The sequence below is a fragment of the Apodemus sylvaticus genome, chromosome 21 (genome assembly GCF_947179515.1).
Source record: "Apodemus sylvaticus chromosome 21, mApoSyl1.1, whole genome shotgun sequence".
NCBI lineage: Eukaryota > Metazoa > Chordata > Mammalia > Rodentia > Muridae > Apodemus > Apodemus sylvaticus.
Genome location: NC_067492.1, coordinates 39,254,465 through 39,398,643, shown reverse-complemented (window position 1 = coordinate 39,398,643; position 144,179 = coordinate 39,254,465). Strand labels below are relative to the sequence as shown.

The 144,179-nt window shown below is 41.8% G+C and overlaps 3 protein-coding genes, 1 non-coding gene and 1 pseudogene across 20 annotated transcripts in view; 3 read left to right on the top strand and 2 right to left on the bottom strand.

Moving 5' to 3' along the window:
• Chd9 (chromodomain helicase DNA binding protein 9) overlaps positions 1-59,714 on the top strand; it is a 218,723-nt gene extending 159,009 nt beyond the window's left edge. For 12 of the 15 annotated variants that reach the window (XM_052166952.1, XM_052166957.1, XM_052166950.1 and 9 more), the window contains 27 exons: positions 3,722-3,898; positions 6,154-6,297; positions 6,395-6,650; positions 7,804-8,014; positions 10,139-10,334; positions 11,313-11,480; positions 12,125-12,304; positions 14,325-14,435; positions 16,154-16,350; positions 16,788-16,987; positions 20,186-20,345; positions 20,893-20,982; positions 26,945-27,048; positions 28,009-28,126; positions 28,818-28,875; positions 30,937-30,979; positions 32,184-32,403; positions 33,234-33,436; positions 36,093-36,998; positions 37,692-37,852; positions 39,122-39,394; positions 40,181-40,349; positions 43,488-43,627; positions 44,148-44,342; positions 47,339-47,467; positions 54,247-54,351; positions 56,312-59,714. In XM_052166952.1, coding sequence (XP_052022912.1) covers positions 3,722-3,898; positions 6,154-6,297; positions 6,395-6,650; positions 7,804-8,014; positions 10,139-10,334; positions 11,313-11,480; positions 12,125-12,304; positions 14,325-14,435; positions 16,154-16,350; positions 16,788-16,987; positions 20,186-20,345; positions 20,893-20,982; positions 26,945-27,048; positions 28,009-28,126; positions 28,818-28,875; positions 30,937-30,979; positions 32,184-32,403; positions 33,234-33,436; positions 36,093-36,998; positions 37,692-37,852; positions 39,122-39,394; positions 40,181-40,349; positions 43,488-43,627; positions 44,148-44,342; positions 47,339-47,467; positions 54,247-54,351; positions 56,312-57,181 — 5,784 coding nt within the window. In that variant the 3' untranslated portion in view covers positions 57,182-59,714. The remainder of the gene's footprint in view (positions 1-3,721; positions 3,899-6,153; positions 6,298-6,394; positions 6,651-7,803; positions 8,015-10,138; positions 10,335-11,312; positions 11,481-12,124; positions 12,305-14,324; positions 14,436-16,153; positions 16,351-16,787; positions 16,988-20,185; positions 20,346-20,892; positions 20,983-26,944; positions 27,049-28,008; positions 28,127-28,817; positions 28,876-30,936; positions 30,980-32,183; positions 32,404-33,233; positions 33,437-36,092; positions 36,999-37,691; positions 37,853-39,121; positions 39,395-40,180; positions 40,350-43,487; positions 43,628-44,147; positions 44,343-47,338; positions 47,468-54,246; positions 54,352-56,311) is intronic. The other 3 variants (XM_052166960.1, XM_052166962.1, XM_052166959.1) reach the window with 2 other exon arrangements.
• Positions 59,715-63,706: 3,992 nt separating this feature from the next.
• LOC127672265 (uncharacterized) lies at positions 63,707-63,828 on the bottom strand (annotated as a pseudogene).
• Positions 63,829-81,608: 17,780 nt separating this feature from the next.
• Positions 81,609-132,723, top strand: Rbl2 (RB transcriptional corepressor like 2). 2 transcript variants are annotated; one of them, XM_052167215.1, is made up of 22 exons: positions 81,609-81,962; positions 85,510-85,640; positions 87,331-87,531; positions 90,465-90,529; positions 92,186-92,314; positions 94,528-94,688; positions 94,770-94,834; positions 96,105-96,258; positions 100,919-101,085; positions 108,005-108,114; positions 110,023-110,126; positions 113,107-113,244; positions 114,426-114,590; positions 115,186-115,297; positions 117,863-118,129; positions 118,302-118,582; positions 118,667-118,843; positions 123,942-124,013; positions 125,031-125,130; positions 126,051-126,259; positions 126,688-126,852; positions 131,015-132,723. In XM_052167215.1, the coding sequence occupies exons 1-22, from the start codon at positions 81,732-81,734 to the stop codon at positions 131,183-131,185; spliced, it is 3,375 nt and encodes a 1,124-aa protein (XP_052023175.1). In that variant the 5' UTR covers positions 81,609-81,731; the 3' UTR covers positions 131,186-132,723. The 2 variants fall into 2 exon arrangements, with proteins under 2 accessions (XP_052023175.1, XP_052023174.1); XM_052167214.1 differs by having other exon boundaries at positions 96,105-96,291.
• Positions 96,868-96,974, top strand: LOC127672216 (U6 spliceosomal RNA). Its single transcript, XR_007974874.1, has one exon. It is a non-coding gene; the product is annotated as a U6 spliceosomal RNA (small nuclear RNA).
• Positions 132,565-142,506, bottom strand: Aktip (AKT interacting protein). Of its 2 annotated transcripts, none has more exons than XM_052167216.1 (10): positions 142,408-142,506; positions 139,737-139,846; positions 138,272-138,471; positions 135,364-135,428; positions 135,179-135,279; positions 134,819-134,907; positions 134,645-134,743; positions 134,426-134,533; positions 133,485-133,545; positions 132,565-133,334 (listed from the first exon to the last, which is right to left on the bottom strand). In XM_052167216.1, the coding sequence occupies exons 2-10, from the start codon at positions 139,776-139,778 to the stop codon at positions 133,227-133,229; spliced, it is 873 nt and encodes a 290-aa protein (XP_052023176.1). In that variant the 5' UTR covers positions 139,779-139,846; positions 142,408-142,506; the 3' UTR covers positions 132,565-133,226. The 2 variants fall into 2 exon arrangements, with proteins under 2 accessions (XP_052023176.1, XP_052023177.1); XM_052167217.1 differs by having other exon boundaries at positions 139,737-139,842.
• Between the last annotated feature and the right edge of the window lie 1,673 nt (positions 142,507-144,179).

Below are 144,179 nucleotides of genomic sequence, written 5' to 3'. Positions count from 1 at the left end.
GAAGTGAACCTAAGGCTCTCTTTCATGTTCAGTGTATATTGATGTTAGTGTTGTTTGTTGTTTTATTTGGTTTGTGGGCTGTCAGGGGTAGAAATCCACAGTAAAGCCTCTGCATAGCATGATTACCTCATTATTACATAAGAGATACAGAGACAGAGACAAACACAGACAGACACAGAGAGAACAAACTGGAAAAACATAAAATTCCAGATTGCAGTCTTGAATGTTAATATGATTTTTCTGATAAAGAAGTCTTTATTTAGAAATAAAAGTAAAATCAGTAAACACAATCCAGACAGCATTATACTGTTAAATTGCATCCGGTTTATTGTCTGGCTGGCTATCTCAGTAGCTCCTAAATATCCTTTCTTTCATTTATTGCTTTGTCCTTAAAAAACAAAAAACAAACAAACAAAACAAAACAGTATGGAATATAGCCTTATGATGACAGTAGAACTCAAAGAAAGACAGTGGGCATAATAGCCTTGTGCTCTTGCTTCTAACTATAATTGATTTTCTGTTAAATTTCCTGCTGAGAGTAAATGCGCAGCCATGCTTTTTTGTGTGACATCACTTTCCCTTCTGTTTCCAAAGCTGACAACTTTGCCTGTGTATGAAACTGAGCATATGCACCACCATCCAGTTCTCCACCATAGAGAAAGCCACACCTTAGCACTTCTACGGTCATTATGGAATCTTGAATTCTAGTGTGATTCCCTACATATTGCTTCTTATTAAGCATTTAAAGTCCTATGGTATCATAAAGATAATTATGTAACTTTTTTTTTAAAAGATAGAAATCTTGCTGTGTAGCCCAGGCTGTCCTTAATCTCATGGGACTCTTCTCACTTTAGCATCCAAGGATTACAGTCATGTGCTCCCATGCAGAGTGTCTGAATTTACTTTTTATAGAAAGCTCAACTAAAATTACGAGACCTTAAGAGGTTTTTTGATCTAAGCTATAACTTTAATGTAGTGTTATAGTTTAGTATAAATGATAGGCCGAAGCCAAGAGATTCCTGATGCATAATAAACTGAAAGTCATATATTAAATATTATATTTTATAAGTAATGTTAAAGTTTCTAACATCTTAGCTAGAGAATTTTAATTTCAAAATGAGTCAAAATGAGCAAAATATATCTGTACTATATAGTAAATACAGATACAACTTTTAAAGTTAAATCCTGCAAATGTATTTTAATCAGTTAAGTAGATATTTCCTTCTGTGTTTTCAATTACAGGAGTAGCAAACCTTGCTAATTTTTTTTTTTTACTCAGGAAAGAGTACTGTAAACAATATCCATAAAGAATAACTTTTAAACAATTTACATATATTCTTTTACTTAATCTTTATAATCTCAACCTTGTAAAATAGATTTTATTTAATTAACTTTGAACTTGAGTGAAATGAGTCATAACAAAATGTATGTAGATCACAGTAAAAGAGCAGAGCAAAACTATTATTAATCAGACCCAAGAGTCCTGGTTATAATAGAAATCCTGTCTGCAAAGCCTTGAGATGCCGTGAATTTGTCCTGTGTACCCATGGTAGTAATATTCCACTAGGGCTGCTCTCTGTCTCAGTGGACAGTGTAAAGACAGTATGAGATAATCTAAAACCAATCCAAAGACACAATTCCTCTTAACCTTTCTGTCTTTGGATACCTAAGAGTTTGTGTCTCACTTGCACTGGGGTTATTAGCTTCTAAACTTGGTGCTACTTTATCTCGCCCCTCCCCTACACTCCCTCTATAGCTGTCCAGCCTCCTCAGCCTCTCTTCTCTCACCCTTGTTCACTCAGAAGCATAACCTTAAATTACCTACATGCTGTCAGAAACTCACTAAAACCATTGATATGGTTTTATCTAAATTCTTTCCTAAATCTCAGAGTCCTGAAAAATGCCTGGTTAGCATCTCCAGTTATCTCAGTCTCAACACTGACAGGACAGCAATCATTAGCTTCCTGCTATTAGTGAATGGCAGCTGGACAACCCAGTTGTTCAAGCCAAAGCTCCTAAGCAGAGGTTCCCACCCTTCCCAGCAGTTCCTCATGCTGTGACCCCAACCATAAAATAATTTTGTTGTTATTTCATAATTGTCATTTTACGACTGTTATGAATTTTAAATGCCTAATATTCAAGATATCTGAGGTGTGACCCCTGTAGGGGTTACAACCCACAAGTTGAGACCCACTACTCTTGAGTAAAGTTTGAGTCTTCTCCACATCTCATTCCACACCTGTAACTTAGAAACCTGTGGCTGCTATCATCATGATCTCCCTCAGACTTAGCCACATGTGGCAGCAGTTAATGGTTCTTATGACCCTGTCCTTGGCGTTTAGAAACCATCTTCACCTGAGCAGCCACAGGTTCTTAACCTTATCCTGTCCCCTTACTAGCTTCTTTATGTGAGTAAGATCTTACAGTCAGTCTCCAGATGCTTTGGTATCCGCCCTGCTCCCTCACCCTTCTTCACCGATTGCAGTCACTCTGTCATTGATGTCATCTGCACCCTAGCAAATGTCCCTTCGGCCCTTCATGCTGGTTACTTTTACCCGGGATGCATTCTTCCACATATGTAGATCTCAGCACAGTCTTTGCTTATGTAGCACCTCGCAGGCACACTCCCCCTGATGTCCTTTGGAAGACTGCAGTGATGTCACTAGGCTCGTTGCTTTCTTACTAGCGGTGTCCTATAGTAGGGGCATGAGCGTCTAGGTTCCACTTGGATAATACTTTAGTTTGGTTTACTTCCCTTTATACCTCTAGCAACTAAAACAAGACCAGTACATAGATACTCAGTAACTATTCTATTCTCTGAATAACCAGCTATTACAATACTCATTTGTTTGCTTTTATAAATATGAATTCATAGATGTAAATACTAAATATTAGTACTAAAATCTCCTTGGCCAGATTTTACAATGATCCTGTTTAAAATTGGCTTATTCTCTCCTCACCCCTTTTTACCCCTGAAACAGTCTTACTATGCAACCCTGCATGGTCTGAAACTCATTATGCAGACTTGTATGGCTTCTAACCCACAGAGATCTGCCTGCTTCTATTCTATGTTCTTGGTGTTGGGGTTAAAGATGTCTGCCACCACACCCAGCCTCAGTTCTTTTGCTGAGACATTTTTCTAGGACACACTTACTTGTGTTTAAATAATACACGTGTGTAGTCATGCTCTGTGTGTGTGTGTGTGTGTGTGTGTGTGTGAAAGAGAGAGAGAGAGAGAGAGACAGACAGACAGACAGACAGACAGACAGACAGACAGAAGGGCGGGGGAGGGGGGAACCTTGGGTTTCATCCTCAGCCAGTCCATTCACCTTTGAGGATAAGGTTTATCTTTGTCCTGGAGCTCACTTAGGCTGGACTGCTCCGTCCTCTGTCCCCAGGCCCCCTCTTGACTCCACCTGCCTGATGAAACCACACTGAGCTGGCTTTTTATGTGGCTGTTAGGAATTGAACTAAGGTTCTTGCTGAGGCTTACAGAACAAGCCCTTTACCAACCAAGCTCTCCTCCTGCCAGCCTCAAGGGGATGATTTTTTTGGCAGTGTTATTGAACAGCTATATGATATATTTCTAATAATGAATTTTTAAGTGTCTGTGTATGTAAAAATATCAGTGAGAAATGGCTTATAACACATCTACTTTTATGCCATAATAAAAGGTGGAATTAAGGCCTTCTCCCTGCACACTGTGTTTGGTGACTCCTAGGGGCGCATCATCCGAGGGGCGTACCGATTCCAAGCCATCATCACTACCTTTGAAATGATTCTTGGGGGCTGTGGAGAACTTAATGCAATTGAATGGCGATGTGTGATTATTGATGAAGCACACAGGTTAAAAAATAAAAATTGTAAACTCCTGGAGGGTTTGAAACTCATGAATCTGGTAAGTAACTTAAAGGGTCATTTTGTCTTAGTTTCCTAACTAGGTAGTAAAGGACATGGAGATTCAAAGCTAATGCTAAAACCTTGTTTTAAATTTTTATAGAACTGGTATTTTAAATCCTATCTTGCTAATTAATAGTATATTTTGCTTATTTGGTCTTAATTAGCATTTGTTGTAAAGCTATACCACTCTTTAAGATCAGATTTAATTATTTATAAAATTAAAAGAAGAGGGCCTGGAGGGATGGTTCAACAGGTAGGAGCACATGCTGCTCTTGCAGAGGAGCTGTTCAGTTACATCATCCACATGGGCTCATAGCCATCACCAACTCTAGCTCCGGGGTGTCCTACCTCCTGTTGCAGCCTCTGTAGTGCTGCATCTGGTGCACATACATTCAGGCAAATATCCACACACAGAAAATAAAAATCAAAAGATGAAACCCATAGATATGAACCATTGGAAAGAAAATAAGGCCACAAATTTTCAAACCTTAAATTTCTTTATAAAAAGCCGTTTCTCATGCTACATCAAGGAAGCATCTCTTTGCAACAGATGGAGACCATTACAGAAAACCATAACCTATCAAAACACAGAGTTATGGAGCCCCAACAGAGGTTCAGAGATCAGTGTGGGAGAGGGATTGGAAAACTTGTAAGAGCCAGAGGAACAGGGTGATTGCTTTAAGATTGTGTCTCCCGGTACCATGAGAAGCTACACCTGAACAGCCATACCAACATGACTGCCTGAATGTGCGTGAACAAGAATGACAACAGGCTTCGTAAAGTAGATGGGGAAAGCTCCCAGGCCTCAACCATACACGAATAGTCACAGGCAACCGAAGACGGTGAGGGTGGGAGAAATGGCCTTCCGCAGGGAAGAGCACAGCAATTGGTTCTCCGGTACCAAGTGGTCAGAAAACATGCATACAAGTAGCATTATATAGAACGAGCAAGTTGTATAATGAAAAAATTGGCCATCGATTTGAAAAAGAGCATGGAGGGACATGGGAGGGTTTGGAGAAAGGAAAAGGAATGGAAAAATGGTATAGTTATTACATTATCTCAAAAAATAAAGGAAATAATTTAAAAGGAAGCCATTTCACCAAACTTCTTATGTCATCTATGGTAGGAAACTGAGCCTATTTTTCTCCATAACATAGAGGACAACCTGGACGTGTTAGTTCTCTCCTTCTGTCATGTGGATTCTAGGGACTGCTCAGGCTGTCGAGCTAGGCTTCAAACACCTTCACTCCCTGAGCCAGCTCACCAACCTGAAAACCCAACTCTATGTTCATGGTGTGTGCTCTAAATAATAGTAGAGGTTCTTCAGATCATATTACTATTTGCATGTTTGCTTCTTTAAATGCAAATGTATATAACCTTTTTTAAAATTACTGTCACATAATTAATGCATCAATACTAGAGCAAATCAAAGAGAGACAGAGAGAGAGAGAGAGAGAGAAACAAAAAGAGGCAGGCAGATTTCTGATTTCAAGGCCAGCCTGGTCTACAGAGTGAATTCCAGGACAGTCAGGGCTACACAGAGAAACCATATCTCAAAAAGAAAAAAAAAAAATACTAGAGCAATCAGCGTAATGACATCCAATAAAAATTGGAGTCTCTTTTTACTTAAGTATGTGGACCTCAGTTCAACTCCTTACTCTAATATTTACATTTATTTGTATGTCTTTTGAGACCAACTCTTATCAGATAGATATTATTTAGATATATGGAGATATGAAAATACATTTTGGGAATTGTTATCAAATCACATTTTAAAAAAAAATTCTTATTTTCTCTTAAATTTTGATGGAGTTCTATAATCAGAAGTATACTCAGCCATTTACTTTTTAGATTATAAAACCTCAGTGACTAAACAGTTTGCTTTTCTGTGAAGAACTGAATATCAATATCTAGTTTTCAAGAATGAACTTCCTTTGATTCACAAGTTTCCACACTGATGATTGAGTTCAAAGAGACAGATAACCATTTTGTTTTTTGAAACACTTAAAATATGGTTCTTCAAATGTTTCACAACCACAAATAAGAAAAAAATAACATAGTGATAAGTTGCAAGATTGATAAAAAATTTTTATTTACTGAATATCATGGGAATATTGTTACATTTTAATCAACTTGTGGATAGTAGGATCAGAAACTACTTGCTTGTATTGCAGTCAATGTGGGATAACCTATGTCAGCTTCCATTTCACTTTAATCCTAAAGCATTTACTTAGTTGTTCTTGTTTTCTGTAGGAACACAAGGTGCTCTTGACTGGCACTCCTCTACAAAATACAGTCGAGGAACTGTTCAGCCTTCTTCACTTTCTTGAACCCTTAAGGTTTCCATCTGAATCAACATTCATGCAAGAGTTTGGAGATCTGAAAACAGAGGAACAGGTGCTTTATTGTTTTTTTTGTAAATAAATACATATCTCTTATTGTACTTTCTATGATAATTAGATGCATATGTGATATTTCTCTCATGCTTACTCAGGTACAGAAACTTCAGGCTATCCTTAAACCAATGATGCTGAGACGATTAAAAGAAGACGTGGAGAAGAAATTGGCACCCAAGGAAGAGACTATTATTGAAGTAGAGCTTACCAACATTCAAAAGAAATACTATAGGGCTATTTTAGAGAAGAACTTCTCATTTTTATCCAAAGGAGCTGGACAAACCAATGTACCTAACTTGGTCAATACCATGATGGAGCTCAGGAAATGCTGCAATCACCCATATCTTATCAAAGGTAGCTAAAAGGAATCACTAGTCATCTCCCTTTCCAACAGTCACCAAAAACAGCAGAGATCCCCATTTGCAGCTCCTAGGGTTGCTTTCTTAGGATGTTCTGAGGGCTTACAAGCATCTCAGCATCAGAGGCAGTGTGACTCTGCCTACTTTGCACACACCAAGTCACTAGGTTAAGTGTTCAAGTCACTCTGTCATGGAGAATCCTCTGATCAATGGTCATAAAGACAAATAGATCTTTAATGTCTGCATTTACAGTGTTTTCCTGGTTTCTTTCCAGTCTACATATTCTAGTTAGTGTTTCAGATTTTGTCCTAATGTAATGATGCTTTGCATGGTCTTGATGGGCTCTCTACCAGTGTTCCCTTTGTACATGTTTGAGTTTGTTCATTTATCATAGATAACTGACAACGTTGTGGAATCCTTATACTGCTGTGGCTAGAAAGTTTGGGGAAAGAACAGAGAAAGCTCCTTGATTCTTGTCTAGAGTCTCAGAAGGAAGTGTGACAAGGACCTAACAGGGCTTCCTTTGTGATATTTTCCGGTTTCCTTATTTTAGTGGCTAACATTCACATCCAGATCAATTCTAATCATCCTTTGGTTATACCAGAAATTAAGATTTTTTAAAAAAATATTAACCATTTGTTTAAAAATACATGCATGTTTCAAGGTATATGTATTTGTTTCTTTGCTTTAGAGCTGCAATTGTTTTGGTTTTGTGGGGTTTTCTTGTTTCTTTTGTTAGGTTTTGTGGTGGTTTGGAGTCAGGTAGGAGGACATGGGAAGGTCTTCCTGGTTTTGCCTGGCTAGGATCAGACTCTCAGACATCTTCCTCCTTCAGCCTTCCATGAGTCTCCATGCCCTGCAGACCTGCCGTTCTGTTATTCCTTCCTAGAAGCACTCATTAGCAGACACAAATCTATATACACTGTAAAAGATGCTTAAGACATTATCTATATCTTCATGAAATTAACAGTGTCGTGTCAGTGGAGGGTTAGATACAAATTAAATAATTCTAATAAAAGCAAAGCAGTTCCACTGGAAAGTTGTGCATGGCACAAATCTAGAAGAGTCCCAGTTCTGATTTAACCTACAGCTGCTGGAAACTGCCGGGCAGCTTTTCTGGCTCTTTTCATGGCTTCTTTCTTGAACAGGTGCTGAGGAGAAAATCCTTGGAGAATTTAGAGATACGTACAATCCATCTGCCTCTGATTTTCATCTGCAAGCAATGATCCAATCTGCTGGTAAACTGGTCCTCATCGATAAGTTACTTCCCAGAATGAAAGCGGGGGGCCATAAAGTGCTCATTTTCTCTCAGATGGTCCGCTGCCTGGACATCCTGGAAGACTATCTCATCCATAAAAGGTACAAAAGCATGCTGAGTGCTTTACCTAGTTCATAAACTTTGGGGTAATGTTTTTATTTCTGTTTTATTTCATTGAAATAATTAGAATTTGCTTGTATTTTAATCTTTTCTGGTTTGCTTAATATGGATTTGTTATTCTGTTTCAGTTTTTGGTTCATGACAATATACACATTGAATTTAACTTAATCAGTATTTATGTAAACAAATATAGCATATATAGGATATTCTGTGAGAATATTAGAGATTCAGTTTTATATCAGTATATTATAAAAGGAAATCAGACATTTCAGCTGTTGATTTTATTTATTTATTTCATTTTTTATTTGTTTGTTTGAGACAAGGATTCTGTGTAGGCCTGGATGTCCTGAAACTCACTCTGTAGACCAGGCTGACCTCAAACTCAGAGATCTGCCTGCCTCTGGAGTGCTAGGATTAATGGCGTGTGCTACCACCAACTGTTGATTTTAATATGAAAGATTTTGATCACTTTACTTAAGTAAAAGTTCATATTAGTTGATATTATATGATTATGTAGTTCATTATTATTGCTAGATACTTTGTGTACTGTGTGTATTATGTATGTGATATGTATGTTGGGGGGGGCCGACCTCAATGATTGTCTAGAATGGTTAGCTTGTTAGCCCCCACGATCCTCCGGTCGCCTCCTCCTAGCACATGGCACTGTTCCCAGATATCACTTTTACACAGATCCTGGGGATTGAGACTCACATCCTTGCATGCACATTGCAAGCACGTCCCCAACTGAAAAAACCTTCCAGGGTCCATTGTGACTTTATTTTCTCCTTTGCAGGACTATGGTTTGAATTTGAGATCCTGCATTTCTGGGAAGTATTTCCAATTAAATGAACTCATACTAAAATGTGTACTGCTCTCAATTTTACCACATAAGATTATTAAGTCACAATATTGCCTTTAAAAACTCTTACATTTTCTTTTTAATATTTATTTATTATTCATGCATATCTATCTGTGTGTGAGTTTATGTGCACCACCTGTGTGCAGGCACCCAAGAAGGCCAGAGGGAGTCATATACCTGGCCCTGGAATTAAAGGCACTTGTGAGGCACCTGATGGGGGAGGGGTGCTGAGAATCAAAGCAGCCAGAGCTATTAACTGGGGGTAGGGAGGGGGGATCTCTCCATTTTTTGATTGGCTTGTATAAAGAACTTATGAGGAGATAAATCTGTGCAGTTTTCAAATTGTGAATTTTATAGAAAATCCTCAGGGTTTTGTTTGTTTGTTTGTTTGTTTGTTTTTTGCATTATGAGTAACACTAGGAGTTATACTCTGATTTATACTGAAACACTAAAACATACGTAGAAAGAAAAGAAATATAGGAAATAAATACCATTTAAGTCCTGTGACAACCTCTGAAATGATATGCGTATGTCTTGACATTAAAAAGTTTAATGTTGGCCAGGTGTGGTGGGGCACGCCTTTAATCCCAGCCCTTGGCCTGCCAGAGGTAGGTGGATCTCCGGGTGCAAGGCCAACCTAGTTCCAGAACATCAGAGCCACACAGAGAAACCCTGTCTCAAAAAGTAAAACCAAACAAACAAAAAAGTTGAGTGGTAAATGGGAAAGAATAAAAGACATTTTAAATTGTTGTCTTGCACCAGAACTCTAGAGACTTGTACAACATTCCAGATCGTCCTTGCAGACACTACGGTAGTAATTGAGAAGACTTCATGGGGACACTCACAGCTTCTAGAGTAGTCCTGTCAACGTTGTCATTAAGTGACATCAGCAGCGTAAGGGGTCTGAGTGGTGCTTCATTATGCAAATTTTCTATTGTGTTTGTTTTTGCAGCAGCGTAAATCAAATCAGTGTTTCTGTTCTCTCACACAAATCAGTGTGCAACTGCTCTCTCCTTGAGCTACAGTCAGCCCCCAGGCTCCAAAACAGGATTTTAGCAATATAAAACATGTGCATCTGGGAATGCAGGCATTTGTCTCTTTATGTAGAGAATAGTTATGCTGCTGCTGCTTTTCAGTTCTATTCCAGATGTTGTGTGACACGGGGAAGCTGACTTTGCCATTGGTAGGCTTTATCTCCATTTTCACTACACTCAACTTTTAAACTTACTGCTTTTTATTTAAATAGATATCTATATGAGCGAATTGATGGTAGAGTCAGAGGAAATCTTCGGCAAGCAGCCATAGATCGATTTAGTAAGCCTGATTCAGATCGATTTGTCTTCCTCCTGTGTACCCGGGCTGGTGGTCTGGGCATCAACCTAACCGCAGCCGATACATGCATCATTTTCGATTCTGATTGGAATCCTCAAAATGACCTCCAGGTAACAAGTTTCTTGGCTAACACGGAAGGGAATTTTTTTTTTAAAACTCCATGTTACTTTTTTTTGGTGATCCTCATATTTTTTTACAGATTAATGTGTCCTCTAAGAAACACCTGTGTATAATGAGATTATTTTAATTGTCATTTAGTGATAATCAAATATTTTTATTTATTATCATTACTTTTAAATATTCTATTCTACTTTGAGTCCTTCTGTATCCATGGTTGGTCTGGAACTCACTGTGTAGATTAGGCTAGCTCATACTCACTATGTAGATTAGGCTAGCTCATAGAGCCTGCCTCCACTTCCCAAGTATTGGGTTCAAAGGCATATGCCTCATTCCCCTCATGATTTCTTGTTTATTTTCTGGACTTGTTTTGTTGTTGTTTGTTTGTTTGGGGAGTGTCATAGGTGGGGTAGGGGTGAACATCCTTGTATTGTGATCAAGGTAATCTAAAACTCACTATGTAGCCCAGACAGACCTCAGACTCAAAGTCCTCCTGCTTCAACTTCCTAAATGCAGAGATAACAGAGAGGAACTACTATACTCACCTAAGACTTTGGATTTCTTAGGGTCACCAAATCATGTCCCCATTAAAATACAATAATCCAGGCTGGCAAGACAGTTCAGTGGATAAAGACATTTGCTGTCAAGCGTTGTAGCCTGGGTTTAATCCTCAGGACCCACATAGTAGGAAAGAACTCTCTCTCAGTGTTCTCCTCTGACCTCTACATGTGATCCTTGGCGGGCCCTTACCACATGCACACGTACACTAAAACTAAATGCATTGATTAACTTAATCTAAAACATAATGACCCATAAGGAATCTATAAGGACAGTCTTAAAATCTAATTTACTGCCAATTGTGGGATTATTCCTCCTCACCATATCAAAAAAAATTCTCTCTTGCTCTCTGTATATTGTTTATTCTCAATATATTTTATGGAAGATAATCTATAACTTGTTATTTTCTGTAGGCCCAAGCTCGCTGCCACAGAATCGGTCAGGACAAAGCAGTTAAAGTCTACAGATTAGTAACTCGTAACTCCTATGAGAGAGAGATGTTTGACCGAGCCAGCTTGAAACTGGGCCTAGATAAAGCCGTGTTACAGAGCATGAGCGGAAGAGACAGTAATGTCAGTGGTGTACGTATACTTTTTGTTTTAACATGGGGTTCTGTGTTACTTTTACTTAATTTTCTCTCAGAACTGTCTTACCCATGTTTTGTGTACAGGGAACACAATTATTCTGTGCGCAGGGGCATTTTCAGAGTGGAGAGATGCTTAGTACTTCTGAGTGCTCTTTGTTCTGCTTATGTAGCTTCAGAGTTAATGGACCTTAAGATCTTTCCAAAACAGAAATGTTTTACCATCTTCCAAGGACCTCTGTATTGTGACATAACAGTAGGATTCATAAAGCTTTTCAGTTATTCAAAATTACCAGTTCCTAACACTGGCTTTGTCCTTTGATTAATTATGCATTATGGATTTGTTTGTCATTGTTGTGTGGTTTTTGCCTGAAGTATTTTGCTTAATATAGAATCATAGTACTGTAATGGAGATTACTTGGCCATTAGGCATTGGTTTACTTGAAACCATTTTAGTTAAGTGGTAATCAACCAAAAAATAATCAATGCCTTCAAAATATTGTTTTAGTGATTTTTTTTCTCACATGTGGCCTAAGCCCAAATTAAAACATTGCATATTTTCAGCATTGTATAGGAGTAACTCCATATTTCATTTTGTGACCTTTAAAATACTATCACTCCTAAAATTACTTTTCTATTTAGATTCAGCAGCTTTCCAAAAAGGAAATAGAAGACCTACTTCGAAGAGGGGCATATGGAGCCATTATGGAGGAGGAAGATGAAGGCGCTAAGTTCTGTGAAGAAGATATTGACCAGATTTTACTTCGACGTACAAAAACTATTACAATTGAATCAGAAGGACGTGGGTCAACATTTGCTAAGGTGAGGGTCCGTCAGAGGGTTCCTAGCACAATGGTTTTCAACCTGTGGGTCACAACCCCCACAGAGGTCACATATATCCTGTATATCAGATATTTACACTATAATTCACAACAGCAAAGTTTGGGTTATGAAGTAGCAATGAAATGACTTTATGGTTGGTGGTCACCACAACATGAGGAACTGTATTAAAGGGTCACAACATTAGGACACTTCTTTAGAGTAACAGAACTTATTGAATGAGTCTCTCTATATAGAAAGAGGATTTATTGGCATGACTTAACAGGCTGTGGTCCAGCTAATCCATTAATGGTTGCCTATCAACAGAAGGCCCAAGAATCCTGTAGTCGTTCAGTGCATGAGGTAGGATAGCTCACCTGGTCCTCAGTACACACCAGAATCCCAAAGAAGTGGACACTAGTGCCAGTAAAGGGATGAACTTGCAATAACGGATGAGAGCAGGCAGGCAGAGAAAGAGCTCCTTCCTCTCCTTCCCTTTAGGTAGGGTTGGAAGTGAGCAGTCCTACTGCAAATGACTTACTTAAACAAAACACAACAAAAAGCAAAAACCAATCCTGCAGAGGTGTTCCCAGTCAGACATTTGTGTTAACTCAAGATATTGATAGTCAAGGTGACACCAGAACAGATATCACAGGCTCATGGGTCCTAATGCGTAAATGTGGCAGTGGTGTTCACATATTACTTTCTGAAAATATTTATATCTTTTGATTTTCATGTTAGAATATACTAAATTAACTGTAATAATAACCACGTGTGTGATTTTGTTTTGTTTTGCTTTGTTTTGAGAGAGGCTGTCTTGTACCTGGACTGGTTTTAGCATGCTAGGTAAGGAAGGAGCCTACTTATTGAACCTCACACGTGTACATACACTCTTATACATATTTACACCCACACACATACATAAATTCACACAAAAGTCAAAAATTCTGTGTATTTGTAATTATGTATAAAAGTTACTCATTTTATTAACTTCAACACATAAGACAGTCTGACGCAATTGCTCAGAATTAAAGTGCCTGCTGTAGAAGCGTGAGGACCTGAACTCGGGTCTTCATCTCATAGGTTAAAAAAGCAACAACAAAGCAGGGTAAAGTGCCACACACCTGTGGCTGCTCAGTGGCCTGGGAGTAAAAGGGGCCCCCACATGCACACAACATACTCACGCACACATGCACATGCATACTACATATGTGTAAAAAGAAACAAATACATTATTTAAAATTTTTAAGTATTTATTTGCTAAAAGGGAGCCCAAGTACTATATTGCTAGCCCACAAATTAAATTCTGCCATAATTTCTTTTCTTTCTCCTTTTTGCTGGTCCTTGTTGTTTGTTTCATTGAGACAGGGTCTTTCTACACAACTCTGACTGTCCTGGAACTTACTAAGTAGATCAGGCTGACCTAAAACGGAAAAATCGGCCTGCCTCTGCCTCTGCCTCTCTGCCTCTCTGCCTCTCTGCCTCTCTGCCTCTCTGCCTCTCTGCCTCTCTGCCTCTCTGCCTCTCTGCCTCTCTGCCTCTCTGCCTCTCTGCCTCTCTGCCTCTCTGCCTCTCTGCCTCTCTGCCTCTCTCTGCCTCTCTGGCTCTGCCTCTGCCTCTGCCTTCCAAGTGCTGCGATTAAAGGCATGAGACACCACACTAAGCTAATTCTACCATAATTTCTTAATGCTCCTGTAGTATTTTAGAAATTATTCCTCTGTCCTATGCAGTTTCCTGCTAAAAAGAAGGTAATATATTTGTTTATTGAAAGCTTTCACGTTAGCCCACAATAGTAACAAACTTATTTTTCTCCTAAACTCTAGCCTGTGTTGGCATCAAAAACCTTTTGCATTAACAAATGCTGTTGTATTCTAGGCCACTGTATCAGAACAAGTCTTAAGTACTTGTACATATGCCACATTCAAATCCTGCCAACAGTTAATGGAAAGAGATAATGGTTTATTTTCAAATGCTTTACCTTTTCAATGTCTAAGTATTTTTAAAACTTCATTATATGTTTCAGGCAAGTTTTGTAGCATCTGGAAACCGGACAGATATTTCCTTAGATGATCCCAACTTCTGGCAAAAATGGGCTAAAAAAGCAGAACTAGATATAGATGCCATCAGTGGCAGAGTAAGTATTAAGGTAACATCGGGCTGGTTACTGTGTATAGCAGATGTACATATGAATTTGTATTTATGTCATTTAGAAAGTCAACCAAATATTAAAAGATGATGAGAAAAATACATCTTAAAATTATCCAAACACAAGTCATTTAAACAGAAAAAAAAAGAAACATGGGTAAAAGAAAATTACCAATTCTTTCTTACAAAAGTCCAATTAATACATATAGAAGATATGAGGGAAATGTAAAGTCACCCCTAATCCACGATGATAATAATTATAGCAGGTAAATACTTTTTAAGGAATTTTAAAATTAATGGGTTGTTTAGAAAAAAATGAGACTGGGGATATGGCTCAGTGTTTGAGAAAACTGGCTGCTCTCCCAAAGGTCCTGAGTTCAATTCCAGCAATCACATGCTGGTTCACCACCATCTACAATGGGATTAGACTCCTTCTCCTGGCATGCAGGTGTACATGCAGACATAGCACTCATATACAGTGTGTGTGTGTGTGTGTGTGTGTATGTCTGTATGTCTGTGTGTATACATACATACATACATACATACAATCTAGATGTTTCTTTCTTCTCAGTATATGCCTTCTAAAATACATTAATTAGACAAACAAAATGCTTACCAGAGACACTTAAGATTACTTGCCTGTAAGTACAGAGCACTGTGTATAAAATAGAATACACCATGACCTGTATTCTCTGATCCTGGCTTCCTCTGCTACTGTGTATTATTTTCTGTTCTGGTGCTTTCCTAAGCATCTGATGTCATTTGGAGCCCCATGCTTACTTGTAATGATATCTCCTACCTTGCAAATTCCAGTTCTTTAAAAATTCTTTATACCTTAATTCCAGCCAGCTTTTGTACTCTTCCTGCCTTGTAAAACATGACATCCTGAGTAGCACTTATTTTTAATACATTTATCTGACTGCCAAACTTTGGATTCCTTTTAAACAGAAACTATCTTAATGATCTTTGTATCAGTAGTACCCACTGTAGTGAAACAGATACATTACATATTAGCATAATTAGTTTGTACAGAACTAACTAAATGTTTCTAGACATGCAAAAGATTTATAGCATTTGACCAGCAATTTAATTCCTGCACATTTCATTTTTTTTGCCTTTAAGATAAACTTAGATCAAAAAGATTTCTTTAGCTTTATTTTAAAGTTGAAAGCAACCCAAATTAAGTTATTAATCAGTTTTAGATAAACAAATTGTAAAGTTGAAATCAAGCCTAAAATATATTATGGTTATTGTAAAAGCACAGTAACGTTTATACTAATGACAGAAAATACCAATTGTTTTTAGTCTATGAATTTAATGACATGAATTATACATGTATCATCACACTTTTAAGAGAGTGGTTTTTGTTCTGAAGAGATGGTTCAGTGGTTAAAAGCACTGGCTGCTCTTCCAGAGGTCCTGAGTTTAATTCTCAGCAACCACATGGTGGCTGACAACCATCTGTAATGGTATCTGATACCCTCTTCTGGTGGGTCTGAAGAGACAGTGTACACACATAGATAAAATAAATTATTTTAAAAAAGAGAGTGTTTTAAGTTCACTTGCTAGGGTAGCAAGTCTGATAGTTAGTTTTTCTTTCTACTACAATGTATATTGTTTCTGTAATTTAAAAGTTGAAGCTTAAAAGGCTTATTGTAAATAAAATGGTTAAATTACCTTCCTTAATTATGACATTAAATTTTACAGAACAGTTTAGTTATTGACACCCCAAGAATTCGGAAGCAAACCAGACCCTTTAGTGCCACAAAAGATGAATTGGCTGAATTATCTGAAGCTGAAAGTGAAGGAGAAGAAAAACCCAAACTCCGGAGACCCTGTGACCGGTCCGGTGGCTACGGAAGGACTGAATGCTTTAGAGTGGAGAAAAACCTACTGGTTTATGGGTACAAAATGTTACGTTTAGTGTTTGCCATAAGGGATTATATATAAGCTTAAATACTTTCATAAACTATATATAAACTTACTTATATAATACTATTAAATATATAAACTTAAATATTTTCAATATTATCAGAATCAACAAAATCTATTTTAAAGTGCCCCAAATTTCTGTGTTTAACATGTATTATCTTTATGTATTTACAATGCTTTGAACGAACTGCTCACATGTGCACATTTGGTAATTCAAAGCATATAGTGTCACTATCTGTCCCTGAGCAAGACATACTCTAAATCTCTGTTCCATTCTGCCTTGCTCTACACACAAGAGAAACCATTTGTGAAACTGTATAATGGCAGAATTCTTTTATTTCGTGGCCTCATAGAGTTATGATTTGCTCAGACTTGAGTGAGTGCTCTCCTAACTATCCCTGTTCACCAGGTGGGGCCGATGGAGAGAGATCCTGTCTCACGGGCGCTTTAAGCGGCAGCTGAATGAGCACGACGTGGAGGTCATCTGCCGGGCCCTCCTGGCCTATTGCCTTGTGCACTATCGGGGTGATGAGAAAATTAAAGGGTTCATATGGGATCTCATCACTCCCACTGAAGATGGCCAGACTCGGGAGCTACAGAATCACTTAGGTAAGTGGATTTATTTCCTTTAAAAAAAGATCTTGTATAAATAATGCTGTACTCTCATGTAAAATTTTAAAGTAACACAGGTAGTATTAACAAACATAATGTTCACACTCAAAAATCAAACTTCAGCATAGGCCAGTGTTGCAGATTTGGTTGGGTAGGTGGGTGCACTTATATCACTGTTAACTTTGTATCACTTTGCAAACTGTTGACCTCACAGTGCATCTCTGTGAGTCCATGTAGCTGCAGCACAGTTCTCAGCTTTTCTTAGTATTCCATAGTATGAGAGTTTGATAGTTTGACTTATAGCTCCTTTGTGATGGGCAAAATGATTGCAGCTTGACACCGTTGAAAAGAAGCCTCAGTAAAAAGCTCTGCACACGACTTCTATTGCCTGTGTGTAAATCTTTCTTAATTGATGGTATCTGCATCCTTAGTGCCTTAGATATGGTCTGTGGCACTATGGGTCACTACTTAGATGGGTCAGTCATACCATCTCCTGGATATCATAAGCACAGAATTTTAAGGCCTCAGATGTACTGAAACTCAGTCTGCTTTGTAACAATCCTCGGGATTGGTATGCTTGTTAGAGTATGTGAAACAGCAGTAGTTAGTTCACTGACCAAAGTGATTGGCTGAAATGGTGTCATTGCTATATGCTAGTGTATTTCCTCACAGCTTTGTTAATAGGATGTCCATTTCTATATATAAAATATTTTTACCATAAAACAACTGCACTTTCTATAAAAATGAAAAATTATTGTGCTTTTAAAATTATGTTAGAATTTTGTTCTTCTGAATCACAAAATATTTATTACCTGTCTAGTATATATTCTTGTCCAATGTATATGTGGTATGAAAAAAATACAGACAGTCCTTGAGCTCCACAGCTTTACAGTCTAGCTCGGTAGACAGACCTAGGACATAGATAAAATCATTAAACCTAAACCGCAATGGGTTCTAATAAACATTGTGAAATGATGCTGGAATCATTACACACTTCTAAGATAGCACAGCAGCAAGCATTTGTTTGGGGTGAGGAGGTCAGTATAGGAGTCATAGCAGTTAATTTGAGGAACTAGCATTTAGGTAAGGGTGAAAAAAAAATCACACAAATATGGTTTCACTCTTCTCCTGAAACCCACATATAATATAAAGAAGGAAATGTAAGGTATTAAGGTCAACTCTATAGAACAGAACACTTCACTTTTTCAACAAACTAATTGTAGGACTGGGAATGCTTGGAGGAGCCTGCTTGTAACTTAGTGCCTCTCTACTGGAGATGGATGCTCCTGTGTGTCTCAACCTTGAACATGTTGCTGGTGTCTAGTGGGTAGATTCTAGGAATTCAGAGTCAGTTCCTGCCCATGAAGAACTATCTGTCCCCAAATAGGAGAACTGTGAAAAAGCCCATTATAAGTAAAAGAGATGTGTCTTAGCAGTCTGTTGCATTTTGGGGCCTTAATTTATATCATGATGGAGACAAACAACCTAGGGAAAATTAACTATCTTTACTAGATGATTTTACATTAGAATGTGCAGTATTAAGAAACTACTATTCCATTTCCAGACATGTTTAGTGACTCTTTACCTTGTAGATAGAGGTTACTAATAGATTCATGAATTAAATAATAGCTATCTTTGACTTATGTCAAAACAATATATGAGGAGTTGAAGAAAAGAATCTTGATGACACCAATTGGCCATGCATTAATGGTTAATACTAATAGAACATGAGGATCCATCTTAGCATCCCATCTACTTCTCTACATGCTTAGTCCACACTCAAAATACAGGCACTAGACATCAAAAGTAGGGAGAATGAGAGGGGAAATAGCAATAAAATTTTGAAATGTGGAAGCAAAGAGAGGTGCTGACATTTTTATTAACTTTGAAAGAGTTAATTCTTAGCTTACCAGTTCTAATAAGCAAAAAAATCTGACACGTTTCACATAAGAATTTGTGACACCAGGGACCTCTAAAAATGGACATGAAAAGTTTGAGACTGTGATTACAGCTGCTTAAAGGCACTCAAGTCCCCAATACCCTTGGCCTCTTAACAGCCGTAGTTTAGAGTGACGGATACTTTTCTCTGGAGACCGGAAAAGATCAATAGTTGTGAGATGTAAAGATTGTAAATAAGTGTGTGCAGCGGTCAGCACAATCCAAGGGGAAAAATCTAAAGATCAGGTACAAAGCTAAATATACTGGCTGCAAAAACTCATATACATGATTTCTTTATATCCTATACTCACAATCTCTGCCCATTTCTTCATAATGAAATGCATTATTTTGAATGCCAAAAGTATTTTTAAAAATGAAAAAGAAAAAGCATTATTCTAATTTACTCATTCTATTAACCAATGAGGTAAAAAAATTCAGATGAAGTAGTTAGTAATCATTAGTAATTTTCAAGAAACAAGTCTGACATCTTGCAGATTAATAAATATGAGCTCTTCTGATCACCCTGTAGTAGTTCCTGCGCTGTAGTTAAAGGTGCTGAACTAAACCTCCACGAGTTAGCATGGGTATCCTGCAGATGCTACGACTAAGGAATGAAGTGCAAGAAATAAGGTCTAGAAACAGCCCAGGCATAGAAACAAATGCCAAGTGTTTTATAAGCATCTGTAGTATAGTATATAAGGAATAAGCATGAATTCATAGATTGCTGGTTTCTGAGACAGACTGGGAGGAGTGTGTAGACTTCAGTTGTGGTTGATTTTGTTTTCTGGAAAACTGAGTGAGTGTGGCAGATGTGACCAACCTGAACAGTGATGCTCTTTTATTCTTTGAAGAAATGTATATAAAACTCTCAAGGACATAAAGATGACCTTAGACGTCCTAAGGCTAAACATTCCCTGTTATTAATAAAGCAAATTCTGGAGAGCAAGAGAACAAATACATTTCTCATATCTAGTGAAGCAGCAGTTAAAGGAGGCAGTAGGTTACAGCATCAGAGGACACCGAAGTGAGTGTTGTCTCTATTTGTGAAATTGATTTAATTTTTATAAAGCCTTCTTGAATTGTGTTTGAGTTGTAATTGCATTAGCACTTTTACCATGGATATGCTAAAGACCTCTGTGTAACCTGCAGAGACTCCAGAAAGTCTCCAGCAACCTTCTGCATTCAAACCATCTTTCAAATCATAGCTTTTTTTTTACAAGGTATTTCTGATTTCAATTGTACTTTTCATCTTTACAGGCCTCTCTGCTCCTGTGCCCAGGGGCCGAAAGGGGAAGAAAGTAAAGACTCAGACAAGCTCCTTTGATATCCAGAAAGCAGAGTGGCTTCGGAAATATAACCCAGAGCAGCTCCTGCAAGACGAGGGCTACAAGAAACACGTAAAGCACCACTGCAACAAGTAGGTCCTGAGTGGGCTGTACCACCCGAGCCCAGTGAGAGCACAGTCTGTGCTTTGATCTTCATGTGCCATCTTCAAGCAGTCATGAAATGTCTTATATAGTTTTATCAGCAAATAAAATTAGTCTCTAGATAAACTTGTCTCTTCCTGGGCATTTAATAATGACCATTGTAAAGATTTTTTTAGTATCTTTTGTGTAGCATCAGTGATGAGGGTCATTTGATCATACGTAATCATTATCATTTGAAAACTCTGTATAAGCAAGGGGTAGTGCACACACCTGCTCTCTGTCTGGTGTGTGGAAGGCAATGGCGGAAGACTTCACCCACAAGGTCATGGCAAGCACTTTCTACTCAGCGGGGTCCAGGCCAGACAAAGCCACATAGCAAATCCTCTCAAACAAATGGACAGACAAGACAAACCAGAAAAGTAATAAAAGTCTGTAAACAATCCCCCGTTGACTTTTTTCCTTTAGTGACTAACATCTTTGTCTCCTGTGGTTGGTTGATTAATTTCTTTGTTTGTTTCTCTATCTATCTATTTATAGAGTCCTGCTTCGTGTCAGGATGCTGTACTATCTAAAGCAAGAAGTCATTGGAAATGAGAGTCAAAAAGTCTTTGATGGAGTTGATGCAAGGTAACTTAAATATTTTAATAACACAGTGAAGCCAGAATTATACGGTGACAGAAAATCACATAGTCAGTGGAGGAAAGTCCGCTGGCCATAGAGATGTGACCGCGGCCTCTCCTCTGTTACTCTCATCCTTGGTTCTGTTATAAAATGCAGCAGCGCATGTGGGAGAGGTGATGTGAAGAACTGTATGCAGCCAGAGTGGAATACAGATAGAAACAGATGCTTAACACATTTCTTCAGAAAAGTCTGAGTCATTTTATTTTCTTGGCGTTGTTGGGTTCAAACCCAGGGTGCTTGCTTGTGCGTGCCAGGCACACTTTGCCACCTATCTACGCCTCTAGCCCAGTGAAGATAAGGACAAAATGAATACTCATCCTTAAGTAGTTTATGGTATCAGTGAACAGAAATGAGTCTGTACTTGGCATTCGTGGATAAGATACAAAGGAAGTGCCAGTGGAACCATTTCTAGGTTCGTCTAGCGTCTTACGGCCATGCAGTGTTTCAGTCTCTCAAGTCTCTGCAGCGCGGTATTCTCAGGAACTCCATGTAAGTAAGCCATCAAGTAGAAGTGACCTCAGCTTCCCACCAACAGGTAGAACCCGAGCTTTCCCGTACTCGATCTCCTCTTGTTTTCATCTAACACATAGGCTTCATGAAACCCTAGCCGCACCCTGGGCTCACGGGCTCTTGACCTGTGTCTGTGGCGCAGTCACACGTGCACTCGTAGGCTCCATCCACCCTGTCATCCCCGTCAGTGTGACTTCTGATCACACTTGGCCTTTCCAAGTCACTTAACTCTTGGGAATCCATCCTTAGAACTCTCTGACCTCATCACGGCATCTTCTCACCACTTAGTCACGAGTCATTACCTTCTCGGGTCCCTCCCTTTTTCCTTATTATTTAGTTTTATTCTCTAAGATACTAAATGCCTCAGCCCCATTGCTTGCCTGTCTCACTGTTTCATATACCTAGTGTAACTTCAGGTTAGGTGAAGCTAAGTTATCTACCTACTTCTCTAAGTTATCTGCCTTTCTCTAAGCACCTGAACATGGCTAGAAAAAAAATACCAAAATAGGAAATGGATTTCTTTCCTTTTTTTTTTTTTTTTGGATTTATTTCAAAGCTATGAATATTCAAAATTAAATGAAATGAGCTGACTTTTTAACCACATTGGCTTGGAAACTTCATTTCTTTCTTACCTGTTTCCTCAAAGTACCTTTCCAACTCACCAACAATGTCTAAAAATGGCCCTGGGACTCATTTCATTGAAGAAAACAACCAGCCAAGAGCAGCCTGCATCCATGCCTACCTATCTGCCCCTTAGGCGACAGTAGACATGCCTTTCAGTTCACAGCCTTGGGGCCCTTCTCTACTCTTCATTTAAGAGCCTTCCTTCTGTGGTAATCTTCCTTTCCTGGGCCCTTCCCTCCCTCAGGTCCCGGCTTCCCTCCCTCTCGCATACACTCACACTCATCTTACTCACTTAGGATAAAAAAGAACGTATTTCTGTTTTAATGCTTCCCTTCTCAACAGACTCTGGGATTTTCTGTCTCTACTTTTTTGCTTGCACTTTTTTATCAGCCCATTATAACTGATCTTTTTTTCCATGATTGCACAAAAATATTTCTTAGCATAGACAGTGACCTTCTTCCTCTTTCTTTCTTTCTTTCTTTCTTTCTTTCTTTCTTTCTTTCTTTCTTTCTTTCTTCCTCTCTCTCTCTTTCTTTCTTCTTTCCTTCCTTCCTTCCTTCCTTCCTTTCCTTCCTTCCTTTCTTTCCTTCTTTTGTTCTTTCTTTGCTTTTTAAAATGTTGCTTTTCATAGGTATCCATGCTACTTCCTATACCCACCAATTCTTTCCTTCCATTCCCATATGTAAGCATTCTCCATCATACTGAATCCCAATTGTTGCTGTGATTCTTGACTTTTCTTCTTCCATCATGAAAGAACTAACTCCTCAGCTCCTTGAAAAACAGGCCAACGTGGGCACCTTCCTTCTCTTCTCTAAATGTCTAGTCTAGCCTCCATTCTCTTTTTAAATTTCTACTCGTTGAGTATTCTTGTCTCCACAATCTCTCTACACTCTGCTCTTCAAATTTTGATTTTTTTCAAAGCAGTTACATCCCTTTAGCGTGTCCTAAAGCACAATCCAGGTTCTAGAACCTCAGATGGCCTCACACTCTTCTGACTCCCTTCACTTTGTCCCTTACTCTGGTTCCAGCCACTCTGTGGTCTCTGTTTATTCGCACTGGATTGTTCTGGTCCAAAGATGCTTTGTCCAGATCTCCCAAAGGACTGTCCGTGCACGTGGCTCCAGAGTTTGCTCATCAGTTGCGTACAGTACACTGTCTGTTTTTCCAGAAGACCCAGGGTTAGACTCTTGCCCTTGCAGAGCAGCTCACAGTGCTGCAACTCCAGTTCCAGGGGATCTGACACCTTCTGGACACTAAGAGCATACAAGTGGTACATAGACAAACGTGCAGGCAAAACAGAAATTACAAAAAGAGAGTAGCTATGTATGTAATTCAGTGCTCAGAAGAATTGTTGTCTTTCTGCTATACCATCTAAAGCAATCCAATCATTTATGTTAATGTCTCTTAATTCCTTTGCTATTCAAAACTTTTTCTTCCATTGTAATGTAAGTGCTGCTTTGTTGATCATTGTGTTCTCATTCATTACCATCTGTGGCTGGGACTATCGATTTCTGAGGAGCCCTTGCCTATCACATGAGGACCTGGGTTCAATCCCGAGCATTCTCCTCCCCAAGTAGAATGGAGAATCTTAAACTACTAAGTACTCAATAAGTGCTTGCTGACTAATTGCCTCTTTTCCTTTGGCGATCACTGACTTACTGACCTACTCTTGGCTTCCTAGTCAATGTTCTCTTGATTATTCCTTTTCTTTTTAAAAAAAATAAATCTACTTCTCTTTGGATTTTACCAAGTTTTCATCCCCTCCACCTTAAACACACATTTGTATAGGAAATGCATCACTTTTGAACACAGTGTCTCTTCTGCCATATTAATACTCCCTTTGATGTCATAGACCAACTTTTTTTCTGTCAGGAACTTGAAGCCGCTGGCCATGCTACTTTCTCAGACCGGAAGCAGAGAGTACTAAGCTCCTGTGCTCAGTCTATTCTCTACAGCTGAGGGTCCAGGCAGAGGGGACAGTGCCCCTCAGAGTGAGCAGCTTTTCCCCTCTGCTACCTCATCAAAATAAGCCCACAGGCCCCTTCCACTCTGGGTCATTCTAGAGTTCGCCAACTCCACATCTGACATGAGCTATCTCGTATCACTTATCACTTAGATTTCATTGTTTAGGGTTGTCATCTTGGTGGCTTAACTTTTTTTTTTCTATTCTAATGTTTTCAGATCTCTATCTCAAGTCTGTACCTCTTACTTAAAAATTACATTTTCACATTTGCCATGATTGATTACTCTTGATTAGAACATTTTCTCTCTCTCCTTTTTCTGCTAAGCCTTCCACCCCCTTTCTTCTGTTCTGTGGACTAAGCCTGTCTCTCAGTATGTCAGCGTTGGGCCACATACTCTAATACAGCATCGTGCCATTGATCATAAATTCCTGAAGGAGCCTCTTTACAAACAAAGGCATCTGTTTAAATTCATTGCAGTTGTTGGCACTAAACATGTTTTGAGTGGAAGATTTAACCTATGAAGTTTGAAAAAGCCTTAGGCAGGAAATATCACATCATTTTCAAAGACAGAAATCAATCACCTGGGAGGCTGAAGCAGAATGAACCAAAGTTTCATGTCTGCCCAATCTGCAGAGTGAATTCTAATCAGCCTGGCCTCTATACCAAAAACAAACAAAATTCAATAAAAACCCAGCAAAACCCAACAATAAATGTGCATCTGTCTTGGATCCCTTTTGCTAACAGTTTACAGACACCTCATGTTCCTGTGGCACTCAGTTTCGAACCATGAACTGTCTGAGTACTGATTGATTTTGCCAAGCAAGAACTTGGGCAAACTTCTCCTCACATGAGCTAGGCTTAAAGCGCCACCTGGTGGTGGACAAGGGACACTGCTTGATCCCATTTCCTCACCTTTGAGTTAAAAACTCCATCAAAAATAAGTATTTTGGGCTGAAGAGATGGCTCAGTGGTTAAGACTATTGACTGCTCTTCTAAAGGTCCTGAGTTTGATTCCCAGCAACTACATGGTAGCTCACAACCATCTGTAATGGAATCCAATACCTTCTTCTAGTGTCATATACATAAAATAAATAAATCTTTAAAAAATATAAATAAGCTGGGTAGTGGTGGCACATGCCTTTAATCCCAGAACTTAGGAGGCCCAGGCAGGCAGATTTCTGAGTTTGAGGCCAGCCTGGTCTACAGAGTGAGTTCCAGGACAGCCAGGGATATATAGAGAAACCCTGTCTCAAAAAAAACCAAACATTTTATTTTTATATATAAATATATATATATATATATATATATATATATACACACACACACACACATATACATATATATGTACATATATATTTCCTTTACTTTATCTCTTTTTCAACTTTTGAAAAATATCAGAAAAATTAATATCTTTATTTCTCTACTCAATCAAAACATTTTCAGTTTTGGTTTGTTTCATAGCAAAGATATAATGAAGTATCTTGCTTAAAGTGCTGACAGATCATAGAGTTCGTGTCCCCCATGTTTTCACCGTGGGCTAAACCCTTCTGAAGACAACTGTTACCCACAAAGCTGAGCTGCTCCTCACCCTTCATCTGCCTGGGAAACTCTGTCTGTCCAGGCCTCCTCTCACAGCTATAGCTGTCTGTCCAGGCCTCCTCTCACAGCTATAGCTGTCTGTCCAGGCCTCCTCTCATAGCTGTTGCTGTCCGTCCAGGCCTCCTCTCACAGCTATAGCTGGTCATGGGAAGGGTTCTTTGTTGGCTTCAGGAGCACATTTGTCAGCTTGTTTTTATGACAGCCAAATTATTAAAGATCTTTCAGCATAGAACTTAAAGGGCTTTGCTAATTTACTTAGGAAATGATAGTGATAAGATAGAGATTATATTCCTTTGTATGAGATTAGTTCTCTGACTCTTTAAAAATTATTAGTTTCACGAAATAACAGTGAAACTAATTGAATAGTAAAATTCTTAGTCTATTTGTTTTCTACAATGTGCTCCATCCATTTTCTACCCTTTGACTACTGAATATCAGGAAACATGTACACGGACAGGGACACATGCATACACGTGTGCTTACGTGTGCACACCCACATATACACACACACACACAAACTCTCACACACACATACACTTGCTAGTTGTCAAACATTAGGAATGTATATTTTGTCACATACATGTTTTAAATCACTGACAAAGAAATGAAGAGGCCTCCAGGTGATGTCACCTGCATAATTTGGAGAACATTTCAGGGAGAATGGTATCACGGGGTAGAAAGGCGTAAGAGTTATCCCCAGATCGTTCTAGAAACAGCCAGACTGATGAAGCATTATGGGTTTTTATCATAGTTAGTAATAATCTGACACTGCCATTTTACACAGGATAGTATAAATATATATCAATAAATACATATTTATATAGTAATACTAAAGTAGTGCTTTGTGTAGTTTGATTAAATTATGAATTAAAACCCTAAGTTTTTAAGTGTGATTTTAACAAAACTGATCTCAGATAACACAGAGCTCTTATACACAGAGCATTTCCTTTGACCTTTCAAAAGCTGGTTTTCTCACTTGAAGATTTTTCTTACAAAGCTATTTGCTGCTGTAACAATCCAGAGAGGGGTTCTGTGTGTGTTGGAGAAGACTGCCTTAAGAGGGCCAGACAGTCACCCTTGTTGAGATGTATTGGCTTTGTTGAACGTAATGTTAGTTTATTCGATGGGATCTTTGTTGCTGTTATACCACTTATACCTCTTGCCTCCTTTATACACATTTATAAAATTGATAATGTTGTGCTGTTTTTAAGTGACATTGATGTTTGGGTACCGGAGCCAGACCATTCCGAGGTTCCTGCTGCGTGGTGGGACTTTGATGCTGACAAGTCTCTTCTTATTGGGGTTTTTAAGCATGGTAAGTAAGGCGGGGGGGGGGGGGGGGGAGAGTTCTTTCTATGGATAACGGAATTTTCACAGATTTTTAGGTTTTTATTGGTTTTCACTTATAGTTTTACTATACACATACTCTCTCTCTCTCTCTCTCACACACACACACACACACACACACACACAATTATTAAAACCATAGATTGTCAAACTAAAATCAAATTCTCATGAGAAGTTGGCGTGTATTACTTGCCCTCTGAGCTGTCAGTGTTACACAGTTTTCTCTCTTAGAAGAGTTGCATCAATTATGTGTGTGATCAATTTATTCTGGTTTTCTTTTTGTTGATAAGATGCATTTATTATTATTATTTTACACATCTGAATGTGTTTTCTCTGTGTATGTTTGTGCTCTGCTTGGATGCCTGGTTCACTCAGACACCAGAGGCTGGTACCAGATTACCTGGAACCTGAGTCAGCGATGGGTGTGAGCTGCTTTGTGGGGGCTGGGAACCAAACCTAGGTCTTCCTCAAGAATAACAGCGCTCTCAATTGTTGAAACATTTCTCCAGTTCCACTTTCTTTGTTGTTGCTGTGGTATTTTTTTTAAGATCTGATTTTTAATGATGTGTGTGCACATGTATCCAATGCCCAAGTCATCCAAAAGAGAATGTTGGATCACCTGGAGCTGAAGTTAAAGGCAGCCTAACATCGGTCCTAGGAACTGACCCTGGGTCTTCTAGAAGATCAAGAACACTCTTAACCACTGGGCTCTCCCTCTATTTTTGTATTTGTAACAGATACATGAAAATTTTTATGGTATTATCTGACTCTAATATTTTGTGACTATTTCCAGACAGCATATTTAACATGTATTACTTAAATATAATGTTCCTTTAATCCCAGAATATCAGTATTCTACATATAAGGAATCCTTGTGTTTTCATAACTTCTTTCTGTTCTGTGTCTTTGTAATTGGTGGCATTTCCAGGTTATGAAAAATACAACACGATCCGAGCAGACCCAGCACTGTGTTTCTTGGAAAGAGTGGGGAAGCCTGACGACAAGGCTGTCGCTGCAGAGCAGAGAGCCAATGACTACATGGACGGGTATGTGCGCGCCGGCTGTGTCTCCATGTGCTAGTTGCCCTTGGGAGCATACTTAGTCAGTGAGGTTCATCTTTGCTCTTTAGGGTTGTTTACTGTTTGTTTGTTTGTTTGCTTGCTTGCTTGCCTGTTTTATGTGATTTGCTTTCATGAATGTGTGGATGACATTTACATGTGTAGTATCCCAAAAGTCAGAAAAGGACTTTGGATCTCTTGGGACTGGAGTTATAGAGTTTAGAACCTGTATTGTGGGTGTCACGAATCAAACCTACAAGAGCAGCAAGTGCTCTAATCCACTAAACCTTTCCAACTCAAGGTTTGTGTGTGTGTGTGTGTGTGTGTGTGTGTGTGTGTGTGTGTGTGTCTCTGTGTCTGTGTCTGTCTGTCTGTCTGTCTTTCTGTTGGGTTTGTATCAGCATGACCATGTACATAGGCCGACCTTAGGTATTATTTTCAGGACTTGCCTACCTTGTGTTTTTGAGAGAGGTCTCTTGTCAGGGCCTCACTGAGTGGGCACAGCTGGTAAGTGAGCTCGCCTGAGAGATCCCCATCCGTTCCTTCCTTCCACTGGGATCATAAGTGTGGACCAAGTCACATGGCATTTTCCATGGTGCTAGGGATCAATTTGACCTCTAAGACAAGCCAAAAAGTCATCAGTCCCTTACAGTAATTAGAACATTCATTATTCTAACAGGGATGTGGAAGATCCAGAATACAAGCCTGCCCCAGCGATCTTTAAAGATGATATAGAGGTATGTGTTGGATCACATTTTTTAAACCTCTGTATTAGGGATTCCTTATAGGTAAGTGATCAATTTAAAGTTATGAACATGAGTGAGTAATCATTTAAGATTGTCTGACATCTACTTCTAGCCAAGATTAAGGATGGCTTGACTGTGTAATGCAGTTTTCCTGTGTTTTATACTTCTTAGAACTAAGAAGTAGAGCATCTTGGAACAAAACTCAAAAACTGAGTAAAAGCAGATACTAGGACAAACACAAAAAATATAGAAGTTATACCTCCATCAAAAGGACTGCAATAAAAGAAGCATCTAGCGGGATCCTGAGATGCCATCCTAATTTAAACAAGGAAAGTTAGTGTAGATGGTTACTACTTACAATAGCGTGTTTTCAGGAATGAGAACTCAGCTTATAAAGAGTGCAAGGAACATGGGGACATCAGATAAATGGGGATATAGGACCACTGGGATGGCTCAGCATAGGAGGCTGCTCACTGCCAACTCTAAAGACAAGACCTTAGTGGTGCTAAAAGAACTAACTTGAAGGAACTGTTCCTGTGCATACCCATATACACCATGGCTGGCATGCACACAAGCATGCATATACTAATAAATAAAAATAATACATAAATAAATGTAAAAAAAATTTAAGGGAGAGGAAATCTACCATTCACCATACTCAGAACCCTAAGTAGGATTTGCATCCTGGTGTGGTCTAAAATTCAGACTATAATGGGAGGACATGTCCATTGCTCAATAGATGGCCAATGTGTGCCCACACATGAGTGCCTTCCTAGAAATCTCTCTGCAAATGGCTGGAAGTATACTATACAGTTGCCAAAAACACTTTTCCCAAGAAAAGTCTTACTGTAGGGATTCTTCGAGAAAGCACTCAAGGCAGAAACTGGTCAGAAGAGCAGTTTCTCTAGCAGGGGCCAGGCTCTAGAAGAGGCTGTGGTGATTGCTGAGCGGCAGAGGACCTCCCCAGCAGTAGGAAGCAAAAGTTTCCCTTTTCTTCTATGGCATCTGTGTAGTTTCTTCTCCTGACAAACCTTAACATCATAATGACTGTCAAAGGGGAAAAAAAACGTTAAGAAATAGGGCAGCATGACTATAGCTGCCGTCTGCCGTCTGCCTGGCTGCACGACTGTACCTGCCGTCTGCCTGGCTGCACAACTGCACCTGCCGTCTGCCTGGCTGCACGACTGCACCTGCCGTCTGCCTGGCTGCACGACTGCACCTGCCGTCTGCCTGGCTGCACGACTGCACCTGCCGTCTGCCTGGCTGCACGACTGCACCTGCCGTCTGCCTGGCAGGCATTCCAAAGGAACGAGTGGCTGTCATGCAGAAAGGGCACTATTTGAAAAGACATGAATCTTCAGTATTAGTAAAATGAAGTCCACATCCAGATACAACTGTAGATGTTCCAATGTTAGCCAGAGCAAACAAGGCTCCCCTGCAGGCACCCAGCTGAGACACTGTCTACGTCAGTAAGAACGTGGTTATTGGAATAAACTGCAGAAGTCTAAATGTAAGGCAGAGATGGGACACCCAGTTGAACTGTTCTGTTGTCAGGTAAAAAGCTGAATACACACACACACATACACACACACACACACAAACACACGCACACGCACACGCACATGCACACACAGAGTTCAAGCTAAAGAAGAGATGTGCCATTTGGTGCATAGGAATGAGTGTACATCTTTGAAGCGATGTGCAGAACATTAAAAGCAGCTCAACAGTTAACCTAAGGCAGCTCAGGGCTAGAGAGGAGCAAGGAGGGCAAACTGGCTTTCTTTCTATAGAAGGAACTAGTGACTGATTTAAACTATCAGAGGCAAGAGGGAGAAATGGTAATTGTGAGAACTTAGCCAAGACATTGTGTTGTGCTTTTGCTAAGTGGATAGGTACAAAATCTTAGTTCAGTAAGTTCCTGGGTTAATTCATAGGTCAGTTTTTTTTTAAAGGTGTTGAAAGAGGGTCTCTTATAAAGAAGTTTTTTGTTGTTGTTTTGTTTTTTCCTAATTTTAATTCAATTACTGTGAACAAATGTCTGTCTCTTTAAAGGATGACGTTTCCTCACCTGGAGATCTGGTCATAGCCGACGGAGGTAGGCTGCACTTCTTCACTTAGCAGTGCTGGGAATTCACATCCTCACAACAGGGAAATCACCAAGTCCTGTTGCTGTAGCTAATCTGCACCAGTACCATATAACTGCTGTGCTCGTCATAGAAACTGTGTACTGGAATGTAACAGTTCTGTTGGGGTTTGCAAAGCCTTGACTCTGAGCTTAAAGACTAGACACTTTGACTATGGCTTGGTTAAATCATGAAATATTAGTGCAATAATAATGCATTTAACTTCTTATTGCTTGCATATGTACATCAGGGAACAGCCTTATTACTCAGTCTTTCCAAAGCAAGTTGAGCAAGTTCTGCTATTACTGTTATTTTGGTTTTGTGAGGTTTTGTTTAGATTTTTTTAGTAACTGTTTGTGTTTTTAGACAGGGTCTCCTGTCACCAGGCTGTGACATATTGCATACCTAAAGATGACACTGAGTGTCTGACCTTCCCAAGTGCTAGGGTTGCAGCATATCTCATCTCTTCCAGTTTCGTAGACTGCCAGTGATGACAGACCAGGACATCATGCCTGCTAGGCAAGCACTATTCCCACAGATCTTCATCCCCAGTCTTCACAGGGGGGTTTAAAATATATATTCAAATACACATTTGTCTACCTAGTGGCTTTAAAACTGCTTTTATTACAGATTAACATAAATTCAATAAATAATTTTATGTTCCCTTTCTATAGAATGGATTACAGTATGAAGTATCCCATTATTTACTGTTTGGCTTTTAATTTATTTATGTCATTGAATAATTGCAAGGCAGCATGATATATTAGACCTAGAATTCCAAGAGCTGTATATTCTGTGCAAGAAAAATTCCATTCGCATAGGTAACATCCTGACTCCACTTCCACCAGACTCCTCTTACTTTAAGTAACTCTTTATTGGAATGCTTTTTAAAGATACAAACTTTTGTTTTCTTTTGAGAAAGGGTCTCACTCACTATGTATCTCTGGTTGCCCTGGAACTCAACTATATAGACCAAACTGGCCTTAAACTCAGGACTGACTCTCTCTGTGTCCTGAGTGCTGGGTTTAACCATGTGTGTTACCATGACTGGCAGCTTTTTTTTTTTTTAAATGAAGAAAGAAAAAAAGTAAATTTAAAGTTTTGTCTTCTGTGAGCATCATACAATGTCTGCTTAGGTTTTATCATTGTTATTAATACAAGTTTTCTTAAATACAGAGGGTCAATTGATGGAAGGGGATAAAGTGTACTGGCCTACCCCATCAGCTCTGACCACACGGCTGAGACGTCTCATCACTGCATATCAGCGAACTAATAAGAACAGACACATCCAGCAAATACAGCCCACCTTCTCGGTGCCTGCCAGTGTCATGCAACCTCTCTATGAAGAAGCCGCCCTGAACCCCAAGATGGCAGCCAAGATCGAAAGACAGCAGAGGTGAGACCATAGCGGTTTAATATATGGAAGCTGTGGATGTGTGTTCACTAGAAGATTATGAAGTAGTTGAGTTATCATCCTAATTGGCCAAAACAAAAGGCTCATGTACATATATGCATACACACATTTACTTATAGAAGCAGAATTATGAAAAAACTAGCAAAGATTATTGCCTTATGTTTACAATTAATATTTCATCAGTATTGTCATTTTACTAACATTGAAATATTTAGGAAATAAAGGCATAGATACCATTTCTTTATACAAATTTAAATTATCAACAGATCCAAAACTTAAATTATGATTAATAGAGCCTTGTCTATGTTATTTTACATTATAACATTTATAAAATTTAAGAATGAATGAAAAGCAAATCCACTTCCTTATAAAACTGTTGTTGAAGGGAAAGTGAGAGACATTGAGACAGGGAGCTAGGCAAGTCTGTCTTGTCTGCCTCCTAAAATTCTTTCTATAGCACATGCAATAATAGTATTTCATTCTACAAATCTGTCTAAAGACATTCTATCATTTTACTTAAGGACAGGGTCATATAATTTTGTGTTCCATGCATATTTTCTTATTTAGTAAACATGCAGAAGCCAGTTGGCAATGACTGAAGGAACAGACAGTTTATACCAACTCAGTTATGGATGGATAAGTCAATTAGAATTTTACAATCATTTTCAAGGCTAAAATCTGGCTTTAATCCTGTAAGGCATTAAGTACCATAAGCATTTTAAATCTATGTTATAGTCATTATTTTCACCACTAATAAATATTTTAGTGATATGTACATGTATTTTTTTTTATCTCAATCTGATTCATTATAGGTGGACGAGGAGAGAAGAAGCTGACTTTTATCGCGTTGTGTCGACATTTGGAGTAGTTTTTGACCCAGACAGAGGGCAGTTTGATTGGACAAAATTCAGAGCTCTGGCTAGGCTACATAAGAAAACTGATAATAGTCTGGAGAAGTATTTGTGTGCGTTCATGTCCATGTGCCGGAGGGTCTGCCGTCTTCCTCCCAAAGAAGGTGTGTATACGATTCCCCGTATTATTATCAGTTATATTGATAGACTCCTGTTCCTTAGACCTATTACTGCAGTGAGATAAAGGGAATAAAGATACCCACCAAAGTTTAAGAAAACAACTTGTTTAATTCTAGCATTAGATGAGCAGAGGCAGGTGATCTTTGAGCAAGACTGGTCTGGTCTACATAGTAAGTTTCAGGCCATCCAGGGCTATGCAGAGAGGACCTGTCTCTAACAAAAATCAAAAAGAAAATAAATTGTGCTGTTTCAAGAAAACACTACTCCCTTGTAACATCCACTGCCTCTGGCTCTTACGTCTTTCCAGTCCCTCTCAATTGTAACAGCATGTGTAAGACCTGTACACAAACTCAAGGCAAAAATCCTAACTTGGAGAGGGGGATGGGCAAACATCCCATCCTAGCTAAAGAGCTTTGGATAACTGAGCTCCCTTTAAGGATGTAGCCCCTGGTAGGTCTGCTGTGCTCCAGGGCTGGCTGCATCCAAGAGCATCAGGGCTGCGCAAACTGCCAGGACAGACGATTGGATGAACACCAAAGCAAGGGCAGTGCTGGGCTCCTGGTTCTGCTATTTTGTAACAGATTTATTGCCAGTTTGCCAAATCAGGAAGCAAATCTCTTGATTGCTCAGTGTCAGGAAATTCAGGGTAGTTTGAATCTGCTATATTTATATGTATAATGTAGGTACTAAATAAATAATTATTATTCTGTGTTGTTAGGAAATAATGACAAGAAAAACAAATTGCATATATCCAGTACAGATTTAGCTCAGCCCTCCAAATAGTATGCTCACTGAATCCTTGGGTTCAGCTATTTGGATTTTACCAGGTTGATTTTTTTTTTTGGTTGATTTTTTTTTTAACCCCTGAACATTTCTGGGGAGAGGAGTTTGATGCTTGTTCTGGGACAGGGTCTTGCCACATAGCCTAGCTTTATGCGGCCTTGTCCCCACTTGTAATTCAACTTGGGTCACAGTTCTTCTGCCTCTTTTCTCAGGGCTGGGATGACAGACATCTCTCCCCCACTTGGCTTCTCTGAGGTATATTTGTGTTCTAGGACCGACCCTATGTGGTACTCGAGTGTCCTCATTGTTCTCACTTTAAAGGAACCAATTATCATAAGTCATTTTGCCATATTTCCTTCTATTCCAATTTGAGTTTTCATAGGATCGGACAGTGTGTTGTTTTCTTTCTTTCTTTCTTTTTTTAAAACAAGTTCTTGATTGGCACACCATGTTAGCCTCCATCTCGGAGATGCACCTGCCTCTGCATCCCCAGTGCTGGGATGAAAGCTGTGTGTCCCCATGCCCACTTTGTTGCAGGTTCTGTATCCTGGTTTACTAATGTTTAAGGTTTGTGCTGTCAGGGTGGTTGGTACTCATCTGGATCATTATATGATATATTTTTCTACTTTATGTTTTCCCACATAATTGACAAATAACTTGGAATCTCACAAATCCTATTTCTGCTCAATCTTTCATAATTCTGTTTGTGAGCTGGGAAGATAGCTTGATGGTGGGCTGGGGCGATGGCTCAGTGCCTGAGAGCCTGGCTGCTCTTTGCAGGGCTCTGGTTTGATTCCCAGCACCCACATGGTGGCCAACAGTCATCGGTAACTCCAGTTTCAGGAAATCCTCCACCCCCGTCTGGCCCCCTTTGACAGCAAGCACACACGCAGTTGCACACGTGTACATGCAGGCAAAAAATCTAGATGCATAGAGTAAAAAATAATCAAAAAATTAATCTATTGTTTGTACTGCTTTCTATATACTCAGTCTTGTGTGCAATAGATCCTCTGTGAAATTCCATTGTAAGGAATAAGTCTTCCTCATTTATAGTCATTTATAGGTTGTAACCTATAAACTATAAACCCAATACTTTATTTTTGCTCAAACTTTATACATGTTTTTATTATGAGTTCTACAGGTAGATTCTTGCATTAGTATAATAACACATTATCTTTTTAAGTGATTTCCAAGAGTCATTAACCAGATCCAAAGGTAGGACTACCTCAAAACAAATGTACCCTGACCTAATATACCCCAACCTAATGTACCCCGACCTAATGCACCCCAACCTAATGCTGAAGCTGAGTGCCTTTCCCTAGTCACTTGTGTGATGCTCAGCAGATAGACCACGTTTCCCTCAAACGTTAAAAATCCTGTTGTTGGCCGGGCGGTAGTGGCACATATGGGTTTGCAGAAGCAGGCAGATCTCTACGTTCAAGGCCAGCCTAGTCTACATAGTGAATTTCAGGACATCCAGGTATATAGACAAAGACCCTGGCTCAAAAAACAAAACAAACAAAATGTCTTTGTAACCTAAGTTACCTTATGCACTATGAAATATGCCAGATTTCATATGTTTATTGGGTATCACTAGATGTATTTATAAGTAAGCTTAGAAAAGTTCTTAAAAATAAATTCCTATTTATGGCAATATACTTCTGAAATGATCATGTTACTCATTTCAAAATATAGATATTTTTCATTATGTTTCATGATTTTAGGAATTTTAAAAAGTGTTTACTTTTACAGTTCTAGAAATTATAATGATACAGTATAGCTTTTAAAGTTACCTTGTGTTAAATCTTCCATAAAGCTTTTTTTGAGATTAATATTTTGGTCTTTGTTTCAATATAGAATTAGTCGATCCAAATATTTTTATTCAACCAATCACAGAAGAACGCGCTTCTAGGACTTTATATCGCATTGAACTTCTAAGAAAAGTACGGGAGCAGGCCCTTCGCCACCCACAGTTGTTTGAACGCTTGAAGCTTTGCCATCCAAATCCAGACTTACCTATCTGGTGGGAGTGTGGCTCTCATGATAGGGATTTGCTCATCGGTGCTGCCAAACACGGAGTCAGCCGGACCGACTATCACATTCTGCGTGATCCTGAACTCTCGTTCATGGCTGCTCAGAGGAGCTACAGTCAGAGTAAGGCGGCTCATGCGAGGACTTGTACCCCACTCTTACAGCAATACCAAGTAGCACTTTCTGCTTCTCCTCTTACCTCTTTGCCTAGACTGCTAGGTGCTAAAGGTCCTCTCCCAGAGGATGTGAAAGTTAAGAATGAAAGCCTCACAGAAGAGCCCCAGTCGTCTGAAGAAGAATCTATGTCTTCTATGGAAACAAGGACACGAGTTAAATCTGAGCCTGTAAGTCCAAAGAACGGTGTTTTATCACAGGCTACTGGAGACCAGAAATCTGGTGGGAAAAGTGAAACAGACAGATGCATGGTTGCAGCCAGAACAGAACCCCTAACTGCAAACCCAGCTTCTAAGAAACAGAGAGCCCACAAAAGACGATCAGAATCCAGTTCTGATTCGGACTCTGATTCCGAGCGTTCATCGTGTTCTTCCAGGTCCTCCTCCTCCTCCTCTTCCTCCTCCTCTTGCTCACACTCTCGATCAGGCTCCAGTTCTTCTTCATCCTCATCTTGTTCTTCGGCATCCTCCTCCTCGTCTTCATCCTCCTCCTCCTCCTCCTCATCTTCTTCATCATCATCTGAAGAAAGTGACAGTGAAGAAGATGTCCAAAAGCGAGGTACATGCACACATTTGTTATCTTTATGACAGCTTTTCAAATGAAATGTATAGAACTCGATTTAAATAGCTGAAGCATGCTTAACTTTGTAAGCTTAAATTTTATGCTTATAAATTTTCTGAGAAAAGCATAATTGAGGAGGAAACTGTTGCGTACATAATCCCTATTCTGTAGATTAGTGGAACAGGGGAGTCTGAAGGTTTACGTAACAACTTGCCTTCTTTATGATTGCCTCAAATTTACTGCTTTCCCCAGAACAAGTTTATTATGAACAAATAATGTTTATAGCAACCACCAAGAACCTTAGATTAAATAGACAAGCAATACACCATGCTTGCTGCCTACAGTCCATAGAAGGACTACAGTAAGAACTTATGTTTCCCAACAGAGTAGCATCGGGCAGTTTTTTTCTGGGATGTCTTTGCAACAACAGTTGAGGTACAAGGAAATGAGGTGGCATCAAGCTTGCGCAGGAACTGCTCTGGCCTAAAGAGCCTCATCTTCCTGCGGAGCTAGAGTCCATTGTCACAGCTCTCTGGTATAACTTCCCGTGCTGTGACCAAGCATGCCCATGTCTAAGAGTTAGCTTATTTGGAGAATTGTGGGGAATTTAAGAAATTGCATAGGATTGTAAAAGTATGCATAAATGGTTTCATGTAGATGTTAAAGGGTGACTGTAACTGTTGTCATTAGAAGGTACACCTCATGTGAAAGCCTACGATGAAGAAAGCGTCGCATCCCTGAGCACCACCCAGGACGAAACCCAGGACAGTTTCCCGGCAAACCATGGGACGCCAGAGTCTGCCTACCTGTTACCAGGCGGATGTACGCTGGCGGCCTCATACTGGCCAAAGGTAACGAGGAGGCTACTGCTGAGACGGGGCATTCTGTTTTCTGATTAGCTTTGATGGTAGACATTCTTTTATCTTTTGTTTTATTTGTTTATTTGTTTTATTTGTCTTCCTGTATGGCTCTGGCAGTCAGATTAACCACACACTCACAGGCATCTGTCTGCCCCTCTGCCCCTCTGCCCCTCTGCCCCTCTGCCCCTCTGCCCCTCTGCCCCTCTGCCCCTCTGCCCCTCTGCCCCTCTGCCCCTGCTTTGGGAGCTCTGGGATTAAAGGTGTGCACCACCACATCTGACCTGATAGTAGATAGTGTAAGGTGAAAAAATAGGTCACTATAAATTTATGGTGACATTTTGGTATTTGCATCAATAGTATAAATCCTTACTACCTATTAAATGAGCTCCACTTACCTGTGCATGCTTTCCAGTGTAACTTTAGAATGTTGGGGGGTTTGGTTTTTTGGGGTTTTTTTTGTTTGTTTGTTTGTTTTTTGTTTTTTTTTTTCGAGACAGGGTTTCTCTGTGTAGTCCTGGCTGTCCTGGAACTCACTTTGTAGACCAGGCTGGCCTCAAACTCAGAGATTCGCCTACCTCTGCCTCCCAAGTGCTGGGATTACAGGGGTGTGCCATCACCGCCCAGCCATTAGAATGTTTAAAATGAAGGACCATAAATGCCTTTTTTAGTTGTAACCTACCAAAAAGTTCATTTTAAATAGGTCCATTCAGTGGTACAAGCAGCTACAACTGGATTATCATAATCCCCATGTGTGACTAGACTCATACAGGGTGCCTTTGGAAATAAGGCTGAGAAGGGAGAAATGGAGGAGCCTCTTCTCTTCCCTGTTCCTAAGTGTTACTTTTATACCCTGCATCTGTAGCTGCAGCTCCACTAATAGAATACTGTGCTAACATGCACAGAGTCTCAGGCTTAACTGGCTATTGTGGTTCACATTTATATTACATTTCTATAATTCATCCAATTGGGAAGATCCTTGGACTATTTAGTGACTTCAAGGACAGCCTAGAATGCATGACTTTGTTGAAAGAATAAAATATTAAAATAATAAGTATATCTTTGTGGTATAATGCTTTTGAACTTCACTAAAGGGAATTGGTACTTTAAAAATGTACAGAATTACAATACATAAGAGAATATATAAGCATACTACTCGTACTGCTATACCTGGCTTAAACCATCAAAGCTCTTAGATTATTTTATGTCCAAAGGTCTGGCCTAATTACTAAAAGAATACCTTGATGTTTCCTGCTTTTCTAGGACCGGGTAATGATCAACCGCTTGGACAGTATTTGTCAAACAGTTCTAAAAGGGAAGTGGCCATCAGCTAGAAGACACTATGATGCTAACACGGTGGCGTCCTTCTATACCACAAAACTGCTGGATAGCCCCGGAGCAGCTACAGAACCCAGCGAGCCCAGTGTCCCCACGCCTCCAGCTGCTGCTGTCAAAGAAGAACATGAACAGTCAGCACAGATGTCAAAGGTGAAGAAGCATGTACGAGAAAAGGAGTTTACAGTGAAAATCAAAGACGTATGTGCATTTTTATTGCCCTAGGGACTGGTTGCGATTGCGGTGTGCAGCATGCTTTTCTGCAATGGCTGCCTGCCCTCACTCTTCCCTCCTTCCTTCCTTCCTTCCTTCACATACTTGTCTCAGAGTATTGCATTGCTTCCCTCTGTATCTAGGTTGTCCAAGCTGAGTATCCCCTTAAAGGGCTCATCACTAAGTAGGCTTCTCTCCTGAGAATGGTCTGAACAATGTGTCTGTTCTGTTCTGGCCGTTTTAGTATTTATGTGGTATATCAGTGTACTTTCTCAAACATTTAATGTGTCCCATTATTAGAAATGCTTATTTTAATATGATCTGTGAAGTTCAACTATTTGCTGTCAAAAATATGGGTGAGATTTAATGTGGAGGACACACATATAACCCTGGCCCTTTAAAGGCTGAGGAAGAAGCAGGGAGAAAGCGAGGGCGTATAGAAAGGCCATACTGCATATAGGGAAATAGTCACACCCGTATATGTGTGTGTGCGCGCATGTGAGCAATATCTCTAAAAGTCATAACTAATGTACCCTGAGATGCTGTCTGCCCTGAATGCTACAGTTCTGTACCTCTCATATGAAAAACTTTAGTTTGTATTTTAAAAAATTGATGATTGGATTTCCTATTGATTTGATTAACCAGGAGAACCTCAGGGGTATCAGGGATTTTGCCTTCATTCTTTCTAAGTAAAATATCTTTCTTGATATCCTATAGAAAGGTTTCTAGTAACATTTTCTGTCTTGATAATAGTTCTGACTTTTTTTTTAATAGGAAGGTGGTTTGAAGTTAACATTTCAAAAGCAGGGGCTTGCCCAGAAAAGACCATTTGATGGTGAAGATGGCGCCCTGGGCCAGCAGCAGTACCTCACTCGCCTCCGGGAGCTCCAGAGCACATCAGAGGCTGGCCTTGTTAATCTCCCCAAATCTATGCCAGTGTCAGGTAAATGTGCAAGTAGTAACTCGATATTACTAAGACATTCCTTGTCATTCCCAAATTCTCTTTTATACACATTTGAAATAAAAAATTATTTTCTCTTTAGTGTTAGGACCTCTTTACACCTACAAAGTAGTTGGCATAATATTAAATATTATTATTTCCTGGGATGTGTATATATGGTGTGTGTGTGTGTCTGGGTATATGTGTCTATCAGTCTGTGTCTGTTAGTCTGTGTGTGTGTGTCTACCTGCCTGCCTGCCTGTCTGTCTCTGTCTGTGCCTCTGTATATGTGTGTGTGTGTGTGTGTCTGTGTGTCTGTGTCTGTGTGTGTGTCTGTGTGTGTGTGTGTGTGTGTGTGTGTGTGTGTGTCTGTCTGTCTGTCTGTCTGTCTGTGTGTGTGTGTTCTGGAAATCACCCTCAGGACTTCATATATGCTTAACCAGTCACTTTACCTCTGAACTGCACCACCAGGCCTGTTGAACTTTAGTATGACATTTTGAATTATAGCAGTTTGGTTTGAGAATTTTAAGTGTTTGAATGGAGATACCATCTTGTCAAGTAGCTTTTAACAGATAAAAGTTAGAGTAGCATTTGGGGATGATGGTATAGTTTGTGCTTCAAACAGTAATTTAAGTCACATGATAGTGGTTGTTGGTAGAAAACTAACACTTCAGATAGTAGAGTTGCCGAGGAGCACACTTTGAGATGGTCCAGGCAGACATGACACAGTAGTTATTTCTGACTAGTCTCTTCAGCTCCCACAGACCCTTTCAAGACAAGATTTCTCCCACTTCAGATGGCCCTATGCCAGCAGGTCTCAGTTTCAGAAAAATACCTTCAATTTAGAAGTACATTTTCCTGATCTGTTTTGTTTCTTTTCTCGATGATTGGAGTTCTACATCTAAAAGCATTATAGACTTAGCTTTGTCCTTCCTATGTCTGCATGGTAAATCATAGCATTTTGAAAACAATTACATATTAATATATTTTACCTTGAGTCTCTATTTCTTCTATCCTTTCTGGCAACTTAAATCAACACATTTATGCCATATGTTGTGTGCCCTTCAATCAACGAAAAATGATTCCATGGGCTGGAAAGATGGTTCAATGGGTAAGAACACTTGTTCTTACAAAGGGCCTGGCTCACAACTATCTACAACTCCACTTCTAGAAATCTTCCAATGCCCTCTTCTGACCCCCACGGGCACCAGGTATGGAAATGATAGACACACACACACACACACACACACACAATGCAGGCAAAGAAACATACCCATAAAATAAAATGAAAATAAATAACTCCAAAAATGTTTTAAACGCATTCGGTGCTGTTCTTGACTTGTCTGGCTGCCTTCTGCCTGCGTTCTTCTTAAAGTGTCAAGAATTCAGAATGATGTTTAATATCAGTTGAGTCTCAGGAGTGTTCACCAGCATGTACTTACCCCCAAAGTACTAATTTCCAATCAAAGAAAATAAGTGGATTGAATTTATTTATTCCTTCTTTATTTTACAAGGCTAAGGCCTCTACTTTAGTAGGTACTGTGTCTGGTTGCCGCATGAAACTTGGAAGCATTTATCTATTAGCTTCTTTTCCTTGGCATCATTTTGGTCTTCTGTGGATTCATTAACCATTCAGTGTCATTTTCTAGTTACTAGCCTTGCAGTTGAAGGGCTGAGGATCTAACTTGGTGGGTAAAGGGTCTGCCATATAAGCCTGCAGATGAGCCTTGGAGTGCCCAGTGCTTGTTAGCCAGCAGCAGGGGACTGCTCTGGCACACTGGCCTGCGAGACCAGCAGACCAATGGGGTCTGATTAAATGAGAGACCCCGCCTCGTTCAATCAAGTGGAGAGCAACTGAGCAAGACACCCAAAGAAAGGCAGACCATCTCTGACCCCCAAATGCAGACGTTTGTGCACCCACGTCCACCACACACACACTCATATGCTCCCCTGACCCCTGCAAGAACATTCCTATTTGTAAAGTCTGTTCCCAAATCATGCTTTACACTGACAGTTCTTTGGTTAAGGAACTCTTTCCTCTAAAATATGAAGACAAATGTAGGTCAACTGTGGGCTCTCTTGCCCACCCAAAGTGAGTTTACTGTTCTCATCCTTAACCCGAAAGCTTCTCTTTAAGATACAATCAGTTTTAGGTGATGTGATGGTTCCAGTGGCATTGCAGGTGAAGACTGTCCAGCTGTCACCTATACGTAATTCTTTGATGAATAATACTATACATGGTGTACAGTAATTATATATAAAATAAAATATATTATAGCAATATAGTTTATGTAGCTGTTACTATTATGCTTCTTTTTTATTAGATCAGTGTTTTTTATATTAATAATATAAATATAAGGGCTGCAAGTATGGCTCAGTGGTTAAGAATGGATACAGCTCTTGCAGAGGACCTGGGTTCAGTTCCCAGCACCCACTTCAAGCAGCCGCAAATGCCTTACCTCTCACACCAGGGGCTTCAGTGCCCTCTTCGGAGCTTCACAGGCACCTGCACTTCTTTTCTCTCTCTCTCTCTCTCTCTCTCTCTCTCTCTCTCTCTCTCTCACACACACACACACACACACACAATTTAAAATTAATAAAATCTTAAGCATATAACAATGATATGCATACTAGGTGATAGTAATTATAACACTAGTTTTAAAACTGTATAAAACTGTTTTAAAGTCTTAAGTATTAGTTACCTTACTATTCTAGATAATACACTTTGGTAATTGTAAATGTGAACTCTGGCTCTGTCTTCCTTCCTGGACTTTTTGGAAATTAATTAATATTAACATTTCTGAGCTTTCTCATTGTGTGTAAGATGAAGTGAGAGGAGCAATATTTGATATCTCTGTGATAAATTAAATAAAACAACATGCGAAGTGGCCGGTAAAGAGTTGAATACATGTGAGGCGAGGTGAGGTCACGCCTAGAATCCCGGAGTGCAGGTGGAGAAAGCAGGGTTGGGGTAGGAGCTGCTGAGGGAGAGACGTCTAGATTACCACATTGAGAGGCAAGCATGCTTTTAAGTTCAAGAACTTCTTAGTTTGGTGTATAAAAGAACTAACTTCAAATATGTTAAGAAAAGTTGTATTGTTTAAGTTTTTAGTCACTGTTTTGCATCTTTAATCTGATTAGGTACTTCCATTCAGTCAACCCTCGGTGCCAACGGAGCGATACTCGACAGCCAGCCTATAGTGAAGAAAAGGCGGGGAAGGAGAAGGAATGTGGAAGGTGCTGATATCTTCTTGTTGAACAGAAACAAGCCACCTAATCATGTAAGCAAATCTATTTTAAAGTTACTTAACCGTAAGCCTGAAATTCAATCCTAATAAGTACACACTTCTTGTTTTATATTTTTAATAAAATAAATAATAAGGAAATTAGTCTTCCATACTCTTAAATTGGGATCTTAATAATACTTGACACTGGCAAAGAGTCATAAAAGTTTTAACTTTAAAAGGCTTGGCTTCTTCAAAAACAAAAAACAAAAAAAAAAACAAAAACAAAAAGTGACCGTTAAATCTGGATTTGGGGAGAGCACTTGTGTGACCCCAGTATGCAGGAGGCACAGACACGACAAGCAAACTTCAGGCCATTCTGGTGTGTACATCATGAGTTCAGGCGAGGTCAGGAATGCAGAGCAAGGCCTGGGGTGGCGGGGGGGGGGGGGGGGGGGGGGGGGGAAGGGTGCAACAAATTACCCTGTTTGTACTAAAATTAGAATAATAAAGCGGGGAAATACAAATTGTATCTGATGGGTTTTGGCAGTTTACTTTAGACTTAACCACCTCACAGATTTCCACAGGGATAAATCCAGCAGTGTCCTATCCTCAGCCTCAAAGAATTCCTGATACAGAAAGTCCCGTTCCAGTTATTAATCTCAAAGATGGGACAAGGCTCGCAGGGGACGATGCACCTAAAAGAAAGGACCTGGACAGATGGCTTAAGGAGCACCCCGGCTATGTGGAGGACCTAGGAGCCTTTATTCCAGTAAGTAGATTTTAAAGTCTCAGAAACGTTCGTTCTTTTGAGTCATCAAACATTCATTAAATATCTGTTTTACCTAAGATTTAGGAAAAGTATCAAAAAGAAATAATTATCATATTTCCTAAATGTAATCCTGTGATGCTTTTCTTTCTGCATTTAATAAATATTTAATTATAAAAGTCACTTCAGGCCAGATATGGTGACACACACCTGTAATCCTAGCATTTTGAAAGATATTTTTATGTTCAAAGCTGTTTTTTGTTTAAAAAAATAAATACATAAAGACTTCCGATGTGCTTTATTTTACCCTTTGTATATTATAATGGTTTCGGTGGTATAAAACTTCTAATTTTATTTCTCAAGAAGTTTATTTTAAAGTAATAATAAATACAAAGTAATATAAGTATTAAAATGTGTCTATGCTTGTATTACACTTAATACTTAACATCCTTTATCTTAATTAACATAACTTTATTAGGATAGTAGTATTAGAATTATCTTATAAAGCAATTAAAATACTGAAAATTTAAGTAAATAAATGATTTAAGGGCATATAACAGGTATCTTTAAGCTGTAAGAGAACAATTTCTTTCTTTCTCCAGAGTTTATGTTAAGCAAATATCTGTATCATTGTTTTTAACTTGTGTTGTCCTCTGATAATGCTGTCTATAGGCCTTTATATGAAATTAACTGTCTAGGCAGAGTAAAATATATGAAGATAGTAAAACACTTGAGTAGTACTGAGAATATGTCAGAAATCTATTGTTTTTTAGTTCATTATTATCAGACAGTAATGTATTAAATTTAATGTACCACGTAGGTATAGGTAACATTTCTGTGTCCTTTTTAAAGCAAGAGTGTAGAGGCTTACCCTACAGTGAAGGTAGCTAGGCTGCCATGGCTCCCTCTGGTAAGACGTTCACGTGGATTACCTCAGGGAAGCTGCGTCCCACCAAAGGGGCCTCAGGAGAACCAGGTCTCTTCATTGTGTTTGGTTGGTTGGTTTCAGTTTTCTAGACAGGGTTTCTCTGTGTACTCCTGGCTGTCCTGGAATTCAGTTTGTAGACTAGGCTAACCTTGAACTCAGAGATCCGCCTGCCTCCTGAGTGCTAGGATTAAAGGCACGCGCCACTGTGCCTAGCTTATTTTTTTTAATCTATTACTTTAAAATTTTAAATTTTGAAAACTTTACTTGCAATGTGTAGGGAATGTGATTATTACTATTTTATTAGCAGAATAAAATTAATTTCCTTGTTTTTTCATATAAAGCAATTAGATAATCTCTAGTTTCTAGAATGTTCTTTATATTTATAATACAAATTTTGACCCAATATTTCTGTTTTATCACCAAGAGGCAGCCTAGTAGTCTAACACAGAAAGCTTCAATTTGGAATTTTAGATCCCTTTCATATTTCTAGTTTGTATAGCAGTACACACAAATTTTCAATCTTTAATTCCTTTTTGTTTTATTGTCAAATATTTCTATCCTTACATGAAAAGAGGTTTTCACTAAGTGTATCAGGCCATGAAAATGAATGTTGCAATTATGAGAAATATGAATTCACAACATGCGAGAAAATGGCGTTCTTTTATTCAACCAACATGATTACACTGAGTGACACCAGTGAGCACTAGGTCTAATTTCAGTAACTAAAAATGAGAAAGTAAAGACGCAAAACTCTCGTCCATCTGTACGACACACTCTAGCCACCGAGGGATTCCTTCCCTTCTTATCATTACAAATGAGTTTTTATTCATTTTTTGTAGCTACATAGTTATAAGGTGATCTTAGACTATTGCCAGGTGGTGGAGGTGCCCTCTGGGGGATGGGGGCTAGAGGTGAGGAGTGAGTGGGGGTTGAGGGAGGCAGCGACAGAGACAGTTGACTCTCTGAGTTGGAGGCCACCCTGGTTTCCAGAGCAAATTCTAGGACAGCCAGGACTACACAGTCTCAAAAACAAACAGAAATTATAACAGAGATGAGGTGCACAAAGTACCATAAACAGAGACAGAGCAACTAACGGCCAAGGCAGAATAAAATACATGGAGACAGTAAGAATTTGATTAGTAACTGAGAAAGACTCCATGGGCGTTGACTCCTTCAGCACAGGAGGATGGCGGGCTGGGTACTGAGAACAGTTGTGGAGGACAATAGCAGACAGTAAGAAAAAATCTGATGCTGAGTTTTTATTTTTATTGCCAAATATGAAGATGAGGATTTTTGGTCTAGTTTTTTATTTTTATTTACTTATTGTTTTATTGGGGGGTGTTTTGTTTTGTTTTGTTTTGTTTTGTTTTGTTTTGTTTTGTGAGACAGGGTCTTTTTCTATATGGTTCTGGCTGGCCTGGAACTCACAGAGATCTGCCTGCCTCTGCCTTAGTGCTGAGCTTAAAGGTGTGCTCTACTATACTCAGCTTTTTGATTTGCACTGTAAAAAATAATACCTTTACTATTGTGAGAAATATATGAAAAGAGAGAATAATTAAGAGATTTTGAGAGAAATGAGAGTCCCCAGCACAATTATGAATTGTTGTGGCAGGGTTTGGTGGCATACAGCTGTAATCTCAGAATGGAGAAGTCAGAGGCAAAAGGGACATCAGTTCTAGCACACCCTGGGTTCAGAATAAGATCAGGGCCAGCCTGGGCTACCTGAGAGCCTCCCTCAAAAACAAACAAGTAAATAAATGATCAGAGCACAGAGGAAGCCTGAATAGCTTCCCCTGAAATTTACTACGTGAGAAACTTATCAAAGGAAATTTAGCTCATTACAATAACAAGCATTTTCAGAAGAAATTGCTCTGTGGTTCGCTGCTGCGTACGGAGGCAGTGGCAGGGGAACACTACAAGTTATGTTAAAGACTTTCAATGGACTAAGAAGAGAGCAGGAGCCTTGGCTCCACACAGGGCTGAGCTCCTGGGGCCAGCTCCCTGGCACCAGTCTGAAAAGCGTTGCACAAGGCCACGGGCTTCAAGGTGTTTGTTTGCTTGTGTGTTTTAGAGAGTGCAGCTTCACGAGGGGAGACCCAAGCAGAAAAGGCACCGGTGCCGAAACCCAAACAAGCTGGATATCAGCAGCCTCACTGGAGAGGAGCGCGTGCAGCTGATTAACAGAAGGAATGCAAGAAAGGTATGTGCTGCGGGCTCATTGCTCCGCCACGCCACGCCACGCCACGCCACGTCACGCCACACCACACCACACCATGTGGGGCACGGTTCAATTAGGCAGTGTTTTCTAACAGACTCAAGAACAGGAACCTAGCACAGCTGTGGGCAAAGACATGCACCATCATTTTATGTAGTCTGATATCAAATCCCACATCTCTGACGGCCAGTGAGAGAGAGAGAGAAGCAAGCCAGTCAAGATCTGGCCAAGCAGTGGCTCTGTGTGGCTGCGCGCTGGGCAAAGCACTCAGCCACAGAAGATGATACTTATTTAAAAAAAAAAAAACAACTAAGTTGAAAATAATAGTAAAAGTGTATGGAAAGGGGACTCAATGTCAGCAAGCACAGAACTGTATGTTGGAATGGCCTCTGTCTGATCTTCCAGTGTCAGCACTGCTGGCTGGTGGCCTTGGTCATGTTGGAGTCTTCTTTCCCTAGGCCTTCTGGGACGTTATCATCTCAGCATCTCTCGGTCCAGCCCTAGCCCATCCAATACAAGCTGCCTTGTGTGCTGTGGCTGGTGTCCCAGGCTTCCTGACTTCTAATTGTGCCTTATTGCCAAGCCCCTTGAGCAGCTCCGTCCCACGATGGTGCCTGGGTATAGCCCTGTGGGGTTTGCAGAGTCCAGCGTTGACTTCTCCCACGATGATTTGTTATGCAGGAGTCCCAGAAAATTCCCCAACATGGTGTGAAGATGTGAGAACTTGTTCTGTGGTTAGGACTGAAGGCCAGTATCTTTAAACTAGGACAGACTAGATTACCTTCTAGAAGGTTCTTTGGTTCTTCCTCCTTCCAGGGAAGCATGTGAACTCATTCCTGTTTTAGAGGGCTTAGCTTTTCTATTTTTCTAGGTCTTCCAGCTATTATGTGATCCCTTTCGTACCTTCTGATGTTCTTCTTCTCTTGTTAGAGTCCAGCTTTTGCTTCCCTGGCTTTTCTCAACCTTAGCATCAAACCATACAGTTACTTCTAGTCCTATGAATTTAAGGATTTTAAAAAATATTTACTTTTTATTTATATGTACATTGTGACATATATGTTAGATCCAGCTGTGAGGCTGAGTGGGGTCTGCAGGCTCCTGGTCCAGTTCAGGGGTGGAGGGAAACAACTTCTCTGAGGACCTTAAGTGCTACATACCGCTATTTTAGATGAAGGCCTTCTCTGGCAATCTTCAATGAGATGGCTCTCTAAAACAATCTTAGCTTGAGCACATACCTTTACTCAGCATGGGTTTGAATGCATACACTTCATTTGGGGTGAACCAGGGCTATATATGAATCTTGAAAAATGGGAAGGGGTTTTTCTTAGGGTAAAATTATATTGACTGAGGCTTAAGGTATTGGGGATATCTCATTGCATTGGAGAGACTTTCCCAGAAGTTGAATCTGTAACTTTTACCAGGAATTGCATGACATCCCTCAGGTAGGGTATGGGTTGGGCTCCACAGATCAGGCAGAGAAAAGGAAGCATTACCTCCATTTTGCACCGAGCTCAGGAAAGCTGTCTGGACATGGTAGGTCACAGCCTTAGAGTATCAAGGTGCAATACCAGAGTGTGATGGGAGTGGGGACACCTGCAGGTGCAGCACCAGTGCATGGTGGGGATGAGGGTGCCTGCAGGTGCAGCACCAGTGCATGGTGGGGGTTAGGGGTGCCTGCAGAGCACATTGTTGGGGACAAATGTGGGTGCTGGTGCCCTGGAAGTAGAGTGTGGCAGCTGTAAACCTCCTGACAGGGGAGCTAAGAACCCAACCCAGGCTCTAGAAGAGCAGCAAGCGTGTCCACCCACTGAGCCATCGCTTTAGCCCAAATCGAGGCTTTTCTACAGGTGATTCCTGAGCCGGGTGTGATGTGATGTTTGCTAAATGTCTTAGGGTTTCTATTCCTGCACACACATCATGACAAGGAAGCAAGTTGGGGAGGAAAGGGTTTATTCAGCTTACACTTCCACACAGCTGTTCATCACCAAAGGAAGTCAGGACTGAACTCAAGCAGGTCAGGAAGCAGGAGCTGATGTAGAGGCCATGGAGGGATGCTCCTTATTGGCTTGCTTCCCCTGGCTTGCTCAGCCTGCTCTTTTATAGAACCTAAGAACACCAGCCCAGGGATGGCACCACCCACAAGGGGCCCTCCCCACCTGATCGCTTTAAGAAAATGCCCCACAGCTGGATCTCATGGAGCATTCCTCACCTGAAGTTCCCTTGTCTGTGATAACTCCAGCCTGTGTTGACACACAAAACCAACCAATACAGTAAAATTCTCTTTCTATAATGATTTGTCTTTTTTTTCCTTATAATCTAAAGGACAGATGATTTGTGATCTCCTTTGTACATGCAGCTGTAATATGCTAGGGTTTGTTACGTTGGCTGAACAGTAAAATGGGTGAGAAAAGGTGACAGACACCAGGATAAGTCTCAGCTCACAGGCTCACTACATCCTGGACACTTTCTGTCAAATGACCTCCCTGCTAAGATAGCAATACATAAAAACATTCTAATTCCTCATAAGAAATCCCACATAAAACACACCATTTAAAAGTAGCAATTGTTTTTATATTAAGCACTACTAATTTTCCCCAGTCTGGTAGATGCAGTTTATTCCATTTTTGGTAGTGTATTGGTTTGCTATATGGTGCTAAAACACTGACCTAAAGCAATTTGGGGCGAAAGGCGTGTATTTCATCTTACATTCCCAAGGGCAGGAGCTCAGGGCAGGAACCTGGAGGCAGGGACTGAAGCAGAGACCATGGAGGAGCGCTGCTGCCTGGCTCGCTCCCATGGCCTGCTCAGCCTGCTTTTTCACACAACCGAGGACCAAGGGTCCAGGCGGTCTTCCTGTAGAGTTCCTATTCCCTTAGAGGCTGCTATTCTTCCTCCTATTCTCCCGTAAGAGTCCCCAAACCCCATCCACTGTTTGGCTGTGGGTGTCTGCATCCGGGGAAGACTCACTTTTAATCTGAATCTTTTGAGGTGAGAAAGTCCATCTTTAACCTGGGGCACACCTCTGACTGCAGTCTGTATATAAGGCATAGAGAAGGACTCTCTTTAACCTGGGGCACACCTCTGACTGCAGTCTGTATATAAGGCATAGAGAAGGACTCTCTTTAACCTGGGGCACACCTCTGACTGCAGTCTGTATATAAGGCATAGAGAAGGACTCTCTTTAACCTGGGGCACACCTCTGACTGCAGTCTGTATATAAGGCATAGAGAAGGACTCTCTTTAACCTGGGGCACACCTCTGACTGCAGTCTGTATATAAGGCATAGAGAAGGACTCTCTTTAACCTGGGGCACACCTCTGACTGCAGTCTGTATATAAGGCATAGAGAAGGACTCTCTTTAACCTGGGGCACACCTCTGACTGCAGTCTGTATATAAGGCATAGAGAAGGACTCTCTTTAACCTGGGGCACACCTCTGACTGCAGTCTGTATATAAGGCATAGAGAAGGACTCTCTTTAACCTGGGGCACACCTCTGACTGCAGTCTGTATATAAGGCATAGAGAAGGACTCTCTTTAACCTGGGGCACACCTCTGACTGCAGTCTGTATATAAGGCATAGAGAAGGACTCTCTTTAACCCGGGGCACACCTCTGACTGCAGTCTGTATATAAGGCATAGAGAAGGACTCTCTTTAACCTGGGGCACACCTCTGACTGCAGTCTGTATATAAGGCATAGAGAAGGACTCTCTTTAACCTGGGGCACACCTCTGACTGCAGTCTGTATATAAGGCATAGAGAAGGACTCTCTTTGCCTGCTTGCTCTCACTCGCACTGGCAAGTCCAGTCCTTCGCTGGCATTAGAGCCTGCTCCTTCAGGATTCTAACACATAGTGAGGACTAGTGAGAGAGAGATCCCGCCTTGGAGACTGAGCAGCTACTGTAATCTTGGACTCTTCTGTTGTTTGACAGCCAACCTGGCTAGACCACAGCCCTCACTCTAATACATCCTACCTATGTGTATGTGGTGGGTGTGGGTGTGTGATTTATATATGTTTGTGTGTGTACATATATGTATAAATTCTGTCAGCTCTGTTATAGAGAACCCCCACTATTACACCTGAGCTACAGCATAATGAGACTCTCTTAACAAAATTTCACATTACCGAATATTTTAATTTGTTACTGCCTATTACTGAACTGGTGGGCAACCCTCCAGTTGCCCAAGTAATGCCACAGAGACCTTTCATTAGTTATAAATGTTTTGCCTTGAGCTTAGGCTGCTTCCCAGCCAGCTCTTACACTGAAACTGTGCCGTTTATAGTGATCTCTGTTCTCCCACTCGGCTCCTTCCCTCTTGAGGACTGGCGCTTGCTTCTTCCTTGCCTTCTGGCTGGCCTTATCTCTTGCCTTTAGGAGTTGTTGACTGCCAAATCGCCTGCCTCTGACTCTTTGCCAGAGTTCCTCCAGAAGTCCTGTCTGTGCTTCCCTGCCTTGCTATAGGCTTTTTGGCTAGTAAACCAATCAGAAGGTGATGAAGTTGTTTACAAAACACTGAGACAGACAATGCTTCATACAAAGACAACTTTTACACTGTGCACAAAAGATTATCCCAACATCAGCCAGTTTGGAAGTTTCATTTTCTTGGAGTGGGGTTGTTGTTGATTTCATCCTTTAAGACAGGGTCAAAAACTTACCCTGTAACTGAGGATAACCTTCAGAGTGTGATCATTTTGCCTCCACTTTCCAAGTGTTGAGGTGAAAGGTGGGTGCCGCCACACCTAGCAGCTTCTTAGCCGGCTTTAATGAGAAGGAATGGCTTATTTTTATTTGTTGGGTTTAATACTGAACAATACTTGAGAGACAGAGACAGACAGACAGACAGACAGACACACACACACACACACACACACACACAGAGATAGAGAGAGAGAGAGAGAGAGAGAGAGAGAGAGAGAGAGAGAGAGAGAGATAACAAGTCAGTTCTCTCCACCATGTAGGTCCTGTAATTGAACGCAGATTGTCAGACTTGGCCTCTTAGTTTTAAGGGAGGAGGTTGTTCTCCTGTATTATACTTTGTTTTGTTTAAAACAAGGTCTCCCACTGTAGCTCAGGCTGACCTGGGACTTTACTATGTAGCTGGACTGTTTCCACACTCAGAGTATTCTTTCTGTGTCCATGTGGAGATTAAGGTCCAGGTTGTCAGTTCACTTTACCCTGAAGCTTCATAAAGAACAGAGTGTAAAAGAAGTCATGGAGACTGAAGAATAGAAGGATATTAGATAAAAATGCTTAGAGGTGTGAGCGATGTCCTTGCTGTGATAAATGAGCATGCATCCTATCCAGACATAGCATAGATTTCTCAGGTGGGGATGTAGCCAGGGACGCTTCTGTAGCTTTCATAGGCCTTAATTCAGTCCCCAGTATTACTCAAGAAAAAAACCTGTAAAGTGTATGTATTCAAGAGAGAAGAAGGAACCCTGTCTTCAAAAACAAAAAAGAGAAGGAACTGCTCAAAAACCATGTTTTAGACTGCAAAGAAACAATAATGATAGGTCAAAATCATTGATCTCAATATTATCAGTTTGAATTCTGAATTTATCATATACAAAAATGCTTAAAATTCATGATATATACTGTCATTAATATGCATAATCAATAAACAAAAGCATGGAATTCTGAGACCTGTGTTTTATTCCTAACTCTTGACATTATTAGATGGTTCTGTAAAGCTAACTATAACTTCTGATGCTCAGGTCCTTCATTTTGAAAATAGAAATAGTATCTCAAAAAGATTTCAAAAAACTAAAATAAAATATATACGTAATATTCTAAGCCCAATATTTAATATATACTTATTGTAAACCGGATATTATTATAAGACACTTGAATTGTCTCATTTTCTCTTCATCAGACACTTTGAAAGAAATATTATAGTCACCCCATTTCATAGATCGCAAAAGAGACTCAAAAATATTTACTGATTAACTGAGTTTCCATAGCTGGAAAATATGACTCCAAAGGGTACTTCCAGGTGGGCTAGAGTGCCTGTCTGCCTCCTGTGGGTACACGAATAATAGTTCATTTTCTGCTCCAGGTATTCCACTTGAAACATTTAAGATTTACATTATTTCTGTGTCAGTTCATTCCTGTCACTGTGACAGGTACTGTGACCAAAAGCAAGTGAGGAAAGAAAAAGTTTGCTTTCTGGTTACAGGTTCATCATCAAGGAAGTTAAAGCAGGAACGCAGGCAGGGCTGCTTGCTTTTCCACATATGTTATCCTTGACCAAGAAACTCATACCTCAGGAACTACAGCGTAAACCGTGGAGGAGTGCTTCTCCATGGTGTCTAAGAAACAAGGGAGCAAGGAATTTCAGTCCTTGCTTACTAACTTACTTTGAGGCTCGTGCTCAGCTAGCTTTTTTATATAGTTGAGGATCACCTGACTAAGGAACGGTGCCATCTACAGTGGGCTGGGCACATCTGCAGTAATTAGCAATCAGGACAGTCCTTCCATGGACCTCCCCATAAGCCAGTCTGATCTAGGCAGTTCTTCAGTGAGGAGTCTCCAGTTCTAAGTTTCATCTGCCAAGTTGGCAGGTACAAATAACCAGAGAACAAAAGCTAATGTGCCTGATAGATTGGAGTTACCCTTTTTGAATATAATTATACATATTTGTTGAATTTCATTCAAAAATATACTATTTTAGAGAAATTCTATATCAGAAATCAAATAAATAACTTCATACTTAATAGTGTTAACCATCTAACTACCTTTGTTTGTTTGTTTGTTTGCTTACAGGTTGGAGGGGCATTTGCTCCTCCTTTGAAAGACTTATGTAGATTCCTGAAAGAAAATTCAGAATACGGAGTGGCTCCTGAGTGGGGAGACGTTGTTAAGCAGTCTGTGAGTACCTCATCAATACACTGTGTTAGAGACTAAACCATGTGACCAGGCCTTGGACTAAGCTCTCTTTTCAGAATGAGAATTTCATGAATATCAACAATAACTTTCAGTTCTCAGTTTCTGTTTTTCAGAATGTGTAATGGTAGGGTAGAATTCACACCAGGAATACTTCCCTTTTTATTGCAAACATTGTTTGGATACTACTACAAAGAATAATCCAATAGGTATGCAAAGAAATTCATATAAAAACAGTCACCATGGAAGGGTCTCTGTAGACAGCTCAGGCTGACTTTGAACTCCGGTCCTGCCTCAGCTTCGTATGTGCTGCAGCTACACTACTGAGGCTCGTCATAGCATCATAGTAAGACGATGAGTAACAAGCCTTCTATACACTTTCTATATGCACTTCCTATAGACTGGAATTCTATACAACTACTTTAAAATGATGTCTTGGAAGAATATCTGGGGTCAAGAGAAAAAATGTTGGCCACTACCTCCACAGTTCAGATCTTGGGCTGTTAGAGCCTAACTATATACTAAATAGTTATTATATCTATAGGGGGTCAAATGGGAAAGACAAGCTGAAAGACTAAATCCAATCTAACTATGTTTTTATTTTGGAAAGGAGTAAGGAGAATCATAGAATAAGTACGAAGCAATCGATGCATGTGCAGGCTAAACGCTAGCAGTCGGGCTGAGTGGCGGCAGGAGCATGGTTTTGTTCTCTGTATTTATTGCTGTACTTCCTGCAGTGAGCCACAATGCTCTGGACGAGAAAAACCAAACAAACGTAGTCCCAGTATATTTCACCCTACTCTATAACTTACATCTGACCCTCCACAGGCAGGGGCCCCTGAGCACGTGGACCAAGGTGTGCTCGTGGTAAAAAGCATACTTTCTAGGGATCTGGAAGCTTAGTGTGAGAAAGAGAGACAGAGACAGAAAGAGACAGAGAGAGAATATAACACATCTCAATTTTTGTACATTACATAATGAAGTGAAGATTTTTAGGTCACGTTTTATTTAATTAGCCTGTATTACTAAAATTCATATGACCTCTAGAAACTTTTAAACCATGTATGTGACATTTCAACTGGAGAGTGCTTGTTGCAGAGATTATAAAATAAAACTCTGAGGAATTTTGTGTCCCAGAACAGCCTAGGAGAATGCTGTGAAGGCAGCACAGACGGCCCTTTGTTCTGGACCGGGTCACACTAGCAGCAGCTTCTACGGCTGTTTGCAGCAACTGGAAGCCCTCCTCTTCCTTCCTTTTTTAAAAAATTTTTAACTGCTTATCACCAATATGTAATTTGAGTGATTATATAGCAAATGCAGAACCAGAATTTTTGAATATAATATTTCATGAAGCCTCCTGCCTGTTCTAAACACTTACAAATTATACACACACACACACACACACACACACACATGTATTGAAGCCCCCATTGTATCCAGATAATAATAGGTAATAACATCTTTCCCCTTTTGAGTGTATCTTCTGTATCCTGGCCCTGTTTACCTTATTTCCAAAGTGACAGTAAAGAGTGATTCAAAGCACCTCAGTTTAACCTCAGTCTTTGTATATGCCCCCTGCTCTTCCTTTATAACTTTCCAGACCAGAAAGGTCTGAGCAGATGGTGATGTGCACAGGAAGGGTTATGGTAATACCTTGATAACATTTCTTTGGCCCTTAAGTTTTCTGTCCTACAAACTTAAGCTTCATAGTATAAAGAAAATTAAACACCTCTTTTCATTTTCTCTTATATGATTTTTTAAAAATGGGTATTGGAATAACTGATTGAAGCCACCACTTAGATTAAAGTTGTGTTTTTCATAATTATTTGATAGCAATTCAGAATAGGTTTGTGAATAGCTACCTCTCAACAGGCTATTTGATAAGCTATTTAGTACTGGTTATATCTTCACATAGCTGTTATTAATGAATATATATTTTCTCTAGGGGTTTCTTCCAGAAAGCATGTATGAACGTATTCTCACTGGTCCTGTTGTGAGAGAGGAAGTGAGCAGGCGGGGGAGAAGGCCTAAGAGTGGGACTGCCAAGGCTCCCGTGGCAGCAGCGGCTCCTGCCAGCACTGCGCCAGGCAATCCTTTGCTGGCCAACGGATTACTTCCCGGTGTGGATCTCACAACTCTTCAGGCCTTACAACAAAATCTGCAGAACCTGCAGTCACTGCAAGTGACTGCAGGGCTGATGGGCATGCCTGCTGGCCTCTCTTCTGGAGGAGAAACTAAAAACATGGCTGCTATGTTCCCCATGCTGTTCTCAGGAATGGCCGGGTTACCAAATCTGCTAGGCATGGGAGGACTCCTGTCAAAGACTGCAGAATCTGGAGCGGAAGAAAAACGAGGAAATGACTCTAAGGAGCTAGAAGGAAAAAAAGAAAGGACAGAGAGCCAAAGTTCGGAGAACGGAGGAGAGCGCTGTGTGCCAGGCTCTCCTTCGACTTCCTCCACGGCTGCATTGAGTTCCGCGGCAGCTGCCAAGCCCATAGCTCTTAACCCACTGTTGCTGTCTAACATACTTTACCCAGGGATGCTGCTCACTCCAGGCCTTAACCTCCATCTTCCAACCCTGTCTCAGTCCAATACTTTTGATGTACAGAAAAACAAAAGTAGTGACTTAGATTCATCTAAGTCAATCGAAATAAAGGAAGAAGATTCCAGAGTTAGAGATCAGGAAGAGAAAGGGGGAACTGATCCTAGTCCTCTCAGCGAGAACAGCACAGACGGGGGTTCAGAGAGAGCTTCCTCTGGGTCTGAGAGTTCATCGTCATCTTCCGAGGAGTCAGACTCGAGCAATGAAGACTGACTAGGGGCTCTGCAACCTCAGCCTGAACTGGTTTTGCCTTTTCTTTAATTACTAACTGTAAATATCCCAGTGTTGAGTGCATCAATAACTTACTGACAGAACATTTCAGTTGTTTGTTTAGAAGTGCAAACTGCTTTCAGAGATGTTTTGCATGTCCTCTTTCTTAAGATCCATAAGTTTCTGAACTCGATGTACTATCAGATACATACACGTATAAAGTTACAACAAGAGGCATTATAATTTTGTTGGGGGTTAATTTTATGAGATGACGCTCAGTGAGAGTTGTATATTTAATATATTTGCAGTGAACACAGAATACTTTATGCATATTACTGATTTAATTTGAATATAGTTTTACAGCCTCCTTGACACCTATAATTTACAGATCAAAACTCAGCAATAATTTGGGCAGCTAATGAATGTCATGAAAGCTGTAGACTCTCCATCACCATCCATTGCTTTAATTACATGAAAACGCTCTAGTGTCGCGATGCACTGCTGATGTCTCCAATTCAGGTACAAGTATGTTTTAAAGAAGAAATAAGTTTCCCAATCAGCCAATTTATCTGGCTACCTGTTACCTCAGCTGAGTTAGTTTAGGAAGTTTACATTCGTTTCTAATTCTGTGCTTGTTTTCAGGGGTTTTTAAACACATCCTCTATATCATGTCAATCTGGCAAGGACCGTGGCTTGCATTTTACTGAACTTAACTCAGAAATCAGTAAAAATGAAGTCATAAAATGATCTTGTGTCATATGGCTTTGGTACCCTGTATACATACATTAAAATTTTTCGAAGTTTGGCCTCCTATTAAAAATAATTATGTCTCAGATGAATAATGCCTTGTTTCCAGGGTTCAGAAAGGCAAAGTCACGAAACGCCACTGAGAACGTGAACACAGCGCCCTTCACGTACAGGAAAGTGTTTGTTTGCTTTATTTGTATAGGTTTCTGTTTGTGTCTTATGTCCTGGAAATATTCCAAAATAACAGGTAATAGTAGTCAAGTAATATGCAGATAGTCTGAATTGATTGAGTTTCTAGGAGTAAGAAGTCAGCATGTTACCCAGAGTCAGTGTTGGGCTATCAGTTTATAATAAATGCTGAAACGCCCACTTTGAAATTGCACTTTGACTAATCTCAAAACGATGTACAAATTATACTATGAAGTCCAAGGCTTCTGTTCTGTTTCTTACAATCCTTTGTCATGTACAATTTGTCTGGTATTTGATTTGTGATATCATTTCTCCTGCTAAAGCTGCTATCATTCTGACAAGGTAGAGGTCCAAGGTTTACCTTTATATACATTGGAAACAATTAGAACAGACTTAGACATTCTAAGGAGAGATAAATATTAGCATTTTCTGTATCTAAATAAATCATGCTAAAGTTTGCAAGGCGGTAAATTTGGGAGGAGCACCCCAGTTCTTTGCTATGGGAAACTGACTTCCGGGATGTTTCCGTGGAGCTGTTGTCATGGACGAAGCGATTGTACTGGGTTTCCCACGACCTTTACCAGTAAATTATGTTTCTGTATGTAAAAACGTAGCCCATTATTACACAATGTTATATGTATTTACCAAATTATGTAAGTTCCATTGGGATTGTATTATTAATTTTTGTATTTTCTCAAAATAGTACTTTGAATTGATAGTTCTTTATGCAATGTCTTAGCAATAGTCACTGTAACACCCATCCAGGAGCAGTGGGTAGTAATCCTTCATCATGAAAATGATATACTACATATTTACTGTGTTCCCTTTGCAGTATTGCACTTTTGTTTAACTAGAACATACCTGTGAGATAGCCAAAGTTTTTCAGGCAGTTACCTTGGTTTGCAGTGGAGTGTTTCGATACCACCCGCATCCCGTTCTTCCTCTAGGTCTACCCATAGGACCTCTATTCCTCTTTCCCAATTAAAAGAAAAAAATGAGGTTAAAAAAATCTTAGATCTTGTCATTAAAATCTAATTTATAGCAAAATCTATGAGATAAAGTATTTTCCTAATTATGGTCTAATAAATTTGGGTAACATCCTAGTGATTCTCTTTCTATATATAAGTCAGTTACCGTTTTCAAAGCATAAGGCTAATATTAACTTTAAACATTCTCTTGGGTTTCAAGACACGGCTTTGTATTTGGGGGGAAGGTTGTCCAGGCGTCAGCTAAGCAAACCATGCGGATCTGGAAATGTAAAGTTAAGGGTTATAGGGAACGCGTCGATGGAGTGACACAGTTCTCAAGCTGCAGTTGAAAGGCTATCCCAGTACGTGTTGGTAGTTACTGAGAGAGTTCTAGCTGGTGTTGCCTTGTGTTTTACCCCTTGTTTCAGGCCTCATGACTCAGTCTTAGTCCAAGTTTTCTTTTGGACATTTGCAATATTTACCAGTTGTGTTTTGTGTAGTCTAAATTTGCTTTCTGTAGTTGAGCAAACGTCTTAAAAAGTCATTTGTAATTTATTAAATTACTTTCTATGATGTTCTATAGAGCAAATGGAAGTTTAATTATTTTTTATTAAACATATTCTTTGACTACCCATGATGTCAGCCTCCCTCCATACCTGACACTACTTTTTCACTTGAGTTTCATATATAATTTATCTCAATCAAGTTATAAAGGAAACCATAGTTATAAATCTTCGACAGCACTGTGTACTTTAGAAGAAATGCAGGTGTTGGTGGTGGTATAGTTTTTCACCGGGTATTTGTCACCTCGGCTAGCCTCAAACTCAGGGCTCAGTGATGTTTAAGAGACTGAAATTTTCTATATTCATATCTACAATAGCATCTTAAACGCCAGGTTTTCCTTTTCAGTCCATTGATGGTTCACTAATATTGCTATCTGCATAAATAGGAAATAGCTCTTTTGGAGTGTTAAGTATTAAAACCCATGTCTATAAAGCAACCTCCACCTTATGTCAAACACTGTCTCCTTTCTTCCCCCTTGTACCCTAAAACTTACAGAGGACTAAAAAGACAAGCCTCACCTTGCTCATGACTTCATTTTGGAAATCAATAATTAGCTCTCTGCCATAAGAATTTCTTCTGACTCAGTGCCGGTTTTGGCTGTGTGTTTTGGAAACATTTAACAAACAGTTTCTCTTGAGGGTAAAACTCATTATCCAGAACACCTGGAGCTGTACTGACTTGGATATTTTTGAGAAAACACACTGTGTTTATACGTATAAGAAGTGGCATAGTTCAGATTTTGTGAAGAAAAAGAAAATTGTGATGAAATAGTAGTCATACTGGTTTAGGGTGTCCTTCCAAGAAAAGGACAGGACATAGACAACCAGGGAAGATGGCCATGCAGCAGGCAGTAATGGGAGGGATTTTAGTGGCTGCCAGCCGAGGAAGACTCAGGACAGGGACCACTGCTCGGAGCAGGATTGCTGCAGAGCAGAGGCTTCAGAGCCTCTCTGGGACACGCCCCCCCTGCAAGGATTTTACTTTCAGCCTCAGCCCTGAAGGATACATTTCTCATGTTTTAAGACCTTTGTGGCCTTAGAGAAAAAGCATACATTCTCAAATTATACTCCAGAATATTGGTGTAAGTACAAGTACTGACCTCTGTCAGGAATCCTGCAGTGTAGAAATGAAACGCTTGCACCCGTCCCTACAAATGTACTTAATTTCAAGCACTAACTGTGCCTCCTTTGTCTGTTACTTAAGAGGCTGAGAATTGAACCCAGGGCCTCGCACGTGCCAGACAAGTCCTCTGCCACTGAGATATCCTGAGCACACTCCCTGTTTTTCTCCTCATTTAAAGATTTTTGTTTCGGTTGCTGAGTTCATAGAGAAACTTGTACTTCAAATTGTTCTTGACCTTGGTGAAAAATAAGACATGCATATTGGAAACTCTGGGGGTGGGGAGGGGCGGGAGAAGAAACACAAGGGGAGAGTCGCCCAGAGTGCTCGCACTGATGGCAATGCCTTGGTCCTTAATGGCCTTCAGAGATGAGGGCTAGCCTTTGCATTCCGCGAGCATTTACAGACTACTTTAGTAAGAGTGGAGTTGAGGGCTAGCTCATGCTTGTAATTCCAGGCCCCCAAAAGAGGTCCTGCCTCGCCATAGAGGAAGGAGAGAAGGCAGGGAAACTACATTCTGTTTTGCAGTCTGCTTTTTTTCTGCCCTTTAAAGTCGGGGTCTCCTGTAGCCCAGGCTGGTCTGTATCCCTTTCTATGCAGGCAGGGATTAAATTTAAACTCTGGGACCTCCTACCTCCACCTGCCAAGAGCCAGGATTACAGGCGTGTGAACTGAACACAGGGTTTCTACCAACTGAACCACATCTCCCAGCCACCTGCTTATTGTGTTTACTGTATCATGATTATATTTCCATGCCATTAAAGAGGCTTACACGTTTTAAGGGCTTCCACTGTTCAACTTAACGCCTACTTATTGAACATCTAAAATGGGCTGGTTAAACGTATTGTGTTCATAGTTCAGTGTCTAGAGCTTTTTACCCCTTTTTTGTTTTTGATTCGCAGGTGTTTTGTTTTTGAAGGTGTGAGGGCTCAAAACTGGGTCTTTATACGAGGTAAGCAGTCACCTACTATTGACTGATGTCAGTAGTAGGCGTGTAGGTGCTGCAGTAGAGCGAGGAGCTCACCAAGATGCTAAGCCTTCGTTTCCTGAAGGAGCAGAGGGGTTCAGCCTTTCTGGACTGACACCCAGCTGGCTCACTCCAGTTACTTTATTCGATCATTGGACAAGGTTAATCGGGGCTGGGAGAGGTTCCAGCTACCAAAGTTATGTTGCCCTTTGCCACTCTCAGAGCAGACCACCCTCACAAATCTCATGACCATGGCTAGCCAGAACCAAAGTAAGAACTCCAGGATTGCCAGGAGCAGCTTAGGACCAAGACTGGTAGAGCTGCAGGCTCTCATGTCACACCAGATACAGATTCTCCAGAGAGACAACATTTCTTCAAGGTTCAAATAGTCTCATAACAATTTCTCAGCCTCTGATGATTAACTCAGGCATAGCAAAGGCAGTGCCGGAAGAAAACGTAGGAGGAGGAGGAAGAGGAGAAGGAGGAGGAAGGAGGAGGAGGAAGAAGAAGAAAGAAGGAGGAGGAAGAAGAGGAGAGGAGGAAGAGGAGGAGAAGAGGAGGAGAGGAGAGGAGGAGGAGGAAGAGGAAGAAGAAGGAGGAGGAAGAGGAGGAGGAGGAAGAAAGAAGGAAGAAGAAGGAAGAAGAAAAGGAAGGAGGAGGAGGAAGAAAAGGAGGAAGAGGAGGAGGAAGAAGAAAGAAGAAGGAAGAAGGAAGAAGAGGAGGAGGAAGAAGAAGGAAGAAGAGGAGGAGGAAGAAGGAAAAAGGAAGGAAGGAAGGAAGAAAGAAAGAAAGAAAGAAAGAAAGAAAGAAAGAAAGAAAGAAAGAAAGAAAGAAAGAAAGAAAGAAAGAAAGAAGAAAGAAAAGAAAGAAGGCAGTTTTACTGGGATAGTTGTAGAGAGACGGGTTGAGGAGAGAACAAACAAGACATAGGTGAAAACAGAAGGAGCCTGACGATTAGAACAGGTTGCCAAAGTTAGTATGAGGCCAAACAGAGCAATTCAATAGGAAGCCGGGAGAAGCCAGATTGAAGTCACCTGGGAGAAGAGTTTGAGCCAGAACAGCTGAGTTGAACCCAGCCAGCCTGAGGTCAGAAAGAACAAGAGAAGGTCAGCTTATTCGGCAGTTTATGACTCAGAGGCTGAAAACATTGTAGGCCTAGATAAAATTGTGTGGAGACTGGAAGCTTCTAGGACTGGGCCCAGGTTAGCAGATGAAGGCAGTAAGTCTTAGAGACCACAATTACATCAGGTGAAGTTAAATGTATACTCTCCCTTACCCATGTCACCACAAGGCAGACAAGTTGCTGGTCCAGCTCTTTCATGCTCACACCGTGCCCTGGTCAGTTCTTTTGTACTGCCCAAGCGAGGTGCAGAGCCTGCTCCCCCACAGGCTGCAGCAGGTGAGGGGCAAGGCCACCTCTCCTGCTCTCATTTCTCCAGGGCCAACTCTTCCATGATGCCCCCGTGAGGGACGGGGCCAGTTCTGCACAGGCCTGACATCAATATGTGCCAGTCCAAACCAGAGACATTTGCCTGGCTTCTTGTGGTAACAGACCCCTGCTGCTGCAGGGCTATGGACTCAGATGTGGCCTGTGGTGGGAGCACAGACCAGGACCCCACCCTGATCCCAGGAGGCATCACTGGCCACTAACATCAGGCTGTTCCTCACTGTCCTCGAGTTTCCAGTTCTACCTCTTTTCACTGTGCCCACATCCTTCTGTTTCTCTTTCTCTTCCTTTTCCCACCACTTACTTGCTTCTCTTAATGGTTGCCAGGGTCTTGTGAGTGTCTGGAGTCATCTCGAGAGTGGTTTCAGGAAGGCTATACCTTGATCACGGGTTATGGCGCTGTGCAGGGGTCATCTAGGGCATGGTCTGTTCTCTCCAGGCCTGCATGGCACCAGGCATGGTCTTCTCGGGCTAGCTCCCTGTCCAAACCCAGGCTAGTAGTAGGCTCAAGCTTGTTTTTATCAGGGAGTGTAAGATTGTTCAGACATTCACAGGTCAGAACTCAGAGTGTCAACATAGGATTGCTGCTCTCTCTGCCACCTACTGACACACGTGACACAGCCATACCTGCAGTGGCTCTAGGTGTAGGAAGTTTAAAATTTTTAGGTGGTCATTTCAATCTTCCCTTCTTTGTGGTTTCCATTGTTAATATTTTTCTCATGCAAAAATATTTCACCCCCAAATTACATACATGTTTGCTTCTGTGTTCTTTATTAAAAATATTTAATGTGTTTTGATTGGCTTAGAATTTATTTTTGGTAGTATAGATTAAGATAGCAATCATAATTAAATATTTTACAGATAATTAATGCCCTAGTATTGTTTACTCTCTCTCCACTGATTCAACATGCCAGCCTTTGTCATAATCAATTCACACATTATGAATTAAGACATATACACATGATATATACTTTTCTTTGTTTTAATTAGATATTTGCTTTATTTACATTTCAAATGGTTACCCCTCTGAAAACCCCCTATCCTATCCTCCCTCCCCCTCCCCCCCAATTTCCTGACTTGCATTCCCCTATTTTGAGAAATTGAACCTTCACAGCACCCATAGTCTCTCCTCTCACTGATGTCTGAAATGGTCATCTTCTGCTACATATGTAGGTAGAGCCATGGGTCCCTGCATGTATACTCTTTGGTTGGTGGTTGAATCCCTGGAAGCTCTGAGGGTACTGATTGGTACATATTATTGTTCTACCTGCAGTTCTGAAAACCTCTTCAGCTCCTTGGGTCTTCTCTCTAGCTGCTCCATTAGGGATCCTATATTCATTCTATTAGTTGGTCATGAGCCATGGGTATTTTGATCCACTTTCCAATAAGGATCAAAGTATCCACACTTTGGTCTTCCTTCTTCTTGAGCTTCATGTGGTCTGTGAGTTGTATCTTGGGTGTTCCAAGCTTCTGGGCTAATATCCACTTATCAGCCAGTGCATACCATGTGTGTTCTTTTGTGATTTGGGTTACCTCCCTCAGGATGATGTTTCTAGCTCCATCCATTTGCCTAAGAATTTCATTAATACATTTTCTTTAATAGCTGAGTAGTACTCCATTGTGTAAATGCACCACATTTTCTGGATCCATTCCTCTGCTGAGGGACATCTGGGTTCTTTCCAGCTTCTGGCTATTATAAATAAGGCTGCTATGAACATAGTGGAATATGTGTCCTTATTACATGGTAGAGCATCTTTTGAGTATATGCCCAGGAGTGGTATAGCTGGGTCCTCAGGTAGTGCCATGTCAAGTTTTCTGAGGAACCACCAAACTGATTTCCAGAGTGGTTTTACCAGCTTGCAATCCCACCAGCAATGGAGGAGTGTTCCTCTTTCTCCACATCCTCTTCAACATTTGCTGTCCCCTGAGTTTTTGATCCTGGCCATTCTGACTGGTGTGAGGTGGAATCTCAGGGTTGTTTTGATTTGCATTTACCTGATGATTAAGGATGTAGAACATTTCTTTAGGTATCTCTCAGCCATCTGGTAGTCCTCAGTTGAGAATTCTTTGTTTAGTTCGGTACCCCATTTTTTAATAAAGTTATTTGGTTCCCTGGAGTCTAACTTCTTGAGTTCTTTGTATATATTGGATATTACTACACTTCTTTTTTTTTTTACAGTGATATAAACACTGCAAAACTTAAAAAGTACCAACACAAGGAAAAGAAAAATGCACAATGAAGCCAGGCAGTGGTGGCACATACCTTTAATCCCAGCACTTGGGAGGCAGAGGCAGGTGGATTTCTGAGTTTGAAGCCAGCCTGCTCTACAGAGTGAGTTTCAGGACAGTCAGAACTACACAGATAAACCCTGTCTCAAAAAAAAAACAAAAATAAAATTAAAAAAAAAAAAAAAGCACAATGAAACAGGAAACGGTGGACCTTCTAATATCCAGTGTGATGATTTGTATATGCTTGGCCCAGGATGTGGCATTGTTAGAGTAGGTGTGTCACTGTGGGTGTGGGCTTTAAGACCCTCATCCAAGCTGCCTCGAAAGCCAGTATTCTGCAAGCAGCCTTCAGATAAAGATGTAGAACTCTCAGCATCTTCTACACCTTGCCTGCTTGGATTTTGCCATGTTCCCACTTTGACGATACTGAACTGAACCTCTGAACCAGTAAGCCAGCTCCAATGAAATGTTGTCCTTATAAGAGTTGTCTTGGGCATGGTGTCTGTTTACAGCAGTTAAACTCTAAGACACCCAGGCATAGATCATGAGTAGGACATTGAGGCAGTGCAAGGCTTGAATAACACCCCAAGCACCATGAGGATAGATCATGGGCCATCAAACAATCTCTCAAAATGTAAGAGTAAAGCAGAAAAGATGCTTTCTAACCACAGTAGAAATTAGAAAATCAGTAGCAAAGCTTTGAAATTCACAAATATGAGCCAGGTAGAGGTGGCACATGCCTTTAATCCCAGCACTTGGGAGGCAAAAGCAGACAGATTTCTATTAGTTCGAGGCCAGCCTGGTATACAGGATGTTTCAGAACAGCCAGGGATACACAAAGAAACCCTGTCTCAAAAACAAAGCAGGGCAGACTGGGAGCTCACAGCTTGCTCCGGTGGCACGGAGCTTAGGTTCCAGTCCTGAGGCCTCTGGCAGGAGCCCTCAGATCTCTCTGCTTCCGGATCCAGATCAGCCTGAGCGGAAAGGCCACATCTCCAGGTCCTGCAAGAGGCAAGAGGGGCTTCCGGGAGGCTGACTGGGAGGAGTCAGAGTGCTCTGCTGAATCCAGCAGGCCCCTGCTGGAGCCTTCAGGTGTCTGCTTCAGGATCTGAACAGCCTGAGCCACAGCACTCGGTCTCCAGGAAGTGCAGGAGACCTGGTGTGCACCGGAGGCAGACTGGGAGTGCACAGCTTGCTCTGGTGGCACGGAGCTTAGGTTCCAGTCCTGAGGCCTCTGGCGGGAGCCCTCAGATCTCTCCACTTCTGGATCCAGATCAGCCTGGGTGGCAATGCCACATCTTCAGGTCCTGCATGAGGCAAGAGGGACTTCCAGGAGGCCAACTGGGAGGAGCCAGTGTGCTCTGGTGAATCCAGCGAGCCCCTGCAGGAGCCTTCGGGTGTCTGCTTCGGGATCTGAACAGCCTGGGCAACAGCACCCTGTCTCCAGGCAGTGTAGGAGGTAAGCTGTGCACCAGAGGCCACCTGGGAAGGGGCAGCTTGCACTGGTGATTCCAGCATTGACAAGATTAACACCAGTGAGAACTAGATGGCAAAAGGCAAATGCAGGAACGTCAATAACAGAAATCAAGGCAATATGGCAACATCTGAACCCAATTCTCCATTAACAGCATGTCCTGGATACCCCATCACACCAGTAAAACAAGATTTGGATTTAAAATCACTGGTCATGATGCTGGTACAGGAACACATGAAGGACATACTTAAAGAAATTCAGGAGAAAATGGATCAAAAGTTAGAAGCCCTTGCAAGGGAAACACAAAAATCATTGAAAGAAATTCAGGAGAATACAAAAGCCAATAAGGAGGAAACTCAAAAAACACTTAAAGAAATACAGGAGAACTTTGGTCAACAGGCTGAGGTCATGAAAAAGGAAACACAAAAATCTCTTAAAGAATTACAGGAAAGTACAAACAAGCAAGTGAAGGAGCTAAGCAAAACCATCCAGGATCTAAAATCAGAAGTAGAAACAACTAAGAAAACTCAAAGGGAGACAACTTTGGAGATAGAAAGCCTTGGGAAGAAATCAGGGGACATAGATGCAAATATCAACAACAGAATACAAGAGATAGAAGAAAGAACCTCAGATGATGAAGATACCATAGAAACCATGGACTCAACAGTTAAAGAAAATGCAAAATGCAAAAAGCTTGTAACCCAAAATATCCAGGAAATCCAGGACACAATGAGAAGACCAAACCTAAGGATTATAAGCATAGATGAGAGTGAAGATTTACAACTTAAAGGGCCAGCAAATATCTTCAATAAAATTATGGAAGAAAACTTCTCTAACCTAAAGAGAGAGATGCCCATGAAAACAAGAAGCCTACAGAACTCCAAACAGACTGGACCAGAACAGAAATACCTCCTGTCACATAATAATCAAAACACCAAATGTACTAAACAAAGAAAGAATATTAAAGGCAGTAAGAGAAAAAGGCCAAGTAACATATAAAGGAAGACCTATCAGAATCACAGCAGACTTTTCACCTGAGACTATGAAGGCTAGAAGATCCTGGGCAGATTTCATGCAGACTCTAAGAGAACACAAATGCCAGCCAAAACAGCTATACCCAGCAAAACTCTCAATCACCATAGATGGAGAAACTAAGATATTCCATGACAAAACCAAGTTTACCCAATATCTATCCACAAACCCAGCCCTACAAAGGATAATAGGAGGAAAACACCAATACAAGGAGGGAAACTTCACCCTGAAAAAAGCAAGATAGTAACCTTTCATCAAACCCAAAAGAAGTTAACCAGTCAAATTTAAAAAATAACGTCAAAAATGACAGGAAGCAACAATCACTATTCCTTAATATCTCTTAACATCAATGGACTTAATGCCCCAATAAAAAGACATAGACTAACCGACTGGATACGTAAACAGGACCCTACTTTTTGCTGCATACAGGAAACACACCTCAAGGTCAAAGACAAACACTACCTTAGAGTAAAAGGCTGGAAGACAATTTTACAAGCAAATGGTCTCAGGAAACAAGCTGGAGTAGCCATTTTAATATCAGATAAAATTGACTTTCAACCCATATATAGTTAAAATGGCCATCTTGCCAAAAGCAATCTACAGATTCAATGCAATCCCCATCAAAATCCCAACTCAGTTCTTCACAGAGTTAGAAAAAGCAATTCTCAAATTCATCTGGAATAACAAAAAACCCAGGATAGCTAAAGCTATTCTCAACAACAAAAGAAATTCTGGGAGAATCAGTATCCCTGACTTCAAGCAATACTACAGAGCAATAGTGTTAAAAACTGCATGGTATTGGCACAGTGACAGACAAGTGGACCAATGGAATAGAATTGAAGATCCAGAAATGAACCCACACACCTATGGTCACTTGATCTTCGACAAAGGAGCCAAAAACATCCAGTGGAAAAAAGATAGCCTTTTCAACAACTGGTGCTGGATCAATTGGAGGTCAGCATGCAGAAAAATGCGAATTGATCCACTCTTATCTCCGCGTACTAAACTTCATCAAAAGTTTACTTGATGAAGAAACTGGGGAAGACCCTTGAGGACATGGGCACAGGGGAAAAGTTCCTGAACAGATCACCAATATCTTATGCTCTAAGATCAAGAATGGACAAATGGGACCTCATAAAATTACAAAGTTTCTGTAAGGCAAAGGGCACTGTTAAAAGGACAAAACAGCAACCATCAAATTGGGAAAGGATATTCACCAACCCCACATCTGATAGAGGGCTAATATACAATATATACAAAGAACTCAAGAAGTTAGACCCCAGGGAACCAAATAACCCTATTAAAAAATGGGGTACAGATCTAAACAAAGAATTTTCACCTGAAGAAATTCAGATGGCTGAGAAGCACCTTAAGAAGTGCTCAATATCATTAGTCATTAGGGAAATGCAGATCAAAACAACCCTGAGATTTCACCTTACACCAGTCAGAATGGCTAAGGTCAAAAACTCTGGAGACAACAGGTGTTGGTGAGGATGTGGAGAAAGAGGAACACTCCTCCACTGCTGGTGGGGCTGTAAGATGGTACAACCACTTTGGAAATCAGTCTGGAGGTTCCTCAGAAAACTGGACATGAGACTTCCGGAGGACCCTGCTATACCTCTCCTGGGCATATACCCAAAGGATTCCCCAGCATGCAATAAAGACACGTGCTCCATTATGTTCATAGCAGCCTTATTTATAATAGCCAGAAGCTGGAAAGAACCCAGATGCCCCTCAAAGGAGGAATGGATACAGAAAATGTGGTATATTTACACAATGGAATTGGAATACTACTCAGCAATTAGAAACAATGAATTCACAAAATTTTTAGGCAAATGGTTTTATCTGGAAAATATCACCCTAAGTGAGGTAACCCAGTCACAAAAGAATACACATGGAATGCAATCTCTGATAAGTGGATATTAATTAGCCCAGAAGCCCTGAATACCCAAAGCACAAATTGCATAACAAATGACACCCACGAAGAAGTATGGAGAGGGCCCTGATCCTGGAAAGGATTGATCTAGCATTGGAAAGGAATATAAGGACAGAGAAAAAGGAGGGAGGTGATTAGAGAAGGGATGGTGTGAAGGTTTATGGGACATATGGGGAGGGGGGATCCGGGAAAGGGGAAATCATTTGGAATGTAAACAAAGAATATAGAAAATAAAAATATCTAAAAAAATAAAAAAAAAACAATACAAAGAAAAAAAAGACAAAAAGAAATTCACAAATATATAAAATTAAGCAATGTTGTCCTAAATAACCAATGGATCAAAGAAGTGATCTCAAAATTAAGGAAAAAAATGAATGAAAATAAAACAATGTAGCCAAAATAAATGGAAATGTATAGCTTTAAACATACACATTAAGAAAAATGGGGGAAGGTTGGCTCAGTGGATAAAGGTACCCGCCCAACGGCTGATAGCCAATCCTGGGACCCATGTGAAGAAAGAGCCAACTCCTCTGAGAGAACATTATCCTCTGGCCTCTGTGATTCACGCACCCACATACATGCAAATAAATACAAAAAAAAAAAGAAAAACAATGATGCTCTCAAGATATTGATCTACTCTTGGTAGTATTTACAAAACTGGCTTTAAAAAACAAAAATAATGTTTTGTCATAATTATATTTTGAGCAGCAAAGTTTGTCAGGCTTTTAACTATGCAGAGAATTGAGTCTTGAAATCAAGTCATTAGAAAATCTGTTTTTGACTAAATGATGTCTAAATGTTATACAAACGCAAAAAATAAAATAAAATAAAATCCAACACTTATTCAAGACTGGTAAAACTTCCCTTCTGAATGTTCAACAGCCAGAGCTAAGAGCCATAAACCAATGAGGGTTACAGGGTTAAAAGGATAGTCAAAAGCTTGACCCTTGCCTTCCAAGGGCAACCAGAAACTGTGGAAAGCCTAGTGGTTAGCAAAACCCTGACTTGTCCATGCAGATAGAAGGGCTGTAGAGGACCAATGATAAGAACCTAGGGGTTCTTTAAAAGTTGCTACCACTAACTCCTGTGGAGTTCAAATGAAGTTCAAATGACTGATCACTGACAGAAAGTTAACTTTTGGTCACCTTGTCTTAGGGTTTTACTGCTGTGAACAGACACCATGACCAAGGCACCTCTTATAATGGACAGCATTTAATCGGGGCTGGCTTACAGTTTTAGAGGTTCAGTCCATTATCATCATGGCAGGAAGCATGGTAGAGTGCAGGTAGACATAGTGCTGGAGGAGCAGAGAGAGTTCTACATCTTGATCCAAAGGCAGCCAGGAGGGGACTCTCTTCCTCACTGGGTGGAACTTGAACACTAGGAACCCTCAAAGCTCACCTCCAAAGTGACATACTTCCTCCAACAAGGTCACACCTCCTAATAGTGCCACTTCCCCTGGGCCAAGCATATTCAAACCACCATGCACCTATGTGCTCTTAAACACCCAATAGAAAGTATTAAAAATGAAATAACAAAACCAAGTTCTACATGAAGCAGTTAACCTGTGCTGGGTCTGTGAAGACATTCTTTCAGATGAGCAGCTGAGGGCACTTCTCCAGGTCTTATTAACAACTGCGAGGCTCCAGAAAATTACTACAGTCAGTTCACCTGTCAAAGATAAACAGTAATGCAGAAAGCACTCAAGGTGAGACACAAGAGAGCCTTATTGGAGCAGTAACACAATGGGGTTTGATGCATCTAGGGACCCACAGTCAGAAACCCACACTTTAAAGCACCCAAATAGGAGTGGTCTTGATAACTTACACTCACCCTCACCTGTGTCCCATCAGGCAAATCCTTTCTTTGAAAGCCATGAAAAAACAAACTTCACGATGCTCCAGTCTTGGACCATAGATGCCCCAGTGGCCCCAGTGAAACCTGTAAAACAAAATTTTACAGACTGAGGTGATAAATGTCTCCTGGGACTTTGTGGAACACCTCTATTTAGAACCTGAAAATCTCACTTGGCAATTTACTATACTTCTAAAACTCTCTTCCTTCCTAGTAGCCAGGACCTAGAAAAACTAAGCAAATTAGGTTGTAAAAGAATCCATCTTGTAGCCAAAAAATTCTGCAACACTTTGCTCCAATTGTTTATGTAATTACATTTACCTCCCAACAGGATATATATGAAGTATGGCTCCAAATATGGTATAAAAAGCATTAATAGCAGGTAGTAGAATTTTCCAGGAACTCTAAAATTACAGGTTCCTTTTTGTTTTTTAGTCACCCTTGCAGGACAGGTGGATTTGAAACAATAGGCCCAGACTAGAAGATATTTACATCTGAAGAACCTTATACAATGCCCTTGCCGAACAGGTGGGTGTTGGGCAAACCAGAAAGAATTTACATTTGAGTTAGTGCAGAGCTCAGACCTGCCTCTACAGAAGCTTGTGAGGAACTTCTTTTGTTTTGCAGACCCCACCTAGGGAGTCTTTGACCAAAACAACATTCTTAGCTTATCCAGGTGTTATTCAGGATACAGTATATACCTATTACTTCAAGAGAGTTGTGGGTTTGGCTCTTCAGGCTGGGGCTAGGGGCTGCAGCCGGAGCTGATCGACTGGGGGTTGGGGGCTAGGACGGCCCCAGGCATGGCACAGGGAAGAATGAGGTGGGAAGACTAGGCGGAGGTGCTCTTGGGAGGACAGCGTGGGCCAGGTGGCTCTCCAAGCTCTGCAATGCCGCCATCCTTGCCGGGGAGGATAGGCCAGGAGCCGTCCTTCCCCAGCTCCAGGGCTAGCATAACAGTGGGGCCACGATGAAGAAGTGGTTTAACCGCACGAGCCAATTGGCCAACTGGATGATGGGCAAACACCCTGCATTGCCCGAGAAAACTGAAGCTTTGACAGATGAATGTGAGGCTTAATTTGAGATGATAACTTGACTGGAGCAGGGGATACCCAGAATAATACACTCAGATCCAAAGACCATCTCGGTGTCTGTGTGTCATTTTCACCACACCCGTGCCTTCCTGAACCAAAAAGAATCATGATTATCCTGTGGCTGAGTTTGAACTGTGACAATAGAGATATGTCAACAGTTAAGGGCACTGGCTGCTCATTCAGAGGACCCAAGTTTGGTTCCCAGGACCCACATGGTGGCTCACAAGTGCGTTGAAGTCACATTGCAGAGGCTCCAGCACCCTCACCTAACTTCCTTGGGTATTGAAATGTTCATGGTACATGCATACACACTTAGGCACACATGCACACAAAAACGTTTTTAAATGCTCTGTTCTTTCATCAAAACTGATTTGACTGGCTCAGTGTAAGAGAAGATACGGTTCTGTGTTTCATGTCTCCTCTATTCATGCTTGGAAAGTAGTTCATGGTAAGTGTGTGGGCCATAGTGATCCCAGGCTGTGTGCAGTGTCTATACATCACCACAGTGCATCGTTAAACTGCATCGTTGACATTGTCCTACAAGTCTTGGGCCCCAGAGGACCTCTAAGACATCACTTAGCAGCTGAGACATACTAACTGATCACACCTAAACCTGTATCCTGTCTTGATTCTCTCTTGCCTCAAGGGAGATAGAAAAGCTAAAACGTTGATCTCCTGCCCTCCACACTCAACACTTTCCTGCCTTTCTGGTCCACTCCCTGATGAGAACTTATTCTTCATGCCAGGTCTACCGCTGCGTGCTCTTCCCTTACACTACTATGTTCCCAGTCATTATTTAGATGGCTGTAACCATGCTTGCTCCCTCTTACCACGCTAGTGGGACTTCTTATTCTGCTCCATATTTTCAGTCTCTCCATTTTCAATGGCTAATCAACTTTTTTTTCCTTCCAAAAAGTGTGGTTAAGTTTCACATAGCTCTAGACCAAAGATATTGGGCCATCACTCTTGCGCTAGATCCTAAGACATCAAACCTTACACTGAATCAAGTTGACACAAGCTAGGGTCACGTAGAAAGAGGAAACCTCAACTTAACAAAATACTTCCATTACACTAGCCTGTAGGGGAGTCTGTGAAAGTATTTTCTCGATTAGCAATTATACTGGCTGGTTTTGTGCGTTGACTAAACACAGGCTGGAGTTATCACAGAGAAAGGAGCTTCATTTGAGGAAATGCCTCCATGAGATCCAGCTGTAAGACATTTTCTCAATTAGTGATTAAGGTGGGGAGGGCCCATTGTAGGTGGTGCCATCACTGGGCTGGTAGTCTTGGGTTCTATAAGAAAGAAAGCTGAGCAAGCCAGGGAAGCAAGCCAGTAAGAAACATCCCCCCATGGCTTCTGCATCAGCTCCTGCTTCCTGACCTGCTTGAGTTCCAGTCCTGACTTTGGTGATGAACAGCAATGTGGAAGTGTAAGTTGAATAAACTCTTTCCTCCCCAACTTGCTTCTTTGTCATGATGTTTGTGCAGCAAAAGAAACTCTGACTAAGACAGTTTGTAATATGGGAGGGCCCAGCCTACTGTGGGCAGTGGATAGATGATCCTGGGTTACATGAAAAAGCAAATGCAGCAAACCATGAAGAGCAAGCACTCCTCCATGGCCTTTGTTTTGGCTCCTGTCTTAGCCTCTCTTGATAGATTGTGATTGGAATATATAAGCCAAATCAACGCCATATTCTCCAAGTTGCTTTTGCCCAGGTGTCTTTGTTATATCAATAGATAGCCAATTAGGAGGTTCCACGGTTAAGAGCACTGGCTACTCTTCCAAAGGATCTGGGATTCAATTCCCAGTGCCCACATGGTGGCTCACGGACATCTGAAACTCTAGTCCCAGGGAATCCAACAAGCTCTTCTGGCTTCCATGGGTATTCGATGTGCACACAGTGCATAGATATGTATCCAGGCAAAACATCTAAACACATAAAACAAAGAATTCTTTAAGTAAATTATGTAAAAATTATTAAGTAAAATTTTTTTATAAAAGTAAATTAGCCTTCATACCTGCTTCTGGATTAAGAACATTGATTACCCAATCACACGCCAGGCTGTAATTGCATCATAATTCAAAGAGCTCAAAGATTCCCGTCACAAGTTGCACGTGCCTCACTTGACTCTCTTCCACTGTCTTTTTCCCCTAGAGTCAGCTTCAGGGGAACCTTGTCTACCCATCTTTAGTGCTCGCAAAGACAGCCTTCCTCCAACCCTTGAAGCACTCTCTAGACAGCGTATCCCCCTGACCAGATACTTCTGCTCCCTTATGCACTTACTTGGAAACTTTGTTTAAAGAAGCCAAGAAGTCATTAAGAGGAAAGTCCTCTACATTTTTGAGAATTACATTGTCTACCTTGTTTCTATGGAAATGGAAAGAGAGTATTTATGAGGGAAATAGAGACTTTAACTCTCTGGTGACCTTGGCCACATTCCTCTGCTAATAGTTTATAGGATGTGGTACTTCTTGTTAGTAGACTTGCTTGGCAGAAATTTTGAGTAAATGTTATCATGTGACATATTCTTCAAGTTTTTAAATTAATTTTAATTTTTAATTTTTTAGGATTTATTTATTTTATGTATGTGAGTACACTGTAGCTGTCTTTAGACACACCAGAAGAGGGTGTTGTATCCCATTACAAATGGCTGTGAGCCACCATGTGGTTCTGGGAATTGAGATCTCAGTGCTCTTAACCACTGAAGCCAGCTCTTCAACTCTCCAAGTCTCTTGTTAGATGACTTTTGTGACTGCTTTTATGGAACTGTGCATGTTTCATCTTGTCCACTGTCCAGTAACCAGTCTGTGTCTGTGGCTTGATGTATTTTTGTTACATATTGTGTGATGGTTGGGTTTTGTCAACTTGACCCAAACCTCAATATATCTGGGAATCACCTCCAGAAGATTGGCCTGTAGGTAAATCCAAGAAGGTATTTCCTTGATTGTGGATTGTTGCAGGGCCTAGCCCTAGGGGTAATACCAACCCTAGAAATGTAGTCCTAAGAAAAAAACCTGAGAAGGCCAGGAAGTAGCATTCCCCTGTCCTCTGTGACTTCTTTTTCAGTTTCTGTCCCCAGGTTCCTGTCTTATGTGGAGATCCAGACAGACCCAAGACTTTCTCAGAGGCACTGATGGAATAATAAAAGCAATGTTAGTCCTGTGTCTTTGTCCAGGAGTGGAGTTGGCAAAGACATTGAGAGGCCAGAGCCAGTGCCTCAAAGGAGTCAAGGCTGTGGTTTCTGGGACCCAGCTCTTCCTCCTAAGCTGTGGTTATGAGTCCTAAGACAGACATGTCTGAAGTACCACATGTTCTCTTTACCAGCATTATCTGACTCTCCTGACCTTGGGCTATTTCCCTGGCTAATAGTTTATAGGATGCTCTACTTCTTAATAAACTTACTTGGCAATGGCTTAGGCAAGACCTCCTGGCCCCAGCTAATACCTTTGTCCTCCTTATTTCTCATTCCCTGTCCTCTCAACTCAGTACCTCAGCATTCAGTACCCTTATTCCTGTAGGTCTAGGTCAGTCTCGAACTCCTGCCTTGGATTCCCTCAAAAAACTGTGACTAGGAATAGATAAACCAAAGAAACCCTGTCCTACTGACTTGCTTTTGGTTGTAGTGTTTATCACAGCAACAGAAAGCAAACTAGAATAACACCTTTACACAAATGTTCTGTCATATGTTTTTGTGATAAAGTTCCTAAAAAAGGGTTTAATTCAAGGTGGCCTGTCATAGGAGTTTCTCTGTCCAATTACATTAGTGTGGAGGAGGCCTGTGATTGGACAGGGAAAAGGGAGGCAGAGCTAAGGGTGGCAGAGAAGGTGTCTAAAGAGAGAGAAAAGGGAGGAAGGAGAATGGAGGCAGATGTGAACCATCACGGCTTGAACCAGCCACAGGTAGTTATGATATCATAAGGTTAGGATAATTGGGATAAAGCTTTTATCATTATCAATTGGCTCTGAACTTATTGGCATCTTGTAAATTGAGAATTTATTGATACATAAATCAGATTGGTTAATTATCAGGTTCAAGAGTTTTGTTTTTACTTGGTTACTAGAATGTGGGATTCTAGTAACCAAGTGGTTGGTGGAGCAGGAACTAGCAGCTCCAGGGACAAGTGAGCCAGACTAGATGTGGAGGCAGGAGAGTTGCTGGTGAGTAGCAGGAGCTTGGGGAGCGCGGTCCAGCCCCACCTGGGAGTTGGTGGGTTTGTTTTTAATATTTCCTGCAATACTGGCCTGTAAGTAAACAAGAGTACCCAAAATCTTTGTCCAAATTAATTCTGATTCAAAAATGTAAACAAATGTAAGAAATTAGTTATTTTAAATTTATGGGGTGGGGCATAAAGTTGCATTATATGATAATATCAGGCAATTTAAAGTAGATGTTGAAAATAACAGTTTGCACTTTGGCACTATTCTCTACCTATATCTATTCTATAAAACCAAAAAGTAACTAAGTGTGGCCTCAGTCCAAGCTTTTATGGCTTTAAACTAAAAGTCTAATATTACATCAGGAATTTTATTTTGAAAAGCTAGGCAGAATTGTATTCTTTAAACATGAATTTTAGGTATCCAAATAATGGAGTGTCAAGATTTTTAGAAATATATTTAAAATAAAAATTTTTGAAATTTGCATGTTCTGAAGAATGCTGAGTCATCAACCCTGAATCTCAAAGAGTAACATGTCAGGAATTTAAGAACACTGAGAAACCTGTTTGTTTTCACTGTGTGTTATAATTCTAAACATAATATAACAGGGGATCATTATTGCTAATGAAACATCACATTAAAAAGATGAAAAGGAGCCATTAAATGTGTGAATGAGACATAAAAGGCTCTACAAGTACGAAAACCCTTTTTTTAATTTATGTATTTTATTTGCAGAGGATCTGAGTTCAGTTCCCAGCACACACATTCACAGTTCACAACCCCCTGTAACAAGCTCTAGGGGATTCAGTGCCTTTTTCTGTCTTTTGTAGGCACACACTATCACCAGCACATACACCTACATATAGACACACAGACACAGATATAGACAGACAGACAGACACACACACACACACACACACACACACACACACACACACTTCAAATAAAAATAACTCTTTTTAAAAAGAAAGAAATAGTAGCCTTTGTAACTCCAGGCCCAGAGGATCTGACACCCTCTTTTGACCTCTATGGGTATCAGGCACACACATACAGTGTACAAGCAAACATGCAGACAAAATACCCATCTACATAAACCAAATTAATGATTTTTTTAAAAAGAAAGCAGATAAATCTTATGCAGTCAGTAATTCTCTCCCTAAGACAGGCCATCTAGGGTGCAGCACCTTAGGTTCTGAGTGCTTGTGTGTGGCCTCTCGAGTCACTGGGCCAAGCTCCAAGCTGTTATGGCCCAACTAATATAGAGTGGAGAATTTTTGTTTTTCTTTTCTGTGGGACCTTTTTTTTTTTTTTTTTTTTTTTTTTTTTTTTTTTTTTTTTTTTTTGTCTCTACACTTCTTCCCACAACAAAATATCCAGGTAAAAATCTTTTGTTGTTGTTTTTTGTTTGTTTGTTTTGTTTTTTGAGTAAGAGTCTCTCTGTATAGCCCTGGCTGTCCTGGAACTCACTCTGTAGACCAGGCTGACCTTGAACTCAGAAATCTGCCTGCCTCTGCCTCCTGAGTGCTGGGATTAAAGGCATGCGCCACCACTGCCCAGCTAAAATATTTTTTAAAAAAATAACTTATTTATTTTATGTATGTGAGGGCATCAGAACCCATTACAAATGGTTGCAAGCCACGTTGTGGTTACTGGGAATTGAACTCAGGACCTCTTAACCACTGACCCATCTCTCCAGCCTCCAGGTGAAATCTTTGGCAAAGAAGTTAAGACTTCTTTCTGAAACTGCTCCAGAGCAGAAGAGGGGAAGAACTGCTCTGCACTGCTGGACTGTCCACAGAGTTGTTGAAGGTTGCATTTGGAGGAGGGAGGTGATCACAGGAGGTTAAAGGTCAGACTGTGACATTGCTCAGAAACTAAGAGGGCCTTAGTGTGGGAGACAGGTGTCAGCAGAGACATGATGATCATTCTTTCTGTGGGGGAAAAAATCACCGGGAGTTAAAGGCCTTTAATCTAGGATATATCAAACATGCCAGAGGTTAGGCTTAAGAAGGGACCAGAGACAGAAAGCCAGGGACAGCAAGAGCAGGGCTGTGGTAGCTAAGACAATCCAAACACCTGGAAAAATCTGCCTAAAAGTCGCCATGATCCTTAGGTCTGCGCACCAGAAGGCAGCATGCAGCAGGAGAGTCGTGGTCTTTCAGTTATAGTTTGCGAGGAGTGAGGGGTTCGTAACACTCTACTCTCCCCAAGGTTATTTTCTTCTTTGGCATAGCCACTGGTAAGTTTCTCCATGTGCCTGTAAATAGCTCCTCTCTCCAGTTCCTTCTGTTCCTGTGAAAAGCCCTAATTAAACTCATGTAAAAGAAATGCATGAAAGAGAAAGAGGCTTAGTTGGGACATGGAAGGGGAGCAACAGGAGTGCCAGGAAACAAAAGAATAAATGGGGAAGTAAATAAGATCAAAATATATACACGTATGGAGGAGTCAAACAGGTTAAAAGTATAATTAATTCACAGAACTGTAAAATCCTGTAATTATTTGAAAGCCTTGAGGCAGGATAGCTAATTACGATGGAGAGGAGACATTAGTGCAGGTGCTACAGACACTAGTAGAGGGTGTAAATGCCCTTGGAGCTGGAGTTCCAGGTGGTTGTGTGACATGGTTGTCTGGATTCAAACTCAGGTCCTTTGGAAGAGCAGCCAGTGTTCTTCACCACTGAACTGTCTCTCCAGCCTATAAAATTGTTGAAATGTTGATGATGACTTCAATCCAATGTTCTTGTGCCCTAGAAGTACGTATCCTTTTGGTCAATATTGTTTGCACACGTGTGCATGTGCTTGAATACATTGGTGTGTATATTCAAGTCTGGGCACATGTGTGTGGAGGCCATAGAACACCTCAAGTGTTATTTCCCAGACCCTTCTCTTTTTCAGATCCTGCCTCTCACTGGCCAGCAAGTGAGATTTGCACCAGGACTCCACCAGCTTATGTGTCCTGTCCCCCCCTCCTCCTCCCCCTGTGCCCCCCTGCAGAGATTACAAGCCATCCCACCATTCCTGGCTTTTAACACCCCCCCACCCCCCACCCCATGTGAGCTGTAAGGGTTGACCTCAGGTGAGAGATGTTTTGCCACTGAGAATCTCCCTAGCCCATGTCAATCAAATGTCTTTATCTCCACTAGATTCTCTTCTCCACCTGCAAGTGGACCTTAAAAGTTTCTTTTCCAAGAGCAAATTCTTTGGAATTCCCCTCATATCTAAACTTAAGAGATTCAGTGACTTTAACACCTACATCACAAATATAGCAGCTGAGCCACTTGGGTGCTGTTAAGTTTCAAACCTGGGACAAATGGCTGAGGTACGTATTTCACATATCAAAGAGGACTTGGCTGCTCAGTTCTCCTGGTAACCCTCAGCCTCTACCTGTTACCATAGCCAGGCCCCTACTCTGAACTCTCCAGCCCAGGGGGGCTGGATTGCTCTTCCCTATGTAACCCAGACATTTTAGTCTCTAGCTCTTTAAACCTTTGGGCCTCCCGGCTGCTGCACCTGGTCCCCACCTCCCAGCCCTTCTCCCCCCCACCCCCCACCCCCACTTCACCTCCCACTCTGCCCTATCACCTGGCTCAGGGTCACGACCACTCTGGGCTCACCCAGATGTCCCTGCTCTACACACGTCCTTTTATCTATAATAAACTTTAGCCTCTGCCTTATCTAGTAGCAGTTATGAGATGGCTAATATACATTTTAAGTTATTCTTGAAAACACATTCATGATTATTTGTTTGGTTGAGAGTTTGGGGTTTTTTGGTTTTTTGTTTGTTTGTTTGTTTTTTGTTTGTTTGTTTTTTGTTTGTTTGGGTAGTGAGATCAGTTCTTAGCCCAATATACCTTTGCCATTGATAGCGTTGATACAGGGCTCTCACTTAAGAAATCCTTTCTGTTGGATTGGCCTGTGGCTTTTGCCTAGGCAGGTGGGCAGCCACTGGAGTCGGGGTTGGGAAAACAGCTGATAAAGCAATGGGGAGCTAGCCAGTAAGCAGAGTCCTTCCTTAGCCTCCCTCAATGATGGGCTCTAAAGAAAGACTAAGTTGAAATATGCCCTTTCCTCTCTGAGCTGGTTACAGTCAGTGTTTATCTCGCAACAGAGATGTGAACTAGAAAAGGCAGCCGAACTATTATCTTTACTTTGGACCTTTTAGCTTTATTATTATCTGAGGACCTCTAGGAGTGGAGGATGTATTTTTAAGAGCTTGCATTCTAAAGCTTCTCCTGTCGATATTTCTTGGTTCTTTTCTCTTAAAAGAGCCTTCTTAGACAGAGAAAAAGGAGGGAGGTGATTGGAGAAGGGATGGAGAGAAGAAGGTTTATGGGACATATGGGGAGGGGGAATCCGGGAAAAGGGAAATCATTTGGAATGTAAACAAAGAATATAGAAAATAAAAATATTAAAAAATAAAAAAGAGCCTTCTGAATGGTCTCACTATTGAGAGATACTTTAAAAAAAAAACACAAAAAACAACAACAACAAAAAAAACCTAAAAACGGGAAAGGGCGCGTTCATTCACCCCTAAAAGAACAAGGCTTGTTGTTGTTTTGCTTTCTTCCATGACTTTTGGTCCCACTGAGATTCCGACCGAGACTACATTTCCCAGCAGGCCATGCTCAGACCTACGGGTGCCCGCATGGGACCGGGGAGCTCTGGGGGGCGGCACAGGAGCAGAACCGGGTTGCTGACGGGCCAGCGCTTCGTGGTTTGAATGGCTGCGGGCCCGGGCCCTGAGCACATCTGAAGAGCCGCGGCCTCAGGGTGCGCCATGGCATCTGGAGGCAATCAGTCGCCACCGCCTCCTTCTGCTGCTGCAGCCAGCTCGGAGGAAGAGGAGGAGGATGGTGACGCCGCGGATCGGGCGCAGCCCGCGGGGTCCCCGAGCCATCAGATCCAGCAGCGGTTCGAGGAGCTATGCAGCCGCCTTAACATGGACGAAGCGGCGCGTGCCGAGGCCTGGAGCAGCTACCGTAGCATGAGCGAGAGCTACACGCTGGAGGTATGTGGTCAGACCAGACCCCTTGCGGAGGTCGGGGACTCGGGGTGGCTCTCGGGTCCCTTGGTCGTTTGCACCGCACCATTGCCTCCCCCTGGCTTTGCAGCCGTCAGAGGAGACGCATTAAGTTTCGGGCTTGCTTATGTATGAGAACGGCTTAGGATTTATTGTCCCCCACCCCCGGCAGATGAAAAGCGGGTGTAGACACACAACATTTGTTGCTGAGCTCGGGCACTCTTTTTGGCTGTCATCCAGGTGTAGGCTTGTTATGTTCCGTTCTTGGGACGGGGCTTGCAGTTAAGGAATATGGCTATTCGGGCCAGTGCCTGTCAACTCTGCAGGCACCTCCCCTGTACGGACCAATGGGAGGTGACCCGGAAGTCCGGGTTGTTTATCAGCTGCCTGTGCGTGTGGCCATTTGATTTTATATATAGCTTATGGAAGGAGCAGAGCAAAGAGGCCCCCAACCCGAAAGCTAAGCAAGATGTTATTTAACTATAATACAGCTGTACTTGTGCCATTCTTCCGAGTCGGTTTATTTATATTTTTTAAAAATCGTCACACATCGAATTCCCCTCTCTCCATTTGTTACACCCACAATAAAGAAACATGGCAGCTTTAGACCTAGATCTGAGTGACTCTGGACAAGTTTTTAACCACAGTGAGACTCGGTTTTATTGTGGAAGCAGTTTTGTTATTTGTGCCCTCTTCAAAGTGCTTACCTAAAGCTTAACTAAAGCAAAGTGTGTATGTGTGCAGAAAATTTCATCTACTGAGGCGGCCTGGCTGAAGAGACCGTAGCCTTCTTCCTGACTCAGTGTTTCCTGTAACCAGGCAAAGAGGGGGAACTTCCGGTTTGAAGGTCATAAATACCCCCAAATGAACTCTTACTTCACCTTAGAGATGGCGCTATAAATTAGCAAGAATAAGCATTATAACATCGCTGAGGCCTCAAGTCACAGACTAAGTCATATGAAGCCTAGTGTCATATATACAAGTGGCATTTAACAGATGCTTAGTAAATTTGTGTGTGTGTGTGTGTGTGTGTGTGTGTGAGAGAGAGAGAGAGAGAGAGAGAGAGAGAATGCGACTTTGGAGAATTTATCTTTTCACCAATGAATCACTGTGGGTCCGTTAAATCTGTTGTCTGTCAGCTAGCGCCTTTACTTGCTCAACCTTGCCAGCTTGATCAAGTAAATTATTGTTGAAAACATATTCACTATTTCTTGTTTGGCCAAGGCTTTCTATTTATTTGTTTGTTTATTATTTGTTTATTTTATTTGGATTGGGTAGCGAGGGTTTATTCTCGAGTTGTAGCCGAGGTTACTCTTGTCATAGCTTTGTTGTCCACTTGACACACCTGGGACGGGGGAGACGTCATTTGAGGGGTCACCTCCATCAGGTGGACAGTTGGCACTCCTCTAGGGGCATGTTCTTAATTGCTAATTGATGCCACCACTGTGGGTTATGCCACCACTGCTGGTCCTGGGTTCTACAGTATTACTTGTTTCAATTCTTGCCTCCAGGTTCCTGCCTGCAGTTCCTGACTGTAACCTATAAACCAAATAAACCCTTTCCTCTCCAAGCTGCTTTTAGTCAAGGGTCTAGCATAGCACATCTAGGACAACCCTATACTGTCACGAGTACTCATTTTCTTTGGAGTATTCCCAGAGCCCCTCTCTCTTGCCATAGTTTTCTAGCTACTGGGATGTAAAGCAGTGGATGAAATTTAGAACTCCCTGATGCAGTCAGGAATACTGCAGAGTAAGTCATGTGGCCGGCAGTTACCTGAAAACGGACAGAGGAAATGAAGCTCGCTTGATACCTAATACTTACCTTCTGCTTTAGAATTATTTCAGCTGTTTCCCTGAAATCGTTTTTTAAAATTGTATTTTATGCAAATAAATGGTTTGTCCACATGTATGTCTGTGTCCCTAATGTAGGCTCGGGACCTAAAGAGGCCAGAAGAGGGTGTCAGAGTCCCTGGATCTGGAATTATACAATTAATGCCACCACATGGGTACTGGGGATGAAACCCGAGACCTCTGGGAGAACAGCCACTGCTCTTAACCACTGGTCCATCTCTCCAGCCCTGTTTTCTGAATTCTTGTAGTTTTAATTCTCACTGTTGTCCGAGAAGAAAATGAAACCTCTGGGCTTCAGTAGTTTGTCTACAGTGAGATCTCTAATTCGTAGCTGAGGCAGATCTACTCAAGTTACATGCCCTTGGACTGTGAATTTGAAATGACTCCACCCCACTGCCACCCATTTTTTTGTTTGTTTGTTTTGGTTTGGTTTTATACGAGACAGGGTCTCTTATAATACAGCCTGGTCTTGAACTTGCTGAGGGTGTAGCTGAGGATGACCTTGAACTTCTGCTCCTCAAGCCAGTAGGAGTTATAAGAGTGGGCCGTCATATCCAGTTAATGCCCAGGACCTCAAGAGTGCCAGGGGAGCGCGAGCCACCAAGCTGTCTCCTCAGCCTGACAATGACTGTTAAAGATTTTTCAACAGATATTTGTTAGGGTTAATGATGAACCAGGTTCAGAGGAATCTTTCCCTCTGTTGTTGGTGGCCCCAGGCATGTATTACTTTGCAAAGCTCTTATTCATTTCCTTTATCCTTCAAGTGTTGTAACATTCTCATGGGTAAGACTATTTTTTTTCTTTCCTTTTCTGGGAATGATGTAATTGTAAATTCTCTCATCTCCCGTATACCCTTTTTTTAGAACAAAGATGACACTATAACTGCTTACCTATATTCTTCCTAAAAGATCAGGATGGCAGAACAATTCAGCAATTGAAAAGCTCAGTTTACCCTGAGGTCATCCATCCAATCGGGAAATCACGACAGCATAGGGTTGAGGTTGTGCTGCAGGGGACTGTGTATGGTGGTGAGGCCTTGAGTTCTAATACCAGCACTGCCAAAACAAAAACCAAACACTGTATGAAACTGTTGCTCAGAGCTGTGTTTAAGGGGAGGAGAGAGGATTCGATGGGAAACGTATTGTGTGAGCATGTGGACCTGAGTCTGGATCCTAACATCCTTTCTGAAAGCCGGACACTGTGCTGTGGTTTGGGAATTCGGGCAGTGCAGAGGAGATGCCACATTTCTGCATCAAGATGACTGTTGTCTCACCTTGAGTCACAAGGGTGGGCACAGCTCAGCGTGGCAGGGCTCCTTGGGCATCTCTCTCTCTAACTGGCCACTGCCATGTTTTCTCTCTCAGCATGACAGTTGAAGGGAGGCACACTTTTTCTGTTGGTTTATGACATCCTCAAAGACGGAGGCAGGTGTCTGTGACCTTTGAAATTGTATAGCATCACTAATACTTGTGGTACTAGTAGAGACAGTCAGGTAAAGGGGCATAAGACTCTGCCCTGCTTCAAGATAAAGGAACAGAGACACAGCACCATGCATAGACGAATGTCGGTGTCACATACCAGAAGAGGCTGCGGGCAACAAGGGCCGTCACTTTCGATATGAATGCACGAAGTTTGACTCTGAAGCACACGGAAGTCATGAGCTAAAAGTCTGTTTTCTTTTTCAGGGCAATGATCTTCACTGGTTAGCATGTGCCTTATATGTGGCTTGCAGAAAATCTGTTCCGACTGTGAGCAAAGGGACTGCTGAAGGAAACTATGTGTCCTTAACTCGAATCCTTCGATGTTCGGAGCAGAGGTAAGGATATTAAAGCTTTAGAAGGCGAATATAGATAAAATTTAAAAAGCGTAGAAACCACACTGATAATGAAAAGTCCCTTTGTTTACTATTTTCTGAGTGTGTAACACACACAGCTGAATTTAGAATCCGAGTCGTGGGTTTCCTTTACCGTCTCAGAGTCAGGATCATGTCGTACGAACTTGAGTCTGTTTGAACTGTAAGGCATTCAAGGTTATAACTTATTGTATAATGTTGCTATACAGTTAAATAAAGATATTGGCAAGCTTTTGAAGATACCATGGATTGAAAAGGTAAATAAATATGAATTATGAGACAATATGCTTAGATACATATGCATAGAACTTGTGTTTTAATGAACACGGAATATGTAGTAAAACTGAAGCTGTATATCTTACAAGCCTACAGAAACACCTGCACACATACAAAGATGTTTATTGCAACATTCAAAAAGTCATGGTTTTTATATGTGTATGAGTGTCTTCATGCATATATGTGTACCATGTGTGTTCCTGGTGTCTGTGGAGGCCAGAAGAAGGCACTGGATTTCCTGGAACTAGAGTTATAGATGGTTGTGAGCTGCCATGTGGCTGCTGGAACAGAACCTGCGTCCTTTTCCAAGAGCAACAAATGTTCTTAGCCTCTGAGCCACCTCTCCAGTCCTACCCAATTTTATTAAGGCAAAATCAGAAGTAACCTGTCTCTGTTTGTTGAGTGAGTGCAGAAAGTTATTGTATGTTCATAGGAAGGAATGGTTTTATTAATTAAATAAATGATCTAGATATTTCTATGTATCGACATTAATGAACTTCAGAAACGTTAAACGAAAATTAAGTTGCAGAATGCTACTTACAGTGTGATACATTTTACATAAAATCTAAAAACAAGCAAAAGATATTACTAATTTTTTATGAATATATGTATGGAAAAAAATCAAACTGACTTCAGAATTGGGGTTGCATTTGGGAGGTGTGGAAAATAGATTAGGAAGATGTGTAAATTGAATTTTTGGCTATTTCTATCCTAACTTTAGTATCTTTTTAAAATTTTTTAGGTTCCTTTTATTATTTTATGTGTCCAAGCATTTTGCTTGCATGTATGTATGTGGTGCCATGTGCACGTTTGATGTCCAAGGAGGTCAGAAGAGGACATTAGATCCCCTGGGACTGTAGTAAAAGATGGTCGTGTGGGACCGTGTGGTTGCTAGGCATTGAGCCCAGGTCCTCTGCGAGAACAGCAAATACTCTTTTAAGTATGATGAGCCATCTCTCCAGCCCCATAGTTCTAGTATTTCAAAGATCTGAGCCCCAGGGGCCAGGGAGAAGACTCCGTGGGTAAAAGCTCCTACCGAACCCAGCAGAAAAATCCAAGTGAAGAAGTCATTGAGAAAGGCACCAGGCATCAATTTCTGTCTTCCATGTGCATGACCATGTGTCAACTACATGAAACACACACATACACACACACACACACACACACACACACACACACACACAAACCAAACCTGAGCAGAGGTCATGAGGCCTGGGGTAGGAGATTAAACTAGTCAAAGGCACCAGTTGGATTTTATGTCATTGTCCAAATATAATTCAATGAAATGATTTTAGTTTACTGTATTGGCATTCCCTTGTATTGGCATACCATCACCTTTACGTTACTAAAGTACCTCTTTTTTATTTTTAAATATCAGCCTGATTGAATTTTTTAACAAGATGAAGAAGTGGGAAGACATGGCAAATCTACCCCCACATTTCCGAGAACGTACTGAAAGGTTAGAAAGAAACTTCACTGTTTCTGCTGTGATTTTTAAGAAATATGAACCCATTTTTCAAGACATTTTTAAATATCCCCAAGAAGAACAACCTCGACAGCAAAGAGGAAGAAAACAGAGGTATGTGTCTGTGCATCAGGATTAAATGTTTAAATATTTATAAAATGCTTTCATAAACAACCCCTGAGAAGCTGGGAATTTTTGTTTGTTTGTTTTGAAACAGGGCTTTGCTATGTAGCGTTGGAGGCATGGGATCCAGTTTGTAGACCAGGCTAGCCTCCCATTCAAAGATTTGCCTGCCTCTGCCTCTGAGTCCTGGGGTTAAAGACATAGATACTACCATGCCTGGCTTCAAATATATTTTTTTAAATAATAATAATTTGTTGTTGCTCTTTGCCATATGTTAGAAGTTGCCTGGCTTCTTTCACAATTCAAAATTACATTGATATAATTTTTCCCTTTTTATTTAAGCAACCCACATTGCAGGTTGCACAAATCAGACCCCAAGCACTTTTTCCAGTTGTCTTTCTTGGTATTGATCAGATACTGGTATTTTCTATTATTTGGTCTTTATGTCAAACTGAATAATAGTCCCTGAAATGAGTTTGATGTTCATAACCAGTCAACGCCAAAGAAACTGAGAGGTGAGAACAGGGGACTTCAGCTACTGCGAGCTTGTTTTCTGGTCAGACCTACAAAACCAGCTTACTCTAGCTAGTTCTCTCTGTCTTTACAAAGACACAAACTGCCCTCCTTTAATAGCCGAGGTTATTTAAAACAGAAAGGGAAACTTTGCTATTAAAGTATGTGAGGAAATTTCCTCTTAAGTAGAGCTACAACATATAAGAAAGGTACAAGAGGCTGGGTATAGTTACACAGAACTGTAATCCCAGCATTAAGGAGGCTGAGGCAGGGGGATCACTTGGACTGTATAAAAGAGATTCTGTTTTAGCCAAGAGAGAAAGAGCGAGAGCGAGAGAGAAACAGAGACAGAGAGACAATGAGAGAGACAGACAGACAGAGAGAGACAGAGAAAGAAAGAGAGGGGGGAGGGAGGGAGGGAGGGAACAAAGCAAAATCAAACCCCCCTAAAATTGGGGAAGGAATATCCTTGTGTAGCTCAGGCTGGCCACAAACTTGCTATCCTTCTGTATCAGCCTTCCAGGCACTGGGATTACAGGAATGTCCTAGCACATCCAGTTTACTCTATAGGTCTTGGCACTTTCTAGAACTTTCTGCTAACAGTCATACTAAGATGTAACTGTGTGTCGCGAGGCAAGCACTCTTCTCAGGTGTGTGCGTGTAATATGATAACCTTAAGAGTCTGAGCCTTGCTACCTAGGGAAAATTAACTCCTAGAGACCAGTCCATGCACCTGGCAGTGGATAGAACTGCAGAACCCGTACGCTTTACCATGATGGCCCAGCCATTGAGTGTGACTGTAATGTACAGCTGTGACTATGTCACTGTGTGTGACATAACAAGAAATGGTCGTTTTGGTATTGTGTAGCAGATGGGCACTCAAACAGAACCATGGTGTTTCCTCTGAGAGCTGACAATAAAGCAAAAGTGAAGAAATAGCACACAGACCATGAGCATGCAACAGGTGCAGAAGAGTGAGATTTCTGAGGCCAAGATAAACCTAGATGACCCCGTCTGATAGCCTTGCAGAGAGGAAGCAGAACTGGGTAGAATTTGGCAGATGACTTCAGAGATAGAAATGGGGCGTGCCGTACAGAGATCACAGCGATACGTGCAGAGTCAAAAAGAGGGACTTGGCGAGCAGGTATTTCCAAGGCCCTAATGTTAAGAGCTAAAATTTAGAGTAGCTTATTACTAAGCAAAAAGGCCTAAATTTTATATTTGAGGCTGATCAAAATCATAAATAGGTTATCATATACTGCGGCAGAAAGGCCATAACTTTTTTTTTCCTTTTGGAGACAGAGTCTCATGTAGCCCAGGTATCCTTCAACATGTTAAGTAGTCAAGCATGGCCCTGACCTACAGATTCTGCTACCTCCTGAGTACTGCAACAAGCTGCTTTAGAAGCACAGCTCTGATTGATTCTCACTGTAACTATGACCTACTAGATTAGTACCACTCCTAAATGCAGTAACTCGGGCAGATGAAGGAGAAAGAGCCAGGGAAACAAGCCTGCTCCTTCGAGCACCAGAACTAAACCAGCTCCTTGCTCCTGTCCAGGACCGGCTGATGTCCTTGATCCTGTCATAAAGCTGGGCATGGTGACATACACCTGTAAGGCTAGCATTTGGCAGAGGCTGGTGTTCAAGGTCAGCCTGGGTGACATGAGATCCTGTCTCAGAAAACAAAAATAAAAGGAAAGATGAGGTGCTTGTGATGTGGGCCCCATAGAAGTCAGGTTTAAGCACTGACAAGAGATTTGGGCAGAAAAGCCAAACTACAGCAGACCTGAGACCCCCGTTAACAGACAGCTTGGTCAAATACAACAGGTCTCTTAGCGGATGGAGTACAGGCATAAGGATAGGACCAGAGTTTACTGCAGAATGACCTTTCGTGATTTTATAGGATGGAATATTTTAGGGAAAAGGTTGCAGTCCATCTACATGAGGAGAAGCAGTAATCCCAGACTGCCTGCTGCCCAGAAGCAGCGTTAGCTGTACTGACTTCAGCACCAGAGCAGCTGTACTGATGACATCAGCACCAGAGCAGCTGTACTGATGACATCAGCACCAGAGCAGCTGTACTGATGACATCAGCACCAACTGTAGTTTTTCTTCTTAGTTTGTGCCTTATGCTCTTGACCCCAGAAACTTAGAAGGGATTTTGTTTTTGTTTGTTTTGCATCTGGGCTGCTTTTTTTTTTTTTTTTTTTTTTTTTTTTTAATTTGCCTCCTGTCTGTTTTCTGTCAGTGTTTGGTTGGGGCAGAGCATCTTGTACATTTCCCTGAAAAGCCATGTCTGTTATCTCTCCGCTCACGTGGGTTGTTTCACATCTGATTTCAGTCGTTTGGGTTGTCTTTTTGTGATTCTTATATTTTTCTCCTCACAACTTTGTTTTTCTCCCTCCCCAGGCGACAGCCTTGTACCACATCTGAAATTTTCCATTTTTGTTGGGTGCTTTTTATATATGCAAAAGGTAAGAGTCATGTGTTTTCGGACAGAAATTAGCTAACTATGTTTAGGTGCTGATTTTGTCTGCTGTATCATGAGGCAGGAAGAGAGCCTCGCTTTCAGTACGAGGCTCTTCGGAACTGTCTTTACAGAGTCCACGTCTCCTCGTATTAGACGGCACACCCTTCACTTTAGTCTTGTCCCAGTCTCTTTGATGTGAAGCTATTCTTTTGAGTTGTGTACGGAACCACCACACACTGCATTAGCATTGAAATGTTTTGCCTAGACAAATAAGGCAAATCTAGAGGGTAAGTCTTGCTGTTATCTCTGAGTAAATGGTAAAATGGCTTGTAAACTACTGTCCATTTGTAAGGTCAGCATTTGAGATAACTAATGTGTCCTGTTGGGACTGTCCTGAAATTTCATTCAGAACCCAACCTTTAGGGGCATTTCAGCCTGTGGTGAGGAGTCACCGTGCTGCTGTAACCGCAGTGGGCACTCATAGGGACAAGTCCAGGTTTGCCAATGATGGCTTAGTCGCTTAAAAACAGGAAGTGTGGCTTCCTGTTTTATGTACAATGGGGGTAGACTTTTAATATTTGACCTTTCATAGCAGAGGCAAGCAAGTTAGCTTGGTTAAACCAATGCAGAATTTAATCTCTTAATAATTATTTTGCCTTTCTGGCAAGCAGCAGGATTTTATGTATTTATTTACTTATTTATTTATCTTTTTGATTTAGCCTATCCCCCCCCCCCAAAGAAAAAGCTGAGGTAGGTGGTAACTTTCGTTGGAAGGAAGCAAACAGGGAAAGTCTGATACAGAGCTAAGAGGAAGGAAAGCAACTCCCGTGCTGGATGCTTGCGGGTGGGACTGTGTGTGAAAGTGTGATGTGTGCTTTGTGTCTGCACTGTGGGAAAATGCAGAGGTGTGACTGCTGCTCTTCACAGACGCTCCCTAGCAGTTAAACAGAGCAGTTCAGCACCCTTCATAAACAGTGCTGTAGGAAGGGCGTGTCCGCAGCAAGCATGTTTCATTTCCTTCCTTCCTTCCTTCCTTCCTTCCTTCCTTCCTTCCTTCCTTGCTACAAGCATGACCATTATCCTTGGGACAGTAGTAGCTTTTGAAGTCAAATGTCTCTATCTGCATTCCACTGGATTAATGTGAATGACCTTTATTACTATATAGGAAAGTTTTTAAAAATGTTACCATTAGTGCCCTAACAAAAGGCTCTCTTCTCTTTAGATTACAGATAGAAGAAAAGTCATACATGGCTCATTTTCTAGTGGTTTACCTCTAAATATTTCTAGTTATTTTCACTGCAGAAAACTTTTTTATGTAAAATAATTTGTTACAGTTTAAGAAAGTTGATAAAATGTTGTGTGTGTGTTCAGAATTCCAAGGACTAGACTAATAGTAATTAAAGTTTTAGTTCACTACTAGCTACTTAATACATGCTTGTTGAATGTATATTGAATTTAAGTACAGTTTTAGCTTTCATTAAATTCTTAGACATGCATTAAGATATCAGTGTCCTAAAATATAAATTTTCCAAAACACATTATCACTCCTGAATCAACTTGGTATAATGGTGTATGGTGTCATTATAATTAAAGGAAGCAATTATTTTTAAAATACTGTGTAGTGGATGCTGATTTAACTGTGACTTTTATAACCCTGTAGGAAACTTCCCCATGATTAGTGATGATCTGGTCAATTCCTACCATCTTCTGCTGTGTGCACTAGATTTAGTTTATGGAAATGCCCTACAATGTTCTAACCGGAAGGAACTTGTGAACCCTAATTTTAAAGGTAAGTTTATTGACAGCCCGTGTTTCTGCAAGATTTGTACTCGAGGCAACTGTATCCCCAGATGCAGGCTTGCCAGCCTCAGAGAGCATGAGTATCGGAGAGTTTCCGCCACCTGAGTCGTATGGAGTGCTTACACCGAAGCCAGCATCTCAGACATTTTTAAATGTCTCATTTTATTTTCTGTGTATGGGCATTTTGTCTGTATGTATGTTTGTGTGCCACATGTGTGCCTGTGTTCTCACAGGCCAGAAGAAGAGTGTGAAATCCCATGGAACCGGGCTTATAGATGGCTGTGAGCCATGCGTGCTGGGGATTGAACCTGGGTCCTCTGGAAGAGGAAGCTGTGCTCTTAACTAATGAGTCATCTCTCCAGTGCTTACCCCACACCATCTCTAAAAAAAAAAAAAAAAAAAAGGAAATATCACCAAATGTAGTTTTAAATGATAACTTTAGAGGTTTTTGAAAAATATATAGGAAACAAGAAGACTGTAGAAACTCATAAAGATAACTCTAAAGCCATGTATTAGTATTTTGGGCGGTTGGCACTTTTAGTGCTTAATGCACTCCAAGTAGCAACAATGGATTGACTAAAAGAATCTCATTTCACTTCTTTTGCTTCAGAAAAATAAAATTCTAAAATAACAAGAACTTTGCTCCCTAGATGACCAGCACGAGACTCATACTCATTTTGGCAATACGTGTACTGTGCTTTAAGTTATGTAATTTCTATAAGCCATACACGTAAATACTGAGGATGTATAGACTGGTCTATATTGCTGATTCTATGTAAAGAACACCATGGAGGAATCCTCTCAGTTTGGGCGTGGTTTCAATTAGAACTTCAACTTGCCTGTCAGGGTTGATTTTAAAATGAGTGGAGTTAGTTACTACAATTACCTGTGAGTCAACAGGTGTAAGATGTGGGTCTGAGATGGAGTTTGTGACAGACTGCTCAGCTGGCTCTGAGCTTGATCTTCGGTACCATAGACCAAACAAGAGAGCAGAAAAATAAAGTTTTAGATGTCACCAAAGAGTTTTTGTTTATGCATGTTCATCTAATGAAGTTGGTCCAAAATTCAAAAGACTAAACTCTAAATCTTGGTCCAAGCATTTTAGACAGGGGGCACTTGACCTTTGCCCCTTTCCGTGCAACCGTTCCGTTCATCTTTATTCTTTCGCCTTTGTTCTAGGTACTGAACACAGGGTGCCCTGGTCCTGAGCTGCATCTGTTGCTTCCATTTGATATTTTTATGTTGCCCTGGTTTTACCTCCTTTAATTTTCTTGATTTGTTTTTAGGTTCTTATGAAAGAGAACACTATACATTGATATAAATGTCTAATATGATCAAGTCAAAGTTGATAATCTATGAGCTGTGTTTTAAAACTCGTTACATTTTAGTGTGGGTGGCAGGGGAAGGCCTGGGCCTGCCACAGCATACATGTACAGGTGAGAGGACACCTGAGTGCTCTGTCCTCTCCCCCACCACGGGCGTCGTCTTAGAGATCAAACCAGTGGTCAGGCTTGGAGGCAGGTGTCTTCACCTGAGCCATCTCAGCAGACAGAAATGGGTAATGTTTGTTCGCTTGTTTATCTGAGACAGGGTCTCTGCAGATTTGGCTGTCCTGGAACTCCTTATGTAGGCCAGGCTGGCCTTGAACTCATAGAGATCAACCTGTCCCTGTTCCCAAGTGCTGCTGGGATTAAAGGTGTGAGCCGCCTCACCTGGCAGAACTGTATAATTTTTTAAGTGGTAGTTTTATTTTTTTTTAAAATTTGAATGTAAGGCTCATTTGTGGAACACTGTTCTAATGTTTTTCACATATTTCCCCCAACATTTTATTTTCCTAGTTAGTCACATAACTAACTGGCCTTTTGAGTAGTAGTGTGCTTTCCCTCCACCGCCATTTTAAAAGGTTGTCAATTGATAATTTATGCAGTCCTTCCTCTATGTGAGACAGGATCTTATAGCTCAGATGATCCTAATTCACAACATCCTCCTGAGCACTGGGTTATAGGCCGAGGAACCCTGTCCCTTTCTGTTTGTTTGTACTGGGATGCCGCATATCCAACGCCCTTCATCTTTCGAAGTATATGTAAATTAGCTACCCATGCTGGTCATACCCTGAGCGGACTGATGTTTCTGTTCAGTGTATTGTATGTTAGCTGGTTGGTGCTGACCAGGGTCTCCATTTTGTGATTTTATACATCACAGGCCTGTCAGACGACTGTCACCCCAAGGACTTTAAGCCCTCCTCTGACCCACCATGTGTCATTGAGAAGCTCTGCTCCTTACACGACGGTCTAGTGTTGGAAGCTAAGGGGGTAAAGGAGCATTTCTGGAAACCCTATATCCGGAAACTTTTTGAAAAAAAGGTTTGTAAGTGACAGCATCCAGACGTTTTCTGGATAAAGACTCGGTCGCACGTAACCTAAGGACCTTTCTTTTCATCGTAGCTCCTCAAGGGGAAGGAAGAAAATCTCACTGGCTTCCTGGAGCCGGGAAACTTTGGAGAGAGTTTGTGAGTACTTATGCTGCAGACCTGCTAGGATAGTTTTGTTTGGTTGCTTGGTTTTTGTTTGTCTGAGACAAGGTTTCTATTTGTAGCCCTGGCTGTTCTGGAATTTGTACACGTAGAGCAGACTGGCCTCCGACTCAGCGATCTGCCTATCTCTGCCTTCCCATGCCCGGCTCGCTCTGATATTTTAACTTACCTGTGAATAGACCCCATGCTCAGTGTTTGTACTCTTTGGAAACTTCTATTATAAGCACATATCTTAAAGCTCAGTAAAACTTGTTTTTTGTTCTGCTCAAAGTTCTATTACTCAAGATTTTGGATTATAAATTTTGAAATTAAGAAATGCTTTTCTGGGCTAGAGAGATGGCTCAGTGGTTAAGAGCATCGACTGCTCTTTCAGGGGTCCTGAGTTCAATTCCCAGCAACCACATGGTGGCTCACAAGCATCTGTAATGGGATCCAATGTCCTCTGCTGGTGTGTGTGTCTGAAGACAGCTGCAGTATATGCCTATACATTAAATAAGTAAATAAATAAATAAATATTTGAAGGAGAGAGAGAGAGAGAGAGAGAGAGAGAGAGAGAGAGAGAGAAATGCATGCTTTTGTATGTAGCCATCAGGGCACATGACTGACATCTCTGCACTTGGGACCTGAGGCAAGGTAATTGTGAGTTTGAGGCTACTTTGTCTCAAAAAAAAAAAAAGAAAGAAAGAAAGAAAGAAAGAAAGAAAGAAAGAAAGAAAGAAAGAAAGAAAGAAAGAAAGAAAGAGAGAGAAAGAAAAAGAAAGAAAAAGAAAGAAAAAGAAAAGGAAAGGAAAGGAAAGGAAAAGAATACACGTATATGGATCTTTAGAGGTGACAAATGTGGCAATGCTAGGTCTTTAGAGGTGCCACAAACAGCTGAGGAAACGTTCCGCATGGTCACATGCCAGTTGTGTGTCACCAGGATCATAACTGCTTATACTTCAGTTTAGTATCATTTAGCATATTGAATGCTTATAATTTTATCATCATCATCATCCCCATCACCATCACCATCACCATCTTATTGGAGGCAGGTTTGTTCAGGGGTCCTGCCTTGACGCACTATTCAAAAAATATATTCAATGTGTGCTGGACACACAGATTAGAGCAAGCTACATCTTCTCTTTGGTTTTTGTAATGAGCAATTGTTCAACAGAAATAAATGACTTTGGGAAATTTACCAGATCTTGTATTAGAACTCTGAGTGGTGTGGAACACGAGCTGAAATGGTGGTCCTGTTTCCCCTTAGTAAGGCTGTTAATAAGGCGTATGAAGAATACGTGTTGGCCGCTGGGAATCTGGATGAGCGGATATTTCTCGGCGAGGATGCGGAGGAGGACGTCGGGACTCTCTCGCGGTGTCTAAGCGCTGCCTCGGGGACAGAGAGCGCTGAGCGAGCGCAGGTGAGAGACATCTGGCAGCAGCATCTTGACAAGGTGAGCCAAGCCCAGTAGAAAGCAGGTGAGCTTGTGTGATGTTTCAAAGTCCCGGGAGAGGCTGGGCTGGGGCAGAGGAAACCGGCTTCTCTTGTCTTTTCATAACGCTGCCTGTATGTATGTTCTAAATGTTTAAAAGAAAATTCAAGTCATCTTACTGACTTATTTTTCATTTAGTGCCAACTTTCAAAGGTTTTAGTTAGGTCTGAGAAGAAAGTTGACTGTTAATCTAAGTAGATGCGCACTGCTGACAGTTGTTGCTTTTGAAAAAAATGGGCTCGCCCGGCGGTGGTGGCGCACGCCTGTAATCCCAGCACTCTGGGAGGCAAAGGCAGGTGGATTTCTGAGTTTGAGGCCAGCCTGGTCTACAGAGTGAGTTCCAGGACAGCCAGGGCTATACAGAGAAACCCTGTCTCGAAAAAAAAAAAAACAAATCCAAAAAAAAAAAAAAAAGAAAAAAGAAAAAATGGGCTCTAGTGTGTCCTCTGCACAGTGGCCACAGAGACATTTAGAGAATATTTATTTATCCTAATTGGAGCCCGGGAGTCTATAATCAATCTTTAAGAAAATTCTGTTGTGCTTGCTTCGGCAGCACATATACTAAAATTGGAACGATACAGAAAAGATTAGCATGGCCCCTGCGCAAGGATGACACACAAATTCGTGAAGCGTTCCGTATTTTTAAACCTGACACACTGAAACTAATCGAAAAGAAACTGGGGAAGACCCTGGAGGACATGGGCACAGGAGAAAAGTTCCTGAATAGAACACCAATAGCTTATGCTCTAAGATCAAGAATTGACAAATGGGACCTCATAAAACTACAAAGTTTCTGTAAGGCAAAGGACATTGTCAAAAGGACAAAATGTCAACCAACAGACTGGGAAACGATCTTCACCAACCCTAAATCCGACAGAGGGCTAATATCTAATATATACAAAGAACTCAAGAAAGTAGAACCCAGAGAACCAAATAACCCCATTAAAAAGTGGGGTATGGAGCTAAACAAAGAATTTTCACATGAAGAACTTCGGAGAGCTGAGAAACACCTTAAGAAATGTTCAACATCATTAATCATTAGGGAAATGCAAATCAAAACATCCCTGAGATTTCACCTCACACCAGTCAGAATGGCTAAGGTCAAAAACTCAGGAGACAGCAGGTGTTGGCGAGGATGTGGAGAAAGAGGAACACTCCTCCACTGCTGGTGGGATTGCAAGATGGTGCAACCACTTTGGAAATCAGTCTGGCGGTTCCTTAGAAAACTGGGCATATCACTTCCTGAGGACCCTGTTATACCACTCCTGGGCATATACCCAGAGGATTCTTCAGCATGCAATAAGGACACATGCTCCACTATGTTCATAGCAGCCCTATTTGTAGTAGCCAGAAGCTGGGAAGAACCTAGGTGTCCTTCAATGGTGGAATGGATACAAAAAATGTGGTATATTTACACAATGGAGTACTATTCAGCCATTAGAAACAATGAATTCATGAAATTCTTAGAGAAATGGATGGAGCTGGAGAACATCATACTAAGTGAGGTAACCCAGTCTCAAAAGATCAATCATGGTATGCACTCACTGATAAGTGGATATTAGCCTAGAAACTTTGAATACCCAGGACATAATCCACAAATTAAATGATGTCCAAAAAGAATGGAGGAGTGGCCCCTGGTTCTGGAAAGACTCAGTGCAAGAGTATAGGGGAATTCCAGAACAGGGAAGTGGGAAGGGGTGGATGGAAGAATAGGGCTTATGGGACTTGCGGAGAGTGGGGACCCAGAAAAGGGGAAATCATTTGCAATGTAAATAAAATAAAATTAAAAAAAAGATATTCATCAATAAAAAAAATAAAAAAATTAAAAAAAAAAGAGGAAATGTTTATCACAAAAAAAAGAAAGAAAGAAAAAAGAAAGAAAGAAAATTCTGTTGCTCCAAAACCAATTTTTAGGCTGATGGAGACCAGTGTCCTATTTTCATTCCCTGTAACTGAGAAACTTCAGACTTGACACTGGCCTGCCTCTTCAAACTCCCCTCCTCTCCCCTCCCTCTCCTCCCCCCTCCCTTCCTCTCCTCTCCCCTCCCTTCCTCTCCTCCCCTCCCTTTCCCTCCTCTCCCCTCCCTTCCTCTCCTTCCCCTCCCTTCCTCTCCTTCCCCTCCCTTCCTCTCCTTCCCTTCCCCTCCTCCCCCTCCCCCTCCCTTCCCCTCCTCCCCCTCCCTTCCCTTCCCTTCCCCCTTTCCCCCTTCCCCCTTTCCCCCTTTCCCCCTTCCCCCCTTCCCCCCTTTCCCCCTTCCCCCTTTCCCTCTTTCCCCCTTTACCCCTTTCCCTTCCCTAATACAGGGGTCTCATGATGCATCCCAGATTAACTTCAAATTTATAGCAATCATGCCTCACCTGCCTAAGTGCTGCGGTTATAGGCATAATTCACCACCCTTGCAACCCGCTTCCTTACCCTAAAGTAGTCGCCCAGCGAGCCCCGTACGCCCAGTGTGCCCCGTACGCCCAGCATGCCCCGTCCGCAGGACCTTTTCTCTGACTGCTCTTATTGCTCTTAGTATACGCCGTAGGTAAAACTGAACTGTCCTGTCTTTCTCCAGCACGGCATAAGCTTCAGGAGGGCCGAAGCCAGTGCCGCGGACAGCGCGAGCCTTGTAGTAGTTATCCCTAAAACCCTACTGTTGGTATTTATCAGGAGGGAAGATCGAGTTTGGTGTGGATTTAAAAGTGAGGGGTTTTCACACACAGCATTTGAGATGCCCCTTGGGGGTCCTAGTTGCCTGAATGGGCAAGTTAGAGAAACGTATCCCTGGAGCTTCTGGGAGAGGGTGGAGTTGCGGAGTCACAGGGGTCTGCATGGTTAAAATCATGAAATGGAGATTTCCAGCAGTGAGAAGGAATATCTAAAGCAGTGATTCTCAACTTGTGGGTCATGACCCCCTTGACAAACGTCTGTCTCCAGAAATATTTACACTACAATCCTAACAGTAGCAAATTTAAGTTATGGAGTAGCAATGAAGTAACTTTATGATGGAGGTCACCACAGCTCGAGGAACCGAATTAAAGGGTCACATGCAGCATTAGGAAGGTCGAAAACCACTCAAGTGAAGGCAGAGTTCTGGGGCACGCCAAACCCCGCCTTTTTCTTCTGGGAAGAGGGTCTGTCCTGGAGTTTTTGGTAGTTGTTGCTGTTTGGGTTTTTGAGACAGGATCTCTCTCTGTACCCCAGTCTGTCCTGAAACTAAATCTAAATGGACCAGGCTGGCTTTGAACTCAGATCTACCTGCTTCTGCCTTTGAGTGTTGGGATTAAAGCTGTGTGCCATGGCACCTGGCCTGGTATTTTCTACCCCAGTCAAAGGATAGCAGGGGACAGTGGCAGGGGACTGTGACGCTCAGCCCTTTGCCAACACAGGAAGCCCCATGCTGACTTGAGGACTTTGAGCTGGAAGCTGTGGTTGTCACACTTCATTTCTGTGAACCCAGTGCTGCTTGTGGGTGAGACTGTGTGTTTCTGCCTGCTAGGCGCTCTTCAGCTGCACCAGGACATTTTTGTTTCACAGTACAGGCAGGTAGTGCTTCATATACAAGGGAGGTGGGTGCCTCGGGAAGCCAAGGTAGCAGCAGCGCTCTGATGGCGTCTATCTGACCCACACAGGCCATTTATGGCCATTAAATGATAGCGGTATGATTTCCCTGAAACAAAGGCCTCTGCTCTGCTGTGATTTAAGAATCATAGGATACATATTTACTTCCATTTAGTGAGCATCTTGTGGTTTTCTGTGTCCTGAGATTGAACAGTTTGTTCTGTTACTGGGTAAACTCTTTGCTGGGCATTTTTGAAAGTCTAGGCCAAGGTGTATTCAGCAATCAGGGATGGTTGCTGGATTTTCACCATTAAAAATGCTCCAAGCTAGCTTAACCTTTTAGGGTCTCTTTGAACAGTTAGAAAAGCTGATTTGCTAGTGAATGTACTCATGTTTAGATTCTTGGATGCAAGGTCACATATTTTGCATCTGTGTACTCAAGAATGTCGGCTAACTTGCTTCTCTGAAGGCCTGTCTACTTGAGAAAAACTGTCACGGATTCGAGGAATGAAAGCCAGGGAGAGTGATGCGGACTGGCCCAGCATCAGATCGTCCTTTTATTTATTGATTTTGAAACGCTTACCTTCTGAAGTAAATTGATCCACCGATTCTTATTTGGGCCAGATGTAAGCCATTGCTTTCTTGTGCCGGTTCTTGCGTGTCAGTCTGCGCGTCAGCACAGGGGGCTGTGAGCTCCCTGAAGGAGCGCCGAGAGAGAGAGAGAGAGAGAGAGAGAGAGAGAGAGAGAGAGAGAGAGAGAGAGAGAGAGAGTGTGTGTGTGTGTGAGTACACTGGCTCTGTGCTCTGCCCTGGCATACACCTAATCTCTATGATTTACTTAACAGAGAACTTTTAGTTGCCTGACGTATGTATTGTTCTTTCACACGTCTTTGGATAATAGAACCTTTGAATGGAATTATGTTGAAATTCCCCAAATGGTGATGTTTGAGATGCTAACATATATGGATAGGAAATCTAATTGTCTCGAATTCCTAATTTGTGGTGTAATTTAAAGAAACTCACTCTGTTTCCTCCCCCCAGTCTAAAGCACATAGAGTCTGCACACCACTGACTGGCGTGAGATATGCTCAGGAGGACAGCCCTTGTGTGACTCCCGTCTCCACAGCAACACACAGCCTGAACCGCCTTCACACCATGCTGGCCGGCCTCAGGAATGCACCCAGTGAGAAGCTGGAGCAGATACTCAGGTGGGTTTGCTTTCGTCCGTCTTCTAAGAGTTAGTTGCTGACCATTGTTCAATTTCTTACCTTAATTTTTCAATATTAGTGCTTTATGTTACCCTTTAACAATTTCACAGTGTCTTAGTCAGGGTTTCTATTCCTGCATAAACATCATGACCAAGAAGCAAGTTGGGGAGGAAAGGGCTTATCGAGCTTACACTTCCACATTGCTGTTCATCACCAAAGGAAGTCAGGACTGGAACTCAAGCAGGTCAAGAAGCAGGAGCTGATGCAGAGGCCATGGAGGGATGCTTCTTACTGGCTTGCTTCCCCTGGCTTGCTCAGCCTGCTCTCTTATAGAACCCAAGACTACCAGCCCAGAGATGATACTACCCACAAGGGGCCCTCCTCCTTGATCACTAATTGAGAAAATGCCCCACAGCTGGATCTCATGGAGGCACTTCCTCAACTGCAGCTCCTTTCTCTGTGATAACTCCATCTGTGTCAAGTTGACACACAAAACCAGCCAGTACAATTGACCCCTTGTCAACTTGACATACAAACACATCACTATTAAGCCTCAACTCTTACTTTCTTATTCATCCCCAAGATCTAAATAACTTTAAAAGCCCCACAGTCTTTACATATTAAAAGTTCAATCCCCTTAAAATGTCCACTATCTTTTAAAATTCAAAGTCTTTTTAAAAATTCAGTCTCTTAACTGTGGGCTACACTAAAATACTTTCTTCCTTCAAGATGGAAAAATATCAGGGCACAGTCACAATCAAAGGCAAAAATCAAACTCCAACTGTCCAATGTCTGGGATCCACTGAAATGATCCTCTGGGCTCCTCCAAGGACTTGGGTCACCTCTCCAGCTCTGCTCTTTGTAGCACACAGCTTGTCTTCTAGGCTCCAGCTGCCTGTACTCCACTGCTACTGTTCTTGGTGATCATTCATGGTACTGGCATCTCCAAAACACTGCTATTTTCCGCTATAACTCGTCTTCACCAACAGCCTCTCATAGGCTCTCTTCTCCATGGTGCCAAGCCTCAGCTCCTTTGCATGACCCCTTCAGTCCTGGGCCATCAATTGCAACTGAGGCTGCACCTTCACCAATGGCCTTCCGCGGCCTCTCACAGTGCTGACCTCAGCTGCTCCTCAGGCTCTTCATGCCTTCAAAACCAGTACCACCTGGGTGACTCTTACACATTACCAAGTCCAGCCACAGTACAAGGTACAACCTTGGCTATCTCTGGAAGACAGCCTCTGTGCTCTCAGAAAACACTTCACAGAAGATTTCACCTCAGTGATGCTGGTCTCTTCTTAATCACCACCAATTTCTTAGCTCCAGTTAACCAGCAACAAAAAGCTCCAGTAGCAAAAAGGCTTGTTTTAGTGGTTCTGGTATCTTGGTTAATCATGTGGTTAATCACAGCTGATTCTTCAGCCCCAGTTAACCAAAACCATAGAATCTTCATAATCAAAACATGGCCCTGATTAAGAGTCTTTAGTCTTCCCTCTGAAATTTCACAAGCTAGGCCTCCATCTTCTACATCATTTTCAACATTATCTTCCAAGCTCCTACACAGAGCTCTTAACACTGAATACATCGTCTAGCCCAAAGTTTCAAAGTCCTTCCTCAGTCCTCCCCAAAACATGGTCAGGTTGTCACAGGAATACCCCAGTACGCTGGTACCAATTTGTCTTAATCAGGATTTCTATTCCTGCACAACCATCATGATGAAAAATCAAGTTGGGAGGTAAGTTTATTCAGCTTACATTTCCATACTGCTGTTCATCACCAAAGGAAGTCAGGACTGGAACTCAAGCAGGTCAGGAAGCAGGAGCTGATGCAGAGGCCATGGAGGGATGTTTCTTACTGGCTTGTTTCCCCTGGCTTGCTCAGCCTGCTCTCGTATAGAACCCAAGACCACCAGCCCAGGGATGATACCACCTATAAGGGAGCCCTCCCCGATTGATCACTAATTGAGAAAATGCCCCACACCTGGATCTCATGGAGGCCCTTCCCTAACTGAAGCACCTTTCTCTGTGATAACTCCAGCCTGTGTCAAGTTGTCGCACAAAACCAGGCAGTACACACAGTAAGTGTATAGTTAGCCATAAGGCTACAGTAAATGGCATGGCAGTATAAAATATATACACAGGCATGCATGATGCTGCTTGCTTGTAATCCTGTGACTCAGGAGGCTGATGCAGGAAGATCACACATCTGAGGCTACTCTGGCCCACAGAGTGAGACCCTGCTTCAAAAATAAACAAATAAGCAAATTTTAAGATATGCCTGCACCCCACAAAAAAAAAAAAACCAAAAACCAAAACCCAAACAACTAAGCAAAAACCATGTGCTTACATGTAAGATAATTTAAAATAAGTACAGTTAGTGGATAGTGCTTACTATATAACAAAAACACTTTGTAGTTATTATCAGTAAGGAAATTTACATACTTAAAAATTGAAATGCTGGCATTATCCAGAAAAAAAATATAATACTTATTCTAATTGTTATAATTCTGCTTTTAAATTTTTGTTTTACAAGCTTTGGGGGCGGGGGTTGTTTGTCTCTTTTTGTTTGAGACAGGTCCTTGCTAGGCAGCCCTGGCTGGTCTGGAATTCACTATGTAGACCAAACAGGCTTTAAATCTATAGATCCTCTTGAGAACTATGATTATGAACATATATGACAACCAAGCCAGGCTAAAGATTTTTTCTAACAATAGTTTTTGTAATTGTTAAGAGGTTGAGCTCCTGAAATCTGAACTCAATTTAACATTTGACTTGTATGAATACTTTACATCTCTACGTTTATATTAAAAATCCACAGCTGGGTGGTGGTGGCACACGCCTTTAATCCCAGGGCTTGGGAGGCAGAGGCAGGTGGATCTCTGAATTTGAGGCAAGTCTGGTCTACAGGGTAAGTATTAGGACTTCCAGGGCTACATAGAGAAACCCTGTCTCAGAAAAGAAAACAAAACAAGCAAAAATATCTCGCACATACCCCTCTTCTTCCACTGCCAACCATAAACTTGTGTACTTTTGACTCCTTTCAAGACTGCTGATAAATGGAAAACTAGGAAAAGCTGTTTGTGTGTCAGGGTCTCATGTAGTGCAAATCAACCTCAGCCACAGATGACACTGAACTCCTAATGTATGTACGCCTATGTCTGTCTCATGGAGGAGTCCAAAGCACACGGCCCACGTGTGTTCTGTGCTAGCCAGTATTTTGGGGGGTCATTATTGTACGTTAAACACGGACAGCACACACAGGGTTGTTACCTTCAAACAGACCAACCAGGTAAGTTTAAGCCTCCTGCAAAACACTAATACCTCTGCTCTGAAGTCCTGAGCAATTTCTCAGATTTGGGAAGAGGGCAATCAGAGGTTCAGTGACCTACTGATAGCTCACCAGTAGAGGCCACACGTTGTGTGGATTTTATAGCCAGTTGCTGCCTATGTTTTCCCACTGGTGGATCTGTGGACCAACTGCTTCATGTTAACCGTGACAGAGACTTTTTTTTTTAAGTATAGAATAGAGTTTATTCTGGGAATGAGGAAGGGAGTTGAGGGGGGAGAGAGAGAGAGAGAGAGAGAGAGAGAGAGAGAGAGAGAGAAGAGGAGTAGAGGCTTGTCATGAGCATGTGGGGAGAGGGGGGAGGGGAATGAGGAGAGGGGGGGGAGCAGCACAAGCGATCAGAGTGAGAACAAGAAGGCAAAAGAACACAGAGACTTTTTATTTACTTTTTCTGGAACTCGGCAAGCTAGAGGTGGCACTGCTATAAGAGAGTATGGCGGTACAGCAGGGGCTAAAGATAACCCCACACTGTCTTATTTCTAAATGTTTTAAAAGTTTAAGGAAGTGGAGTGTCAGAGCTGCTGGGCAGATTGGTCTTGAACACGATTCTGAAGGGTGGCTCAATTTGAAAAGACTTAGGGTGTTCAGTGGGCCAGTCACCTAATTTCTGTGAGCTCTGTAAAAGCTCCTAACTTGGAAAGGACTTCCCATAGTTCCTTTGCTCTCCCGAGTCTGATAGGAGTATCTGTGACTTTTCAAGAATGTAATTCTTGTTTGTTTTGAGACAAGGGCTTCTGTCACTCGGGCTAGCCTCCAACTACAGATGCAGTGGAGGATAACCTTGAGACCTCTGAGTCTCCCGCTTTCAGCTCCCACGGGCTGGGCTTTACCTTGGTAAACTTAGACCAAGTTTCGAGGACTCACGGCTTCATGCATGCATGCATGCATGCATGCATGCAGCTGAGATACATCCAACTCAGGGTGTACTTCTGTGTGTAACTTTGGCAGGTTGGTTTGAGAAAGCTGATTTAAGACTTTATGCTTCTGATGGTATAACTCCCTTACAAATACCAGCTTTTCCTGGTGGCCTATAATAAAGGAGATATTATCTATTATAAACCTCCATAATTTCTACCCATAGCTTGTGAGGCCCACTGCGGTTCAAGGATGATCCCCTTTCCTCTATATTTTCAGCCTTCTTTATTATTAAACTCGATTGTGATTAATGCTGAGCAGTCCGTGCCTTGGTGACTTCTTCAGATGGCCTTTTTTGCCTTGAATTTAGCAGCATTTTATTTTTGTTTTTCTAGTTAACTTGGTAGTGGGCGATTGACAAGACGTTCTGCGAGTGACCGCAGTCCTGAGAACCTGTGCACAATCTAAAGGCGCTCATGTCTTCTTCTGCTTCCTCATGTGGAAAAAAATAAGAAAATTGTTCTCTGGAATCTAATACTTAGATATGATTTTGTGAATTATATATTATATGGTAGTTTTTTTCTTGCATCGGTTTGGTTAGGTTACAGCACCTGGTTTTGCCAAACACCAATCTGGATGTTGGTTTGAAGGAGTAATTATTTATTTACTTCCTTTGGAACAGGGTCTTGGCCAGGCACATGGCCTAAGAGCCAAGGCAGGAGGGTTGTAAGTTCAAGACTAGCCTGGGTTACGGCGTGAGGCCATGTTATAAGTCTATAAAAACAGAAATGGAGTCTGTGTTGGTGAGGCTGGACTTGAACTTACCATGTAGCCCGGGTCGGCCTTAAATTCATTATTCTCCTGCCTCAGCCTCTGTAGTAGCTGAGAGACGCATTTTATGTATATGTTATGAAAGCCTATATTGTAGCTATATCTTTCAGATCTTTTTATAATCTCTAGTCATGACAGCTTTAGCCATGGATACTATTAGTGCAATTGCATATTACCAGTAGATGCTAGGTAAAACCAACCTTTTTTATTTGGTAAACTTTAAGGTACATGTGTATGCTCATAAATAACACTCTGGTACTATATTACATAGTTATCTCTTGTTACGCCTCACAAGTATGAAACTTATTTTCTTTATAATTTTATAAACTGGGTAAAGTTTTGTAATGCATATATATTTGATCATATATACCTAATTATATACATGTGTATGATCAAGTTAAGCCACAGTAGTTTAAATATATAGTTGTTAAAATTTGATCATATATATATGCGTTGGCTTTTTAGCTGACCTGTGCAGATCTTCTCAGCTGGATCTGGGGTCTGAGGACCTGAGAGAATGGGGCAGACTACAGTCTGACGCTGTGGAGAGCCTCACTTCCATTCCAGTGTACTTTTATATGGAAATGCCGCAAAGTGATGATCCAAGGAAGGCTGTCGGAGTTCAGAAAATCACGTAAATAGACACCAGCGCGCACATACTAAATACTGACAGAGCAGCCCTTTCCAGAGCTTCCTCAGGACAGATCCAAGTTTAACACAGTTGCCTGCCGTGGACTACAGATTCTAGCTGGGAAAGCATGGAAGCCAGGCAGAAGGCCAGGTCCAGTTTCAGGGCACACTGACCAGACTGGGGTCTACAGCTACGGTCTGGCCTCCAACAAGGATATGCGTTGCCGTAAGCGTTATGTAAATGCTTGTCACAGGAGGCGCAAAATCACATCCAAGACCAGTGCAGGGAGCAAAGTGTGGGTAAAGGTGCTCTTTTCCCCGGGAGCCTCTCCCACAGTTCCTCGGGGCACTGCTCCCCACGGGTCATTCTGTTGACCAAGTTCTGACATATATGTGTGTGATCAAATTAGAACAGTTGTTATAAAAGCACCATATATTTCTAATAAAAAAAATCAATGAGAAAGAGTGAGGGAGATGGTTCAGCTAGTAAAGTGCTTGCTCTCTATAAGAACCCGATTCCCCCCCCCCCCCAGATCCCATGTAATGGGATATAGTAGATATAGTAGAATAGGCTTGTACCCCCAGTGCTAGGGCAGTACTGTGGATCCTGTGGCCTGCTGGCCAGCCATCCTGGCTTAATCAGCGGTCACCAGGTTCCCAGCGAGAAACCCCATTTTAGCACCACATCCATCTGCTAAGGAGTAACCTCTGAGGTTAATCCCTGATGTCCACACACACATAAGCACACACTTATTCAGGGCTCCTCACACATGTGTACCCATAAATATTTGAACACATGCCAATACTCTACACACAAAAGATTTAAATGCCAGCATTGGCTTGTATGTGTTTTTAGTGTAGGATCTGTGGCCCTTCATTCTATTTTTCTCCAGGAGTTCTTCCTGAAGGTTTTGCTGCCCACTAGACAGTCACCCAACGGCAGTCTGGTTGGTGTTAATGACGGGATATATTAGGTTGTGGGGTTAGCCACAGCATCAAAGGATCCCCAGAGCAAGTCTGCTAAGCATGATGCAGCAGCTTACACAGTGTAAGCACTACACAGGAAATAAATACCTCTGCCACTCCAAATAGTGATATTGCCATCCAGCTAAAGGAAGTATGGGATTTCCTTTATTTATTTGTAAAGTATATAGTCTCTGTTCAAAGCATTTCATGTCCATGAAATGGATAGTTTTAGACACCTGTCTCTGAGACCAGCTGAAACACTTATGTTGGATAATTTCATGTCACTTTTTAGGTCATGTTCCCGAGATCCAACTCAGGCTATCACTGACAGATTGAAAGAAATGTATGAAATATATTCTCAGCACTTCCAGCCAGATGAGAATTTTAGTAATTGTGCTAAAGGTAAGACTGCCTGTTGTCCAGACTGCTCCTGACTTCATCTGACGAGTGGGCTCAGAAAGACCAGGGAAGATCTAGAGCAGGAGGCTGAGGCTGCGGGAGCTGGCCTTCACTTATTGTTTCCTGTCAGTGAGTTCTGGGCCCTTTTCAGAAACAGAAAGTTCATTCTGACATCTTTATTATGTTGGACTTTTAGCAATTTTTTTGTTTGTTTCTTTTCTGAGACAGGTTTTCTCTGTGTATCCATGGCTGTCTTAGAACTCACTCTATAGAGACAAAGGAAAGGAAAGGAGAAGGGGAAGGGGAAAGGGGAAAAGGGAAAGGAAGGGGGAAAGGAAAGGGGAAAGGAAGGGGGAAAGGAAAGGGGAAAGGAAAGGGGAAAGGAAAGGGGAAAGGAAAGGGGAAAGGAAGGGGGGAAGGGAAGGAAAGGAAGGGAAAGGAAAGGAAGGGAAAGGAAAGGAAGTGAAAGGAAGGGAAAGGAAAGGAAGGGAAAGGAAAGGAAGGGAAAGGAAAGGAAGGGAAAGGAAAGGAAGGGAAAGGAAAGGAAGGGAAAGGAAAGGAAGGGAAAGGAAGGGAAAGGAGAGGAAAGGAGAGGAAAGGAAGAGAAAGGAAAGGGAAAGGAAAGGGAAAGGAAAGGGAAAGGAAAGGGCAAAGGAAAGGAAAGGAAAGGAAAGGGGAAAGGAAAGGAAAAGGGAAAGGAGAGGAAAGGGGAAAGGAGAAAGGAAAGGGGAGAGGGGAGAGAAAAGAAAAGGGGAGGGGAAAGGAAAGGAAAGAGGAGAGGAAAGGAAAGGGGAAAGGAAAGGAAAGGGGAGAGGAAAGGAAAGGGGAGAGGAAAGGAAAGGGGAAGAGGAAAGGAAAGGGGAGAGGAAAGGAAAGGGGTGAGGAAAGGAAAGGGGAGAGGAAAGGAAAGGAAAGAGGAAAGGAAAGGAGGAAACTTTTCTTGAGGCCCTACTTCTTAAAGGTGCCCCCACCTCCCAACAGGGCCACTGTTAAACACGTAGGTCCTTGAAGAGCTTCCAACACCAAGCCAAGGCAGCCTAGAACTGTAGTATTCAAAATGACAAAGTGTGTGCATTTAATGTGACACTGAGTTCTTTTCTTTTTTTCAATGAAGCAATTTTTAAGCAGATATTTATTAAGCATGCATTTTTTGCAATTTATTTATTTATTATATATAAGTACACTGTAACTGTCTTACGACACACCAGAAGAGGGCATCAGATCCCATTACAGATGGTTTTGAGCCACCATGTGGTTGCTGGGGTTTGAACTTAGGACCTCTGGAAGAGCAGTCAGTGCCTCTTAACCTCTAAGCCATCTCTCCAGCCCGATACTGAGATCTTTATGTGCTGCTTTCATGTTGGTTTTAGGAAGTGCGAAGGATGTTAACATGAAAGACGTGGAGTTCACATTTATAATCCCAGTACCTGGGACGCTGTGCTGGGACTAGTGATGAGCAGTCAAGTCCAGCCTGGGCCAGAGTGAGCGAGCCTCTGGCTCAGCGAAAAGGGGGAAGAAGGAATATTGAGAAATTTTAAGGATAATTGAAACATTAATTGTAGAAAGTATGGTTTGGACTGGAGAGTTAACTTAGCAGTTAAGAGAAATGGCTTTTCTTCCAGAAGACCCTGGTTCAATCCCTGTGACCCACATCCTCACAACCATCTGTAAGTCCAGTCCAAAGAAGCTGATGTCCTTTTCTGGTCTCTTGGGCACCCACATACATGTAATACATGGACATACTTGCAAGCAAACTACCATATATATTTAAAATATAAAATTAATTAAAAAAAACAAAATATAGATTTGGTTTTTAGACTTTATTTTGTGGGTAGTGAGTGAGAGATGAGTCTATTCCATGATACTAACTTAATTTGTATTTAATTTTGTGCTTTGTTTTAATTTCAACAGAAATTGCCAACAAACATTTTCGTTTTGCAGAAATGCTTTACTATAAAGTATTAGAGTCTGTTATTGAGCAAGAACAAAAAAGATTGGGAGACATGGATTTATCTGTGAGTACAATAACTATGTATTGATCAACACAGAGAGACATAGCTCCATTCCACCCCACCCACCAACAAAAGGCCATTACAAAGAAAAGGTGTGTGCCTTTAGAAATTAGATTCGCACCTCAGGAAACATGTATGTGGGGGTCCTCTGACCTTATCCTAACAACATAAGGTGTGCGGAATGGGATAGAGGGGTGATTCTCATTGTAGCAGGCAATGCATGGTAACACACATTTTAGAATAGGAGGACTCCGTAGATGTGTTAATTACTCCTTTGTTGTTGTGATAAAATACAATGATCAAAGCTACTTACAGCAGAAAGAGTTTATTGGGGCTTAAAGTTGCAGGGGACTAGAGCTTATGCTGGCTGAATGAAGGCATGGTGACAGGAGCAGGAAGCTGAGGGCTCACATCTGCAACAGCGAGCACAGGCAGAGAGCAAACTGGGCATGCCTTGAGGCTTGAACTGTCAGGCCCACCCCAGTGACATACGTGGTTCAACAAAGCCACAGATTTCCTAAATCTTCCCCACATAGCACCTAAAACAGTACTTCCAAAAGGGACCACGTGTTCAAACACCAGGTCTTCTTCTTCTTCACACATTCTTGTTCAAACCACCCCAGCATTCGAGCATTTAAATCCTCAGGTTTAACTTTAACCGAGTTGTTTAATAACACAGAGATTTTATAAGCCTATAAAGTGGAGGAAAACACTGAATGTTGGCTTCACCACAAGCTCTCAGTCCTTCTTCTGCTAAGATGATGATTTTTCTTATTTTCTAAGCAAGAACTATAACCAGCTAGGCACCCTGGCCTGCCCCGTTAATCCTACCTGCTTTGGAGACTGAAGGAGAATCACTATTTCAGGACCTGCCTGGGCTTTGTAACAAATTTGACGCCATCTTGTGAAACTTTATGAGACCCTCTCTAAAACTAAAATAAGATAACAAAATACCTGAGAAGGGCCAGGGATGAACTGCATTTCATTTGACTACTTAGCAATACTTGGAAAGTATCATAAAAACAAAAATCCAAAAAGAAGTTTAATAAAGCAATAAAGTATCTTATAAATGCTAATGTTTTACAGTTATACATAATTTTATGTGGCATTTAAAACAGTCTCTTACAAAGATGAATCTAGAGGAAATTGGAAATGTTCTATTTGTGAAATTAGGCTAGGGATATAAACCATGATATTCAATCACTCAGTCGTATATGAAAGTACCAAGGTATACCTCCTGGTCACCCAGAGCTGTTTCACATTCATCTAAGAAAGAACTCTTTATAATTAAGAATGCTAATTTTAGAGCTGAGGAAGTGACTCAGCAGTTAAAAGCACTGAGTGCTTCTGCAGAGGACCTGGGTTCAATTCCAAGCATCTGTATGATAGCTTATGCCTCCTAACTCCAGGTCCAGGATATCTGACGCCCTCTTTTGGCTCAACAGGTACCCTGGTCCCAGAGAGCATTGCACGGAAACCATACAGGTGAAACACTCAGACCTGCAAAATAGATAATTTAAAAAGACAGTGCGAATTTTTAAAATGACATTTTAAAAGTTATACAATTGGCCAGTAGTTAAACTTGAATTTTTGTGACTGTCTATATTCAACTCTTTTTTTTTTCTTTTATTAAAATTTGAGACAAGGTCTTACAATGTAGTCCACATATACCTTGTACTTAGTATAACCCTCACTGGCCTTGAATGTCTTCCTGCCTCAGCCTCCCAAATGCTGTGATTACAAGGACAGACTACTATGCCTGACTTACAGTTCCTGTTTTGTTTTATGTTTAGATTTTAGTTTATCCGTGGGTTTTGCCTGTATGTTCATGTGCACCATGAGTGTGCCTGGACTTCAAAGGTCAGAAAAGGGGGTTAGATCATCTGAGAGCAGAGTTATAGATGGCTGGGAACTGAACCCAGGTCCTCTGCAGTAGTAACAAATGCTCTTAACCACTGAGCCATCTCTGCACCCACATACATATGTATATATTACATATACATGTGTGCATATACACATATACATATATGGTTGCATCTGGCTATATGCACTAATGGGTTGCTTTATGACTTGACTTTGTGTGTGTGAAACACATACTGGATAGCATGTAAACCATAGCAGTAGTTTAGGGACTAATATTAAACAGGTTCCTGTCTATTCATCTAAATAACTTAATTTTTTTCATATGGTAAAATGTACTTAAAACATTTTAATCATCTTGAAAGTTATATTTCAAGGTCCATTAGCGTGGTTGTATTCATTATCCCCACCTCACACCCGCTGAAGACTGATTTCCCACTTGCCTCCTCTCTGTCCCTCCGCGTACCGTCTTCCAGCCTTTGGACTCTACCCAATCTCCGTTCCTTAGGTAGATAGAATCATATTATATTTGTCCTTTTATGTTTGAGTTGGTTTTCTTTTCACTGTTTATCCATGTTCTAGAAAGTTTTACAGCTTCTTTCCTTGTGTTTAAGCCTTTTATTTGTGACTCGTTGGTTGATAGACATCTGGACCATTCTGCCTTTGGCTGTTGTCAACAGTGCTGCAGTGAACACTGGTGTGGCAGGCACGTGTTTCTTCCTTGGATCAGCACTGGCGCGCTATCAGACAGTGGTTCTGGAGATTGGACCCAGAACCTCATGTAGGCCAAGCCAGTGTTCTCCCACAGAGCTCCGTCCCTAGCCCCATCCAGTAATCCTAGGTTTAATTTTCTGAGCAGCCGGCACCCTGTCCTTCATAGCGGCCTTTCATCATCTCATTTCCATTCCCAGCAGCAACACAGAGTTTACAGTTCTCTCACATCCTCAAAACAGTAGTTGTCATTTTTAAAATACCTTCAACCAAGTGTTTCATAGCATACGCCTTCGAAAGGCCTTGTATGCTCCTTTAATCTTTAATAAGAAGATGAGTGCAATCAAACTGACTGGCTATGGAATGTGTTTTCAGAGCAGGCTTCAGTTTCTAATGTGACTTTGTTTTCTAGGGTGTTCTGGAACACGATGCGTTCCACAGGTCACTCTTGGCCTGCTGCCTTGAGGTGGTTGCTTTTTCCTATAAGCCTCCCGGGAACTTTCCATTTATTGCTGAAATATTTGATGTCCCACATTATCATTTTTATAAGGTATTTAAAATTTATACTGGTGATTATGAGACTAACCTTGTTATCTACTTTGCTCACATTAAACATATAAACCTATTAAAAATTTAATCATCTCTGCACGGAGAACACAGGAGAGTCTGTGACCTGTGTAAATTCCTGTAATATACAGTAGCACGGCAGATCTCTTTTGCCTGAAAAATTCAGCCTGATTTTTTTCCATCCTCTGCCAAAGGACTCCAGAATATGATGATTGAAGCGCTAAGCCAGGGGTCGGGGGCAGATGGAAAGCTTAGGCAGGAGAATTGCAGACTTGAACTGGGCTACAGAGCAAGGGCTCTCGGAAAGGAAAGAAAGGTACGGAGGGGTAAAAAGAGGGGATGCTGGGACTGGAGAGATGGCTCAGCAGTTAAGAGCGCCTCCTGCTCTTGCAAAGGAGCTGAGTTCAGTTCCCATTCCCCACGTCAACTCCAGGTCCAGGAGACCTGAAACCCATTTCTGACCTCCTTCCCATCCATACACAGGACATAAACACACACACACACACACACACACACACACACACAGAGGTAGAAATAAACCTTCATTAAGAAGCAGCATTCATGTCACTACTGTTATATAGCTTGTATATGTCCTTATTTATGAAAGTTTAATATTGGAGAGATCTTTCAGGAAAAAAAAATTAGTTTTCTATCATCCTACTTATTTATTTTTTGAGACGGCATCATCTAGACCAGACTGGCATCAAACTTAAGGATAACTTGAAACTTTTGATTCTCTTGCCTCTACCTCCTGAGAGCTAGGATTACACGCATGAGCCCCCACACTCTGCTTATGGTCAGAGACTATTAGTATTTTTGTGTTACTGATACTGGAACATGAGCCCATAGCCTTTAGCATTCAAGCACACACACTATTTCTGAACTATACATCCATCTCTTAAATAAAAACCTAAGAGTACTGTTTTCAGGTTCAATGTATAAGGTATATTTTGTATGAAGTATTTTGTGTTATTTATATGTGTAGATTATTTGCAAAAGCTATAAAAGGATGAACAGCTTGTTACACATGACTTTATTAAACTTGTAACTTCTGACAAACTATGTGAATAGTTTGAAAATAATGCTTCACTTTGCTTTTATACTTTTGAATGCGCAATCATTGGAATTGCTACTCAAATAAACTGGGCACTTTCTTTATTATAGGTAATCGAAGTGTTTATTAGAGCAGAAGATGGTCTCTGCAGGGAAGTGGTCAAACACCTCAATCAGATTGAAGAACAGATTTTAGACCATTTGGCGTGGAAAACCAAGTCCCCACTGTGGGACAGAATTAGAGATAATGAAAACAGAGTTCCTACATGTGAAGAGGTTTGTGACAATATCTTCACGTCTTTCTATAAGGGAAGCACATCAATATTGTTTATAGCCCTATGCTACAGAGAGTGGCTTAGAGCTGGGTGGGGTCTGCCCTTTGCAGGGCTTTGCAGTGTGGTTAATGGTTTATTCCTGTATCAAAGAGGAACCTGTAACTACCTCAAGGTTTCCATGACAGTGAAGATTGAGGCTGCTATTCTAACCCTCTGAATCATAAGGTACACTGGCTCAGACATTGTCTCCATATTGGTTTTGAATCTCTTAAGACTAAGAATTTTAGCTTTAATAATTTTATTAAGAAATGACTAATTGCACAAACATTGTTTCCTTTTGCTTTAGACTATTACTGTCTGTCTCTTTCTGTCTTTCTTTTTCTTTGTCTTCCTTTCCTTTCCTTTTTGAGACAGGGTTTCTCTGGGTAGCCCTGGCTATCCTAAAACACACTCTGTAGACCAGACTTGCCTCTGAACTCAGAGATCCGCTTGCCTCTGCCTTACAAGTGCTGAGATTAGAGGTGTGCACTGCCTTACTGTCTTTCTAGTGAAATGTTTTTTGATGGTTAAGATCTTGTGCAAACGATTCTTTATAGGTCATGCCACCTCAAAACCTAGAGAGAACAGATGAAGTTTATATTGCTGGCTCTCCCTTAACCCCGAGAAGGGTGGGTGAAGTTCGTGCTGACGCTGGAGGACTTGGAAGAAGTAAGTTTCAAATACATAGGGGTATATTTTGGAGTCTTGAATCTATATACTTAAATTCCATCTAAACATGTAAGTAAAATTAATAGGCTATGCAGAGCAAAGAAGATTCTGTGTCCTTTAGTGACATAGTGATCACTTAAAAATGCTTCTTTGTGTGCAGGAGGGTTGGCACGAGATCTTGTGTAGCCCAGTGAGACAGGATGGCTCCGTGAGGGGGACATGTTCAGCCTCATCACTGGAGTTGGGCTGCACTACTTAGGGTAATGTGGCATTGCTGCTGGCCCAGGAAACAGGAAATCTGGCTTATGTTTTGGCTCACTCCTTAGATGACTGCCTAGGTGCAAGGTTCATATTCACATGAGGGGGTCTGTCTTCCTTGACTTTCTTTTTGTTTTCCCCCTGTTGTTTGAGATTAAAGCCAGGGCCTCCCAAATATAAAGTACACATCCTACTCCTGAGTACACAACAGTTCCACAACTATTTTCAAAGATCAGTTTATATATGTATGAGTATATATGTATATATATGTATGTGTATATGTGTGTATATATGTATATGTGTATATATGTTTATATAATCATGTGTATATATATGCATGTGTATATATATGTGTGTGTATATGTATGTGTGTATATGTATGTGTGTATATATATGTGTACATATACATTATACATTATATATGTGCATTATACACATGCATATGCGTATATGTATGCATATGTGTATATGTACAGGTACACATATACATATACACCCCTCACCCCCCGGCCATCTCCGAATCTATTAGAACATTGCTAATGCTAAGTCCATTTTATTATGTGCTTGAAAGGCGTTAACTATAAATGGATCAGTTTTAAAATCAAGTTTACTCTAAGTCAGTGCCTACTCAGTAAATATAGACGATACAGGCTGTGGTGGCACACCTCTAATCCCAGCACTCAAAGGCTAAGATAGGAGGATCTTAACTTTAAGTCCAGTCTGATTTAGCTATAGAAGACCCTGTCTCAAAACAATAAAGAACAACAGAAAACAAAACTAACCAATTAAATGCTTTTTGAAATCGTTCTCATTTAAAAATTGATTTTAGATTCATGTTAAGACTATTTTGCCTGCCAGTATGCCTGTGTACCATGTATGGCTGGTGCCTGCAGAGGGCAGAAGGTGTTGGATCCACCGTAAGTGGAGTTATGGATAGTTGTAAGCCACCATGTGGGTGCTGAGACCCAAGCCTGAGTCTCCTGCAAGAGCAGTGCTCTTACCTGCTCAGGTACCTCCAGCCTTCCCTCAGGTTTGAAAGAACAGTCATGGTTTAACTACTTTTCAAACAGACTCGTCTTAGCTCTGATAAGCTGGCCTTTTTCAGTCTGGATTTTGTAGTCTGAATTAAAGGCTGACATCCAACTTCATTTTTTTTTGTCCTTGCTATGTCTCCCTTTAGTTAGGAAAATCTGCATGGTGCTGGTTCCAAAACCCTGTCCCAGGCTGTCTAGCTTCTTGTAATCCAGGGAATGCTAAAACACAGCTTTCAGAATTCACTCTTGTTGAAGCCCTGCTGATCTCCCTACTTTTATTTTTAAATTTGAAAGAGGTACTGGTACACAGGTCTTGGTGGACCAGGTGGACATGGGAAAAAGGAATAATTATGATTCAAACATGTACACATTAGTAAGAATCCTTAAACTAAGCCATAACACTTAGTTTTTGTTTAGGGTGACTAAGAAAAAAAACAGTTGTTTCAGGCATGGTGGTGCATACCCCTTAATCCCTGAACTTGGGAGGCAGGAGCAAGTGTATCTTTGTGAGTCTGAGACTAGCTTTTGCTAAATAGTGAGTTCTGGGATACCCAGAGCTACCTAGAGAGAACTTGTCTCAAAAAAAAAATGTTTAAAAAAGAATGTTAATAGTTTTACAATGCTGTATATATGTATTTTAAAATGGCTAATGCTGATAATGTTATTTTTATATTTTGCAACAATTCAAAAATTATTTTATAAAACCATTGAATTATATAACTGAAGTGAACGAAATGTGTGGCATATGAGTCCTATCTCAATAAAGCTGTTTAAAACTAAGTCTATGAAATCTAAACCATACATGTCTGCCTACTGAAGCCTATGGGATGTTAGTAATCTTCCCTTTGTGGAAAAAGGCTGATGATCATTCATAGACAGCTGCAGGAGAAAACCTCAGGATGGAGGCACATTGTCCTGTCTCCTGGCCAGGTCACGTCTCTGTTAAAATGTGAATATGGGGAGAAAGTAAACCAATTCTTTAAATGGCCTCTTCATCAAAGTCCTACCAGAGGACAAGGTGGCCGGGGACAAAGCCTTGCTTCATTTATGGGAAGGAAATCCAGGAAGAAAGCAGCGCGAGGCAGAGTATTTCCTTTGTAAAATGCTTTCAGTTGGCACTCCACTAGAATAAATATGGGTGTACCGTGACTTCTGTGCATTTTATTTGCTTTTAAAATTCTGAAGTGTTCGAAACACTGAATTCCCTTTTGGACAAGAGCTTAGAAGTCAGAACTATCTCTTTGTTAAATAGTCTGATTTCTTTTGCTCGTAGGTATAACATCTCCAACCACATTGTATGACAGATATAGTTCCCCAACAGTCAGCACCGCTAGAAGGCGACTATTTGAGAATGATAGTCCCTCTGAAGGAAGCACATCCGGGCGCGTCCCCCCACAACCCCTAGTCAACGCTGTCCCCGTGCAGAATGTATCTGGGGAGGCTGTTTCTGTCACACCAGTTCCTGGACAGACCTTGGTCACTATGGCAACAGCCACTGTCACGGCCAACAATGGACAAACAGTGACCATTCCAGTACAAGGTAAGGAAGGGTAGACTTAGGGATTGAGTTCTCTGGCATTTGTCAGAAAGTCACCCAAGATTTGGAAAGCATCAATCTTTCCAAATGTAAGTCTAAGATAACAATGGAAGGTGGGGAGGAAAGAAATGAACCGTCATGTCACCATTCTTTTCTTCCTTGTAACAAACTGCAGGTATTGCCAACGAAAATGGAGGGATAACATTCTTCCCAGTCCAAGTCAATGTCGGGGGCCAGACACAGGCTGTGACTGGCTCTATCCAACCCCTCAGTGCTCAAGCTCTGGCTGGAAGTCTGAGTTCCCAACAGGTGACAGGAACAACTTTGCAAGTCCCTGGTCCGGTGGCCATTCAACAGATCTCCCCTGGTGGACAACAGCAGAACCCAGGCCAGCCGTTAGCCAGCAGCAGTATCAGGCCACGGAAGACTAGCTCCTTATCACTTTTCTTTAGAAAGGTAATTTTTCATGCACCCTTGTGCAGCACAGGCTGGGGAAGTGTAAGCATCAAACAGGGCTTGAAATATTCTTATCTCTGTTAGGTTTACTACTTAGCCGGTGTCCGCCTTCGAGATCTTTGTACAAAACTAGATATTTCAGATGAACTGAGGAAAAAAATTTGGACCTGCTTTGAATTCTCTATAATCCAGTGTACTGAACTTATGATGGACAGACATCTGGACCAGTTGTTAATGTGTGCCATTTATGTGATGGCAAAGGTAAGAACTATTTTCAGTACTGGAAAGGCAATGACACTCCTTTGTTACCTGAACATTTTTAAATAGCTACTCACCGAGTCTTATATCCCAAATATGTGCTATCGGCAGAGCTTTAGAATTTTATAGTATTTTTTATCCATCTATTTTTTTATGCATCTATTAACAGACATGTGGATTATTTCTGGCAGTTATGAACAACACTGCTGTATGCATTGTGGGTGATATTTTGTGTAGACACAAGCTTCCATTTCTTTCAGAGTAAATATCTAGGAATGGATCTGTGGATCACATGGGAACTGTACATTTAAACACTAAGGAACTGCCATTTCAAATTGGGGTTCCATACTTTTATAATCCTATATGTGATATATAAAGTTCTTAATTTCTCATCACTACTTAAAAGAGATTTATTATATGTTTGGAGATGGGGGAGGTTTTGCCCTGAGAATTCACTGCGGAATTTGAGCTCTGGTATCATGAAGCGTTACCATGTCTTCTGCATTTCTGACTTTTCATGAGTCCTCTTTGCATGTGGTGTAAGGTTCAAGTTGGCCTCACCTTTTGTGTTGCTTTCTGGCTGCCCCGCCATAATATAAGCCACGTCTCCTCACTGAAGGCTTTGGCATGTTTGGGGAATCAGTTCTTACAGACACATGGGTTGTGTCGAGACCGTCTCTTTGATTATGCTGATCTGTGTCTGTCACACGTAGTACTGTATACTCTCAATGACTCTTGCTTTTTTGTTTTGAAATTGGGAAATATGAATCCTAATTTTATTTTATTGTAGATTATTTTAGCTATTCTGAGTCCCTTGGAATTCCATAAAAATTTTAGAATCAAGTTGTCACTGTCATAAAAGAATCACATGAAAATCTATAGGTCAATTTGGGGCTAAATTCCGTCTTCATTCAACATGGCATGTTTTCACACTTGTTTAGGTCTTCCATCTTTAGCAATGATTCATGCTTCAGAACATAACTCTCACGCTTGTTATTTTTCCTGTCGGTTTTGATGGTATTGTAAATGTAGCTGTTTTGTTTTTGATGTACTCATTGCAAGAGTGCAGAAAACAGTTGAGTTCTGTACCTTGACTTAATATTCAGCAACCTTGCTAAGATGTTTTTTTGTGGGGCAGGGATAGAACCTGGGGCTGTTAACATGCTACACAAGCTCTCTACACTGAGCTCAGTCTCCAGTCCTGAGCCTCTTACAGAGGGTTGGTTTTGCTTTTTAAAGATTTATTTATTTATTATATGTAAGTACACTGTAGCTGTCTTCAGACACACCAGAAGAGGGTGTGTCAGATCTCATTACCAATGGTTGTGAGCCATCACATGGTTGCTGGGATTTGAACTCAGGACCTTCAGAAGAGCAGTCATTGCTCTTAGCTGTCGAGCCATCTCTCCAGCCCCCTCTTGCAGAGTTTTAAGCATATTTTGTGTCAACTATTTTTATGTGCAGATTATGCAGTCTTAATAGTTCTACTCTTACTTGTACAAATTCCATTTATTTCTTAATTACCATGGTTAGAATATCCAGTACAATGTTAAAAGCAGAAATCCTTGTATGCTTCCTGGTCTTACTGAGAAAATAGTTAGTCTTTCGCTATTGGAATGTGGCATTTAATCTCTCCCCCAACTCCCCTGTAACCTCAGATAGACCGCTTTCACCCAGTGAGAGTTTTAGCTTACTGACTGTTGTTTCATAAAAAGGTGTTGGATGTTACAAAAGGCCTTTTTCCGTATTCATTCTGGTTTTGATGTGCTAATGATGTATACTACATTAGTTAGATTTCATCTGCCTTCCCTTTGCAAATCTCTTTTACTCATAGTGACAATTCTTGATTTCATGTTCGGTTTACTAGATTGTTGAGGAATTTTGTGCTTATTCACAAGCTGTTGACTGGGATTTTATTGCATGGCTTTGTCTGATTTTGTTCCTGGGATAAACCTGGCCTTTTAGAAAGATAATTGTTTCCTTTTATTCTCTGTGAAGTTTGCTATTAGCCAAGAAATTCCTGGAGCCTGGTCTTTCCTTTGTGGGTAATGCATTACTGAACGCACTGTCTGTCTCCCCTGAGATAAGGACTTGTAATCTTTCTTTTTCTTTTTTTTTTTTTTTTTTTTTTTTTTTTTGTCCTTTAAGATCTATAGTAAAGTCCTCTTTCATTTCTGATTGTAGTAATTTGAGTTATTTTTCTTGGTCAATCTAAATAAAGGTTGGTAAAGTTTGATAATTTCTAAGACTGCTTGATTTCATTTATTATCTCTATTAGGATATACCCTATTTTTTCTTCTTTCAGCTTACTTTGTCCTTTTAAATTTTTTCATTTATTTGGTGTGTGTGTGTGTGTGTGTGTGTGTGTGTGTGTGTGTGTACACGGGGCCAAAGAACAGTTTCTGGGAGTTGGTTCTGCCTTCCTTCAGGTCATTAGCCTTGCATCTAACATTTTTACCCACTTTACGTTACAGGATCTTGGATTTTTTTTTTCCTAGTGCATTGGATAATTAGGTATATATATTTAGTATATAATACTACATATATATTTAGTATTATATTTTCTCAGTGTCTTTAAAAATAGTATCTCAGTATCCTTTGTAAATATGACACTAACTACAAAGGCAGGCATTATATTAACTACATCTCAGAACTTGGCATCAGGTATGTTTATCTCAAATTACACTTGATTTTCATGACTTCTATTTATCTTGCATGTTCTGCAGAACCATGTGACTTCCAGTTTTGTGAGTTTCTCAGACTTCTCTCTGTTGCTGATTTCTAATTTCATTTCATCGTCTGAAAAACACTTTTATGTATTCCTTTCCTTTTAAATGTATGCAGGGTTTTCGTTTGCTTGACGACAGGGTCTCATATATCCCTGACCAGCCTCGGGTGTCCTGCATCCCTAGTGCTAGAGTTGCAGGTCTATATAGCCATGCCAGTTCGACCCAGTGCTGGTGACTGAACCCCAGACTTTGGGCATGACAGTCAAGCCCCACACCAGCTGAGCGCTGTCTCTAGCCTCCCACACTTGTTTAGGTGAATGCTCTATTGCTATCATGAGAATAGAATGCTTCCTGGATGTTTGTTAGGTCAAGTTGTTTTGTTTTCGCTTTGATCTTCTGCCTAGATCTGCCATTGTTCAAAGTTCTGTATTGAAATCTCTAAATATTTTTAGGTTGTCTATTTTACCCTTTTCTGCAATGGAGATCATGTTTTGTACCCTGCCCTTATGTTTATTACCTGTAGTTTTTGATGGGATGATCCTTTTGAAGTGAACTAATTCTTCAGTAAGATTTGTGTTGGTTTTTAAAGCCTACTTTACAGCTTTCTTTTGACTACTGATTAAGTGAACATATCTGTTGTTTACTGTCAAATAATCTGTCTCCCAAGACAAGAGAGTGTGATGTTCCCCAGTCTTGCGGCCTTCTAACATATCGTGCTTACTCCACGTTTGTTACTGACTCAGCTCCGTCTGTGTGCCTGGTTTCTATGTATCTTACACACACATACACACACACACACACACACACACACACACACACACCATTCTCTGTATAGCTCTATTCCTCCAGATTTGCTTTCTTTTGAATTGGGTATTTTCTATTGGAAATTTGTAATGTGTTCTGGTTTTGCTATATATTCATTCTCACATAAACAGACACACACACACACACATACTTTAACATCTCTGAACCTAGCTTCAAATTTACAACAGTGAGATATACATACCCTCTTTCCCCCTTTATCTTTTTGTGCTGGTACTGTTTATATATATATATATAATTCATTCCACTGGAAGTACTGCAAGTCCCATTACCTTGAGTCAATGGTATGACTTTTAAAGGAGGCAGGAAAAGGCATGTGTATATTTATAGCTGCTGTTACGTTAACCTTACTTACATTTCTGCTTCTTATTGGTTGCTGTGGATTTAAGTAGCATGTGCAGTCACTTGTCTAATGCCCTATCCACCTCCTTTTTACATACTTGGTAAATGTATATTTCTGTTGCAGCTGTAACAATACATCATACAGTTTTATTCAACTGCTCTTAATTAAGAAGAAGAATGTGCATTTACCACCCTTGCAATACATTAGTCAATACTTCACAAGTCTTCTGCCCTTTTTCATGCGTATTTGTGTTATATCTGTTTTCAGCACTTGGTTGCCTTCCTGTGGGGGCTGCTCTTAGTAGCAAACTGTTTGTTCACGTCTGAAGAATGTTTTGCAGTGCACAGGATGTTTTTCTTTCTGACCATTCTGAGTCTGTGCTTCTACTTGTTGAGTTTCTGATGAGAAGCTCTTACCTTATTGGACTTTCCCTGTTTTGATGCATCTTTACTATAATATACCTGATATGGATCTCTTAATCCCATCTACCAGTTCTTGCTCTTTCTGATGCATACATTAATGTTTTAAAGTAAACTTGGGTGCTGTCACCCCTTTTTACCCCAGCATCCTGCTCTGTAGCCCACGTGGCCTAAAACTCTTGCTCCTCCTGGTCCTGCCCACCGCTGCCCAGCTTGGCCCTCAGTTCTTTGAACCTCTTCTCTTGTTTCTCTGCCTCTACCCCTTCCAACACTCTGGCTCCATGAACAGTGATATGCTAACTGTAGTCCTACAGTTTACTGAGGCTGTTTCTCTCTTTTTTTTTTCTGTTCTTCAGACAATAGACTTCCTCCTTAGATAAGTGTGTTTTGTTTTCTCCTTTGTGAGTTCAGATCTAACAACTTCCACTTGTAGTTGTTTTTCAGTTTAGCTATTGAGCTTTTCTCTTCCAGGTTGTGGTTTACATGCTGGCCTCCTTCCTAAAGTTCAGGTTTTCCTGAATAGACAGTTGTTCATTTACTCTACGGGTCTTTCAGCCGGGCAATCCCAGCACTTGGGAGGCAGAGGCAGGTGGATTTCTGAGTTCGAGGCCAGCCAGGACAGATAGGGCTACACAGAGAAACCCTGTCTGGGGTGGGGGAGGCGGTGGGGGGGGGGAACCAAAAAACCCAAAACACTACTCTACCGTCTTTGATTATAGTAGCAACAGGTCGACTGAGCAGCTCACTGTCAGGCCTGATGAGGCTCTAAGCATTCTCACTGTTTGTAGGTCACTAAAGAAGACAAGTCCTTCCAGAATATCATGCGTTGTTACAGGACTCAGCCACAGGCCCGGAGCCAGGTAACCTTGGTTTTTTCTCAGGGCTGAAAGTGCAGCCTAAGTCTGTGATGAATTAAACAAAGGAAATAGCTATAGTTAGTTCTGTACCTTTCCCCCCCACCCCACCCCCCGCGGAGTCACAGCAGGAATCTAAGGGGATTGGCTATTTTCATTTTTTACACTGCTGGCATACAATTTCATGCAAGTTATTTAAAGTCCTCTTCCCTCAAAGGCAATGATGTGAAATATTTTTATGTATATGGTATATTACCTGCATGTCTATCTGCACCACATGGGTGCCTGGTGCCCTCAGAGGCTAGAAGAGGGCATTGGAGCCTAAGAACCTGAAGTTACAAACTGCTGGAAGCCATCATGTGGGTGTGGGGAATCAAACCTGGGTCCTCTAGAAGAGCAGCCAGTGCTCTTAACCGCTGAGCCATCTCTCCAGCCCTGACATTTTCTTTTCCTTTTCTTTATTTTTATTTATATGCCTACACTGTAGCTGTCTTCAGACACATACATTGGAGGGTATTGGTTCCTATTACAGGTGGTTGTGAGCTGGGAATTGAACTCAGGACCTCTGGAAGAACAGGCAGTGCTCTTAACCACTGAGCCATCTCTCCAGCCCCCCATGACATATTTCCTAATTCAGAGAATTGTGAACTCGATATAAATTTAGAAGTTACCTGATTTTTATGTCACTTTTTAGTCTGGTTTAATAAAGCACAGAAATAAACTAAGACAATGAATGGTAAAGTAGATTTTTAATTTTCATGTAATGTTGACTTAGTTTATTACTATGCTTTATTAAAGCAGACTGTCACTAAAGTGACATAAAAATCAGTCAATGAAAACCAAGAATGTTGTCAAACCTTTGTTTTAGGCCTGCCCAATGCCTAACGTGGCTGCAGCTCCTAACAGTCCCTGAAGACAGCTATCACTGTGTGGATTTCTGTGAGAACCAAGTACCATATGCTAAGGTCCTACCACCTAGTATGTATTCAATAAATGCTAGTTGGCATCTCTTCCTCTTTAAAGGTTTACAGAAGTGTCTTGATAAAAGGGAAAAGAAGAAATTCTGGCAGCAGTGAGAGCAGAAGCCATCAGAATTCTCCAACAGAACTAAATACAGACAGAGGTAACGAAGATGGGTCTTTATGAACATCTATTTTTAGGCAAAGAAGACTAAGAATTATAAAATATAGAAGTAGTTTATTCTCAAACAATTTGTTGAAATAAACTAAATTTAGAGGCCAGTTCTTTATTCCAGTGCTTTGAGACACATAGAAAGTACCATGTTTCAGATATGAATTTCCAGCCTGAATTCCAGAAAGAGATTGCCTATCAATTAGACCTGTGCTATATAAATGTTGTTCCTAGTTGTTGACCTAAACCTAGGTACAGGGTTCAGGTCCAAGAAACCTCCATGGAGTTTACTAATATAAACTACTCAGTAAACTTAGGCATAGCTATGATAATAGAAGAGTTATTAGTATTTTAAGCTGTGCTCCTTGGTATGGAGAACATAGCTCAAGATCCAGGAGTGGTGGCTTATGCCTGTAATCTCATTCCTACCATGTCTAAGGCAGGAGGATTATGAGCTCCAGACCTGCCTGGACTATAAAGTGAGACTGTCTCTCATTGGAAAATAAACACCACTGCCACCAAGGGCTGAGGAGATAGGCCAGTCAGGAAAGTATGTACTACACAAGGATGTGGACCTGTTTGATCCCTAGATTCAAGTGAGGCAAGCACTTGCAATCCTAGGTCTGGAGAGGCAGAGACAGTGGGATTACTGAGGTGTGCTAGCTGACCACCTAGTGCAGTTGGTGTGCCTCAGGTCCCATTGAGAGACCTTATCTTAAAAAACAGCTCCCAAGGGATGATACCCAAGGTTGGCCTCTATACAGATGTGTATCTTCATACACATGAATGACACACACCAAACCCTGAAGAATCAAAGTGCCTGCTTATTGCCACCGATGAGTTTCCCTTTTCCTAGTGAGGTGTCCTTTTTCAAACAATCCAGACCAGCACCCTTTGTTCTCTTGGCTGCAGCCAGTAGAGATTCCAGTCCAGTTATGAGGTCAAACAGCACCTTACCAGTTCCACAGCCCAGCAGTGCCCCTCCTACACCAACTCGACTCCCAGGTGCCAACAGTGACATTGAGGAGGAGGAGAGAGGAGACCTCATTCAGTTCTACAACAACATCTATAGGAAACAAATCCAAACATTTGCCATGAAGTACTCACAGGCAAACGTGCAGGTAAGTAGGTCAGGGTTAGGGTCACTGAGTGCTGCTTCTACAATCATTTGAGGTTTTCCATCATAAACTAGAGTTATAAGTAATTCTTTAACTAAAATTAAAAGTCTCCACTAAAGGAGACTAATCAACTACACTTTCTCTGTACATTGGTCACCTTATATATTAAACTGAGAATAGTAGTATATCTGTCTGTTGTGAGGAGTTAATGATGTAATGTATGAAATGCTTAACATAGGGGCTGAAGTAAACACCTACAAGTGTTAGCTGTTGGCCTGAGTCTCTGTAGTTTCTTTGATTGTTGCTGATCCATCACTGTTCAGCTTTCTAAAGGCTTCCAGTTGATTGTGCCACTTCACTCAATTAATGACTTTTAATACAACCTGGCAAAGACAGCTTATTCTCAAGATTACTTGTTTTGTTTTCAACAGATGGACACTCCTCCCCTCTCTCCCTATCCATTTGTAAGAACAGGCTCCCCTCGCCGAGTACAGTTATCTCAAAGTCATCCTATTTACATTTCTCCACATAAGAACGAAGCGATGCTTTCTCCTCGAGAAAAGATTTTTTACTACTTCAGCAACAGCCCATCAAAGGTAAGACTTCATAAATGGTGTTAACTCTAAAATGCTTAGCAGGCTAGGACTAGCTCTTGTGCATGTAAGAACTTCTGGAGCAGTGCATCTGCAGACCTCAGAAGGCTTAAGTCACGATGGGCAGAACCCAGGATCCACTGGGTTTGGAGGACATCAGGGTTGGAAATAAAGTAAAATTGTTTTTCTTGTCTCCTTTCCAATCTACACATTTTGAACACTGAGTTTCCTTTCATTAGTAAAATTTTATTTTTCTGCTTCTGTTCAGGATAGAAACTTTGGACTCTTAAACGGAACTTACCAAGTTCCATTTCTGCAGCAGTCACTTTCTCCATCTTTTGGAAAAATGGAGAGCTCAGGGTTAGACATCTGTCGTAGCATCTGTTTCAGTCTGAGAGCAGGGAAACTTGAGGCTTAATGGGGAAGTTACACAGTTCCTGAGATGTGGAAGTGCATCCAAGAAGCAAAGAAGAGGAAAAAGTGATGTCCCCAAGGCAAGGGCTATCTAACAGGGGAGTTTAGGAGACTCGGTGGGCTGGGGCGGGGCCGGAAGAGGCTGCAGCAAGCCTAAGGGAGGCAGCTTGTGCCCTTTCTGCTGGGCTGTGCTTGGGGGGCGGGGGACCATGTGACACAGGGTAGGGGTTGACTTCGAGTGGTGCCTACATTGATGACACTGGAGGTCTCCACTGTACTGGGCTTGCTGTTGCTCATTGCTGACGGAGCCATCTGCCCAACCCCCTTACCTCTCTCCTTCCTGTCCTCCTTACCACCACAAACCATTTTGGAATGTATTTGGTTAAAATTATAAGTTTTATATGAAATACTGTCCCAATTTTAAGAAATCTCATCCCTCTGCAATTGCTTTTTGGATCAATTGCTGACAATGTTTGTAGGTTTTACAAACAACCCATTAAGATCATCTAAAATTAGACTTAAAAAACTTACACAATTGCTTCAAATGTGAAGATAAACATTAAAGGTGACAATTGTGCTAGATAGTGGAGGCACACACCTTTAAGCCCAGCACTTGTGGGCAGAGGTAGGCAGGTCTCTGAGTTTAAGGCCACCCTGGTCTAGAATGAGTTCCAAAATGGCCATCCAAATATCTAGTAATTGATGAATAGAATATGTATGTGCCCAAGAAGTGAAGTACCAGCACACACTTCTGTGCGGGTAACCCCTCTAGACACAGCAGAGTAGGGTTAGTTATAAGAGACTGCACATGGTCTGCGCAGGTTAGCTGCACACAGTGAGCAGACAGACAGAGGCAGAAGGCAGGTATAGTGGATGCCTGGGAGAAAAGGAAGCATCTCTGCTAGTGGAAAAGATTTCCCAGAGAGCAGTAAGGTTGTTTGTCCCAGGCAGCTATCACTGGAGTCACACTTTAAATGGTGACCTACACGGCATATCGACTTTATCTCAATAAGGCTGTTGTAAAGCACGTGTTCAAAGCGCCACACTAGCACCAAGTACAAAGTGAAATGCAGTAGCTATGCAACAGAAGGCCTGGACTTCAGGGCACTGAGCCCCTCCCTGCACGAGATTCATCTCCTGGCGGGAATACAGCTCAGTGGGGAAGCATTGGCCTAGCTTCCCTCTCTGCTCGCTTATGAGAGCTGTGAGCTGTGAGGACAGAAATGCATTCCATTCATGGTGGAGAACAACATAACTGAGAGAACAGGTAAAGACATAGAAGTGGGGACAAGAGTCCACAGCATCACCTGCCTGCCCAGGGGACCTCTCTACAAAGGTAGACCACACTCTGGACTCCACAGACACAGCCTAGTTCAGAGCTGAGCAGCGAGCTTTCCCATGCCAGGCAGGTGCTCCTCTAATGTAGTAAAGGGGTCAAATAATCTGGAACCCTCCAAAGTTTCGGAAGCTAGGTATATTATGTTCCCTGAAAGAATTCTGGGCTCGGACCATGAGGGTCAGAGGGTAACGGCACTTGCCTCACACCTGTGACCCCTGGAACCTATGTAAGGAGAGGAGAGAACTCCATCTGCCCTCCACATGTACAACGTGGCATACCCTCCCCCACAAAGTGAAGATTTGAATATTTGAACTGTGAAAACATATCCATAGCGTGTAGATGAATCGTGTAGAAAATATTTGTACTGTATGCATAGAATAGTTATCTACAAAATGTACTTTATAATGTAGTGTGTTATATCTGTATGTGCACTGAAGAGAAACAATTTATAATTTATGTAGTATTAATCAACTACTTCGGTCAGTGAGCCAGCTATGGGACACTCAGATAGCAATGTGGGCTGCATCTTTCAGGAAGGCACAAGTGAGAAAAGATGAAGGAAGCCTCTCTTATGATAGTTAATTTTTTTGAAAATACATATGCTGGCAAACCCACTGATGATTGAACTGAAAACTCAGAAGTTTATGTCAGAGTAAAGAACTGGACTGATGGGCTAGAGTGGATTGGTACTGTCTACCTAGCATGCCCTAGGCCTTGCTTTAATCCCCAGAACCACAAAAAGAAATATGTCTATGATATACTATTCTTTTGATTCTAGGTTTCATGTAGCTCAGGCTAGCCTCAATTTTGTTGTGTAGTTGAGGATGGCCTTAAACGTCTGACCCTTCTGCCTCCTTCTCTGGAGTGCTGGTATTCGAGGCGTTTACCTCTGTGCTAGCTGTGCAGTGATGGCAACTGAATATATGGCATTTTGCATGCTAGGCTAAAACATTCTACCAATTCATGGTCTCAGCCTTAGGATATGCATTTTAAATTCTAGGGGATGAGGAGAATTGTGGAAACAGGGCAACGTGAGAATTCACTCTGCCTGTTTACTCGACACTCTGAAATCCCTTAAACTATGTGTATTTTAATATTCTCAGTTATCCTTTTTTCCAAGACAGGGTTTCTCTGTGTTGCTCTGATTATCTTGGAACTCTCTCTGTAGACCAGGCTGTCCTCGAACTCACAGATCTGCCTCCCAAGTGCTGGAATTAAAGCTGTGCACCAGCACTGACCCCTCAGTATCTTTTAAAAATAAGAAACACGAATAAAAACTCAGTCAACAAGGTACCTGAAGAAAACAGTGTCTGGACAGACTGGAGCCCTGGGAAACAATGCTGGTGACATAGTCTGTCAGTTCCTTTCCTCACTGGGCTATTCACTGAATTCACCAAACATGACAAATAACTTTACTAACTTCTCAGTTCTCCCGAGAAGGCTGAACCCGGGCCTCTGGAAGCTGCTAATGCAGTACCGATAATGACTCTCCTGAGGCTCTAAAGCTTATTCCTCTAGTGAGATTGTGCTTGTTCAAGCATGCTATCACAGCTACTGGGGACAGAGGCAGCACAATCACAAGGTCAAGTCTCACTTGGGCTGCAGAGGTAAAAGCTAGTCTGGCTAACAGCTACGACCATCTCAGATGAAAAGAAACCCACCTTAGGCTCACACTTAATCCCAGAATGCATGAGGCTAATGTAAGTGTTGCTGTGACTTTGAGGTCACCTAGGGCTACAAAGTGTGTTACAGGCTAGCCTGGGCTACAGTGACACACTGTCTTAAAACAAAAGGGTGGAGGGACTACAGCTTAAGACAAGGTTTTGCTATATAACTCCAGCTGACCTGGGCCTCAAGGTGTAGCAAGGTTGACTTTGAACCTACTGCAGTCCTCTTGCCTCCCAAGTAGTGAACCCATAGGAGTGAGCCACTCAGCTTCCAAGTCATGCTACTTTTTTAGCTCGTGTGTGGAACTGTGGAGATGGCTCAATGAGAGCACTTGTCACAAAAACCTCATATAAAGGTAAAAACTGACACCACAGAGTTCTCCTGATTTCTATACACGTGTACACACACAAACCCTGACCTACATGTACGCATGCACGCACCGACCTCCATTCTTGTGCACATCTCAAAGTGGATGCATGATTGAACATGCAGAATTGTGATACTATAGAACTATCCTTCACAAGATGCAGGACATGTGTATTATAGATATGTATCACAAACACCAAGAAAGTTTGTTAAAAATGGAAATGCTCTGCCCAACCCAGAGTCACCAGTGTCCTGTCAGAATCTGCTCACAGTTTTCTTTTTACAAGGTCTTCAAATGCTTACATTTTAAATTTATGACTCTTTAACTTCCTACTGAGCATTGCCAAGTTTTTTTAACTCTTGTTTCTCTCACCATAGAGACTGAGAGAAATTAACAGTATGATACGGACAGGAGAGACTCCAACTAAAAAGAGAGGGATTCTCTTGGATGATGGAAGTGAATCACCTGCAAAAAGGATCTGCCCAGAAAATCATTCTGCCCTGTTACGTCGTCTCCAAGCTGTAGCTAATGACCGAGGTTCGCACTGAGGTTAGTGTCCAGGCGGGAGCAGTCTCACATCAACTGTTTAGCAGGACATCGTGCATGCAGGATTATGGAACCTTTCTCTGTAACCCTGCACCTGATTAGAGGCAGGTATAAAAGGGAAGCGCCTCTGACTCGGTGTGGCAGTAAATGCCTGTTACCCCATCACCCACGGGGTAGAGGGCAAGAGGACCAGGAGCTTAAGGCCAACCTGAGCTAATAGCATGTCTGAGGCCAACTTGGACTACATGTAACCCTTACCCAAAAAAAGAAAAGCAGAAGGGACATTCTGGTAAGAAATTGGACTTATCCCAGTATCCTTCGCTTTCCTTCATCCCAGCTGCCTCTTCTTCTCCTTAGTGCTCACCTTCAACCCTGCTCAGAATCCACACCTGGGTATTTTAACTCTGGTGAACTTGTATAAGTACTGCAGAAAGCAAATCTTTAGAGGCTTTTGTAGGTAGGCCCCAGGAAAGGAACTGTATTTAAATTCATTTCCACTTGCACATAGTTAGGCCCAACCATGTGTTTTAGGATGAGTACACCTGAGACGTTTGCAAACAAAACAGAGGGGTGGCCCTGACGGCAGCCCTGAGCATTCTCCCTTCCTCACTGTACGGTAGGTACAGTGTGAGAGTCGTGCAATGGCTAAATGAACCTGTGTAAGTGGTGGCACTTTAGGGCTGTACGATGCATTGCATTGTGACCCAGGTTTCGCTGTTTATGATGGCACTTTCCACAGTGTGAATGTAAGTAGGTGCAAGCCTTCTAGGCTGAGGCTAAATAGCTAGTATTTTCTTTAATGCTTTTCTTAAAAGACTGCTGATATAGCTACACATTCTGGCCATTTGTGGTAGTGGCGTCAGTAGGGATCATTTAGCTAAATAAGGATTTTTAAATCAAGTTGAATTCAGAGTATTTGAAAAATTTTGACCCCTTCCTTTTGGAAGTAGTTATCCCAAAGAAACTATCTTTGAGGGTATTCTGGAAGTTAAAAAATAGGTTGGAGAATTTAGGTTTTTATTAGTACACAGTACCGTTTATACAAATTAGAAAATTATTTAACAGCTATTGATTATCTACGCATATCTTTATTAATCATTGTTGTCAAGTTGTTTTTAAGTTGGATTAATAATCCTAAGGAGAGAATTCAATTGTAAATTGGATCATGATAAACCAAGTTACTAGGTAACTTCACGCTGCTCTGACGCACCAGCTGAGAGCTCACCGCCTCACACTACCCCAGAGCAGTGCTCTACAGAGCACTTAGAAACCCTTAGTACCGCTACTGTAATTTTATATGAAAATATGTGTATTTTTCAATAAAGCACTTATAAATTAGTCTCCGTTTAGTTATATTGAAAAGGAGCATTACTTTCCTGCATAAATGACAATCAATCATTTATTGGTTTATTTCATCTCCACTAACACATCGGTCATTCACCATTTAAATACCTGACTTCATCAGAAACCGTTTGAACACTTTTCTCTTCTTCCTGTCATAAAAATACAGTAATTTGCCTTAAAAAAAAAAAAAACCAAACTCTGAACAAGGCTCCTGGTTCTGCCTACCTTCCCAATGCTTCTGAGCTCGATGTTTACAGCAGGTCAGCAGGCTGAAGGCGGGAAGCCAGTCTTCTACATGAAAGTGCTGCAGTCTGGAGTCTGTCTCTACACCCTTCTTCACGGTCTAACCTATGTACAGCTGAAACTACCAACGCCAACTATTCCACAGTACTCATTTCTCTCTGTTCTGTTAGTTTAAGTAAACCCAACTTACCTCTAACATGTTCAGAAAAATACTTAAGCCTCAAAGTCCCCAATAATTTGGAGTACTGAACTAGATCCACCCTGACACTTCGACAGAAGTAACGCTTTACTTAATGAGAGGCCTCCGTAGCCTGCTGTTGGAACCTACGCATATACAACACTGAGAGCAGTCACTGGTGACGCAGTTTACTCCTCAGACAGTCCTTTGTCATTAGTCAGCTTTAACCAGGCCAGAGTCCAGCAGGAAAGTGCGTGGTGCACCAGATCCACCGTCTCTTAGGTTGCTACAGTTTTCTCTTCTTTACTGAAAGGCTGTACTGAGCCGGGCTTGACCCATGACAGGCCAGCAACGTGAACACTTTTATTGTGCTGTTCCTCAGGCTTCTAGGCACAATCAAAAACAGACATTACAAAAAAAGGGAAAGGACTGATGAGCAAGCTGGGAACCACAGTCACCGTCTCCCCAAGCTGCAACGATGGCCCCAGCACAGCCAGGTAGACCAGGACAGCCCTACCCAATGGTTCTGGACTTACTTTCTGAGTCAGCATCTTTTCTCTGGCCTCATCATGTACAGAAGGGTTCCATGGAGAAAAGCTTCAAGGGCAAAAGATATTAAAAACATTAAACATGCACAGCATTCATTTTTCAATAATTAAGATAATTCTAATATAACTTACGGAAAAAAAAAATAGGGTTTCTCAGTATAGCCCTGGCTGTCCCAGAACTTGTTCTTTAGCCCAGGCCTATCTCTGCCTCAAATGCTGAGATTAGGTGTGCACCTCCACCCCACCCCTGGCTAAAGAGCACTCTTTAATCAGTTGCTGGCATGTGTACTGATGTTATCTGATAATCACCTCTATAAACAGACTCATTCCTGTGACCCCCACACCACCCATATCACTTAAGATGAGGAAAACAAAACGGAGCAAAACCAAGACCTTGGAGCCTGTAAGCATCAGCGCAGCAAGCTTCTACCCATGTCCACAAAGCTACAGGGCCTCCATTCTTACACGGTCTCTCCGCCTCATCTGTTACAGTGTCAGGGTGGATCTAGTTCAGTACAAGTATCTTTAGGAACATGTTGGAGGTGAGTTGTTTCCTTACAACAGAGCGGAGAGGATGAGTGTGAAGTTGGTGGTTTCAGCTCTACTTATGATGGGCCCTGGAGAGCAGCTAACACTGCCTTCTGAAAACTCCTCACACTCACACACAAAGATGACAAAGCACTTGACGATTCTCAGGAAACCAGAGTCACTAAGTGTATCATAGATTTGGTTTTTTCGAGACAGGGTTTCTCTGTGTAGTCCTGGCTGTCCTGGAACTCACTCTGTAGACCAGGCTGGCCTCAAACTCGGAAATCCGCCTGCCTCTGCCTCCCAAGTGCTGGGATTACAGGCGTGCACCACCACCGCCTGGCTACAGCCCTATTCTGAGTGCATCTGGAAAGTGGAAATATAAAGGACACAGCACCTACCTAATGGCGTAGGGGTCTTCTATCTTCGGCTGGTCAAAGAGACGAGCAGTACATACTTTAACACTGTCCACCACTTTACTTTTAAAAAGCTGAATGTCTTTTTCATACCTGTTAAAAGTTTTAAAAATTTACCAATTTATCTTTAACAAATTTATCTTAAATACCAAATTTATCTTAAATATTAAGTTTGTCCTAAGTAACAGAGTGAAGGTCACATACAGCACTGCGGCCTCTGGGTTTAGGGGGCTCGTCGTGTCGATCTTGTAGAAAACTCTCCTTGCATACATTAACACCTGCCATATGTGATTATGGTTCCGCCTGCAGGGAGAACAGCGTGGTTACTGCGGCTTGTTCCCACGGCCACGCCACCACAACAAACACTGGTGCACTAACCTCCACTTTGCGAATGCCCTTTTCACATCCAGCTCACCCGAGGTGGGATCAACTAGTGGGTGAAAGACAGGAATATCAAACAGCAGGCGCTGTAGGTAAAGAGAGACTTCAGTGAGTGACGTCACCCCGCTGGTCGGATCAGACCATCAACTGTAACCCATTTCCTGTACTGCAGTCTTGCCGTGGGGGATACCACTGTCCTCCTCTGCAGCATGGCCATTAGCAGCCATACTGGTGGTTGTGGGAGACATACATTTGAGGAAACTGAGGTCATTACAAGGTTTTCAGTCAGGAGAAGAATCGGGAAATCTGTTAAGTCTTGCTTTCCCCTCAGTGAGTGAAGCTCACTGTCCTACTTACTGGACAGTCGCCATCTGGATAGTTATCAGGAATATACACCGTAAACTTGAATACGCCATCCTGATACAGCCCATGCCGTATGAATATTACTCCAAACCACACTGCAGGAGAACATAAACATGCTGACGTTCATCCGTGTCAGAGGACCCCACACTCTGTAAATCAAAGTCAAATACACATCTTACCTAATGCGGAGCGATAAGATGGCTGTACGTAGACTCCTGGCAGCTTCTGCTTCACCAACAACGTACTAGAACAAGAGCGCAGAATGATTGGCTTGTGCGGATGCCGGTGGCTTGTACAAGTCAGGCCAGCCCACATTTTCTGAGACAAGGCAGCAAGGCTCAAGTGGCAGCTGGTGCCCCAAACTCTACAAATGGGTTTGTTCTAGTCTTGCACCTGAACGTCTCCTAGCCAACACCCTTTTACTTCTCAAACAATCCACAGAGAAGCTCAAGCCAATACAGGGTTCCGGATTCAGGAAGGCAAAGAATCAAGTTGTACTCTCAGAAGCAGATTATTGTGGATATTAAAACTGAGGTAAACGAGCTGATATGGTACCCTCACATTTAGTCCCAACACTTGGGGGCAGAACAGATGGATCTCTGTAAGTCAAGTCTAGAGTCAAGTCTTTATACAGTGAGACCCTATCTCAAAAATAAACACACATACACATACAACAACAACAACAACAAAAAACAGTAAGATTGAGACAAATATGTTTATAAAATTATTGCTTAGTTTATCATTGTAAACTAAGGAGTTTACACATTCAAAAATTTAGTTTTTTACTATTAAAAATGTATTTTCTTTTTGGGCTTTTTGGGCATACTACATTTGTACCTCTAAATTAAAAGCGAACTGTTTTCAACTGCAATCACAAGTACTAAGAGTCCAAAGTTACCATCACTTAGGTGTCCTTGTGAGTTCACCTCACTGGATCCCATGGCAAGACAGGTTTTAGGTGCAGTTGCTTGTGGCGGTGGGTATCATTCTGAGCTCCCAAACAATCCTGATCTCAGTCAGACTCTCTGGGCCTTGCTGGAGAAGGTGAATGCTGACACAGGCAAGACCAAGTGTCATGGCAGAAAGATACTACTGTTTTTTCTGGAATCCAGTTACACACTGGCCACCATTTGGTCTGGTCCCCAGAGATCTGACACTGAAAAGGACAGTACTGACCAAGGCACTGTAAAGACATTTGCATGCAATCCTGAAACATGTGGGGAAATAGTTTATGGAGCTTTGTGAAAGATTTTATTTTTGTTTTTTGAGACAGGGTTTTTCTGTTAGCCCTGGCTGTCCTGGAACTCACTTTTAAACCAGGCTGGCCTCTGTCTCTGCCTCTCAAGTATTGCAACCACAGGTGTGTGCAGCCACACCTGGTAAGATTTATTTTTGTCTTTTGTTTTGTTTTGTATTTTTGAGACAGGGTTTCTCTGTGTAGCCCTGGCTGTCCTGGAACTCACTCTGTAGACCAGGCTGGCCTCGAACTCAGAAATCTGCCTGCCTCTGCCTCCCAAGTGCTGGGATTAAAGGCATGCGCCACCACTGCCCGGCAAGATTTATTTTTATATGAGCATTTTGCCTGCCTTGTATGTAAAGGCATCGTGTAAGTCCCTCATCTCCACGGAGGCTAGAAAGGGACATCAGAGCCTGTGAACTGTGGTAACAAATGGCTGTGAGTGCTGGACACTGAGCTACGCTTGTCTGCAAGTGTCAAAAGCTCTTAGCTGTGGAGCCATCTTTCTAGCCTGAGCCTTGTTGATCGCCTAAGTGCCTCACATTTCTTTCTCAGCCCTTTCTAAGTTACTTGTGTGCTCCAGGCTGACCCTGAGCCCTGCAGACCCTACTGCAACCACGACAGGTAAATCATCACCTTTCAAGTCCCTGGGATTTAGAGTAGAGAACCATGGCTAGCAAATAGAGCTACCCACAGACACAATGTTTGTCAGGAAAGGCAGTTCTGTATTTAACACAGCCAGCTCTCAGTCACCACAATAGGAGCCTGTCTACCTCACTGCTCAGCCTCAAGACACAAGGCAGCCATTATAGTGTGAAGAGACCACTGTACACTACACTGAGGCCTCATTCCCTCTGACCAGTACTGCATCGGTACCCTGGGAGGCGTGATCGAGATGCTTTGAAAGTAAATGAAGTACAGAGAAACTTAAAGATTCTAGAAATGAAGAATTCCCCAATGTTGTGTCACTTTAACAAATGATCCAAGCTACACAGCACTTGAACCCTGTGTCGAGCAGTGTATCATCACTACTGGCATGCTGCACAGTGCATAGTCCCTGTCCTCTTAGCTTCGCTGCAAGGGTGGCTTGTGATAAGTCATGCAGGCCAACCTCCCGCTCCTGAGAAGGGACCTCTGAGGGCTGTACTAAGTAAGTCTTCTAATTGCAGACCTCTGACATATACAACAATACAGAGCCCTAAGTATCTTTCCGAGGGCTGGCCAACACAGTGCAAGGGGTAAAGGTACCTGTCACCAAACCATGGCAACCTGAGTTTAATTCCTGGGACGCACATGGTAAAAGAAGTAACTACAAGATGTCCTCTAACTCACCTGTGCCATGGGCTCCCTCATCCCACCAAATACACACACTAGATAAAATGTAGTTTAAAGGAAAAATGGTAAGCACTGTTAAGTTTTCTCTTCCAAGTCAATGTTTCTAGTTCCCTCACCTGCTGATGGCTGCTCCCTGACCCTTCCCTACTAGAACCCCTCCCATCTGACAGGATGTTTCCTAAAATGTGAGAGCCAATGTGGAGGCCACACTCCCCAATGGGTGTGACCCAGGAGGCTGCCACCCAGCCACTGCCCACTTACTCTAGAAAGCTCTTCCCGTGAAATGCCTCACAGAAGGGACAACTGAAACTAAGCCACCTAATCAATCGTGTTCCTAATCAATTGTGTGTTCTCAAAAGTCCTGCCTTCCTTATTGTTCTCCAAAGTGAGAGAGAGCAGGCTGGGAACAAGTCTGAGCTGTAAGATTAATTCATCAGTCTATCAGGAGACACGACTTCATTCTTAACTTTCAGGGATACCATTCATAACTGAACAGTCATCTGTGAAGGACTCACAATTCTGCAAGAAGAGAATATTCCAGGTAGAAGGGTCCGTAAGAAGCGTGGGTGCCATTTGTTGACTGCGCTGCTGGGGCAGGAGACGCAGGCTTCGATATGGGCAGAGCATTTTTGGGAATAGAAGGTAGCTGTTTTTTGGGTGCACTTCGTGGAGGACTGGTTTTCACATCCAATGTCTTCTCTTCGCCTTCAGCTCGCTGTTCAAGATGAAATTGTGAGAGGATTTATGGCAACTCTGAAAACAGAGCACACTGTTAGCTCCATCCTAGCGTCAAGAGTTATCGTTTACGCAGAAATTCTGATACCAAGATGAAGATGCCTTCAAATCCCTTGAGAAGGCAGGTCATAGAACAAACAAGACTAGACAGGACTAAAGCAGTAAAAATCCCATTAGCTGCACCCCATAAGGGCAATGCAGCCAAGCCTTTCACAAGCAACTGAAGCAGGAACACCACTAAGACCAGATACGATGGTACATGCAGATCCCATAGAAAGCTGGGCTATGAGTTCAAAGTAAGTCAACAGAGGGCTGAAATCAGTGGGGCTGGTGTGAGCACTGGGACAGCAACAGGGAGGCGGAGCTACTGTCTCCCAGGCTTAGGTCACATTAGATCCCACTGTGCCACACCTGCAACTCCAGGGTACACTGCCATCCTTAGTCAAAGACCAGAACGACCAGAAAAGTAGCACCTCACTGGTGCTTCCCAACTCTGAGGCCAACAGAGGCTACTTCATTTGTTACATAAAAACTCTACTATATGCATAGGGAAAAGGTAATAATGTTTAACCTACAGGTGGAACTGAGCTTTTAAATTACTACTTGTATATTTTAAGCTTTCCTAAGAGGAAAATGTATTTTTTTTCTTTAGATTTTTGTAATTATTTTATTTCTTTGGGGTCATGGCACACATACAGAAGTCAGAGCATAAACTAAGACTTGGCAACAAGTGCCTTTGTCCGCTGAGCTGTTTTACCAGTCCACGTATCTGTTTATATGTGTATATACATATATGTAATTTTAAAACTGCACGATAGCTCACACTTAAAATCCCAACACTCAGTAGGCTAAGGCAGGAAGATTGCTATTTGAGGCAACCTAGACAACAGAATACCAGGCTATCCTGGGATATACAGCAAGACTTGATCTCTAAAAAGTAAAGAAAGACATTTTCAATTTAATTCTCCCAACTCCTAGTTGACTTGACAGAAGTTCCAGTTGAGAAAGATTCAGAGTGTGTCACAAATGTCATCACATATAATACAATCTAAATGAAATGATCTTAGCATAACAGTGGCCATCAGAGCTTAGGATGTGAACTCTCGGCCTAAGAAACCCAATTTAATAAACAGTGATTTCTCAAAAATAAACCCAGGTAATTCTGCTCAGGTTTGCAGATGACTTTGCTATACAGACTGCTGGCCTCCGTGGGGCTCAGGGTCGCTGTTTGGCGACTATACCTACTTTGCGCACAGAGCCTGCAGACATGCTCCACAAAGGGTTCATAACGTGTACTCCAAACAGAATGTCAGTGCCGTGTCATCAAACGCGTCTGTCCTCAGCATTCACGCTGCCTTGAAACAAATGGGAGAGATGCAGATATACTGACCCCGACAGTTAGGACAGAGCCTGATGCCGTGGCCACAGCATGCCAAGCAGTCCCCAAGTTAAGGGGGCTAGAAATGGGGGAGCTCTAAGAATAATCCCTTCTCCACACCCTTCCACCGCAGACCCTAAATGCTCCTCATAACGAAAGTGTACATAGCCACGCATGCTAAGCCCTGCACTTGAGAGGCTGAGGCAGGAGGATGCAGTTTTAGGCCAGTTTGGACTACAAGGTGAGAGCTACTGATGCAAAAACAAGCAAACAAAAGCATCTGCGTACCAGGTTCCCGAACAGCATTTAGAATAGTCAAGATAGCTCTGCTTTCCACCACAGCCGTCACTCCGCTCCGATAGCACAGTATGGCCCCTGTGGGCGCCTGACTGATGGGACGTCAGTATGCACTCTAACACCCACACTCAAGCTCTACCACTGTTCCCACCGCCACGGTGAGTGACTAGGAAGTCCTGAATGACTTGTCTCAAGCACAAGACTAATAGCCAATGAGGTAAGAAAAAACATGAGCCCGGTGATAGAGTCGAGCTCCTCTAATCCCAACAGATGGATCTGAGTTCAAGGCCGGCCTGGTCTACAGATTGAGTTCCAGAATAGCCAGTGCTACACAGAGAAACCCTGTCTCTGGAAAAAAGGGGGAAAAAAATAAGTATACTATTATCAGGAAAGGGGGTGGGGGGTAGAGTCCTGTCCCTATTACCCCCAAGAAATTGCCCTTTAAAGAAAACAAAACAAAATAAAAACTCACTATGTGGTCCAGGTTAGTCAGGAATTCAGGACACAGCCTGGGCTGGCCTCAAACTCCCAATCTTTCTGCCTCTGCCTTAAACTACAGGGATTGCAGGTAATAGATATTCCTATCAAAAGGAGGTTTGTTTCAAGTACTAAAAATACAGTGTAAAATTCTGCAGTATTAGGCACCTGAGGAATTTCAAATGTGTACATTCATGGCCATTTCAAAGGAGAGATGCTCCAGGTAGTGGATAAGAAACCAGGTTTCAAAGATCACAAGGTCAGTGAGTGACTTTGTAAATATAAAAAGACACAAAAGTAGCCAGCCCAGCAGTAAGACTCTCTCCTCAAAGTCTGCTGAGTTTAAAAGCATGGCTTCTTATTTGTATCCCTGAAAAGCTGAAGGTGAAAAGGGTCAAAATTCGCTTTTCTAAGAAGCAATGCTATACCAGTATCTCTAATCAGCAGTGACGTGTGTGGATACAGCATCCATGGGTGGGCACCAGCCAGTGCCTATAAGTGCTGCTGTGCTTTCCAGGAGACAGTGTCACCCAGTAATTAAACCAGAGGACAGGGATCCCCCACTTCTCCCACTAACTTGCTGACTTGCAGCCCAGTAAACCTCCTTTTAAAGGTGGCTGACACAATAGTACATCAAAAACTCAGGGAGGGGTATGTTCCCGTTTGGCTCAAATGAAAACCATATATTTTTCTTCAGGTCTAGTAGCCCATTGCCTAGACACACCGTGTTTTCTCGAGGTTCTTCTTCACCTCTTAAGAGGTGTGGCGTTTCCTACTTGTAAATGTCCTGGCCTTAGGTACCTTTCATGTCTTTTGCCTTTAAAAATTCAGCACATGGCCCTCAGCTCCTCCAAAAGGTACCGTGGACCATCATCCATCCATCGCAGCGATATTTTTAACTAAATGGTTCCAATAGCAACATAAGCACAAGGAACTGTAGCCAACTTTTCAGAAACTACAGTTTACTAGATGAGCACTCTACCATAAGTGTAGCATAACATCATGCAATAGTAATGACAGATGTAAGGAAAACAGGCTCTATCCTTATCCTGCTCCTCTGACTCTTAAGAATAAAAATTAAAAAAAAAAAAATGATTGCGTGCATTCACACTGCACAGCTGGGCGAAGTCTGCATCTTCACCTATGCGACGGTGATTATACCGCGGAGGGCCAAGGAGACCTAGGTACTACCATCGTTCTTCTGTGACACAGAGCTAACATCGGCACTAACTAATGTATCACCCCAAAAAGGATTTACGAAATCCCTCATTAAGAGGCCACCGGACAGGACCGAGGAAAAGTAAACAGCCCGGGCCTCCTCGGACAGCCCGGCTGGGCCGGGCACCCTCGCCCGGGGCACAATTCCGTCTCCGAGCACGTAGAGAATCTGGACAAACCTGTCCCGAGGTGATGCAAGGCTCGTGCCCGGCCCTAGCCTCGAAGCTAGTTGGAGGCCGGCTGGGCCCGCGAGTCTGCAGCCGAGGCCGAGAGCCTGGGGCTTCACGTCAGCCCCTCGCCAGACTGACCGGACCCAGCGCGGGAGGGGTGGCCCGCCAGGAGCACCACCGAACTTGCCTCCCTCTTCCTCCGAGGCGGTGCAGCAGGTGCCTGCAGCGCACAGGTGCGGCCCCGCCCCCGTGTCCCCGCGCGGCCGCCGTCGCCCGAGTCCCTAGCGCCACTAGAGGGGACCGAATGCCGGACCGCGGACACAAACCCTCGGCCCTGGCGACTCGGTAGCCACCAGCCCAGAGGTAGGACGCTTACCTGGATGCCCTTGCTACGGAGCGCTGGGGGCCGAGCGCCACCACGGGCCAACAGCATCTCCGGCTGTAGTGCAGCCCGGCCCCTGCCGCTCCTCTCCCGCAGAGCCCCGCCCCACCCTGCCCTCAGCGGGACACGCCCTAGACACGCCCCAGCCTGGGCGCTTCCGCTCGGATGCCCATGCCGAATGGCTCTCTCGCCCTCCATCAAGGGCGTACTTCCGGGAGGTGCTGGGGGTCTGCGCTCTGTCCTGCCAATCAAGTTAGCGCCGCTCGGGTGGGGCCGCGCTCGTTCCTCCCCTTACGTAACAGCGCCCAGGACGAGCTGTCAGTCAAAGAAGCTTCAATCCCTGGGGAGGCTGGGACGGAAACAAACAGGCACCCGGCCGCCATTGGTCGTGGCGTGTGTCAGTCACCATGGAAACCCGCCCAGAGGTTTATGCGGCAGCCACTATAGCCAGTCTCTAGTAGTGATTGCTGGTAGCTCTTGGCTCCACAAAGCACCAACTAGTATCCAGGCCTGGACTCTGAGCCACTGGCTGGAGAGGGAGGTCTGTAGCTCCCTGGTGGGAGTGATGGGATTTATTAATAAACTTGCTGAGGAGACAATAAGTGACACAGAGTAGAATTAGAATTTAAGGCAGTGCTGCCTTTAAAAGAAATCCAAGGTTATCAGGCTTGTTAGAAATAAGTCTGTAAATATTTGTTCCCAGGGACTAACCTGCATTAGGTTCCATTTCCATAACCATAAAAAGACAACTCTGACTTATAGCCAGCCATTAAACCCATTGGCCATATCAAAGAACATGTCTTTAACAGGGAGACAAACATCCTTAAGTCTAGGCCTGACATAAAGCCCATCTTCTCCTCTGGAGAAACCATGCAAGATGACCCTCGGTAACAACTATTATCGAACAATACTGATGTACTTAAATAATTCTGGCAATATTTCACTGTGTAAATCTCTCATCTGCCCAAATGACCAGACTTGCAGCCTACAGTCTCTGTTTATACTGGGGCCTGCATCCCTTAGTCCCTATTTGTCACCGGGTATGTCTGGCATACCCCGCCCCCTACCCTAATTTTTTTCCAGCCCAGTAGCTATGCAGCCCTTGTCCCCAGATGGCCTTCCCAATATAGCTCAGCCATTTTGGTTACTTGTTCCTCTCAGTTTGCCACTTATTCTCTTGGCCAGTCTCTTAGCCCAAGCTGCCTCTCTTGGTTGGCGGCTCCCCCTCTAGTTCTCTGTTTTAATATCTCCTCAGGTGGCCCAGCTCTCCCGGATGTCTCTGCCTCTGACTGCATTCCCTTTTATCTACAATAAACGTTGTCCTTCGCCGTACCTAAGAGCAGTCGTCGCTTCCTTTCCTTTTGTATATCTTTTTGTCACTTAAAAGGCAGGTTCCTCTTTGGCCCTTAGCCAGAGCCGGAAGCACACTACCACATTGTTATTAAATAGGTTTTCTATGTTTTTCCAGAGCATAGAGAGTGAAATCTCCCAGGAGGGCATACTTCTCTGCTTCAGGAGATACAACCGTTTCTGCAGCTGAGGTGGGGGGTCAGGGGGGGCTTGCCTCTAGACAGCAGTAGGAGCCCCTCCACCCATCTGCCAGGGCAGCTTGAGAACCGGGGAACCACAGGGTCACAAGGTCTCTAGCACAGAAGTTGGAGGTCCCCTCTCATGGCAATGTGTAGCCTGCTCCCACACAGTTCTTGCATGTTGCTCTCACTTTGACCTGAAATACTCGTGACCTTTTCCTGCTCAGATGCCTCCTA

Excerpts from the sequence above, each read along its gene's own strand:
- Aktip (XM_052167216.1), bottom strand. The coding sequence starts at position 139,778 with ATGAACCCTTTGTGGAGCATGTCTGCAGGCTCTGTGCGCAAA. Across the intron at positions 135,429-138,271 it reads TATTCTCTTCTTGCAGAATT|TACGTTGTTGGTGAAGCAGA; the intron begins GTGAGTCCTTCA and ends CTCTTGTTCTAG. Across the intron at positions 134,744-134,818 it reads AGGGCATTCGCAAAGTGGAG|GCGGAACCATAATCACATAT; the intron begins GTTAGTGCACCA and ends TTCTCCCTGCAG.
- Rbl2 (XM_052167214.1), top strand. The coding sequence starts at position 81,732 with ATGGCATCTGGAGGCAATCAGTCGCCACCGCCTCCTTCTGCTGCTGCA. Across the intron at positions 118,130-118,301 it reads AGTGACCATTCCAGTACAAG|GTATTGCCAACGAAAATGGA; the intron begins GTAAGGAAGGGT and ends AACAAACTGCAG. Across the intron at positions 125,131-126,050 it reads AGAACTAAATACAGACAGAG|CCAGTAGAGATTCCAGTCCA; the intron begins GTAACGAAGATG and ends TCTTGGCTGCAG.